The sequence below is a fragment of the Ahaetulla prasina genome, chromosome 3, assembly GCF_028640845.1.
Source record: "Ahaetulla prasina isolate Xishuangbanna chromosome 3, ASM2864084v1, whole genome shotgun sequence".
NCBI lineage: Eukaryota > Metazoa > Chordata > Lepidosauria > Squamata > Colubridae > Ahaetulla > Ahaetulla prasina.
In genome coordinates, this window is record NC_080541.1 from 230,296,055 (window position 1) to 230,439,084 (window position 143,030).

At 48.9% G+C, this 143,030-nt stretch overlaps 1 protein-coding gene across 1 annotated transcript; it reads right to left on the reverse strand.

Annotated features, from left to right (window-relative positions):
• Window positions 1-19,617: 19,617 nt before the first annotated feature.
• CTNNBL1 (catenin beta like 1) lies at window positions 19,618-115,768 on the reverse strand. Its single transcript, XM_058175295.1, has 16 exons — window positions 115,614-115,768; window positions 96,986-97,171; window positions 95,326-95,432; window positions 91,736-91,877; window positions 84,901-84,996; window positions 77,299-77,392; window positions 76,530-76,621; window positions 76,063-76,135; window positions 75,863-75,921; window positions 74,803-74,951; window positions 65,695-65,876; window positions 36,495-36,592; window positions 35,421-35,501; window positions 26,741-26,878; window positions 25,291-25,363; window positions 19,618-19,835 (listed from the first exon to the last, which is right to left on the reverse strand). The coding sequence occupies exons 1-16, from the start codon at window positions 115,707-115,709 to the stop codon at window positions 19,747-19,749; spliced, it is 1,755 nt and encodes a 584-aa protein (XP_058031278.1). The 5' UTR covers window positions 115,710-115,768; the 3' UTR covers window positions 19,618-19,746.
• Between the last annotated feature and the right edge of the window lie 27,262 nt (window positions 115,769-143,030).

The window sequence follows — 143,030 nt, forward strand, 5'->3', positions numbered from 1 at the left end:
CTTTCCTACCTACCTACCTACCTACCTACCTACCTACCTACCTACCTACTTTCTTCCTTCTTTACTCCTCTTTCCTTACCCATCTTGATTGGACTGTGGGACTAACTGTTTGGAGAAGGAGGGAAAATGATTACTTTTAATTAGGTGAAAACCGTGGGAACCTTTAGAGTCAATATATCTCCAATAAACGTGTTCTTTGAGGAATCTACCTGGCTCAGAGTTATATTTGCTATGGGTGTATTACTTGGAACCAGGACATTGATTATCTGAGGAATTTTCACTTCCTTGGTCAGGAATGTGGGTGGCGCATGGTCCAAAAAGTCAAGACAGTGTCCCCAATAGTTGGATCAAAGCTTTGCCCCTAGAAGAGAGAACTGAGCCTGTGGCAAATGCTCCATGTGCTAAGGAGAAGCAACGGGGTCTCAGGGGGGCTGGAGGGGGGCGACACGATGGCAGAGTTTCAATATTTATGGGGCTGCCCCAAAGAAGAGGAGGTCAAGTTATTCTCCAAAGCACCTGAAGGCAGGATGAGAAGCAACGGATGGAAACTCATCAAGGAGAGAAGCAACCTGGAATTGAGGAGAAACTTCCTGACAATTAACCAGTGGAACTGCTTGCCTCCAGAATTTGTGGGTGTTTCATCACTGGAGGTCTATGGAGATTCTCTGTCGTCCAGGTCATGATTATCCCAAAGGTGCTTTTTTCAAGAGGCAACTGGACTTTCTGGTTTTCCTTTGAAGACGTTTCGCTTCTCATCCAAGACGGTTCTCATCATCCAGCAGTTCTAAGAAGGCTCCACACTCAGGTGAGGACACCGATAACCCTCCCAACTGGCCTCAACGTCCCTCTCAAAGGATGCAAATGAGCAGCTGCCTCCAAGAAATATAAATCCTTCCCTTCCCCACCATCCAGTTAGAGCGGAGGAAGCTTCTTGGATGAGAAGCGAAACATCTCCTAAGAAAACCCAGAAAGTCCAGTTGCCTCCTCAAAAAGCCCCCTTTTCACCACTGGAGGTTTTTAAGAAGAGACTGGACAGCCACTGAAATCGTATAGGCTCTCCTGCTTGAGCAGGGGGGCTGGACTAGAAGACCTCCAAGGTCCCTTCCAGCTCTGGTATTCTCTCCCATTTCTCGGCTGTGCTGATTGCTGTTGTGCAATCTCTGCTGTGTGTTTCATCTGTCTTGTCTGTTCAGTTTACTTATTTTTAATATATTCTCACCACCCAGTGCAACCAAATAAAACCTCATTCATTCATTCCTCTGAGCTGAGCTGGCCACCCGGCAATCACTTGGCATCAACGACCCACCCCTCCCCCACCCCTGGCTAATGTTTCTGTCCCCCTCCCCACAAGACGGCCCCTTCCCCTGCCCAGGAGGAGGGGTTCACCCAACCCCAGAGACCTGGATGCAGGAGCCAGGCCGGCTTCTCCGTCCATTAATCAAGCCTTTCCCTGAAACTATTCAGGCTCGGTCCCTCCAAGGCATTTGTCTGCGTTTTATAACCTGGGCATATTTTACATGCGGCGAGCGGGAGGCAGGCGGCGCCTGTGTCCTCTGGCAACCGCAATTAAAAGGTGAAATGCAAATTATAATGGGACACTTGACTAAAATGAAATAGTTACAGCTAATTGCTGCCACCTTTTTCCTGCTGTCAGATGAAGGAGGCCTCCCTGGCAGGTGACTTATTTAGCCGAGATGCAGATCAAGATTCAGACTTCACTCCGATGGGTTCAGATGGCAGAGAAGCACAGCGGGGGCACGTGGGGGGGGGGGGAGAGATTCAGGCTAGGGCTGACACTGGGAGGGAGGAAACTGCTGTGGGTGGGGGAGCACTTAAAAATAAGGGGGTCAGGATTGGTAATCAGGTTACCAAGTGAACTCCATCTTGGGTTATCAACCTTCCAATATTTGAGGAACAGCCACTAAGAAGAGGGGGGGGGATCTACCTATTTTCCAAACCATCAGTGGGTCAGACAAGAAATTTTCCAGTGGAAAATTATTAAAGACATCCAGTCTGGAAATATGGAGGAATTTCCTGTCAGCGAGAACAATTTATCAGTGGAATGGCTTCCCTCCAAAGTTGTAGGTGCTCCATCGTTGGAGGTTTTTAAGAAGAGACCAGGCAGCCATTTGTCTGGAATAGGATAGGGTCTCCTGCTTGAGCAGGGGGTTGGACTAGATGACCTCCAAGGTCCCTTCCAACTCTGTTATTCTGTTCTGTTTTGGTTGCTATCTTAGCTATTTCACAGAAGAAAGAGAGAAAGAAAAGGAGAGAGAGAAGGAGAGAGAGAGAAAAAATAGAAAGAGTAAAAGAGAGAAAGAGAGAACCCGAGAGAAAGAAAAAAAGAAGATGGATAGAGAGAGTGAAAGAGAGAGAGAGGGAGAGAGAGAGAGAGAAAGAGAGAAAGATAAAGAGAAAGAGAAAGTGTGTGTGAGAGAGAGAGAGACAGAGAAAGAGAGAGAAAAGAAAGAGTGAGAAAGAGAAAGAAACAGTGAGAGAAAGAGAGAGAGAGGGAGAGGTGAGATGGCAAAGCTTTGGCTGCTATCTTGACTTTCTGACATGCCCTGCAGATGCCCGCCTGATGCCGGCACCGCCTGTCCTGTCACGGTAAAATCTGCAGTGGCCCAGATTTCCGACCTGCCAGCAGCTCCTTGCAGATCCAGCTTCCGCTCCTTCCATGCTCCACGTCTCGCGCATCTCCGTGGTTCACAACCAGGCAGCCTGTGCCATTTATCCCACGGTGTCAAGAAATAATCTTATCAGATTTCTGCTTTTTTAAAAAGTCAACTTTTAAAGGCGCCTGTCGCAACACTGCCCCCCCCCCGTCCCCTGCCCCCGCTTGGCCTCTCCCCCTGGAACTGATCCGATTTCATCATGGTTTGCTATTTCTATTTTTTTTTTAATTAAACAGTTTTTATTAGTTTATAGCATAGCATATAAGGAAAATACAAAAGTAATAGTAGGGAAAATAGGGAAGGGAAGGGAAGGAAAGGAAAGGAAAGAGTGGGGGAAAGAGGGATTGGTGGTTTGCTATTTCTAGGGGCTCCCTGGAATTCGAACAAACAGAGAATTAAAAAAAAAAAAAGGAAAGAAAAAAGAATTGGACCTGAAAAATCCAGAGCCTGAAGCAGAGATCTGGAGACCTACTTAGAGCTAAACTGAGGTGCTGTGAAGGGAATTCTGGGTGGATCCGGCTGCTTCTTAAACCAGGTCTGCCTTTCATGGTGTTGCCAACAAACATGCCCTCTGAGCCGCCCGGGAGAAGTTTGCCGAGCTCTGCCCGTCTGCAAAATAAATCTCCCAGCGGGGGACCGTGGCTTCCCCATCACCCAGCAGGAACAGCCGTGCCTTGCTTTGCACGTCTGTCCGCCTGCCTTCCGCGAAATCCGGGAATGAGCAGCAGCTCGACCCTGAAAGGAGACAGGCGCCTCGGCCTCCCCTTGGCTCTGTCAAGGGCTGGGCCCACCTGCGATTCCTCAGAAGGACACGGGATTAAATTAAAAGCCCAGACTGACTGTTGCGGGAAGGGAATGGCCTTCGCTTCTTTTATCCATGGCCAGCTGGAGCGCAAAGGAATGGCAGGCGGTGTTGGCAGGAGATAAAAGGGAAAGGAAGACGCCCAACTCTGGCATCCTTGGTGCTTTCAGAGTTTGGCTATTTTCTTGTGGAACTTACATTACTTGACTAGGGAACATCACCCCTGCTAGGAGGGCTTGCAGAGAGGAGGAGGAGGAGGAGGAGCCCTCTGAGCTTGGTAGTCTTCTTGCAGTAGTTTTTTAACTTGACTAGGCAACATCATCAGTGCTACAAAGGAGGGTTTTTGCATAGAGGAGGAGGAGGAGGAAAGGGAGGAAAAGGAAGGGGAGGAGGAGCAGGAGGAGCAAGAGAGGCAGGAAGACAATGATTGTGGGGTCCTTGGTGCTCTGACCTTGGTTGTTTTCTTGCAAACAATTCATGAACCAACTAGAAAACATCATCAATGCTGGAAGGGAGGAGGAGGAGGAGGAGGAGGAGGAGGAGGAGGAGGAGAACTATGAGGTCCTTGGTGCTCTCTGAGCCTGGTTGCTGATGTTTCATGACCCAACTAGGGAACATCATCAGGTCAACCCTGAGCTACAAACATTGTCCTGAAGAGGAACGCTTGTCTGACCCACAACAGGCAACCAGTCTTTCATATATGGGGAGATGAAACCTCCTCAAAAGTCACCCCAGTTCTTCCACCCCTAGGCTGGGAAAGCAGCCAGCCTCTGCGAAGGGACCCATGGTCTTCACCTGAAGAGGGCCAAGAAAGATGCCCAGTCAGCAAAGGCTGTTGATGGGGCTTGGAAGGCTTCTAGGTACTCTACCTAGTTGCCACCTGCCAAGAACCAAGGTGTGTGTGTGTGTGTGTGTGTGTGTGTGTGTGTGTGTGCACGTGACTGCCTTCCCTTGCAGCAGGAAGCCTGGGGAGCTATTTTGTTCTTATTGTGATGGTCTTGAAAATAAAGCCGCAATTCGACTCCTGCCCACGGTTTTGGGTTTTACAGCCCCTTAATTTCATGATTGTGTTTTGAAGATCATAGCTAATTGAGGGCACGGATCATAGCTAATCGTGGCTAACCAAGGCTGTGCAGGGACCTGCTTCTTGGTTACGCTAATGGTTTGGGTTGATGTTGCTTGGTTGCTGTGGATTGTAACTTTTGCAGCATGTATAATAATAGATTTTATTCTAACTCTCTTCGCTGCCCAGAGTCGTGCAGAAATGAACTGCCATATAAACTGGATAAACAAATAAATACATGAATAACCCAGTAGGTTATGAATTAGTCTAATTTGGTCTTTCCTGGCTGGCCTCCTCTTCATCACGGGTATCCAAGCTTGGCCACTTCAAGACGTGTGGACTTCAACTCCCAGAATTCTCTGACATTCTTTTCCCTGTGTAGCCTCATTGTGGCTTGCTTACTCTCTTGTAATCCCTTCCGCTGCAATTTGTCTACTCTAGGGGGTGGGAAGAAAAATACAGGCATGGCTGGCTGAGGAATTCTGGGAATCGGAAGTCCACAAGTCTTAAATCAGCCAAGATTGGATACCCCTGTTCTTCATCCTGGTAGGGTTGGCTGAAGATGTTGGGTATTAAACCCAGCACAACTGGGAAGCTCTGGATGGAGATAGAAAGTTGTTCCTTTAAATACCCCCGACTTTTTTTAGGAGGGGAGGTGGGGAGAAGATTGCAGATCTGCCTGGAACATTAACAGAGGAATAGAATCAAGATCACATGAAGTGTTAATACCACTTTATAATGCCTTGGGAAGGCCACACTTGGAATCCTGCATTCAGTTTTGGTTGCCACGATGTAAAAATAGATGTTGAGATTCTGGAAAGAGTGCAGAGAAGAGCAACAAAGATGATTAGGGGACTGGAGGCCAAAAGATATAAAGAGCAATTGCAGGAATTGGGTATGTCTAATTTAATGAGAAGAAGGACCAGGGGTGACATGATAGCAGTGTTCCAATATCTCAGGGGCTTCCACAAAGAAGAGGAAGTCAAGCTATTTTCCAAAGCACCTGAAGGCAGGACAATGGATGGAAAATGATCAAGGAGAGAAACAACTTGGAATTAAGGAGAAATTTCCTGTTAATGAGAACAGTGAATCAGTAGAACGAAATGGAGGCTTTTAAGAAGAGACTGGACAATCACTTGTCCGGAACGGTATGGGGTCTCCTGCTTGAGCAAAGAATTGGACTAGAAGACCTCTAAGTTTCTTCCAACTCTGTTATTCTATGTTCTAAGGTCAAGCAAAGTTTCCATAGCCCACCGTTCCAGTTGACAGGAGTTCCGCAGGCCCTTTGGCGTGGCTCTCTCCCAACCGAGCATCCCAGACAGTGATAGATTCCCAATTTCAAGGCTGTAGATATTCTGTTAAAGGTCAGATAAATCCCTAAACCCATTTCCTCCCCGTTTCCCCATTTAGAACCTCTGCTTGGTGTTATTAAAATGCATTCATTCCTGCCTCTGATTTTCTGGTTAAGTGCTCTAATCTCTTTCTGTTAATAGCGGAAAATAAAAAGTGTAAGAATGTCGCCCATGAAATATAAATGGTGCGAACCCATAAATGCAGCACTTGCCAAAGCTGTTTGCATACATTATGCAACATATTGAGGGGGAGGAAGGGGCTCCTCCACAAAGCAGGGCGGGGGGGGGGGGAAGCGCATTGCAAATCAGGCCTTTACCAAGTTCCCCTTCAGAAGAGGATAAAATCAAAGCTTAATAATGTCTAATATGAGGGTTGAAAGCTTTGCTACCTCCTCTGCACCAACAAAGAGCAATAATCTCTGCTAATCCAGTGAGGGACTTCTGCCATTGTGGGGTGGGGAACGGAGGGGTTGGGGGCTCCCGATTTCTTCTCTGCTCTGAAAATGAGGAATCATAGAATCCTGGCCCCGGAAGGGACCTTGGAGGTCTTCTATCCAACCCCCCTGCCAAGGCAGGAGGCTTTGTTGCTTCATGGACAAACGGTCGTCTAATCTATGTAGATTGGTAGGGGTTCTCCTCTTTGAGCAGGGGAGGGGGGGTTAGACTAGAAGACCTCCAAGGTCCCTCCCAATTCTGTTATTCTGTCTTCTTCTGTAACATATTTCTTAAAAACCTCCAGTTCGCCCACTGCTTCCTGAGTCGTTGGCTGAGATGGGCGGCTATAAACATCAAATCAAATCAGATCAGATCAAATCAAATCAAATCAAATCAAGCAGATTCCCCTGGTTAATTGTTCTCACTGTCAGGAAATTTCTCCTTAGTTCTAGGTTGCTTCTCTCCTTGATTAGTTTCCATCCATTGCTGCTTCTTCTACCCTCAGGTGCTTTGAATAGATTGACCCCCTCCTCTTTGGAGCAGCCCCTGAAGCCCCTTGGAAGACTGCTATCATATCAGCCCTAATCCTTCTCTTCCTTAGATTAAACAAACCCAGTTCCCTCCATTTTTTCATTGTAGGGGTTAACAGATTAACAGAGTTGGAAGCAGGGGTGAAATTCAGCCGGTTCTATCCGGATCGCGCGATACGGTAGGGCCAAAGCCCCGCCCACCTGTGCGGATGTCATGCCGTCCCTTTTTTTGCGATGATTTTCAGCCTCTGGGCATGCTCAGAAGGCCTTGCGCACGCACAGGCAACGCGGGCACATTTGCGAACCGGTAGGGAAAGAAAGTGAATTTCACCCCTAGTTGGAAGGGACCTTGTAGGTCCGTGATGGCAAACCCATGGCACGTGTGCCAGAGGTGGTATGAGAACCCCTTCTATGGGCACGTGCACTGTCACCAACGGCTCTTCTGGTTTCCAGCGCTCACATGCGCACACCGGCCAGCTGGTCTTCAGGCTTCTGATGCACGCACCTGCGTTAATGATTTGGGCACTTGGTGCTAAAAAGGTTCACCATCACTGTTGTAGGTCATCGTCCAACCCCCGTACCCAAGCAGGAGACCCTACAACATTTCTGACTGATGGCAGTCCAGTCTCTTCTTGAAAGCCTCCAGCGATGAAGCTCCCACAACTTCTGAAGGCAACTTCTGTTCCTTTGGTTGATTGTTCTCAGTGTCAGAAAATTTCTCCTTATTTCCAGGTTGAATCTCTCCTTGGTCAGTTTCCATCCATTATTCCTTGTCTGGCCTTCAGGTGCTTTGGAAAATAGTTTAATCCCCTCCTCTCTGTGGCAGCCCCTCAAATATTAGAAGGCTGCTATCCTGTCTCCCCTGGTCCTTCTCTTCACTAGACTAGCCAGGCCCAGTTCCTGCAACCGTTCTTCGTATGTTTTATTCTCCAGTCCCCTCATCATCCTGGTTGCTCTTCTCTGCACTCTTTCTAGAGTCTCAATGTCTTCTTCTTTTTTATTTTTTGTATTGTGGTGACTGGAACTGGACACAGTATTCCAAGCGTGGCCTTCCTAGTGCAGTATAGAGCAGTATGATCCCTTCATGTGAAACCCTTCAGTTGAGAAGCTCTTCCTGCCCTTTGTCTCTTGTTTGCATTTTTGGTCTTCTTCATTGACCGTCCCTTGGTGGAGACTCTTCCTTTCATCCCGAACTGATCTGAAGGAGCTGGTCTTCTTAGCCCTGGTCACCAGCTGTGGGTCGTTCTGTCCTTGGACTTTCAGACAACTGCTCTGCAGTTCTGGGATGCCTCTTTTGCAACCTGATTCTCCTTCTAGGTCCTCACACCACCTTCTACGTTCTCAGATCATCTTGAAGCTTCTTGTATGGTAATGGTGAGTTCCTGACTTGTTCTCTCTCCCTAGAATTGTTGGTGCTTGTGCTTTTAGGACCTTCTCCTTCAGGAAAACCGATCCCCAGATCAATTTGGGATGAAAGGCGGAGTCTCCACCAACGAATGGTCAGTGAAGAAGATCAAAAATGGAAACAGGAGAAAAAGGGCAGGAAGAGCTTCTCAACTCAAGGTGTAGCTTCAACATCACAAGAAATGATAGTGCTGGTTTTCTCAAAGGTGCTTTTTTTCAGGAGGCAACTGGACTTTTTGGTTTTTCTTTGAAGGCGTTTCACTTTTCATCCAAGAGGCTTCTTCAATTCTGACTGGATGGCTGTCGGGGATCCAATGGATGCCCTAATTAAATGGCAACTCGAGAGCAGGCCTGGGATGCTTAGTGAGTTGACACTGGTGGGGAAGGGAAGGATTTCTACTCCTTGCAGGCAGCTGGTCATTTGCATCCTTTTAAAGGATCGTTGAGGCCACTTGGAGGTTTGTCTGTCTCCTCAGGGTCACCTGAGTGGTGCAAATGGGTGTGGAGCCTTCTTGGCTGCAGGGTGTTTTTTTACAGATATTTTCATGCAAATGGTTGTAGAGAAGGCTCCACACCCATTTGCACCACTCAGGTGACCCTGAGGAGACAGATAAACCTCCAAGTAGCCTCAATGACACACTAAAACAGGGGTCTCCAATCTTGGCAACTTTAAGCCTGGAGGACTTCAACTCCCAGAATTCCCCAGTCAGCTTTGCTGGCTGGGGTATTCTGGGAGTTGAAGTCCTCCAGGCTTAAAGTTGTCAAGGTTGGAGACCCCTGCTCTAAAAGGATGCAAATGACCAGCTGTCTGCAAGGAATATCAATCCTTCCCTTCCCCACCATCCAGTCAGAGCTGAAGAAGCTTCTTGGATGAGAAGCGAAACGTCTTCGAAGAAAAACCAGAAAGTCCAGTTGCCTCTTAGAAGGCTTAGAAGCCAACCGTGACCTGGATGGCTGAGAATCTCCATAGACATAATACTGATTTATGCTGCGCCGGAGTTGAAGTCCCCTGGTTGTAAAGTTGCCATATTTGCATGCTCCTGAGATAGACCGTGTTGGATGCATCTTGTGAGAACGGGCACTTGTAGTAACAACCCCTCTGCAGAAGAAAACCCTACACAATCACAGCTCAAGCAGTAAAGGACGCAAAGGAACACAAAGCAGCTTTCGTCTCCCATTCGGGGTGTAGCGTACACAGTCTGGGTTCCACAACTGCTTTCCCCATTTGGAATGCCATGGCAGGAGGATCAAACATCAGCTACGGGCTGTGCCAGGGAATATTTAACCGAGTTCAGTCTATACGGCGTGCCTGAATATATACCGAGGGAGGCTGGACTGGGAAGAAGAAGACAGATGTGGTTTTAAAATTGGAGGAAGAAGCATCAATCACCCACTCCTGTGCTGATGGCATTCCTCTGGCAGGTGGAAATGCAAATGATCTCCAAGCTGTAGTAATAAAAGGAGCACGGTGAAGAAATGGGACTAAAATTAAATATAAAACGAATGGCAGCCATCAGGCTGAGAACTGACAATGGAGATACCGAAGCGGTGCAGAGCTTCTGTCTGCTAGGATCAACCATCAACACTCAAGGAAAAAGCAATCAGGAAATAAGTTGCAGACAAGCACTTGATAGAAGAGCCGTGAAGCTTTGGACAACCAATTAAATAGGAGCCAGCCGTGTGCAGCAGCAGCCAAAAAAGCCAACGCAATCCTAAATTGCATTAAGAGAGGGATACAATCAAGATCAAGGGAGGTGCTAATACCACTCTATAAAGCCTCTATAAAGGACCACACCTAGAGTACTGCATCCAGTTTTGGTCACCACACTATAAAAAAGATGCTGAGACTCTAGAAAGAGTGCAGAGAAGAGCAACCACCATGATTAGGGGACTGGAAGCTAAAACATTAACAGATTAACAGATTAACAGAGCTGGAAGGGACCTTATAGGTCATCTAGTCCAACCCTCCGCTCAAGCAGGAGACCCTACACCATTTCTGACAGATGGCAGTCCAATCTCTTCTTGAAAGCCTCCAGGGATGAAGCTCCCACAACTTCTGAAGGCAACTTCTGTTCCATTGGGTTGATTGTTCTCACTGTCAGAAAATTCCTCTTCATTTCTAGGTTGATTCTCTCCTTGGTCAGTTTCCATCCATTATTCCTTCTCTGGCTTTTGGGGTGCTTTGGAAAACAGCTTGACCCCCTCCTCTCTGTGGCAGCCCCTCAAATATTGGAAGACTGCTATCATGTCTCCCCTAGTCCTTCTTTTCATTAAACTAGACATACCCAGTTCCTGCAACCGTTCTTCATATGTTTTAGTCTCCAGTCCCTTAATCATCCTGGTTGCTCTTCTCTGCACTCTTTCTAGAGTCTCAGCATCTTTTTTATAGTGTGGTGACTAAAACTGGATGCAGTACTCTAGGTGTGGTCTCACTAGGGCTTTATAGAGTAGTATTAGTACCTCCCTTGATCTTGATTGTATCCCTCTGTTAATGCAATTTAGGATTGAATTGGCTTTTTTAGCAGCTGCTGCATACTGTTGGCTCATATTTAGTTGGTTGTTCACTAAGATTCCAAGATCCCTCTCACAGTCATTGCTATTAAGCCTGGTTTCCCCCAGTTTATATGTGTTCTTTGGGTTTTTCTTGCCTAAGTGTAAGACTTGACTTTTCTCTACATTGAATTTCATTTTGTTAGATAGGGCCCAGTGTTCAAGTCTGTCAAGATCCATCTGGACCTTGAGCCTATCTTCTAGGGTGTTGGCTATTCCTGCCAGTTTAGTATCATCTGCAGATTTGGTGAGTTCCCCTTCTATTCCCTCATCTGAGTCATTGATGAAGATATTGAAGAGTCCTGGGCCTAAGACGGAACCTTGTGGCTCCCCACTGCTCACTTCTTTCTATGTAGACTTAGACCCATTAAGGACTACTCGTTGAATACGGTTTGTCAGCCAGTTGCGAATCCATCTGGTGGTGAAGCCATCTATCCCACTTTTTTCTAGCTTACGAAGAAGAAGATTGTGCTCTACTTTGTCGAATGCCTTGCTGAAGTCTAAGTATATTATGTCCATAGTATTTCACTGGTCTACTAATTTAGTCACTATGTTGAAGAATGAAGTAAGATTGGTTTGGCATGATCTGTTTTTAACAAACCTGTGCTGACTCCTAGTTATTACTTTATTCTTTTTTAGGTGTTGGCAGATCTATTTTTAAATTATCTTTTCCAGTATCTTCCCAGGTATTGATTTTAGGCTGATTGGTCTGTAGTTTCCTGGGTCTGTTTTTTCCCCCTTTTTTGAAGATGGGAACCACATCAGCTCTTTTCCAGTCCTCTGGTAGTTCCCTGGTGCTCCAGGATTTTTGAAAGATGTGGCGCAATGGTTTTTATTTTATTTATTTATTTATTTATTTGTCAAACACAACAGTATATATAAGCATAAGTATGTAATAACTATATGAAATTTGGATACAGTCAAAGGGAACATTAGGACAGGAACGGTAGGCACGCTTGTGCTCTTATGCATGCCCCTTACAGACCTCGTAGGAATGGGGTGAGGTCAATAGTAGATAGTTTTTGGTTGAAGCTTTTGAGATTTTGGGAAGAGACCACAGAGTCAGGTAGTTTATTCCAGGCATTAACAGCTCTGTTTCTGAAGTCATATTTTCTGCAGTCAAGATTGGAGCGGTTAACATTAAGCTTAAATCTATTGTGTGCTCCCGTATTGTTGTGATTGAAGCTGAAGTAGTCTTCAACAGGAAGGACGTTGTAACAGATGATTCTATGAGTTAAACTCAGGTCATGTCAAAGGCGGCGCAGTTCTAAATTTTCTAAACCCAGGATTTCAAGTCTGGTGGCATAAGGTATTTTGTTGCAATCAGAGGAGTGGAGAACTTTTCTTGTAAAATATTTCTGGACATATTCAATTGTATTAATGTCCGAAATGAGGTGTGGGTTCCAGACAGGCGAGCTGTATTCAAGAATTGGTCTAGCAAATGTTTTGTATGCTCTGGTTAGTAGTGTGAGGGTCATCTACAAGGTAATGTCCATCAAGCGTGTATTTAGTGTTCAGATTCTTTTTTTCAATGTGTGAGACAGAGCATTTGCTGGTTGAGATTTGGAGTTGCCAAATTTTTGACCATTCCGACACAAAGTCTAGGTCTTTTTGAAGGGCAGCCGCATCTTTTCTTTTATGTGCACTGAGAGCATATGCACCAAGACAAATTCCTTGTGTGTCTAATCACACTTGGCCAATAAAAAAAAATCTATTCTATTCTATTCTATTCATTGTTGGTAGTGTTAAATAGTTAAATAACAATGGTTCTGAGATGACATCTGCCAGCTCCTTTAGAACTCTGGGATGTAATCCATCAGGTCCTGGTGAAGAATAGTTGCAGGAACCGGGGCTGGCTAGTCTAGTGAAGAGAAGGACCAGGGGAGACAGGATAGCCGTCATTCAATATTTGAGGGGCTGCCCCAGAGAGGAGGGGGACAAGCTATTCTCCAAAGCACCTGAAAGCCAGACAAGGAATAATGGATGGAAACTGACCAAGGAGAAAGTCAACCTGGAAAGAAGAAAGAAGAAAGAAGAAGGAAAAAGAAAGAAGAAGAAGAAAGAAAGAAGAAGAAAATCGATCAAAGATACTTTTAAAAACATCCAAATATTCCAAAAAACAAAAAGGCAGGATAAACACCGCATAATCTGAATATCATCAAGAGAGACAAAATAAACACTCTGCATATTCCGGGCACTCAAATTTCTCCTCTGAATTTTCCACCCAGAAAGCCGAACATCTCCACCATCGGCCAAATTGAGGCAAATTCACCTGTGCTAATTGTAGCTGCAGCGATTCCCTTTGATCTACACAACCAACCCAGAAGGCACAAAGCCGCACCTGAAATGGAGGCGAGTGTTGTGTTGCCAGGAAAAAAAACAACAACCACTGAGCTGCATCCATTCTGAGGCTTGGGGGCTGCTTGGTGGGCTTCCCTGCCCCCCCCTGCATTTGCACCCAGCACCAGGGAGGGTTGCTAGGAATCTCCAAGAATTCCTCTGCACCGTGAGGTGACAATAGGAGCAGACGTTGGTTATCAAGCAAAAGGCGACATTTTATTAGACAAGGTGTTACAGCCACGATAACAGTCCCGCCGAGACAGCGAAGGGCAGATTTTTGGATATGGAAGGAATAATCAGAAGCAGCCAAAGATTTATGTTTGCATTGAGACAACTGCCTGGTTTTTTTTCTGGAGGGAAATGGAGAGGGAAGCCGAGGGGGCTTCAAGCCGGTTTCAAGCCAGTTTCAAACCAGTTCAGGAGGCCAGACCAGGACCAGGAAGGTCCTGGGGTGGGAAATAGCCTGAATGGGGGTCCTGGGAATCCTTGGGAAGACCAGAAGGCCTTTGGGTCTTTAATCAGGAGATTCGCATGCCTCTCGTGCCCTTAATGGCTCTGCAAAGCTTACACAGATATCATAAAACCACCCATAAAAAGAACGTAAATGCATAACAAATATAAAACACGCACACAAACACGGCAACGCTAAAATGCCTGGCTTAAAATATGGGTTTTCGGCCCCCTGCAAACTGTGAGGAGGAGGAGGAGGAGGAGGAGGAGGAGGAGGGCCCAACAGCTTCTGGGGAAATGCAGAGGGAGCCGCAGACAAAGGTATGAGAAAAGAAGAGGGAGGCTGTGGGAGGGAGGGAATCTGCTCCGCCCTGCAGGTTAGGCCAAGTCAAGAAAAAGAGAGCGTAGGGACCCCAGAAATAGTCCTTGTTGTGCTAGGGAAGAATAAGAGGATTTTGGAATGGGGCACCCTTGGTGCTCTCTGGGTTTGGTTGTTTTCTTGCATGACCCAACTAGGGAACATCATCAGTGATAGAAGGGAGTGGGGGTTGTGGAGAAGAGGAGGATTGTGGGGTTCTTGGTGCTTTCTGTGCTTGGTTGTTTTCTTGCAGACATTTCATGACCCAACTAGGGAATAACTTCAGTGCGAGGAGGGAGAGGGATTTGTGGGGAGGAGGAGAACTGTGGGGTCCTTGGTGCTCTCTGAGCTTGCTTGTTTTCTTGCAGATGTTTCATGACCCAACGAGGGAACATCATCAGTGCTAGGACCAGTTGGGTTTTGAAACAACATTGTTCCCTAGTTGGGTCATGAAACATTGCCAAGAAAACAACCAAGGTCAGAGACCTCCCCCTCCCCCTCCTCCTCCCCCGGAGCAAAGCCCCCTTCCTTCTAGCACTGATGATGAATCAGACAATTAGATGAGTTAAACAAACTGATTATAAATGTTGCTAGGAGGAAGCCAAACCCAGAAGCCGAGAGAGAGTTGACTCCCTCCCGCAGCTGAAATATTAGCAGATTTATGGTAAGATTGGCTGGCTCAGCCTTTCTTCTGCTGCACGGAATATACAGTGGTCTGGAAAACGGAAGGACCCCTCCTCTCCCACTGCCTGCCTGTCCCTCAATGTTGCTGGCCAGATTTCAGATCTCCAGGAAGTAGTTGAAAGAAAAAACCACGAAAAATATGAAATAGAGAAATGCAAACATTTAAGCCTTGCCTTTCAGCCTCACCCCCACCTGCACCTGCGTCTGATGTGGCCTATATTTCCTTGCACTGATGAGCTACTTAACAGTTATTCCCTGATAAGGAACTTTGGGCTCTGTTTAATACGGATGAAATTAGGTTAAACATTTTAATGGATTCCAAGACCGAGATAAAGCCGACTCTTTGCAATTCCTTTCCTCAAGGATGCCCATCCTGAGGTCAGCTTCCTTGGGGGTGGGGAGGGCAGAAAGTCTTCCTCCGATTTTGGGGGTGCTGGCTCAGTTTTTCCTGGCAGGAGGACTGCCCTGTCCATCCTGTGGAGCAATGCGGACCCCACCAGCAGAGGAATTCCATTCTCATCCAAGAACTGAAGAAGCTCCTTGGATGAGAAGCGAAACGTTTCCGAAGAAAAAAGAAGAAGAAAGTCCAGTTGCCTTTTGGGGAAAAAAAGCCCCTTTGCAATAATCAATCAATCAATTAAATAAAATACAGCTGCAGCTCAAGGAGATGTTCATACCACCAAGGATAAGCAAGCCTTCCGGTTTGCTTCCCCAAAGGAGCAGGCAGGGAGCTGGTCTGCAGCTCTTTAAAGCAGCTGCATCATCTCTTGGCATCACAGCCACAGCAGCTGCTAGAGCAGGGGTCTCCAACCTTGGTCCCTTTAAGACTTGTGGACTTCAACGCCCAGAGTCCCCCCTGTTTTAAAGAGCTGCGGTGGTGGGGGTGGGATAGGGTGAGTGTCTCCTCCTGCCCCACGGCTTTTGAATGCCAAATTGAATTTTGAATTTTTGAATGGTATGTCTAATCCTATGAAAAAAAGGTCTAAGGGTGAGATGATAGCAGTCTTCCAATATCTCAGATGCTGCCACAAAAAAGAAGGGGGTCCACTTATTCTCCAAAGCACCTGAGGGCAGGACAAGAAGCAATGGGTGGAAACTAATCAAGGAGAGAAGCAACTTAGAACTAAGGAGAAATTTCCTGAAAGTAAGAACAATTAATCAGTGGAACTGCTTGCCACCAGAAGTTGCGGGTGCTCCAACTGGAAATTTTTAAGATGATGTTGGATAACCATTTGCCTGAAATGGTATAGCGTTTCCTGCTTAAGCAGCGGGTTGGACTAGAAGACCTCGAAGGTCCCTTCCAACTCTTGTTATTCTATTCTATTCTAATCCGAAGCATTGGGTGGCCCCGACCGGTCCCCGCGGCACAGCTTCAGGCAGGAGAGCGCTCAGACAAGATATTGTGTGAACATTTGCTCCATGCAGACAGAGGTGTCGGAGTGTCTTGGTTGGATTCAGGCTTCACAGAGGTGTAACTTTTTAGTAAGAGGTTGTCTTCAAGCTGCTAAATAGGCGGCCTCTTTTGGAGATGAGGAGGGGGCTCGGAAGACGGTGCACCATCACAAAGAAGAGAAGGTCCAATTATTCTCCAAAGCATCAGAGGGCAGGGTGTGAAACAATGGTTGGAAACTAACCAAAGAGGGAGGCAACCTGGAACTAAGGAGAAACTTCCTAACAGTGAGGACAATTTACCAGTAGAACAGCTTGCCACCAGAAATCGTGGGTGCTCCATCACTGGGATGGTCTAGGTTCTCCTGCTTGAGCAGGGGGCTGGACTATAAGACCTCCAAGGTCCCTTCCAGTTCTATTCTACTCCATTCTATATTCTCTATTCTATTCTAAGCTCATTGCCAAATGTCTATGAAGATGCTCAGCCATTCCAGTCGTTATATCAAAAGTGGGATTTTTTATTTTATTTTGAGAAGGCATCTGGACTGATTTTTTGAGAAAAAACAAAACCAGCACGTGGCCTCTCCCAGAGGAAATTTAATCCATCAGGATAAGATTCGGCTGTCCATCTGCCTTTGAAAGATAAGGGTCCCTCTTTTGAAGGCAGCAAAGTCCACATTTTGGACAGAGAGGAAAGTTGGCTGCAACGAGGGGTCAAAGAGGCCACCTGTGTCCAAATTGAACAGCCCTCCCTCAACAGAGGAGGGGGGGCAGGATATCACCTATCCCCAATTTACACTGTAGTCCTTTTGGCTGTTCCAAGAAGAATCCCACCCTCTGATTCAGGGGACCCTGAGATCCCAGATCAAACCCCCAAAGAACCACAACGGCTGTCAGAGAGTGTTAAGACCGGCAAAACCCCCCACAATTTTCCATCCCCCCCCCACATCATCCTGTCAAAACTCATCATTCCCCACCGCCATCAACTAACCTCAACTGTCAATAACTATTTCTCCATCTCCCACACCATCCAATACAACTGATGAAGCTTCCAGGACAGGAAGCAAAACATCTTTCCCCCCCCCTCAAAAAATCAGTCCAGTTGCCTTTTCAAAAATATAAAAAAACCCCACTTTTGATACTCACTGCCACGGTTACGATGAAACATATGATGAACGGTTGCAGGAACTGGGCATAGCTAGTCTAGTGAAGAGAAGGACCAGGGGAGACAGGAGAGCATCTTCCAATATTTGAGGGGCTGCCACAGAGAGGAGGAAGAGGGTCAAACTATTCTACAAAGCAACTGAAGGCCAGAGAAGGAAGAATGGATGGAAACTGACCTAGGAGAGATTTGACCTAGAAATAAAGAGAATTTTTCTGACAGTGAGAACAATCAACCGATGGAACAGAAGTTGCCTTCGGAAGTTGTGGGAGCTTCATCCCTGGAGGCTTCCAAGGGGAGACTGGACTGCCATCGGTCAGAGATGCTGTAGGGTCTCCTGCTTGGGCAGTGGGTTGGACTAGATGACCTACAGGGTCCCTTTCAACCCTGTTAATCCTTTTCTGTATTGGTTTAAGCCAAGGTTGGGGGGGCAGCAAGGGGACCCCCCCCTCATTTTCTGCTGCCAAATACCACCAGTTTCTCTGCTTGAAAACCAGGAATTTGCCCTCCCTCCCTCCCTGCAGCTCCGAAGCCTCCGGCCACCCCCTGGGGGCTACTCAGAGGCCCCTCGGCTTGCTGCCCCCCCCACCCCAATTGCAAGGGGAAATAGGCAATCTGGCCTGCCTGCTTCCTGCCATCTCCTCCGTGCTGTGCTTCCTCGGAGGCTGGAGGAGCAGCGTGGGGAATACTTAGCCTCCTGACACTTTTACTTAATGTCACGATTTCGGCGGGCCAGAAATCAACCCTGAAAGGAGGGAGAGAGAAAAAAAAAACGTGATTTGATTTAACTTTTGCTTCTTGACCCAGAGTCGGCCATTAAGGGGCGAAAAAGAGATCTGCAGAAGCAGAAGGAAAATCGATAGCAGGAGAAAGGAATATTTTCTATTTTTGAAGGCTGATTCCCCAGTGATGACAGCGCCTCTCTTAATTCAACAAACCCCCTCCTCCATTTTATTAAATTTTTATGCCGCCCATTTCGCGGTTCAAGGGTGTCAGAGAGGGTTCTTCGGAGCCCTGTCAGATGGGGGGGGGGGTCTCTCTTCCCTTGCCCAAGACACCCCACCCCCCATGCGCACTCACCGCACAGGTTGGAGGTGTCCAGAGCTCTTCGGATGAACCTGCAGTCGGGCAGGTGAACATCTGGTGCCTTTTTGCAGCTGCAAACGGCAGCTTGGTCAGCGGTCAGCCAAAAGGGAGGGAGGGGCTGCTTGGTCCAGCTTGAGACTTTGGAAAAGGGGTCCCTCAGACACCCCCCCCTCCCCTAACCAGGAAGAGGGTTTTCAGCACATGGGCCCAATTGCTTGACCACTGCTTGTAATACCCTCTGAAGCATGGTTTTCATAGAGATCCTCCGTCATCCAGGTCACAGTTGTCCCAGTTGCTTTTTTAAGAGGCAACTGGACTTTCTGGTTTTTTCTTTGAAGACGTTTCGCTTCTCATCCAAGAAGCTTCTTCAGCTCTGCCTGGATGGTGGGGAATGAAAGGATTTATAATTCTTGCAGACAGCCGGTCATTTGCATCCTTTTAGAGCAGGGGTCTCCAACCTTGGTCCCTTTAAGACTTGTGGACTTCAACTCCCAGAGTCCCTGGGAGTTGAAGTCCGCAAGTCTTAAAGGGACCAAGGTTGGAGACCCCTGTTTTAGAGGGTCTTTGAAGCACTTAAAACGCTCCTCCAAATGTTTCAACCACCCTCTTAAAGGAATGCAAATGACCAGCTGCCTGCAAGGAGTAGAAATCCTTCCCTTCCCCACCATCCGGTCAAAACTCCTTGGATGAGAAGCGAAACATCTTCAAAGAAAAAAAAACAAGAAAGTCCAGTTGCCTCCTGTTCAACTGGACCAACTTCCGGAATTCTGGGTGGGGAATTCTGGGAGTTAAAATCCACATGTCTTAAAGCTGCCAAGGTTGGGCCCCTCCCTCCCTCCCGATGAAGAGGCGGCCAATCAGGAAATTATGAATCAGATCGATTCATAACCCCACTGGGTTATTAATGTTATTTATCTATTTATCCAATTGATATGGTGCCCCTCCCAGCAAGACTTTGGGCAGCAAGTAAGAGTGAAAATAGAACAAAAGCTATTATCATTATTTCACATGCTGCGAACGTTAAAATACACGGCGACCAGAAAACATCAACCCCAACTATTAGTGTAACTAAGGAGCCGGTCCATGCAGAGCCTCGCTTTAGCCTGGATTAGCTAAGATCAGTGTCTTCAATCAGCTATTTTAAAGTTACTGCGATTGAGAAGGAGGGCTTAAAATAAGGTGGTGGGAAGGGACCGTAAGGTTTGGGGTCACAGGGAATTAGGCCCCGTGGGCATCTGGGCCCCCCCAAGGGCCACACAGGAGCATCCAACATAAAACTCTCCCTGGCCGGCCCCTCTCAACTCTAGCACCAAGGATGAATTGAGACACTTCAGAAATACAAATCAAACCAAATCTTTAATCATTCAAAATAACCCCCCTCAAAAAACTCGAGGAGGTCCCCTTTCTCCCCAAAGTCTCTCTTGGACCCCAAGTTGCAGAAGGTCTTGGGAGCCGTCAAGGGTTCCTCAGAAATTCTCCAGAAGCTCCACAATCCGTTTTTGCTCGGTCTCCTGGAATTCAGGGTTCTTCCCATCTCCGATGTTCTCCGCATACTCTGCAAGAGGATAGGAGAAATTCTGAGTAAGAGGAAGGGTCCTTCCAAGCCCCCACCCCCTTTAAAGAGAAGGGTCCACCCGTTGCTCAACTGCCCTCCCACCCCCTTTGCCACCCAGGTCCTCCCTCTCTGGGGAGGTGCATGGCAACATTTGGGCCTTCAGCTCTTTGCCGTTTGAAATTTTTATAAGTTGATCAGAACATAAAACACAGAGAAAATGAAAACAACGGGAAACTAGGGCGGAAAAAAGGAATAGAATAGAGCTGGGAGGAACCTTGGAGGTCTTCTAGTCCAGCCCCCTGCTCAAGCAGGAGAATTTATGCCATTTCAGGCAAATGGTTGTCCAATCTCTTCTTCAAAGCCTCCAGTGATGGAGCGCCCATTATTTCTGGAGCCCAGCTGTTCCACTGGTGAATTGTCCTCACTGTTAGTGTCAGCCTCCACTCCAATCCTCACATCCATTTGTACTCTTTATATTCAGTTGTTGGATTGCATGGGGTTTATGTGTAATGTAAATATCTCTTGGATTCAGGTTAAGTAGAGGGCCCTTTAAGAGTGTCGGTCTGACATAATTAAGGGGGGAGGGGAGATTGATGCTTTGAATTCAACAGGAATGCTAGAGCACGAACTTTCAACGGACATTGCATTCCTGATATGATTGACAGCAAGAGACCTGCGGAAGAAGATTACCACGGGCCCAAGAAGGAGCTGGCATTGGACCAGACCTGATGACCTCTTGGGGGAGAGGAGGGAGTAACAGGGGGGATATGGAATGTTAGCCATATTTTGTCTCAGATCCAACTTTATACTGCTGCAGTCCAGATGTATCTAGTAAAAGTACTTTTCTTTATTTGCAAATGAAGTCAAGGTGTATTCTTTCCTAGATATAATCAGAGGCAGCCTGACAGTTAGGAAGTTTCTCCTTAATTCCAAGTTGCTTCTCTCTTTGATTAGTTTCCAACCATTGTTTCTTGTCCTGCCTTCTGGTGCTTTGGAGAATAAGTTGACCCCCCTCTTCTCTGTGGCAGCCCCTCAAATACTGGAAGACTGCTATCATGTCACCCCCCAGTCCTTCTTTTCTCTAGACTAGCCAAACCCAATTCCTGCAACCGATGTTTGTATGTTTTAATCTGCAGGCCTTCAATCCTCTTATCTGCACTTTTTCCAAAGCCTCAACATCTTTTTGGTAGTATGCTGAGCAAAACTGGATGCAGGATTCCAGGTGTGGCCTTACTAAGGCTTTATAAAGTGGTACTAACACTTCACGTGATCTTGATTCTATCCCTCTGTTGATGCAGCCTAGAACTGTGTTGGCTTTTTTGGCAGCTGCTGTACCCGGCTGGCTCCTATTCAAGTGATCGTCCACTAGGATTCCGAGATCCCTCTCACAGTTACTACTATTGAGGAAGGTTTCAGGACTATTCTGTAATTGTACCTTTGGTTTTTCCTGCCGAAATGGAGAAACGGAGAACATGTGGGGTAGAAGGAAGAAAAGGGACAAAAAGGCCTTGATTTTTGACTCTTTAATACTAGGCTGCGTCTATGGCAACAAACCCATCTAATGAGCAAAATGTTTCATTTTTTTCAACACAGGCACAAAACCCAGAAGCCATTTCCAAATGGAAACAAGATTAGATATGTTCCCTTCTCAGGATAAAGCAATCAATTTACAGGCGGTCCTCAACTTACAGCCTACAATTGAGTCCCAAATTTCTGCTGCTAAGTGAGACAACGGCTGAGGGAGCTTTGCCCCCGTTTTCCGACTTTTCTCGCTGGCGTTAAGTGAACCACTGCAATTGTCAAGTTAGTCACATGTCTGTTAAGCAAATCTGGTTCCCTGTTGACTTTGCTCATCCGAAGGTCGCAAAAAGGGATCATGACCCACCCCCACCCCCCGTGGGATGCTGTGACCGTCATAAACACGAATCAGCTGCCAAGTGTCTGAAGTCTGATCATGTGACCCCAGGAAGGGATGCTGCAACGGTCGTAAGTGTGAAAATGGTCATAAATGGTCCCAAAGACATTCTGTTATTCTCAGAGGACGCCAGGAGGAGATTCTTGGGTTCCACCTACACACACACACACACACACACACGTAGAAAATGGGAGGGGCCCCTGACCCCCATCAAGGATGGGCCACAAGTTAGGGTCTCCACCATCCTGCTTTAATCCCAGGAGGAAGATGGACGATTGCAAAGAGCCAGAGATTCCCCCTGCAGAGCTCAGAGGGGTCAGGGCGAGGTGGGGGTGCACCTTCCTCCCCTAGCTGGGGGTCAGCCAGACCACAACCTTCTCTTCTCATGCCAGTGTTGTGGCCTGTCAGCCACCGGCCCCTCCAGCAGCCACAGCAGAGAGGAAGAGGAGGAGGAGGCATGGGAGCCAGGGTCAGCATCAAGGCAACCTGAGAGCTCTGAGGGGGGGGGAAGGAAGGAATGGAGCCGGCATAGAGAGAGAGACAGAGACAGAGGCAGAGCCTGGGCTGTCCGTCAGCCCTCCAGGTCTGGAGGCGGCTGATGAGGAAGAGGAGGAACAGCTGGGTCCAGTGCCTGAAGCGCAGAAGGCAGCGGAGAGGAGAGCAGTGGAAATCCATGGGCCGGTTCTTGGGACGGAAGAGCCATCGCTGCTGGCGAAGCCCCGCCCTAGCTCTGAGGATAGAAGGCAGGGGATGGAGATGAATAGACATGGCAGTTCATCTCCCTGCTTGTCAGCCTGCGGGTGAGAGAGGAGCTGCTGGGGCTCCTCATAAAGGAATCTTTTGGGTTCACTCCAGAGGGTTGGTTGTGTTTTGGGAGCCGAGCCAGAACAGCCAGCCTCAACTCCCCTCTTCGGATGCCGCCCTGAGTCTGAAGCCCCTCTCCCTCCCCTCTTGTACACGGTGGCACCTTAGCTGACCCCAGGACCTCATCCACGTGGCTGGTTTGCACTGGTAAACGCCGGTGCAGGAGTGGGAGGGGGGGGGCAGCGCATCGTGCAAGCTGAGTGTGGAGCTGCCGGGACTCCAGAACAACTGAGCAGCATTAATATTTAATGCCGCCGCCACCTGCACATCCAAGGAGCTCATCAAATGCTTTAATATGCGCACAACAGGCAGGCTGGCGCAGGGAGGAATCGGGAGTGGGGGGGGGGAGGGAGGGAAACAGGAGGGGGACTTTTCCTCTCAACAACTGAACACCCACCACACCAAGCAGGAACTGGGCTTCTGCCGGTCTCCTGGGAAAAGGTCCCTGAATATGCATGATGGTGCACAGCTGGCACAGGAGCCCTGCTTCCCCCGTGGAGGAGGAGGAACGGGGTGGGTGGGTGGGTGGGATGTGGATTTAATGAAAAGAAGGATGGGGTGGGGTGTCATGACAGCAGCCTACCAGTATTTGAGGGGCTGCCACAAAGAAGAGGGAGAGATTCAACCTGGAAATAAGGAGAAACTTCCTAACAAGAGATGAGAACCATTAACCAGTGGAACTACTTGCCACCAGAACTTGTGGGTGCTCCATCATTGGAGGTTTTCAAGAAAAGACCGGACAGCCATTTGTATGAGATTGTATAGGTTCTCCTGCCTGAGCAGAGGGTTGGACTAGAAGACCTCCAAAATCCCTTCCAACTCTGTTATTCTACTATCCCTCCCTCCCTCCCTCCTTTCCTTCCCACTGCAGGTTTTTAAGAAAAGATTGGACAACCAGTTCTCTCAAATGGTATACGGTCTCCTGTTCGAGCAGGGGGTTGGACTAGAAGATCTCCAAGGTCCCTTCCAATTCTTTTATCCTGGGTCCAGAGCCGCTCCTTGCTGCAGCGTGATCTAGAGAAGTGATCTGGGCTCTTTGGGGCTTCCAGAGGGAGGAGGGCTCCCCCTCCCCACCTGTGCTGGCAGCCATAGCAATGATCCTAGTAGGGGTGGGGAGGGGATCAGATGGGGCTGTTTGCCAGCTTCTCACCCAGAGACTGACTCCGTCCTTGCAGCTCCTATAAAATTAATGGCCATTAACCGCTTGCAAGAGGAACCGAAAGGAGATGGGAGAATTGGAGCCAAGGGAGGGGAGGGGAGGGGAGGACCAGCTCCGTGGAGCCCAGATGCAGGAAGGATGCAGGCTGTTGTCGTGTCTGGAAGGCCTGCCTCACCAGGAGACCTTCAGGGACCTTCCTGGCCCCCAGCTTCTCGGTCCAACCCTCGGATCCAAGGCCAGGACCCATCATGCACTCCTCTTCCCCCATAACCTCCCTTGCCTAACCTGCACCGTTGGGCTGACAGGGACACAGCCAACGAGACTGAAGGCGAGAGAGGCTGGACAGCCATTTGTCTGGAGGAGGGCAGGGCAGCGGGTGTCCGAAGCTGGCTGGGGAAATCTGGGACTCAAAGTCCACAAGTTCCTTAAAGGTTTGGGCACCTGGGGTCTAGGGTCTCCTGCTCAAGCAGGGGGTTGGACTAGAAGACCTCCAAGGTCCCTTCTGCGTTCTGAGGGTTTGCGGGTGAGGAAGCGTTCAGTCCAAGGTTATGGAGACCAGACTGGGGGGCTCCTACATCTTAAGGAACCCCAGAGAGGAGGTAAGTGGGCATCCCAGGGCCCACTCACACCCCATGTACACTGCCTCGGTTTTCTGGCCACCTGTCCAGCACGGCTGCAGCACCTGGGAGCATCCCCCCCCGGGAGGAAAAAAAGAAGAAGTGGATTCTGGGTGGGTGGGTGGATTCCCCTCACCCTCTCCAGGTTGTTTCCAAGGGGATCCCAGCCTGGTCAGCTGGTGGCTGCAAGGAATTCCAGGGGCTTCTCCCTGCCTTTCTCCCCCCACCCCGCCTGTCTCGGGCTTCCTATGCAATGGAGCATCATCGGATCCCTCTCCGCCTCTGCCCTTCCCCCTCCTCCCGAGGGATCCATCAGCTGTCAGGCTGCGGGAGAAACAGGGAAAATATGTAGGCCATAAAAATCAGGCTGAAGAGCAGCCGGCCAATTAGCATGCAAAAGAGGAGGGAGGGGGAGAGGAGGGGGGGAGTCCTGCAGGGAGAAGAGCAAGCATGGGGGGCGGTGGGACAGAGGGTCCCCCAGGGGAGGCTCCCCCTGCCCAGGGTCTGTGGGGACAGCAAGTGGGTTTGACATGGTAAAACTCCCTCCATCTTCACAGAGGCTTCCCCCAAGGATGGTGGCCTCAGTCTGCAACATTGGGGGGGGGGGGAATCAGGCTGCTCCCCAGCCCCCTTCCCTAGTATCAGTACCCAGGTCTCCTCCGCCAAGCAGGCTCTAGGCTTGCAGACCCCAGAATCCCCTTCCCCGCAGCCCACCATCACAGCAAAAAAACCCACCCTTTTGATGCTGGCTTTGCACAAGCGGCCACTGGGGGCAGTTCTGCTGGACCCACACACACCGAGTGCCCCCCCCTGCTCAGGAGATGAAGCGGGAGGAAGGTCAGCCGGGTCACCTGGCCAGGTGAGGGGAGTGGGGGGGGGTTCCCTCCGTCCCAGGCTCACCTTTGATGATGTGCCGGACGATCTTGATGGAGCTGCCCCGCATGTTCAGGATCTGGTGCACCCTCTGGCGGATCTGGCGGGGGGGGGGGAGAGAGAGAAGAGGGGAAATGAAGAGGGGTCTCCACTGGGGGGAGGGGAAGCGACTGGGTGGGACGAAGGATCCGGCCCCACAGGTGGGAAGATTTATACTTCAAACCAGGAAGTCCTCGACTCAACGACTGTAACTGAGCCCAGGATTTCTGCTGCTAAGCGAGACATTGCCCATTTTATGACCTGTCTTGCCACCTTTGTTAAGGGAGTCCCTGCAGTTGCTAAGTGAGTCACGTGGTTGTTAAGTGAATCCGGCTTTCCCCACTGACGTGGTTTGCCAGAAGGCCGCCAAAGGGGATTGCGTGGCCCCCCGGGCACTGCGACCGTCGTAAATCATGTGACCATGGGGATACTGTGACGGTCATAAGTGTGAAAAACGGTCATAATGGTCACTTTTTTTCAGTGCTGAAAAAAGCGGTCACTGAACAAACTGTTTTAAGCTGAGAACCGCCTGTATACAAGAATCTGGTCAACCGAGGTTCAAGACTAAATGGGCGCCCAGGGAAGGAATCCGGCCCCAGGACCCCGGCTTCTACAGGCTAGAGAGGCCACAAAGGAAGGGAGGAAGTTTGGCCTAGTGGTTAAAGGCACCCAGTTAGAAAAGGAAACACGGGAGTTCTAGTCCCGCCTTAGGCCTGAAAACCGGCTGGGTGACTTTGGGCCAAACACCAGGAGACGGGGAGTTCTAGTCCTGTTAGGGCGAGACTAGATGGTGAGTTCTAGTCCTGCCTTAGGCATGAAATCCAGCTGGGTGACTCCAGGCAAATCACCAGGAGACGCTGAGTTCTAGTCCCGCCTTAGGCACAAAGGGTTGTTGTTGTTGTGGGGGAAATCAGAAGAAAGGAAATATGTTCACTGCCTTGAATTATGGACAGAAATGATAAAGGCGACATAAGGTAAAGGTAAAGGTTCCCCTCGCATAAGTGCTAGTGGTTCCCGACTCTAGGGGGCAGTGCTCATCTCCGTTTCAAAGCCGAAGAGCCAGCACTGTCCAAAGACGTCTCCGTGGTCATGTGGCCGGCATGACTCAACGCCAAAGGCATACGGAGCGCTATCTTCCCACCAAAGGTGGTCCCTGTTTTTCTACTTGCATTTTTTACGTGCTTTTGAACTGCTAGGTTGGCAGAAGCTGGGACAAGTAACGGGAGCTCAACCCGTTATGTAGCACTGGGGATTCGAACCGCTGAGCTGCCCACCTTTCGATCGACAAGCTCAACGTCCTAGCCCCTGAGCCACCGCGTCCCTGATAAAGGCGAGATACAAATAAACAAATCCTATCCATCAGTTCCAAGAAAGGGGGCCGAGGGCTGAACCTCGGGGGAGGGAGTGGGGGGGGAGAGGAGGGCGTGGCAGGTCCTACCTGAGGGATGCCGGCATTGCTGATCTCCGCCATGATGTAGCAGATGAGCTGGAGCACAAAGAGACCGGCGTCCAGGCGCCGCAGGTAGAACTCCTCTTCCGTGTCGTCGTCGATGATCTCCCCGCGGCGCACCATGTCCTGCGAAGAGAGTCAGGACAACGGGGTTGGGAGGGAACTTGGAGGTCTTCTAGTCCAGCCCCACCCCCACCCCCCTCAAGCAGGCAGAGATCCTAGGCGAAGAACTGGGTTCATGTCAGTGGTGAAATCTGAACCGGTTTACTACCGCACACACCAAACGCGAGGCACGCACACACGTGGTGCGTGCCAAAAGGAGGCATGGGGTAAATAGAACGGAACACCCTGTGTGTGTGTGTGTGTGTGTTTTATCAGCTGTGGCAGACAGTCTTTTTTTTTTTTACTTTTAAAAGCATTTTTTTACAACCTATTTAGGCGAATAGGTAGTAAAAAAATGCATTTAAAAAAGTAAAAAAAGAGGCTCTAACAATCGCGTGGCTCAGCTGTGATTGTCAGAGCCTTTTTTTAACCTTTTAAAAGCATTTTTTAAAAGAAGTAGCTAGCAGGTGATTGGGTGGGCATGGGGGGGGGGCAGGGATTTTTGCTACCGGTTCTCCGAACCACCCGCCACCATCGCTACTGGATCAGCCGATCCGGTCCGACCTGGGAACATTTCACCCCTGGTCCATGTTTGCTTCACCCATCAAAAACCTACAATTTCTATGGGGTCCTTGAGGGTCTCTGAGCCGGGTGGTTTTCTTGCAGACGTTTCATGACCCAACTGGGGAACCACATCATGCCCAGGTCACTCACTGTCTTGGATTTTAACTTTTAAGGCTGGCATGGCATGGCATGATAATAGTCATGCTTATGGTGACAGTATGGTCTGGTACCCGAAATCTATTCTATATTCTACGCCCTTCCGTTCTGTTCTTCTATCCCAGGGGTCTCAAACTCAAGGGTTGGGGTTGGATCCGGCCCCCTGAGGCTGTCCTGGAAAAGGTGAGGGACTGGCCCGCATGGCTTCGGCCAGGTCTGCCCAATGCAAAGAGGAAACCTGCCAGCAGTTTGGGGAGTGGTGTCAAGCTGGCCACACCCACCCAGTCAGCCACGCCTCCCCCCCCCATCAACCCACAGCCCTGATGGGGCCTTCAATGAAATTGAGTTTGACTGTGACAGCCCTGTTCTCTCCTGTCCAATCCTACCTGAATTCTCTCTTCTCTTTTCTCTCTGCTGCATTCTGCATTCTGTTCCTGATTCTACTCTTCTCTATTCTTCCGATTTTTATTCGCTTCCTTGTAGTGCTTTCTTATTTTGAAAGCAAAATTTTTTATTTTCCATAATAATTCCCACAATTTGACCAGTGTACAATACAATCACTTATCCAACAATCGATTCTATACCCAAATTATACTTCATCAGGGCTGCTCGACCGCCACTCCCTCCCTTAATCCTTTCTTCCCTTCTCATCCTTCTTCGACTTTCCCCACCATCCTTCTCCTCGCTTTCCTACTTCCCCTCCTCTTTCCCACTTCTCACTACCATCTTTTCTAACCCTCTATCTTCTCCTCCTTCTCCTCCTCCTATCCTTTCTTCTCCTCCCTTCTTTCCTCCCTACCCACCTACCTACCTACTTTCTTCCTTCTTTACTCCTCTTTCCTTACCCTTTCCCTTCGGGAGTGGTTACCGAGCAGTCCCGACTTTACACCATTCCAACTTGTTTAATTCTACCATTATTCCGGTACAATGGCAATCAATCAATTTATAAGCTTCCCCTTCCCCCCCCCCCCGCCATTTCCCCCCTCCTCCCTCTTTCTTATTTTGGAGGAAACTGTCCAGCCACCTGCAGCTGCAGCCTGACTGAGATGGATGGCATCAAAACGTAACAAATAAAGAAATACAGGAACTCCTGGGAATCACAGCTGGGGACCCCGACCTGGGATGGGAGGCTGTGCCAGAGAGCAGGTTTCCCTCCAGGGAGAAGCCCCCCACCCCCCACCCCTTAGGAACCTAATTGTGTGGAAATCCAGGCTGCCCCCCCCCACCCCTCCTCGGCTGCAACTGTCGTGGTGCCTCCCAACACAGCTCCCTCCGCAGCTGACCTTTTGCTAGCCCCATGCTGGGATGTTGTTTTGCCAACCCGAGATCTCCTTGGCACTGTGGCGGGCCTGATTTATGCCGCGCCCCCCCCCCCGGCACCACTGGAGCTGTTTCTCATCATTAGAGGAGGAGCGTGGCAGCCCTGCAACCCTCAGCAAGGAGGGCTCCCTCCTGCCCGTGAGCCTTGCTGGCAAACACCCCCATGGCCTAACCGAGTTGGAAGGGACCTTGGAGGTCTTCTAGTCCAGCCCCCTGCTCAGGCAGGAGACCCTAGGTACCATTTCAGACAAGTGACTGTCCAGTCTCTTCTTAAAAACCTCCAATGATGGAGCGCCCACAACCTCTGGTGACAAGCTGTTCCACCGGTTAATCCTTCTTACTGTTAGGAAGTTAATTCTCCTTAATTCCAGGTTGCTTCTCTCCTTGATTTAATTTCCACCTATTGCTTCTTGTCCTACCCTCAGGTGCTCTGGAGAATAGGTGGAGCCCCTCCTCTCTCTGGCAGCCCCTCAAATGCTGGGTCGTATCACTTCTAGCCCTTCTCTCCCTTAGACGAGACAGATCCAATTCCTGCAACTGTCCTTCGTATGTTTCAGCCTCCAGCCTGCTAATTATCTTTCTTACTCTTCTCCGCACTCATTCCAGAGTCTCAGCATCTCAACTGTGCCAAAGGTGGAGGGCCACAGCTGAATGGAAGGGCCCAGAAAGGCCCCCGAGATGTTCCCAAGGGCCACCACCCAAGCCCTGGTATACAGTCTCCTGCTTAGGGAGGGGGTTGGACTAGATGACCTACAACAGTGGTTCCCAACCTTTTCTTGTTTGAGGCACCCTTGGAAAGCCTTTCAAAAGTTCCCGGCACCCTTATAAGGAAATAGATATTTAAAATCTCCGTAGCTCAAAAGTTCCCGGCACCCTCAAAAGATCTCACGGCACCCCTTAGTGCCGCGGCACACTGGTTGGGAACCACTGACCTACAAGGTCCCTTCCAACTCTTGTTAATCTGTAATTAATCTGTCATCTGCCCTGGGCAGCTGTGTTTGACCCCCAGCCTTCCCTTCTGGCTCCTCCTTCTTTCCCCCTCTGAAAAGGGGTGACTCTCTGCTCTCTTGCTCCAGTACAGGTAGTCCTCGACTTACAACCGTTCATTTAGTGACCATTCGAAGTTGCAACGGCACCGAAAAAAGTGACATATACTCAGTGGTAAAATCCAATTTTTTTTACTATCGGTTCTGTGGGCGTGGCTTGGTGGATGTAGTGTGGCTTGGTGGGCGTGGCAGGGGAAGGACAGTGCAAAATCCCCATTCCCTCCCCACTTCTGGGGCCAGCCAGAGCTGGTATTTGCTGGTTCTCCAAACCGCTCAAAATTTCTACTACCGGTTCTCCAGAACCTGTCAGAACCTGCTGGATTTCACCTCTACGTATACCAGGTCTCACACTTATGACCATTTCTGCATCCCCATAGACCCTCGGCAACCGATTCATATTTATGGCAGACACAGTGCCCAGGGGGAGGGGTGTCACCTGACCCCCTTTGGTGACCTTCTGGCCAGCTAAGTCCATGGGGGAAGTTGGATTCGTTTAATGACCGTGCGACTAACTGAACCGCTGCAGGGATTCCCTTAACGACGGTGGCAAGAAAGGTGGTAAGATGGGGCGAAACTCACTCCACAAATGTCTCCCTTAGCCACAGAAATTTGGGGCTCAATTGTGGCCGTTAAGATGAGGAACGACTCGTAAAAAAAAAATAATAATTTATATTTGCCACCTAGATGCGTGTCAGTCCCCTCCCTGTTAAAGAGGTCCGATTCTGCATTCTGTGTTTTGTATTTGCTGCTGGTGTTCATTTTTACTGAGATATGGATGTGAGCAAGGATAAATAAAATAAATCAGGAGACCGAACTGACGTGTGTGTGTGTGTGTGTGTGTGTGTGTGTGTGTGTTGGCAGCAATTCCCCCCCCCTCGCCCAAGAGACTCAGCCAGGAAAGAAGGAAGAAACCTGGAGTGGGTGAATCCTGCTACCCATCATCTCCCCCCCTCCCCAGTTTTAATCACCCCCCCACAGTGCCAATACCAAGCGCCCCCCCCTTGCTCCCTTTTTCCTCTGAGCTATCAGGATCCTGATGGGACCTCAGGGGCCATCCTTCTCCGCCGTGAGATGCCCGGTGCTGATGGGATGAGACAGCCACGAGATGGGTTCCCGCGATGCTGGGCAGCCTCTCCTCCCACTAATGAGGCTGGACTGACAGCGCGAAGAAGGAAGGGGAGCGCGGGACCCCCGACACGCCCCCTGCAAACACCTCGGGCCTCAAGAGTCTCCCCCAAGGACAGCATCGGGCGAGGACCCCGATCCCAGCCTCACTGCCTTGGGGTGGCTGCCATTCCTCTGCCTGGAGGATGGGGAAGGCAGGAATCGCCGAGTGGCCCAGAGACCCTCAGCGGAGGGGGACTTCCATGCCGGGAGGGGGTCACACAGCCTCAGCAGGGATCGTGGCAACCCAAGTGCCTCAGTCAAGGTCAGAAAGTGGACACCCACCAGGTCTGGGAGCCCCCTGGCCGCTGCTGTCTGGCCCTCGGCACATGCTCAGGGGTGGGGTCTCCTAATCCCCTTTGGCAACCTTCTGACAAGCAAAGCTGATGGGGAAGCCGGATTCACTGAACGACCATGGGACTAACCTAACAACTGCAGGGGTTCACTTAACAACGGTGGTGAGGAAAGTTGTAAGATGGGGGCAAAGCTCACTTAACCAAGGTCTCACTCAGCGACAGAAGTCTTGGGCTCGATTGTGGTTGTAAGTCGAGGACTATCTGTAAAGGGGATGCCCCTCTGTGTCCTGTCCTGTTGGTTGCCAGCCCCTCCCGCAGCCGAATCAGAGGAGGGAGAGGAGAAGGTGTGGGAGTCAGGCAAGCTGGGAGCTCCGAGGGGGAAGAGGGAATGGAGCTGGCAGAGACAGACAGACATCCGTCAGCCCTCAGAGGGAGAGTCAACGGCCCCCAGGTCTGGAGGTGGCTGATGAGGAAGAGGAGGAACAGCTGGGTCCAGTGCCTGATACGTGGATGCGCAGAAGGCAGAGGAGAGGAGAGCAGTGGAAATCCATGGGCTGGTCCTTGGGACGGGAGAGCCACTGCTGCTAGCGAAGCCCCACCCTATCTCTGGGGATAAAAGGCAGGGGGAGGAGATGAATAGACATGGCAGACAACTACTCATCTCCTGGACAGACGGACTTCTTAGCCTGCGGTGAGAGAGAAACGCTCCTCATAAAGGAAGCATTGCTTCAGCTACAGAGGGTTTGTCGTGTTTGGGGAGCTGGGTCAGAGCGCTCTGCCTCCTCAGCCCCTGCACTGCTCCCGCTGACCCACCCTCTCCGGCCCTGGCTGTGGCCACCTGCATTCTTCCACCAGATCAGGTGCCTTCCAATCCTCCGGGGAAATGACCTACACCTAGTGACGGTCCCCTCCCTCGCCCCCCCTCCATCCTTCCTGCCTGCTGCCCTTGCAGGATCCCATTTCTGCCTTGGGAGGTGGTGGTGCAATTAGCATCTCATTTAGGAGCCATTAGCATGCAAAATGCCCAGAGAGAACATTTTATTGAATCAACCTGCTGAGCATAATTTCTACACGCAACTGAGGATAATGTATTAAGCCATCGCCTGCTTCCGAGTCGGCCGCCTGCCAGTGCTGGTGCCCTCCGCCTCTGGACCTCTGGGGAGGGGGGGCAGGTGGGGAAGCTGGTCACCTCCTCCCCCAAGGAAAGAGGGAGGCCGCAGGGAGCCAGAAGCCTTTAATCGGGAAGCTTCAGGGCTCCCTTAGCCCAGCCCTTCACTGCAGCAACCCTGAACAGCAAAAAATGAGCAGCTACGCAACATCGTGGAATGAAATACTGCAACCAATTTTGCTCGCCACACTACAAGAAAGATGTTGAGATTTTGGGAAAAATGCAGAGAAGAGCAACTAAGATGATTAGAGAGCATTGCAGACAAAAACATACGAAGGACGATTGCAGGAATTGGGTTTGGCTAATCTGGAAAAAAAAAAGAATTAGGGGTGACATTTTAGCCCTATGATTCTATTATAACCAGTGGAACAGTTTGCCTCCAGAAGTTGTGGGTGCTGTCCATCACTGGAGGTTTTTAAGAAAGCCACTTATCTGAAATGGTATAGGATCTCCTGCTTGAGCAGGGGGCTGGACTAGAAGACCTCCAAGGTCCCTTCCAGCTCTTCCATTCCATTCTGGATATGAACCCAGTAGAGCCTAACCCTAACCCAACACGGGTCCTAGAAAGAATTACACTGCCATACATCAAGAACGTCTCAGAAACCACCAAGACTAGATTAGACTAGATCAGAATTTTTTATTGGCCAAGTGTGATTGGACACACAAGGAATTTGTCTTGGTGCATATGCTCTCAGTGTACATAAAAGAAAAGATACCTTCATCAAGAATCAAGACAACTACCACAACCACGTGGCATCAGCAAAGCACACAAGCCAACTGAAGCCCTTCACAACATCCTAGGCCAAACCAAAAGGCCCAGCAGCCCCAGAAGGAAAAACAGGAGCCATCTACAACATACAGTCACGGCAACGGTCACTATGGAGCAGGGGTCTCCAACCTTGGCAACTTTCAGACTTGAGGACTTCAACTCCCAGAATTCCTCAGCCAGCTTTGCTCTGGGAGTTGAAGTCCACAAGTCTGAAAGCTGCCAAGGTTGGAGACCCCTCCTCTGGAGGACAAACAGGAAGAGGACAGGCAAAATGCACCATGAACACCAACAGCAGTCCGAAGACATGATGACATGATGACAATGAAGAGCACCCGGAGACTCCAGTTGGTCCAGAATGCGGCTGCGCGGGTGATAGAGGGAGCCGCTCGTGGCTCCCATATAACACCAATCCTGCGCAGGCTGCACTGGCTACCTGTGGTCTTCCGGGTGCACTTCAAGGTGCTGGTTACCACCTTTAAAGCACTCCATGGCTTAGGACCGGGTTATTTACGGGACCACCTACTGCCACCGTTTGCCTCCCACCGAAATGTGCGCTCTCACAGGGAGGGACTCCTTAGGGTGCCGTCAGCCAAACAATGTCGGCTGGCGGCCCTCAGGGGAAGGGCCTTCTCTGTGGGGGCTCCCACCCTATGGAACGAACTTCCCCCTGGACTTCGACAACTTCCTGACCTTTGGACCTTTCACCGCGAGCTTAAGACGTACCTATTTTTCCGCGCGGGACTGGCATAGAATTTTTAGATGTTTTTATGGGTTTTTAATTTTTAATTAGTTTTTTGGGATTTTAAATGTATTTTAAATTTGGGCCAAATTTGAATAAGTTTTTTAGCTACTGTTTTTATCTGTATTGTGTGTATTTGATTGTTGTTTTTATTTGGCTGTTCACTGCCCTGAGTCCTTCGAGAGAATGGCGGCATACAAATTAAAATATTATTATTATTATTATTATTATTATTATTATTATTATTATTATTATTATTATTATTATTATTATTATTATTATTATTATTATTATTATCTCCTTAATTGCGCAACATATGGACAGATTAAACCATCGCTTCAATGGGGAGACTGTGACCATTGTAGGCCAAGCCAAGTCCAAAACCACCAGGGGATTTCTAGAAGACTGACCCTCTGACAGGTCAGCCCTCCAAAAGACGCAGCAGAGACATCAGCAGCATCTACAGACTGTACAAGAGGCAACCAAAAAGGGAACGAAGAGCGCGAAACGTTTCCCCACCAGAAATCGGCCCCTAGATTACAACTCCAAGATTAACACCAGACCAACAATCAAGTAACTGCCACAAACGAACGCACAGCAAATTGCCCAAGCAAAGAGCCTCCACTCCCAGCCATACTGACAGGGGAAGCCGCTCCATTCCTTACTGGCACTGAGGGTGTTCCCTAGTCGGGTCGTGAAACGTCCACAAGAAAACAAGCCAGCTCAGGGAGCACCAAGGACCCCACAGTCCTCCTCCCCCCACCTCACAAACCCTGCACCCTTCTAGCACTGAAGATGTTACCTAGTTGGGTCATGAAAATCAGAGAGCATGAAGGACCCCACAGTTGTCCTCCTCCTCCTCAACCCTTCCTAGAACTGATCATGTAACCTAGCTGGGTCATGAAATGTTTGCAAGAAAACCACCAAGCTCAGAGAGCACCCAGGACCCCACAGCCTCCTCCTCCACTCTGTGGACCCTCTCCCATCTGGCACTGATTATGTCAGGGGTCCCTAACCGGGCCACGCTAGTGGTGGGCACTCGCGCACGAAGCTTCACTCCCCTGAGCAGTGGGTGCTTGTGTTCACACAGATGGAGCGCTGCGCACACACCTGCCGGTCACACAGAACTGTCCCCTCTCCCCCTCCCCGTGCCGGGCTGCCAGAAAGGTTGTGGACCTCTGGATTATGTTACCTAGCTGGGTAATGAAAGGTCTATGAGAGGGCAACCCAGCTCAGAGGGCACCTGGGACCCCCACCATTCAGCTGTGGGGGGAGTCATGCTCCTTCTCGAACTCTGTCCAAAGCCGAAAAGAGGGAGGGGAGGGGGGAGGGGGGGAGACTTACATGCTTTTCACCTTCAATCTTCTTATCGGCTACCTGCATGGCGTCCAGGTATTTGAAATAGAGCTCCATCAGCCGGTCCACCTGGAAGAGAAACAGAGATTTCTCTGGGTCTGCAGGTGTCTTTGAGTGTCAGGAATGGAGGCCGAGACGCCCGGCCGAAAAGGAGCCCTTCCACGCAGAATCTCCCGTGTCTCGTTCCTGGCAACAGAGTGCTTCTGAACATGGCAGCTCCACTTAGCCCTTACGGCCCCTGCAGCTACTGACTGACTTCCTTCCTTCCTCAGCCTCCTCCATAAATTTCAGAGGGGGGAAAAAACCCACCACCAATTCTAATTAAAGCAGCTCAAATTGTCAAAAGCAGAGGAAAGGCTGTTCTTCGCAGAACAAATCCAGCAAGAGGCACTTTGGGATTTGCTCGGGGCACCCCTTTTGGGTCGGGCTCCACCGCCATTGATTTTTCAGAACCGACCACTTCGTTTTGATCCAAAATTATTTGCACAGGCCTTGGGAGTTCAGGTCGGAAGAGAAGTTGCCTTCTGAAGTTGTGGCAGCTCCATCGCCGGAAGTTTTTAAAGAAGAGACTGGGCTGCCATTTGTCAGAAATGGGGTAGGCAGGGTCTCCTGTTGGGGGGGGGAGGGTTGGACTAGATGACCTACAAGGTCCCTTCCAACTCTCTTAATCTGTTAATTCTTTCAACACTGGCGGAAAAGCCAGCTGGGCAAAAGAGGGAAGGCCGAAGGAACTTGGGGTTGCAGGCCTGGCCAAAACAGCCACTGGGCAGGGAGGAAGGGAGGGAGGCCCTGCCAGGCTTCGGGCATCTTCTTGGGCAGTGCCACCGTGAAGCCCAGTGCTCAGCTGGCAGGGCAGCAATTCGTTTTTATTGATTGATTAGAATAGAATAAACTTTATGGTCACTTTGAATGGACACTAAACAGCATAGATTAAAATGAAAGGACGTGGCATAGAGCTCTCATAGGGTCTCCAACTCCAGTAGAAACAGAGACAGGTTAGTTCTGACTGCCTACACACACACACACACACACACACACACACACACACACACACACACTGACCTTCTCACTGTCGTTCTCCGTGAATTTGTTGAGCAGCCGTGTCCTCTGCTGACTCCGCAGGTTCCTCAGGAGGGAGGCCAGGATGGAGCAGACGTGCTCTGGGGATGGACCGGAGGAAGGGGTGGGGTGAGGGTGTATGGAGGGGTGGGAGAAAAGCAGATGTGAGCATTCTTCTGATTTACTTATATATCCCATTGAAAAAAACCACCCTTCTCTCGTAGACAGAAGACGTAAAAACAACATCCAGGTAAAAAGCCTGTAGAGATTCTCAGCCATCCAGGTCACGGTTGTCTCAAAGGGTTTTGTTTTTTTTTCTTCCCAAGAGACAGCTGGACTTTCCTGTTATTTCTTCTTTTGAAGACCTTTCACTTCTCATCCAAGAAGCTTCTTCAGCTCTGACCGAATGGGGGGAGGGAGGGAAGGATTTATACCCCTTGGAGACAGCTGGTCATTTGCATCCTTTCTGAGAGTCGTTGAGGCCACTTGGAGGTTTATCTGTGTTGCCTTAGTCTGCACTTTTTTCCCTCTGGAAATCCCTTCCTTATTCCCACACCATTCAAAGGGTCTTCATCCCAAATTGTATAGCTAAAAGTAGAGGATGTAGAGTCTAAAAGGATGCAAATGACCAGCTGTTGGCAAGGAATATAAATCCTTCCATTCCCCTCCATCCTGTCAGAGCTGAAGAAGCTTCTTGGATGAGATGCAAAATGTCTTCAAAGAAAAAAACAAGGAAGTCCAGTTGCCTCCTGAAAAAGCGCCTTTGGGACAACATACAGATCATTCTCCACTTAAAAACTTCGTTTAGTGACCATTCGAAGTCACAACAGCCCTGGAGAAAGGGACACAATGACCGCTCATCACACAACCGTTGCAGCATGCCTCTGGTCACATGATCAAAATTCGGACGCTCGGCAACCGGCCTCTATGTATGACGATTGCAGTGTCCCAGTGTGTGTCTGTCCGTCCGGGTGACCTGATCCCCTTCTGCAACCTTCTGCAACGAGCAAAGTCAAGGCGGAAGAAGCCAGATTCGCTCAATGACCGTGTGACTAACTTAAAACCCCTGCAGTGAGAACTGCGGCAAGAAAAGGCCTAAAAATGGTGGGGAAACTCACTGAAGAATTGTGGTGCTTAGGGACAAAAATGTTGGGCTCAACTTTGTGGCTGTAAGTCGAGGACTTCCTGTATAAACACAATCATAAAAAGCATCAAGAAGGAAAAGGAAAGAGTGAAAAGAAGGCTTCCGTTGCTTCCCCCCCACCAAACCCTTTCCTCAGCCCCTCCTGGGCTCCTGCCCAGCTCCCAGCTCAAGACCCCCCCCCTGAAGGCAGCTGTGCTCCCAGAAAGACCCCCTTGCCTCATCCCAGCAGAACGCCACTCAGGCATAGAGAGGAAGGGTGGTTCCTGCCCAGGACACAGCTCACTGTGCAGGGGGCCTTTTCCGCCCCATGGGGGTGCAGTACACGATGGGGTGTGTGTGTGTGTTTGTGTGTGTGTGTGTGTGTGTTGAATGGCTTTTTCCTAGGCTGCATCAACAGAGGGAGAGAATCAAGACTATAGGAAGTGTGTTAACACCACTTTATAAGGCCTTGGTGAGGCCACACGTGGAATTCTGCATCCAGTTTTGGTCACCACAATGTACAAAAGATGTTGAGAGATTCTGGAAAGAGTGCAAAGAAGAGCAACAAAGAGGATGAGGGGACTGGAGGCTAAAGCAGATGATGAACGGTTGCAGAAACTGGGCCTGGCTAGTCTAGTCCAGAGAAGGACCAGGGGAGACAGGAGAACATCTTCCAATATTTGGCTGCCCCAAAGAAGAGGAGGGGGTAAAGCTGTTTTCCAAAAGACCTGAAGGCCAGACAAGGAATAACGGATGAAAACTGATCAATTCAACCTAGAAATAGGGAGGAATTTCCTAAAAGTGAGAACAACCAGTAGAACAACTTGCCTCCAGAAGTTGTGAAGGCTCCAACACTGAAATTTTTAAAGAGGAGATTGGACAACCATCTGTAAGAAATGGTATAGGCCCCAGGGGTTGGCCTAGAAGACCTCCAAGGTCCTTTCCACCTATATTCTATTCTAAGTTGCAGGAATTGGATATGTCTAGTCTAGTGAAAAGAAAGACTAGAGGCGACATGACAGCGGTCTCCCAATACTTGAGGGGCTGCCCCGAAGAAGAGGGGGTCCATCTATTCTCCAAAGCACCTGACGGCAGGAGAAGAAGCAATGGATGGAAACTGATCAAGGAGAGAAGCAACCTGGAACTAAGGAGAAATTTCCCGATAGGGAGAACAATTAACCAGTGGAACGGCTTGCCACCAGAAGTTGTGGGTGCTCCATCACTGGAGGTGTTTAAGAAGAGACTGGACAGCCACTTTCTGCTTGAGTAGAAGGCCGGAGTAGAAGACCTCCAAGGTCCCTTCCAACCTTGTTGTTCTGTTATTTTCTTTTCTCCCCGGCCAAGATCTCTGTGCCACAGAAACTCTGGAAAAGGAGGGGGAAGCGGCTGCCTAAAGGCCCCACCCAAAAGCCTGTGTTCGGCAGCCCCTTCCAGCCCCAGCCCCAGACAAACAACCCACCTGAAATCCTCCATTCTCCTCCCCCTGGATCCTTGGAGGGACCCCTTTGGATCCATGGGGGTGGGGGGGAGAAGGGGCCTGAAAACGCAGCCTAATTGCCTCTCTTGCCTTCCGGAAGAAAGATGCTGGCCTTGCTTTTTTCCCAGAGGTTAATTTATTGCATTTCTGTTGATCCACAATGAAGGTTTACGGCTGAAAAACACGTCAGGAGAGGAAAAAACTGAGAAACGGAAAGGAAGAAATCGCTGCCAGAGATGAACCTCCGTGCAGAGATTTAAGCAGCAAAGAGCAAATGGGCTGGACGGGAAGGGGGGGGAGGTGCCAGGCAAAGGGTCCCCTTGGTGGCTTCCAGCGGCCAGGGGAGCCGGTGGGGCAGCTTTTCTGCACCCCTAAGATCGATGGATGGACCGGGGGGGGGGGGGGGCTCCTCCATCTGAGTGTCTTGGCTGCTCTGCCAGAGGATTTGCCATATTGAAGTGGAAAAATGCTGTGAAGATGATTAAGGGGTGCTGTGCCAGAACTGCCTGGGCCTGGGAGGGGGGGGGGCAGTAGATGCCACCAACTGCACACTTATGACCGAGCTGTGTGCCCCACTTCAGGAAGACCCTCCCTCCCTCAAGCCGTGCCCCCCTCCTGCTGCACGGCTGCACCAAGGCCTGGCTGAAAGCAGAGCCTGCTGGGCAGGCGGGTCTGTCCCCCCCAGCAAGATTTTGCAACCCGTGTGGCACCCACTCCTGAGGCACTAGGGAGGTGGAGGTAGACTGGTGTTACACTTGGAAGGAAGAGGGGAGGCAATAAGCCCCTCTGCTGGAGGCGGTCAGTCTGAGATTTGACTTTTGCGGGAGAGAAAAATGGGGCTAAACTGCAATCACTTGGGGGGCAACGTTCCAAGATATGCACGCAAACGGCATCCAGCGTGTGCAGACTTTTAAGGAGGAGGGGCTGCATGTACACATAGGAGGGGAGGGGGCAGAAGAGCGCCAGCAAGATGGTTTGCAAAGGAGAGTATTTGTAGCTCAGGGTGGAAACAAGGGGTCCCTGGTGCTCTCTGAGCTTGGTGGTTTTCTCGCAGACATTTCATTACCAAGCTAGGTAACATCATCAGAGCTAGAAGGAAGAGGTTTGGAAAGAGGAGGAGGACTGTGGGGTCCTTGGTGTTCTCTGAGCTTGGTGGTTTTCTTGCAAGTGTTTTATTACCAAGCTCGGTAACATCATCGGAGCTAGAAGGGAGAGGGGATTGGGAGCAGGGGAGGGATTAAAATAAAATAACTGGAACGGCTTGCCTCCTGAAGCTGTGCGTGCTCCATCACTGGAGGATTTTAAGAAGATTGGACAGCCAATCTTGTCTGGAAAGGTATAGGGTCTCCTGCTTGAACAGGGGGTTGGACTAGAAGACCTCCAGGGTCCCTACCATCACTGATATTTTGTTATTCTTTCCTCGTTTGTTGATGGGCTTTGCTGATCTGGCTTTCTTCAGAAGCTTGAGACCTTGGGGTGGCAGGATCCGAAATAGCAGAGCCCCCTCCCCCCTGAACGGCCTCCTGCCCGGCCCTCACCCACCGCTCAGGGATTCTGCTCAATCGGAGTTTCCCCGCAGAAGATTCAGGGTGCAGGCAGGGTTGGAAAGGCTCTAATTGGATTGATCTCCAGCCGGTTGTAAAGCAGAATACAAATCCCTCCGTCCGTGCCTGGCAGCAGGTCAATTCTTGACCGAAGCAAATCTTGCTTCTTGGCCGTCTCCGCTGTGGTTCCCCTTCTTCGACGCCCCCTTTTAATGGGCATTGGCCCAGCAGGGAGGGAGGGAGGGAGGGAAGGCAGATGGGAAGGAGCCACGGAAGGTTGTTGGGGGTCAAGAAACAGCCCCCCCCCCAAAGCACAACCATCTCTCAAGAAAGCTGTTGAGGGTTTTTGCAGGAAGGCAGGAAGAAAAGCTAGCGAGAGAGGCAGGGAGGGGATTGATTTCTCTTAACGAGCTCGGAAGAAGCAGCAGCCGAAGGAAGAGAAGCCCAGCTGCGTGCCCTCCATGCCAATCGGTGCCCTGGCACCTGACTCCTCCTGTTTGTTCTCGGTCAGGGTGGCAGGAGAGGTTCACGGTGGTTTTCTTCCTCCTGCCTGCCAGATGGAAATGAGCTCCCTGAGACAAAATGCTTCTCCTCAGCAATGAAAATGATGTGTCCCCTGGCCCCGGCCCTTCCCTTCCCTTCCCCCCACTTGCGGTTGGGGGTGGGGCTGCATCAACTGTAGAAGGGGAGGGAAAGAACAGCCTTGATGGGCACCCTCCAGAGGGTCCAAGGTGAGGGGCTTCACTCATGGGGCAACTCAGCCATGGCAGATTCTTGGCTGCTCACAGAAGAGCTGGAAGGCACCTTGGAGGTCTTCTAGTCCAACCCCCTGCACCATTTCAGACAAATGGCTGTCCAATCTCTTCTTAAAAACCTCCAGGGATGGAGCACCCACAACTTCCAGTGGCAAGCTGTTCCACTGGTTAACTGTCCTCACTTTTGGGAAGTTTCTCCTTAGTTCCAGATTGCTTCTCTCCTTGGTAGGTTTCCCTCTGTTGTTTCTTGTCCTGCCTTCAGGTGCTTTGGAGTTCATTAGGCCCAATTGGGGACAGCCCCAATTTCTACAAAGGTTCCTCACAGGTTTGTTTTAGCCTCCAGCCCCCTAATTACCATCTCTGGACCAATTACTTGCTGCTTATATGTACACTGTGAGCTTCTGCACCAGAGGCAAAGTCCTTGTGTGTCCAATCAATCTCCACCAATGAAGTATTTATTCTTATTCCTATTCTATTCTATTCCATTCCGTATTTTCTATTCTAATTCTATTCTATTCTATTCCATTCCGTATTTTCTGTTCTATTCCATTCCATTCCATTCCATTCCATTCCATTCCATATTTCATTTTATTTTATTTTCTATTCTGTCCTATTTTCCATTCCATATTTTCTGTTCTGTTCTGCGCTATTCTATTCTTATTATCACCTTCACTGCTCTTCTCTGCACTTTTTCTAGAGTCTCAACCTCTTTTTTTGTATTGTGGCAACCAGGACTGGATGCAAGACCCTTCCTCCCACCTCGCTGCACAATGCTCGGCCTCTTCCACTGGCAGAATGCAAAGCGATGTTTGGCACGCGGGCAACACAAAGTCACCCTCTGGGTAGCAGATAAAGCCCCCTTCTGCCAAAGGTCTGCCATGTGGCACCAGAGTTGGCAACAGCCCCTCTGGCAGGCCCGTGTCAGGAGGGCACAGGGAATGCCTTGCTGATCCGAACGACACCTGCCAGCCACAGCGTGTCCCATCTCCACACTCTCCACGGCTCCAACGTGTTCATGATGTTACTTGGTGGCCACAGATTCATCCCACAACAGATGGAATTAACAGAATATTAACAGATTAGCAGAGTCGGACGGAATCTTGTAGGTCATCTAGTCCAACCCCTCACCCAAAGAGGAGACCCTACAGCAAGTGCAGAAGTGCAGGACCTATTTCACAGACAAAAGCCAGGAAAAGCTCCAGGCCCAGACAAGATAACTCCTTCTTGCTTAAAAGTCTGTGCTGACCAATTGGCCCCCATCTTCACCCATATTTTCAATAAATCACTAGAGATGTGCTATGTTCCTTCTTGCTTCAAACGCTCTACCATCATCCCAGTGCCGAAGAAGCCCACCATCAAGGAACTGAATGACTACAGACCAGTTGCTTTAACATCTGTAGTCATGAAAACCTTTGAAAGGCTAGTGCTTTCCTACCTGAAAACCATCACGAATCCGCTGTTAGACCCCTTGCAATTTGCATACCGAGCAAACAGATCAACAGATGATGCTGTTAATATGGCTCTGCACTACATCCTACAACATCTTGAGTCTCCAAAGACCTATGCAAGGGTCCTTTTTGTAGACTTTAGTTCAGCATTCAATACCATCATTCCAGACATTCTTCTAACTAAGCTAAACCAGCTACAGGTACCGGAACAGACTTGTAAGTGGATCACAAGCTTCCTAACAAACAGGAAGCAGCAGGTGAAGCTAAGCAAGATCACATCAAATACCTGTACAATTAGCACAGGGCCCCCCAAGGCTGTGTGCTCTCCCCACTTCTCTTCTCTCTGTATACCAATGACTGCATCTCCAATGATCCATTTGTTAAGCTACTGAAGTTCTCAGATGACACAACAGTGATTGGTCTCATTCGAGACAATGACGAATCCGCATATAGACGAGAGGTCGAACGACTAGCCTTGTGGTGCAACTAAAACGATCTGGAACTGAACACACTCAAAACCGTAGAAATGGTGGTAGACTTTAGGAAAACCCTTCCATACTTCCACCTCTCACAATACTTGACAACACAGTATCAACAGTAGAAACCTTCAAATTTCTGGGTTCTATCATATCGCAAGATCTCAAATGGACAGCTAACATCAAAACATCATTAAAAAGGACAACAAAGAATGTTCTTTCTGCCAACTCAGTAAGCTCAAACTGCCCAAGGAGCTGCTGATCCAATTCTACAGAGGAATTATTGAGTCTGTCATTTGCACCTCTATAACTGTCTGGTTCGGTTCTGCAACCCAACAAGAAAAACACAGACTTCAGAGGATAATTAGAACTGCAGAAAAATAATTGCTACCAACTTGCCTTCCATTGAGGACCTGTATACTGCACGAATCAAGAAGAGGGCCGTGAAAATATTTGCAGATCCCTCGCATCCTGGACATAAACTGTTTCAACTCCTACCCTCAAAACGACGCTATAGAGCACTGCACACCAGAACAACTAGACACAAGAACAGTTTTTTCCCGAAGGCCATCACTCTGCTAAACAAATAATTCCCTCAACACTGTCAGACTATTTACTGAATCTGCACTACTATTAATCGTTTCATAGTTCCCATCACCCATCTCTTTCCACTTATGACTGTATGACTATAACTTGTTGCTGGCAATCCTTATGATTTATATTGATATATTGATCATCAATTGTGTTGTAAATGTTGTACCTTGATGAACGTATCTTTTCTTTTATGTACACTGAGAGCATATGCACCAAGACAAATTCCTTGTGTGTCCAATCACACTTGGCCAATAAAATTCTATTCTATTCCATTCTGACAGATGGCAGTCCAGTCTCCCCTTGGAAGCCTCCAGGGATGGAGCTCCCACAACTTCTGAAGGCAACTTCTGTTCCCTGGGTTGATTGTTCTCCCTGTCAGAAAATTCCTCCTTATTTCCAGGTTGAATCTCTCCTTGTTCAGTTTCTATCCATTATTCCTTGTCTGGTGCTTTGGAAAATAGCTTGACCCTCTTCCTCCTCTCTGTGGCAGCCCCTCAAATCTTGGAAGATGCTATCCTGTCTCCCCTGGTCCTTCTCTTCACTAGACTAGCCAGGCCCAGTTCCTGCAATCATTTATGGTATGTTTTAGCCTCCAGTCCTCTCATCATCCTGGTTGCTCTTCTCTGCTCTCTTTCTAGAGTCTCAGCATCTTTTTAATAGTGTGGCGACCAAAACTGGATGCAGGACTCTAGGTGTGGCCTTACTAAAATCCCCTAGTCCAACTGCTCAGGCAGGAAGCCCTCTACCATATTCTCACTTCCCGAATAGAGTCAGGAATATTGAAGGGGGAAAAAATAGCCTAGAGAAAGATCTTGAATTTTAACTGTGGGAACATTGTAAAAAGGCCAGATTGCCTTCCTTTTTTCACCCCAACCAAAGCAGCCTTCACAAAATCACGCAGCAAACCCTTCTTCTGGAGTTTCCGACTAGTTTCCATGCAAGATCTCTGAATGATGGCTAAATGGAAATGTTGGGGATCTCAAGATAGTTCTAAAAATACTCCTCTTGGCTGTAAAATCATTGGGTGGCCGAACCTGCCATGATACAACGCCGGGTTAGTTGTGACCACCACCCTGAAAAAGTCAGTTAGGCATCAACTGGTCACCCACTGTGTTCCTCTGCCTCTTCTTTGGGGCAGCCCCTCAGATATTGGAACACTGCTATCATGTCTCCTCCTTCTTTTCATTAAACTAGACATGCCCAGTTCCTGCAGCCGTTCTTCATATGTTTCAGCCTCCAGTCCCCTAATCGTCTTTGTTGCTCTTCTCTGCGCTCTTTCGAGAGTCTCAGCATCTTTTTTACATCGTGGCGATACTTTAAGCCGCTCAGAGTTGCCTTGAATGGCGACGTATAAATTTAATAATCTTTTATTTTTTTAAAAAAAATCTCTGGGGGTTCTCGAAAATCCCTGGCTTATTTCCCAAGCTCCAAGAGGGAGGCTCCTTTCAGATGGCCCTGAAGAGCAGAGGCCGTTTTAAAGAAACTCTGGCTTCCATCTGCGGTTTTTCTGCTGATGCGTTGAGCTTCCTCCCTCTGGATCGTCCCTCCTCCGTGATGCCCATACATATCGCAAGGCATTACACATGTCTGATTAATTGAATAAACCCCCTTGCTCTCTCTTCCTTGTTGCTACAAATTTATCGCGGGTGTAAAATGCTGACCGGATGACAAGCTTGCGAAGACGTTTCGCTTCTGTAGCAGGGAAAAAAGCCTCAGAGAATCCAGAGGGACGGACTATTGTAGGTAGTGCTCCACTTAGCGACCACAGTTGAGCCCAAAATTTAAGTCGCTGAGAGAGACAGTTTTGTGAAGCGAGCTTTGCCCTGTTCTACGAACTTTCCTGTCACGGTTGTTTAAGCGAACCGCTGCAGTTGTTAAGTGAGTCACACGGTTGTTAAGTGAATTCGGATTTCCCTGCTCGTCAGAAGGTCGCAAAAGGGGATCACGTGACCCCGGGCCTCTGCAACCGTCATAAATACGAGCCAGTTGAGAACAATTAATGAGTGGAACGGAAATTGTGGATGCTCCAACACCGGAGACTTTTAAGAAGAGATTGGAGAGCCATTTGTCTGACATGGCATGGGGTTTCCTGCTTAAGTAGAGGGTTGGACTGGAGGACCTCCGAGGTCCCTTCCAAGTCTGTTATCTGTCTCCCCACCCGAAGCCAGGCCCCCTGGCTGCCTCCTCTCTGCGCTTCCCACCACGGACCTCCTCTTTCCATCACTCAAACTGGGGAAGTCAAGCAATTAACAATTTCATTTTATTCAAGCGGCCTGACACCTTGATTCATTACGCTTGGGAGGCTGGGGAGCCGGGATCAATTTTGAACGCTGAAGCGTCAGAGATTTGCACGCGGGAAGACAAGGGTGCCAGCTCAGCCGGTGACAAGGCCTGTCACAGAAGAAGTCCATCCATCTCTGCCAGCCAGGCTCTGAAGCCAGCAGAGGCAGGGAGGGAGGGGGGTCTCCATTGTTCCTCTGGATTGGACAATGTCCCCCACTTCTCCTTCGGGCAAGGACACCCCCCTGAAGAGAGGGGTGGGAGGGGGAGGGGCGGCCACCCTCCTCCTCCCTCTTGAAATGGCCAAGCTTTGCTCTGAAGGCTACCAAAGATGCTCCCACCATGGAGGGAGGAGAAGGCAAAAGGAAGCAGACAGACAGGGGGGCTGCACCAGGACCAGGAGGCAAGAACAGAACCCCTCAGGAGAGCAAGAAAGCCACCCGTGGCCAGAAAGCCACCCGTGGAAGCCTTCTACTGTGCCGTGAACAGGCGGAGAGCGAGAAGGGAGGGTAGGCAAAGGGGAGGGGGCTGAAAACCTTCGACTGGGGCAGGGAGGGAAAGGGGGCAGTTTCGAATGATTCCTAAGAGAATGAAATTTCGGGAAGTTGTGGTTGTTTGGTGCCACTGACTGTTGCTGTGCTGCTGCTTTGGTCATGTGATCTTCACTCTCAATGTTCTGTGACAGTTTCCCAGCCACTCTTGCAATCCCTTATTTCCTTCCCCACTCAGCAGCAGCCACTTATCTGCCGGAAGGGCAGGGCAGGAGGTGAGGCCAGGAAGGACGGAAGGCTGAGTCAACCTTGAGCCTGGTGAGATTCGAACTGCCAAATTGCAGTCAGCTGGCAGTCAGCAGAAGTAGCCTGCAGTATGGCTCAAGGAAGGAAGGAAGGAAGGAAGGAAGGAAGGAAGGAAGGAAGGAAGGAAGGAAGGAAGGAAGGAAGATCGTGGGGTCCTTGGTGTTCTCTGAGCTTGGTGGTTTTCTTGCAGTTTCATGACCCAACTAGGAAACATCATCAGGGAGGGAATGGGGGAAGGAGAGAGGGAAGGAAGGAAGGAGGAAGGAAGGAGGAGGGAGGAGAGGAGACAGGGAGTGAACAGGGAGGGAGGGAGGGTTGGTTTCTGATGCTCCCTGCCAGCTTTCCCCAGAGAAACTCACTGGGGAAGCTGGGAGGATGGTGGAGGTCTCTTCCGCTGCTTTTTTGCCCACCTGTGGTCATCCTTCCGCCCCCCCCCCTTTCAGGTAAGGAAATACCTCTGGAATCCCAGAGGGCCCAGGTTGTCTGGTGATTATTATTCTAATTAGGCCGAGGCTTTCGTGAGTGTCGGCTCCCTTCCTCAGATGCAGGGAGCATTACTGATATGCATTAAGTATGTAATTCCTAAGTAGATTTGCTAAGTACAGTTAATAAGCAGACATTTATGGGAACAGGCTGCAGGATTACAGATAAAAATTACTGATATAGGTTTAAGAGGGAGAAATCAATGCAGATTTATAGAAATAAGCATGCAAATCTGTTTTATAGAGAAATGTTAGCAGGGAATCTAAGCCATAATACTCCCTGTTCCTGGGGTGGAGAGCCTGCTGGGGGACCGTTCCCAGAGAGCCCCCACAGATGATCGTTCCCCCCCCTCCCATCTACGGGGGCGGGGGGGAGGAGGAAATACTGTGCAGGGCTGGCCCTCAGCAGCTCCTGCAGGGCTTCAAAACCCATCAGCGAAATATGACAGTAAGAGGCTAATCCCAAAGCAGCCACACAGCTGCCAGGGAGAGCAAAATGGCAGAATAGCAGAGTTGGAAGGGACCCCAAAGATCTTCTAGTCCAACCCCCTGCTCAAGCAGGAGACCTTGGACCATTTCACACAAATGACCGTCCAGTCTCTTTCTAAAAGAAACTTCTACACAACACCAACCTCCCTTCTTGAGCCAATTTTATCTGCAGAAAGTCCCCACGGAGAAAATCAGGCTGGGGATGACGGGGAGTCCCGGATGCGAAGGCTGCTCCACGTGACACAAGACAAACGCCACCTGTCTGACAGCTGCCTGTCTTCATTTGCTTCCCCTGGAAATACAGGTAGTCCTCGACTTACAACCGTCCGTTTAGTGACCGTTCAACGTTACAAGGGCATGAAAAAAGGGACTTAGGACCGATCCTCACACTTACGACCACTGCAACATCCCCATGGTCATGTGATCAACATTCAGCGGCTTGGAAACGGACTCGTATTTATGACGGTCCCAGGGTCACGTGATCCCCTTTTGAGACCTGATGAGCAAAGTCAATGGGGAAAGCAGATTCACTTAACAACCATGTTCCTAACTTATCAACTGTGGTGATTCACTTAACAACGGAGGCAAGAAAGGGTGCAAAACGGGGCAAGACTCCCTTAACCAACATCCTACTCAACAGCAGAAATGCTGGGGTCCATTGTGGTCCTACGTCGAGGACTGCCTGTACAACAGGGAGATCTTTGGGGGACCTCCAAGGAGACCCCCCCCCCCAAGGTTCAGTCTCCAAAACTGATGAACAGATCCATAGGGGAAGAATTCAAGGAGCTCCTCTATTGCTGGTGCCTATAGTACAGGGATCTTCCCAGACAGGCTCAGTCGGTACCTGGGCCAGACTAAAGAAGTGGCTACGCAAGGATTCCAGACTAATTCCTCCCTCGACTCCTCCCCCTGGCTTGGCCACTTTCCCTCCAACATAAAACATTTTGTTTTCTACGAGACGGGCGGCAAATCAATTCAACAAATAAATAAATAAGAAGTAAACACCAGCTGATATTCTGGTATCTTGGCATCTTTTCCCATCTCCAATTCATGCCAGCAGCACTGAAAGTTGCCCTCCTAGAATCGCCCCAAGTGGCGAGATGGGCAGTATATAAATTTGATCATTAATAAATAAACAAACACAAATCCCATTTATCCCAGGCTGACTTGCTTACAGGGGCTGCAAAACAGGAGGAGGTCAGGACCCTTCCCTGAATTATCCCCCAGAGGGGCACAACCGCACAAGACGAGGAGTGGAAGCGAGGAGAACAGCTCTGAAATAGCGCCAACGAGTGCCAGCCCCCCTTCCCACCCCCCCCCCCAATGAGGCAGGAGGCCTCTTGCAACTGTCACAATGGACCGACATTAGGAGAGAGACAGTTTCTGCTCTGCGTAAAGAGGCTTCTGCTGGAAAGAGCATGTACGAAGTGCACAGCGTGTTTAAACAGCTGGTAGAGACTACGAGGCGAGATCAAAGTCAACTTAATCGCTTTTAGCCTCCCGCCTGGCAAATATTTATCCGCTGAGCACAACTGCATGTACCCACTTGGCTTGGAGGTGGCTCTTCTCCAATAGTGTTGATTGTCAAGCAACACAATGGGCAACAAGGGGCAGCACAGGCAGGAGTCCCGGGAGGCCCAGGGACTCTGCTCAGCCTTGGGGTCAAGTAGATCGGGCACCTCTGATTTAGGCCTTTCTTAGCAAGTTCGATCCCGGGGAAAGAAAATCTGGGATTGTGTCTGAGTTTCACGCTCTTCCATTTTCCCAGCCCTGGAAGAAAGGGAGGTAAATTAAGTTTCTCAACCCACATGTCTGTTCCTACAAGCCCCTGCCAGCACTGATGACGTTACCTAGTTGGGTCATGAAACGTCTGCAAGAAAGCAACCAAGCTCAGAGAGCACCAAGGACCGCCCCCCATCCTATATGTTATTTTAATTTTTGTTTTAATTTGTATATTGTACTGTTTTTTAATCTGGCTGTACACCGCCCTGAGTCCTTCGGGAGAAGGACGGTATAAAAATCTAAATAATAAATAAATAAATAAATAAAATCCTCCTCCCTCTCCTTTGGGGATCTTCTAATGCCCACTACAGAGTGGATCCCAGGCCTTGTGAGTTCACGTAAGGCCCATTTCCCACCCGGCTCTCTTTTCCTAGTGGGAACAGGGTCAGGCAGAGGGGGCCACCAACAAAAGCCACGGTGCCCCTCCACCCCCACAATTGATGGGGGAAGGTTGGTGCCCCTTAACTGATCTCTGCGGCTCCAAGAAAAAAAACTGGACAGCCATTTGTCCTGCTTTTTGCACGGGGCTGGACTACAAGACCTCCAAGGTCCCTTCCAGTCCTAGGAAAACGAGGATTCTAGGAAAGCTGGGTGACTTTGAGCCAATCACATGAGTTGTGGGTGCTTCAACCCTGGAGGTTTTCAAGAAAAGATTGGACAGCCATTTATCCAGGATGGTATGGGTTGCCTTGCCCCAGGTAGGGGGTTGGACTAGAAGACCTCAAGGGTCCCTTCCAGGCCTAGGATTCCAGGAGGTCATCTGGGTGCCACTGATCCAATTCCAGCCCCCCTCCCCCGGAGATGAGAAAGCCGGCTGGCTCCAGGCGGCTTTCCTGCCCCTCCTAAGAGTCCCAGCTTTGCCTGGATGAATGGCGCCCCCACCCCGCACCCCCCACCCCCCTTTCCAGCTGCAGCAGCCCAGCCGGGGAAACTGAGGCGGCCTCCGGGCTGCAGAAGCGGCACCAGGTAAACAATCTCCGCTTTGCACAAACAAAATCACCAAGTGAAACAAAGCCCAGGGAAGCTTGGCAACTCACACTGGGGCTGCAAGAGAAGATAACGGCGATAATTAAAACGCTGGTGCACCGGCTTTGTCTGCTGGAGAACAAAGGAGGGGAGGGGGGTGGAGAAGCCCCCTTCCCTTTCCTCCTGCCCGTGCCAGCCTGGCTCCCTGCAGGAGGATGGCAGGGCGGAAGAGGGAGGTCACGCACAGAGGTCCTTCTGCAGGGTGCCGTTTGCGGCTTTGTGCGGCCCTCTGGTGTACCAATAAAGGGCAATGTGGGTCGTTAAAAGGAAAGAGTCCTTGGGGCTCTCTCAGCTGGGAGGGGCTTTTTCCAAAGGTTTCATGACCCAAACTAGGGAACATCATCAGTGCTGGAAGGAGGGGGATTTGTGGAGAGGAGGAGGAGGAGGAAGAGGAGGAGGAGGAAGGACTGTGGGGTCCTTGGTGCTCTCTGACCAGGTCTCTCTGCAAGGTCTGTTTCCTTGCAGACGTTTCATGACCCAACTAGGGAACATCATCAGTGCTGGAAGGGTGAGGGGATTGTGGAGAGGAGGAGGAGGAGAAAGAAGAAGAGAAGGGGGAGGAAGAGGAGGACTGTGGGGTCCTTGGTGCTCTCTGAACTTGTTTCCTTGCAGACCTTTCATGACCCAACTAGGGAACATCTTCAGTGCTAGAAGGGAGGAGGGGTTTGAGAGGAGGAGGAGGAGGAGGAGGGCCGAGGATGACTTGCTATTTTCTGAGCTTGCTTGTTTCCTTGCAGATGTTTCATGGTCCAAACTCTCTTCCGAGCCTCCCTCTGGTGCAGCTCCCTTCCCTTCTGGACCTCCATCACCTGGAGGTTACAGCCTGTCCTTCCCTTCACTCCACACCCCCCCCGTCCCAATTTAATCATCTTGTCATTTATAGGTTTTGTACAACATAAAATCAATATTGTTTGGCAGCAGCTGTTACACAGTGTGTGTGTGTGTGTGTGTGTGTGTCAGAAGCCGCATGATTGTCCTGCACAATTTACAGCTGTGGGAAGTGCTGGCCATACAGATGTGCTGCGCCCTTTGGAGAATTTGAAAAGGGCGGATTTGGAAGAAGAAAAAAAGGTCCTGCACCCCACTTACTCTTCTCCCTCATCCCAGATCAGGATCAGGCTCCTGGGGGTTTAGGGATGGACCCCTGGCCTGGCCTCATCCATAAATGCCCTGCCTGCCCCCTCCCCGTCTCCAAGGGAAGCCAAGGCTTCAGTTCTGTCCCGGGGGTGGCTGGGAAGGGGGAGCATCAAGAAAGACCCTGGTGTGTGTTTGTCTATGTGTGACACACCAGCAAAGTCAAGTGAGGCACTTTCTGAACTTTTGACAGGTCCAACCCCCAAATCTTCACCCCAGAATGAAGGGGCTGGAAACTGAACCGAGGCAGGCGTCTGGCACCCACCCAGAGAAAGGTCTTTTGGGCCCTCTCCATACCCAAGCCCCTTGCAGGACTCTGCCCTCTCTGGCAGCCGATTGATTGATTGGCTGTCTGTCTGTCTGTCTATCTATCTACAGTATCTACGTAATCTCTCTCTCTCTCTCATCCATCATCCTCTCTCATCTATCTATCTATCTATCTATCCGTCCATCCTCTCTCTCTTCTCTCACATACACACACACACACTTTTATTCCACTTTTATTACTTTTTAAGTAACCTAAGGTGGCAAACAGCCTTCATACTTCTTACTTCCCCACAATAACAACCCTGTGAGGTGGGCCGGAAAGAGAAACAGGGAGTGGCCCAAGGTCACCCAGTCGGCTTTCATGCCTAAGGCAGGACTATCACTTACTGTGACTGGCCCAGCTTTTGTGGCTGAGACAGAACTAGAACTGACCGTCTCCTAGTGATTGGCCCAACTCACACAACTGGCCTTTGTGTCTAAGCTGGCACTAGAACCTCCGGCCTCCTGGTGATCGACCCAAAGGCACCCAGCGTGCTTTCCGTCTCCTGGTTTCTCGGCCGGCACCTTAGCTACTACACCAAACTGGCTCTCATCCTGGGCAAAGGCAGCACCCCAAAAACTTGCTCACAGAGAAGTGCTTCTGAACAGATGCACCATCTCAGCTGTGGAGCACTGCAGCGAGGACCCAGGCGCCACCGAGGCAGGCCACGTATCCCTAACACCTAGCAGGAACTGTGAGAGGGACCTTGGAGTCTTAGTGGACAACCAGTTAAATAGGAGCCAGCTGCGTGCAGCGGCAGCCAAAAAAGCCAACACAATCGTAAACCGCATTAACAGAGGGATACAATCAAGATCAAGGGAGGTGTTAATAGCACTCTATAAAGCCTAAGTAAGGCCATACCTAAAGTACAGCATCCAGTTTTGGACACCACACTCTAAAAAAGATGCTGAGACTCTAGAAAGAGTGCAGAGAAGAGCAACCAGGATGATTAAGGGACTGGAGGCTAAAACATACAATGAATATTTGCAGGAACTGGGCCTGGCTAGTCTAGGGAAGAGAAGGACCAGGGGAGACAGGATAGCATCTTCCAATATTTGAGGGGTTGCCATAGAGAGGAGGGGGTCCAAGCTATTCTCCAAAGCACCTGAAGGCCAGAGAAGGAATAATGGATGGAAACTGATCAAGGAGAGATTCAACCTAGAAATAAGGAGGAATTTTCTGACAGTGAGAACCATCAATTGATGGAACAGAAGTTGCCTTGGGAAGTTGTGGGAGCTTCGTCACTGGAAGCTTTCAAGAAGAGACTGGGCTGCCATCGGTCAGACATGGTGCAGGGTCTCCTTTTTGGGCAGGGGGTTGGACTAGATGACCTACAAGGTCCCTTCCAACTTTGTATTACTCTGTTAATCTGTATCTATCTACCTTTTCTGCCCAAGATGCACAGAGGTTTGTAGCAGGAAGTCCTTCATGGAGGGAGAACTTAGCTGACTGTTTCTATGACTCATTAATTCAACGCCCGCTACTCTGTCATAGGAGATTTGGAAGAAATTCTTTGCTGAAATCCAGCTATACACATTCTTAGCTACTTATGCTTAAATTATTTAACAGTATAAAACGAACAAACAAACAAAAAAACCTCCACTGGTGCGCATCGAATGAAAAGCATCTTTTAAAAACCAGAGATTTAAATGAATGTTTCTAATAACCAAAGATGGCAGCCCTGCTTGAAATCCCCCAGGCCTCTTGCAACACAGAGCAACCTGAGGGGATGTGCCGTATGGATGGGGGCCAGGTGAGTTTCTGGATCTGATCCCTGGTTCACAGCTGGAAACCGATTTAATCCAGCCCTGAATGGATCTTCAGTGAAGGGGATCCCACCAGTGGCTCCACTGTCAAGCTATTCGGTTGTTCTTAGAGGCTTCGGTCCAAAATGGCTCCATTTCAAACTATTTTCAGAAACTTCAGGGCTGCCATTTGTCTCTGTAGAAGAGACGCACGACCTGAATAGAGTTCTTCTGGGCCCCCAACAAGTTGACACAGAAAGGGCCACTCCACCATGCTGCCAAAGGTAACCACAAATGTCGTTTTCAGGAATGGAAAGTGCCAAATCCATATAAGGAGGAGAATTGCCAATTGTTTTAAAAAAAAAATTTTGGGGGAACATCTGAACAAGCCTTGCCTGGTCGAATATTCTCATTTCTTACCGAGATCTTCTCAATGAAAAAATGAGCAGGAGGCCCTCCCTGATAATCTCTGTGCACAACCTAGACTGGCCAAACTCCATTGGAGACGTTATGCCTAGGGAGGTTCTCAGTCATCCAGATCATGGTTGCCAAGGCGATTGGACTTTGCTTTCCCTTGAGGATGTTTTGCTTCTCATCCAAGAAGCTTCTTCAGTTCAAAGAATCGATATTGGATGCATCCATGCATTCATCCATCTAATAATGGTCTTCCTTCCATCCATCCATGGTCTACCTACCTACCATCCATCCATCCATTCCATCCAATAATGTCCATCCGTCCTTCCTTCCTTTCTCCATAATGATATCCACCATTGATAATGGTCTACCTACCTACCTACCATCCATCCATCCAATAATGGTCTTCCTTCCTTCCTTCCTTCCTTCCTTCCTTCCTTCCTTCCTTCCTTCCTTCTTCCATCCATCCATCCATCCATCCATCCATCCATCCATCCATCCATCCAATAATGGTCTTCCTTCCTTCCTTCCTTCCTTCCTTCCTTCCTTCCTTCCTTCCTTCCTTCCTTCCTTCCTTCCTTCCTTCCTTCCTTCTTCCATCCATCCATCCATCCATCCATCCATCCATCCATCCATCCATCCATCCATCCATCCATTAATGGTCTTCCTTCCTTCATTCTTTCTTCCATCCATCCATCCATCCATCCATCCATCCATCCATCCATCCATCCATCCATCCAATAATGGCCTACCATCCCTCCCTCCCTCCAACCAACCAACAATCCATCCGTCTGTCTGCCTGTCATTCATCCAACAATATCCACCCATCCTCCCCCCCTCCCCCCTCCTTATCTACACAGATGCTGCCTCAGCCACCGGCTACGTCATCACCGGGCATCCGTTTGTTCAGCCTTGTTTCCAACTCAAGGAAGAGTCCAGCTAGTCTCCATTATTGGACGCGGGAGCAGAACGGAAGCCTACAAAGCTTTGTGCTGGGCAGAACCGGTCCAGTTCACCAATGACCAAGGATGGGGGGAAACATTCGAGTAGGGTCCAAAGATAGCTGCCCACTCCCCTCTGAGGGCAGCTGAGCCCCAAAAGCAGCCGGCCATCCCAAAATCATGCAGAGCTTTTGGGCTGCTCTGATAGCCCAGCTATCATTACGGGAAATTAGTAGCCCTTATTTTATGTCTTCTATTTTTATGTCTTCTGCTTTTACAGTCCATAACACCAAAGACCCGATGTCTGGAAGCAGTGTGTACATTAAAAGGTTATTAGCACATCCATATTTTTTTAAATCTTACATACTTTTCCTCTGAAAATGCTTAGTTAACTTCGCTTAGTAATACCCTGCCTATGACCCAATTCCTTAACAAGGTTTATTTTTTGAAAAACAAAGAAGATAATCTGAAATCAAAGACTCATTAGAGTTCTAGAGAATTGGAATTGCAGGGAGGGGGGAAGGCTCGGAGGCCAATATAGCCACGGGGCTTCTGGGTTGCAAGCCTGTAGCGCCGTGTCTTAAAGGGAGAGGACAATCCAGGCACCCAAAACTTTCACCCCTTGCAAGATCCTGGTTGGGTTGTGGGGAGATGTTGCTGCTCTCTGGGTCGCATCTATGTGCAGTGTTATCTCCCCTCTCCTGAAGGAAGGAAGGAAAGGAGGGAGGGAGGGAGAAGGAAGGAAGGAAGGAGGGTGGAGGGGAAGAGGTAGGGAGGGAAGAGAGAATGGAAGGAGGAAGAAAGAATGGAAGGGAGGGAGGGAGGGAGCAAGGAAGAAAGAGAAAGAAGGAAAGGGAAGGGAAAGAAGGAAGGAAGGAAGAAAGAAAGGAGGGAGGAAGAATGGAAAGGAGGGGGGACAAAAAAAGAGAAAGGGAGGGAGGGAGGAAGAAAGAAAGAAAGAATGGAAGGGAGGGAGGAAGGGAGGAAGAGAAAGAAAAAGAAAGAAAGAAAGAAAAAGAAAGAAAGAAGAGGGAGGAAGAAAGAAAGGAATCTGCCTAGGCAGAATCACCCACAGCAGGCAGAGTCCAAATCAGAAGCTTCCTTGAGCCCCACCTGAAGGGGTCCCGGGGAGGGGCAGGCGGAGGGTCTTGGGTGCCCCCCCAAAGAGCCACACCAGAGGCAGCTCAGCCAGGGGCCTCCTGAGCTAGCAAGCAAGTCAGCAAGACACTTGAGCCACTGAGCAGAAGAGTTTAATGCCATTCTCTAGAACGGTGCTGACGATTTGAAATTTTATAGGCAGGGAGGAAAAATTCTCTTTTTGAGGTTTTCCAACACACAAGAGGGTGTGTGTGTGTGTGTGTGTGTGTGTGTGTGTGTGTGTGACAAGCAGAGCTATGCAGTCCCTGGCTGGCGTGGCTTTTGTAGCTCTTGGACCACAGGGGATGCTACATATACAACATTAGCCATTCTGATGCTTTTGAATAACAGAATAAGAGAGCTAGAAGGGACCTCGGAGGTCTTCTAGCCTAACCTGCTGCTTGAGCAGGAAACCGTATGCCAGGGTTGTCCAATCCTGGAACTTCTAAAGACTTGTGGATTTTGAGTCCCAGGATTCCCCAGGCAGCTCAGCCTACCCTCCCTTAGCCTATACTGCTCTGGACAATTCTGGCTGAATATCAGGGCTAGAAGGGACCTTGGAGGTCTTCTAGTCCAACCTCCTGCTGAGGCAGGTGGCTGTCCTTAAAAACCTCCACTGATGGAGTACCCAAAACTTCTGGAGACAAACATCAGAACTTTGTCTTCTTTCTTGCCAGTTCTGAAGGAAGGTCCATGGGACTCTGTGTGTGTTTGTGCTTCCACATCTGTCCAGTCCATGGGCTGCTGAACCCTCTCCTCCCCGAGTCCAAGGGGATCCTGGAAACCCCACCTGCATCCCCCAAGCAGACCTCAAGCTGCCCTAATCGAAAATGACAACCTGGAGATACAACCGTAATGGAAGCCACGTCAAGACACCGAAATGGTCTTGGGCCGCATGGCCAAGAGAGGGAATTTTGGGGTAACCGCAAGGAGAATGGCAGCTGCTTCCTGACAAAGCACCTGAAGGCCAGACAAGGAACAATGGATGGAAACTGATCCAGGAGAGATTCAACCTGGAAATAAGGAGGAACTTTCTGACAATAGGAACCATCAACCAATGAAACAGAAGTTGCCTTTAGAAGTTGTGGGAGCTTCATCCCTGGAGGCTTCCAAGAAGAGACTGGACGGCCATCGGTCAGAAATGGTGTAGGGTCTCCAGGGGGTTGGACTAGATGACCTACAAAGTCCCTTCCAACTCTGTTCATCTGTTAATCTGACCTCCCTCCCCAAGGTGAGGTATGGAGATCTTCAGAAGAGAAGATGAGGGAGGTCCCAAGATCTGAGGGATCCTGGATGGATGAGACGGGGGAGGGGTGGCTGTAGCCATCCCTGTGATCAGTCGTAAGTGCGAATGACTTCGGGAGCTGCTGCAGCAGCTACAAAACACGCTTAGGAGTAGCTTTTCGGGGGGGGGGGGCTGTTGGAATTTCGAATGGCCATTAAGTGAGTGGTCGTATCTCGAGGAATGCTTGTGCTTCGGATGGAAATAAAAAACACGGCACTCTTTGGACATGGAGGGAGATCCAGGCAATCCTTGAATTACAGCCATTCGATTAGTGGCCGTTCAAAGTTACAACAGCCGTGGAAAAAAGGGACTTCAGATTGTTTCTCACACTTACGACTGCGACAACATCCCCGTGGTCACGTCACCCAAATTCAGACGCTTGGCAACTGACTCATATTTATGACGGCCGCAAGGTCCCAGGGATCATGTGATCCCCTTTGGCGACCTTCTGACAACAGGGAAGCCAGATTCACTTAACGGCCGTGTTCCTAACTGAACGACTGCAGTGATTCGCTTAACAGCCCTGGCAGGAAAGGTCGTAAAACTCACTTAACAACCGTCCTGCATAGCAGGGGAAATTGGGGGCCCAACGGCGGTCGTAAGCCAAGGACTACCTGTGAGCGGAAGGTTTTTCAGGACCGTCGCAACCTTCGGACAAGCCATATCAGTGGAGAAGCCAGATTCACTTAACAACTGGGTTGCTGACTTTTATCAACTGCTGCGATTCGCTTAGAGACCGGGGCAAGAAAGGTCGTAAGATGGGGCAAAAGTCACGTAACTACCTTCTGGCTGACCCATGGACATTCGGGGCTCCATTGCGGTCGTAAGTCGAGGACTACCTGTGTTTGCAGCCCACCCGACAGGTTTCCATTTGCCGGTCAAAGAGCTGGAAGCGAAAGAGGCTAAAACGGCCGAGAGGTTTCGCAAGGGGGCCTGGCGGAGCCGTCAATCAGGGCAGGCCATATGGCGGAGATGACAAGATATCCCTGGGCAGCCGGACGAGGGGGGTGGGGGGGCCGCGGGGGCTACTTGGAGGGAAGATAACGGCGGCGGCACCTGGAGAATTGCTCTAATTAAAATGAGCAATTAAAGGGGGCAAATCAGAACTTATCTTTGGGCTGTCCTGCTTGGTCGCAGAAACAATGTAGAGCTAATTAGAATGAGAAAAAGGGCCAAGAGAAAAAGGAATAAATACATACAATCGAGGTGTTTTTTTAGGTATTCCGGTTTGTGTTTCACATCCTTCGTCAAAAAACCCACGGCCTGATTTTAAAGCAGAACACGCCGGCGTCCTGGGAAAGGAGCCCACTACAATACGGAGGAGCCTGTCTTTTTATTGACGTTTTGTCCTCTTGCAGAATTTTAAGGTTTATTTATTATTTATTTGAAGCTTTCCACAGCTCCAAGCTGACGAAGGCCAGGAAAGTGCTGGACGTGGAATTGGTAGACAAAGAGACGCAGCTTGCTTGGTTCTTCGTGTTGGAAGAGTCAAAAAACGCTCCTCGTGAGTGGAAAAGCAAAGGGAACGAGGCGGAGGAGGAGGGGGGGGGCAGAGGCCATGGATGGAAGGGACCTTGGAGGTCTTCTAGTCCAACCCCCTGTCCAAGGCAGGAGCCTGATGCCACCTTGGTCAACTGGTTGTCCAGTCTATACAGATTGGTCTATCTAGGGCCTCCTGCTTGAGCCAGGGCTTGGAGTAGAACAGGGGTCACCAAACGTTCGGACCTCGGGGACCACTAAATTCATAACTTTAAATCCCGCGGACCAGTAATATGATTTTTTAAAAAAAAAAGATAAATAGTGTTTAGTGCAATATAAAAAATGCAAATACTTTTTCATGGACCACTAATATGATTTTTTTAAAAAAAAAGATAAATAGTGTTTAGTGCAATATAAAAAACGCAAATACTTTTTCTGCGGACCACCAAAATTTTCTCGCGGACCGCTGGTTGGTGACCACTGGACTAGAAGACTTCCAAGAACCGTTCCAGCTCGGTTCTCCCGTATTCTTCGGTAGCTTTTTCTTAAAAGCCTCCAGTGATGAAGCACCCACAACTCCAGGAGGCAGGCTTTTCATTATTGATTTTACTTTCAGGAAATTTGCCCTTATTTCTAGGTTGGATTTCTCTCGGTTGCTTCTTGTTCTGCCTTCAGGTGCTTTGGAGCAGGGGTCTCCAACCTTGGTCCCTTTAAGGCTTGTGGACTTCAACTCCCAGAGTCCCTCAGCCAGCAAAGCTGAGGGACTCTGGGAGTTGAAGTCCACAAGCCTTAAAGGGACCAAGGTTGGAGACCCCTGCTTTGGAGAATAATTTGACCCCCTCTTCTTTGTGGCAGCCCCTCAAATATTGGAAGGCTGCTATCATGTCACTCCCCCAGTCCTTCTCTTCATTTGGCTAGACCAGCGGTTCTCAACCTGTGGGTCGCGACCCCATTGGGAGTCGAATGACGATTTACGAGGGGTCGCCTAAGACCATCGGAAATATGGGAAGTATACTTGCGAGTCGAAGAATTGTGAATTCGGCTTCAGGCGCGATGAATTAAAAAAGAGAGAAATCTTTGCTCTGATGTCTCCCTCTCAAGCCAGCTGCAGTCACTCCCAATCGCTAGCCTAATCTGGCTTCAGGTGCGATAAACTTAACAGGGGAGGAGTCTCCGCTTTAATGCCTCCGTCCTCAAGGCAATCACAAGCAGTTCAGATCGCTAGCCAAGACGGCTTCAGGAGCGATAAATTCAAAACGAAAATAATTTTATGGTTGGGGTCGCCACATTGTGGGGAATTGTATTAAAGGGGTCACAGCACTATAAAGGTTGAGAACCACTGGGCTAGACACACCTAGTTCCGTCAACCCTTCATTGCACGGTTTAGCTGCCAGACCCCCTGAGGGTCTCTGCTGCTCTTCATTTCCCTCATAGCCAAGTTTGTGGGAGGGGGACTATCTGGGATGTACCAATATTCAGGGTTACCCTACATCTCAGCATAGAATCAGAACTCAAGGCCAAGGCGCTGCTTCGGGCCGTCATGGGGCAACTCACCACAGAAGAGTTCAACAAATATAAAAGTTCAATTTCCATGGAACCGCGGCCAGTAATAATCAAGTCAATCCAGAAATACAAGAGTTACAATCATTTTGATGAAAACGTGGTCACTAGTAAGAAAAGTATGAAAAGATTAATACACCTGGGCCTCGACTTATGCCCGCAATTGAGCCCAACATTTATGTTGCTAAGTGAAACATTTGCGAAGTGAGTTTTGTCCCATTTTACGACCTTTCGTGCCATGGTTGTTAAGTGAACCACTCCAGACGTTATGTTACTAACAGGGTTATCAAGCCAATCTGGCTTCCCCCTTGACTTTGCGAGTCAGAAGGCCGCAAAAGGGGATCGAGTGACCCCGGGATACTGCGACCGTCATAAATGTGAGCCAGCTGTCCAGCATCCAAGTGTAAGTCACGCGACAGTGGGGCTGTCGCCATGGTCGTAAGGGTGAACTACGGTCCTAAGTGACTTTTTTCAGTGCCGTTGTAACTGAACGGTTGCTAAATGAATGAAACGAATGACTGTTATAAGTCCAAGACTGCCTGTACATCGCCTTCTGTCCTTTAAACCTCTCCTTTTATTCTTTTTGAGGATTGCTGTCACGTCCAGCCACCCCTTACCCAGCCTTCTCCTTCCTCTCAGCCGGCCGGCTCCTTTTTCCTTCTTAGTTTTGCCCCCTGATGCTCCTTCCTTCTTTCTGGACGAGCGAAGCACCTGCCTATTTTTTAACTCTCTTTCATAATTCAGTCCACATTCGCTCAGATCCCATCTTTTCTTTGAACATGCAAATTATCCTATTATTTGCTTTATCGTGCGCTTTCTCCCTTTCCCATCCTTCTCAATGACCTCTCAATGAGCAAAGATTTCAACATCTTGTTCCTTGTCACTTTGGTACTCTTTCAGCTGGAAATCTGCCAAATACCTGCCCTCGGCAAATAAATCCCCCTCTACCTGCTGCTTTCGCTCTTGCTACCTTTTCCTCTGCATAAGAAAAGAATGAACACCTTTCTTCCAGCCACCAGGTGCGCACACACAGCCTCCTTAAACACATCAAGCAAGTTGTAAAACTACTGCGTAAAGTGACCTAAGGTTCCCATGACAGCCCTTCTACACCTGCAGCCTAGCCAGTCTTTCAAGGTTTCCGGAAAGGGTTTTGGAGCAGCCGGGAAGGGACAGTTGCTGCAAGATTCTCAGTTAATTTGAGTTCCTGATTCTCTTTGTTTTAGTTCCTGGGACAGTTCCTGTTAATCTTAATATATATGCTGTTTTTATATTCCTGATTTTATCGTGCTGTAAGCCGCCCAGAGTTGCTTTGGATAGGGATATATAGGTGGCATACAATCGATCGATCAATTAATCAATCCATCAAATGGGCAGCCCGCCTGCAGGCAGACTACTTCTGAAGCATTGTTTGCTAACAGATCATTGGACCAATTCTGAAGTGCTAGCTACCCCCTTTTAAGCCTTTGGGAGCATAGCACTGGGATGTACAATTTTTATTATTATTATTATTTACATTTATATCCCACCCTTCTCCGAAGACTCAGGGCAGCTTACAGTGTATAAGGCAACAACTGGCCAACATTGATTCTGTCCATGCAGTCAGGCCATTTGGAGAAGATCCCCTGCAGATTTGGGAAGGGCAGGTGCCAAGTAACAAATTCTATCCATCTAAGGAATAATGGATGGAAACTGAACAAGGAGAGATTCAACCTAGAAATAAGAAGGAATTTTCTGACAGTAAGAACAATCAACCAATGGAAGAGAAGTTGTCTTCGGAAGTTGTGGGAGCTTCATCCCTGGAGGCTTTCAAGAAGAGACTGGACTGCCATCTGTCAGAAATGGTGTAGGGGTTGGACTAGATGATCTACAAGATCCCCTCCAATTCTGTTGATCTGTTAATAAATCCTCTGCATGGCTTTTCTTTTTTTTACGGAAAATTCTTACTTCTCCAGAGAGATAGGGATAGTCCCTACTCTACAAGTATTTCTACAACAGTCCAAAGCAGAAGTGGGCATTTGGCTGTGAGGCTAAGCAAACAGTGCTTTTGTACCAGGTTTTTTTTAAATGTTGATTTCTACTATTAGTTTACTTTAGATGCATATTTTGGTTGTATCTTGCTTGGAGTCCACTAGGGCTGGGTCAGACTATAATCATAGTAGAAAGAAATAATTATTTTCATCACTTTTCCCCCTTTAAATACTAACATTTAGAGCAGGGGGCTCCAAGCCTGGCAACTAAGACTTGTGGATGTCAACTCCCAGAATTAAGTGTTGCCTGGGGAATTCTGGGAGTTGAAGTTCTCAAGTCTTAAAGTTGCCAGTTGGACACTCTTGAATATTTCACTTCGCTTCTACCTATATCATATTCATTCCCACAAAAACCTGTATTTTTTTTTTATCATACTTTCAAAAGTGGGTTTTTATCTCTTATTTGTATTTTCCATTGTTTCTCCGAAAACTTCTTGTTTAGTTATTTTTACCTACTTCCAAAATATATTTTTTTTATTTCCACAAGAACTCTTCCGCATTTTGTTTGCATCTTTTGATCTTATTCCTTACTTTGTTTCAACACGGATTTTTCTCTCTGTATTCCTCTGATGTCTCTGTTTTTGGCTGCGCTCGTTCTGTGGAATGAATTCCTCCCTCATCTACATTTTTTCCTCCTTTCATCATTCCACCAAGAATCCTTTTTACACACTTTTTCTCATTAGCGAATTCCACATATTGCTGTGTCATTGGCAGCATAATTCTTTGCACTCTCTATCAAACCGCTTGCGCACTCTCTTTCCTTAAGGCCTGGTTCCTATTAATCCTGACAGGAGATTAATCTTTCTTCTGCCTTCGAGACTCACCACGTCTCTCTTTTGCAACTGGATTTTCTTGGAGGTTTTTTTCCCCTCTCTGAAAACGTTTCGCTTCTCATCCAAGAAGCTTCTTCCGTTCTAGCTTCTTGGATGAGAAGCGAAACGCTTTCAAAGTAAAAAAAAAACACAACCAAGTCTAATTGACTTTTGGAAAAGCACTTCACTGGAAATCGCTTCTGGACTTTGTGCTTGAAGTGGGGGGGAAAAAATGAAAATTTGATTTTGGATTTTACCAATTAGATAGATTTGCTGTTATAGAAATAGCTAGTTTCTATTATTAGAAAAAGTGAAAAAGCCGAGGGTAGATTTTAATGCCTTATTTTACTGCACCAAAGGAGTCGGAAGTCAATGCCTTTATTTTTCCTCCTTGCTTTTCCCCACTATCCACTTCCATTTTTCCTTTCCTAATTTCCCTAATATTTGCTTTTGTACGGCATATTATAAATTAATAAAGCTATAAATACTGACTTTTGAAAAAGCACCTTTGTTCAATTCAGAACTGAGCTGGAAGGGACCTTGGAGGTCTTCTAGTCCAACCCCTTGCTCAAGCAGGAGATCCCATACCATTTCACACAACCATTATTATTATTATTATTATTATTATTCATATTTATATACCGCCCTATCTCCCGAAAGGACTCAGGGCGGTTGACCTGGATGATGGAGAACCATGACCTGGATGATGGAGAATTTCCACAGACATTTACCCTGGAATACTTTTGCATGCTGATGATCAAGGCTAGGTTCATTCCTTGCAAACCTCAGTCATAAATTCGCCACACCGAGCAACTCTTAGCAGAAGGGACCACAACTTCAGAAATAGCAATAGCCCTTAGACTTATATACCACTTCCCAGTGCTTTACAGCCCTCTCTAAGCGGTTTACAGAGTTAGCCTCTTGCTCTCAACAATCTGGGCCCTCATTTGACCCACCTCGGAAGGAAGGAAGGCTGAGTCAACCTTGAGCCTGGTGAGATTCGAACTGCCAAACTGCAGTCAGCTGGCAGTCAGCAGAAGTAGCCTGCAGTACTGCATTTTAACCACTGCATCACCATGGCTCAAGGAAGGAAGGAAGGAAGGAAGGCTGGCTGGCTGGCTGAATCAACCTTTAGCCTGGTGAGATCTGAACTGCCAAATTGTAGGCTGATGGCAGTCAGCAGAAGTAGCCTGCAGTACTGCATTCTAACCACTGCGCCACCACGGCTCAAGGAAGGAAGGAAGGAAGGAAGGAAAGAAGGAAGGACGGACAGAAGGCTGAGTCAACCTTGAGCCTGGTGAGATTCGAACTGCCCAATTGCAGGCAGCTGGCAGGCAGCAGAAGGAGCTTGCAGTACTGCACTCCAATTTCTGTGCCACTTGGGGCTCTTCCGTGAAGTCCAAATGACATTTTCTCCCTCTGTTAATCTTTCAGGTGTATTTCTGAGAAGATGACAGTGCACACCTTGAGTGGAAAGGAAGCCATGACACACTTTCTAGGTGAATCGTTTGTGCCCCGCTTCATTCCCAGGGCAACAAATCACACCCCTTGGCCTGTCCAGGGAGTTGTCCTTATTCTGTCTTTCGTACCAGCCTGGCTCCTCCTCATGACTGAAGCAGGTTGAAAGCAGGCTGACGGGAATCCTGGATGTTCCCCCACCCCACCCACCTCTGGGGGCTCAGCGGAAGGAAAAGGGAGAACGTAACACGAGCCACCAGCAATTTGTGTCTGCGCTGCCTGATGTTCATGTCACACTTCAGTGCCGGGAGCCAAAAATACGGCTTTGGAGGTGACATTTGCAGTGGGCTCATTACTCTTTTCCAAAGAGCTGGCATCAAAGGGACAGCTTCAAACAGGCCGGGTGCAACACGGGCACAGATGCCGGAGCTAATTAGCCACCCAGCGAGCAGGGAGGGAGTTGGAACTACCAGGAGGAGCCCGGATGCCTCCAGGCTTTCTCTGCTTGCTGGGTTTCCCCAGGGGAAGAAAGATGGAGGGAGGGAGGGAGCGTGGCTGGACCAAGGCCGCCTTGGGAGGGCATCTGTCCTGGGAAGAGCGCAAGGAAGGGCGAGCAGGGAGGAAGTCCTACCTTCGTGCTCTTTTTCGGAGGCCCCCACCTTCTTGATCTTCTTCGGGGACTTCATGAAAAGAGGGAAGATGGTGCGGAGGCCCAGAATGTCCACAAACTTGTGGCAGTTGTCGGCCCCCTCCGGCCCGATCATGGCATGGTCCAAGACCTTCAGGGCACTGCTCCGGGAGATCTTCTTCTCTCTGAGGGGAAACGAGAGTTGGGCCCATGAGCCTGGGCTTTGCAGGAGGAGGAGGAGGAGGAAGAGGAGGAGGAGAATGACTCTGAGCTTGGTTGTTTTCTTGCAGACATTGCATGACCCAACTTGGTAACATCATCAAGAGGAGGAGGGGGGAGGGGAGGAGGGGAAGGCGGAGGAAGAGGAAGAGGAGAAGGAGGAGAAGGCCTACTACTGTGGGGTTCTTAGTGCTCTCTGAACTTGGCTGTTTTCTTGTAGACATTTCACAACCGAACTAAGTAACATCATCAGTGCTAGAAGAGAGGAGGGTGGGGAGGAGAAGGAGAAGGAGAAGGAGAAGGAAAGAGACCGTGGAGTCCTGTGCTTAGTGGCTTCCTTACAGATGTTTCATGACCCAACTAGGGGAAATTATCAGTGGTAGACGGGAGGAGGAGGAAGAGGAGTGTGGCTGGCAGAGCCTGAGTTCTAGTCCTGTCTTAGGCCCAAAGTCAGTGGAGTGAACTTCGGCCCGTCATTCCCTCTCAGGCCTAGGAAGGAGGCAATAACAACCTATTTGCCAAGAAAACTGCAGGGACTTATCTCCAAGAATCAAACATGACTGAATAAAAGAAAAAGAAATTATTAGAAGGTATTACTAAATTTCGTGAGACAAAAAAGCCCAGCATTCTGTTTTTTTGTTATCAATAGTCATTATTGATAGATCCATTCGACAGGCAAATTGGAAAGAACGACTGGAGTAAGAAATCAGAGATCCTGATTCCAACTGAACAATGGGAAACGTTTTTAACTTCAGGATCAAAACTTCCAGTAGATTTTAGATTACAGCTTATTTAATAAAAACAGCAAAAGCATTTGGATCTATAGAATCGCATCTCATTTTCTTTGTACGGTATAAATGAGTAAGTCACACTGTCTCAAACATTTCTGTACATAAATATTCTATTCTATTCTATTCTATTCTATTCTATTCTATTCTATTCTATTCTATTCTATTCTATCCTATCCTATCCTATCCTATCCTATCCTAATTGTCTAGTCTATTCTTTATTCACTTGCTATTCTAGTCTTGCCTGTTCTATTCCATTTTTTATTCGCTATGCTATGCTATTTGTCTAGTCTGCTTGATGCCTGGTGAGTAATTCGTTTACTTTTTCTAGCCCGCTAAGAGATATCCCTAAGACAGAGGGACCTGTGTATCGTGTCTTTTTAGAGCCATTTCCTGCTTTTCCCTCAACTGAATTAATGCACTTCCTTGTGGTTGGCTCTTTAGAGAACAAATACTCTTTTCTACAGGGTGTGTGTGTGTGTGTGTGTGTATGTGTGTGTGTGTGAGAGAGAGAGAGACACAGAGCAGTCTACAAATATTATCAAAATAAGTAGGCAAGCAAGCACGCAAACCCATCGCTGGCTAAGAAAGGCGGGTCAGACTTGCTCTCGGTTCAAATCCAACCGTTCACCCAGAGCCTCTCGGTGGACTCGGCCTTTCTCGGCCCTCCGGCTGGGCTGGAGATGGACAGGAAAGGTCAGCAGCCCAAGGCCCCCCGCCCACCCTCTGGGACAAAAAACCCCTTATCGATTCCCCCAGTGACGGCTGTTTTTTTCCTGCCTGAGACAAAAAATGCACTTTGGCCTCCGGTCTGCTCACTTTTATGCACCTTCGCAATGCGGGTCCCGTTTTCCCCTCCTGGCCGGAGGTTCAAGGAATCTCTCAAGGGAGACAAAGAAAATTCTCCCTCCCGGAAGCCTGACAGACAGTTCATTTAGTGGCCATCAGAAGCGGCAACACCGCTGAAAAAAGTGTCTTGGGAGCATTTTTCACCCTTACGACGACCGCTGCGGCATCCCCGGAGTCACGCGATCAAAATTCAAATGCCTGGCAACTGACTCGTATTTATGACGGTCGCAGTCCGCAGGAAGCCAAATTCACTTCGCAATGTTAGTAACTTATAACCATTGTAATGATTCACTTAACGACTGTGGTAAGAAAGGTCGTAAAATGGAGCAAAACGCGCTTGCTAAGCAAGAGAAATGGTGGCCTCAGTTGTGGTCGTAAGTCGGGGACCACCTGTATGGACCCACAACTAAGGCTTTGTGTCTCTGGCTGTGACAGCTGAAGGAGTCTGCAGAAGCGGCAAAGAGATGGTCCACAAGGTCTCCTGTCCATTTTCCGTGCAAGGAAACAGCACATATTTTGACCGGGATGGAACTGTAGGTAATCCTTAATTTACAACCATTCATTTAGTGACCGCTCAAGAGTGGTACGGTGGCCTAGAGGCGGAGCTCTCGCCTCACAATCAGGAGGCTGTGAGTTCGATCCTAGATAGAGGCAGATATTTCTCTCTCTGGGCACACGGAGAATATACATCTGCTGAACAAAACTCCGCACTGGCAACAGGAAGGGCATCCGGCCATTAATAAACTCTGCTAGCTCCATTCAGTTGCCCGGACTCCACCCTGCAAGGGATTATGGGGTCGTTAAACGATAATGATTTAGTGACCGCTCAAAGTCACAACGGCAGGGAAACAAGTGACTAATGACCGTTTTTCACACTTACGGCCTTTGTAGCAGCCCCATGGTCATGTGATCAAAATTCAAACGCTTGGCTACTGGCATGTACTTATGCCGGTTGCTGTGCCCCGGGGTCACGTCATCCCCTTTTGTGAACTTCTGGTGAGCAAAGTTAAGTGAATCTGAAGGCCAGATTCACTTAACAACTGTGTGACTAACTTAGCAACGGCAGTGGCTCACTTAACAACTGTGGCAAGAATGGTTGTAAAACGGGGCAAAACTCACTTAATAAACGTCTAACTTAGCAACATAAACTTTAGGCTCAATTGTGGTCATAAGTCAAAGACTACCTGTATTAATTTTATGTTTTACCTGTTTTTATTTTATTTTTTAAATTTTTTAAATTTTTGTTGGATGGTGGACACGCGTTTATCCCAAGTACATTTAGCAAGTTAGCTTTTCAGAGCTGCAAAGGGCCGTGTGTTGGAACAGAAGAACTGGGATGAACGACAATTTGCTCCTCTCCCAATACACACACACACACACACACACACAGAAAGAGGGGGTTGGACTAGAAGACCTCCAAGGTCCCTTCCAACTCTGTTCTTTTGTTCTTCTGTCTCCAAGCTTGCTTGCTCCACCTTGAAAATCAAAAGAGTTAAAAGGCTAAACCAAGTTGGTGTTTCAGCTTGGGAACTAGGACTGGAAGGGACCTTGAAGGTCTTCTAGTCCACCCCCTGCCCACGGCAGGAGTCTTCATCTTTCCCTGGGTAAACGGCTGTCCAATCTTTTCTTGAAAATCTCCGGTGATGGAGCACCCACCACTCCGGGCAATTGCAATTAAAGTCTCTTTTCCTTTGGAGGAAGCAATTGCATATTGATCAGAGCTCAAGACAGCTGCAGGGAGCTGATGCCTGGAATATTCATGGCAATTTAAGTTTGGGGCTTTTACGGATCGATCGATGTTTGACGGATCTGTCCAAGGTTGGTTTTTTATTTGAAATATTTGTTCTACCGGAGGGCAGGCAGTTCGTCTTAATCACTTAGAGCAGGGATGGGCAACGATGGTCCCTTTAAGACCTGTGGACTTCGACTCCCAGAATTCCTGAGCCAATTCAATTCTGGGAATTGAAGTCCACAAGTGTTTAAATGGACCATGGTTCCCCACCGTGTTGTAACCCGAGCTCTCTGCCTTAGGTGACACTTGCCAAAGGCGGCTGCTTTGGCCCGGGCTGCAAAAAAACGATGGAGTTAGCAGAGATGGCTAAATTGACTGTTTTGATTAAAGACCCCCCAAAAAACAAAAAACCCTTTATTTCTACTTGGAAACCGGATGATTGAGAATCTCGACAGACTTTTAGCTATACAATTTGGGATGAATACCTTTTGAATGGTGAGGGAGTAGGAATGGATTTCCAGAGGAAAAACTGCAGACTACAGGAACAATTTGCAATCTTTTTTTTGTTTTGTTTACATTTATACCCCGCCCTTCTCCGAAGACTCAGGGCGGCTTACAGTGTATAAGGCAATAGTCTCATTCTATTTGTATATTTTTACGAAGTCAACTTATTGCCCCCCCAACAATCTGGGTCCTCATTTTACCTACCTTATAAAGGATGGAAGGCTGAGTCAACCTTGGGCCGGGCTTGAACCTGCAGTAATTGCAGGCTCTGTGTTCTTAATAACAGGCTTTACCAGCCTGAGCTATTCCGGCCCCTGAGATCCTTTGGCCTCAAAGACCCTCTAAAAGGCTGCAAATGACCAGCTGTCCGCAAGAAGTAGAAATCCTTCCCTTCTCCACCATCTGGTCTGAACTGAAGAAGCTTCTTGGAGGAGAAACGAAACGTCTTCAAAGAAGGAAAAAAGCAAGGAAGTCCAGTTACCTCCTGAAAAAGCATCTTTGGGACATTTGGAAACCGCTTCTGGACTTTGTGCTTGAGGTGAGGAAAAAATGAAATTTTGATTTTGGGTTTTACCGATTAGATAGATTTCTTGTTGTAGAAATGGCTAGTTTGTATTATTATGCCAAATAGATTTTCCTTCTTTGAGGGAGATGGGCCGTTCAAAATATGAGAAATAAATGAAATATAATCCAGGGAGTTTTACAGAACAGTCACTAAATGAACCGCTGTCAGTTGTAAACCCTGCCTAGGGTTTCCTGCTTCAGCAGCGGGTTTGGACTGGAGGAGCCCTGAGGTCCCTTCCAACTCAACTTATCCTGTTGTGTCCTTTTTGTGAAAGCTTTCGCAGAGACGGCTCCTCCTTCTCCTGCTGAGGCTGCTGGCGAGGGGCCGTCCGCCCTGCACATAAATCCATTTGTCTTTTGTGCTGTACGGCTGGCCCTTCCGGCAGCGTCTCGGCTGGTGCCTGGCAGCCGGCAAAGGCCTCTGCACAGGTCAAAGAAAGCCCGGCTAATGGCTTCGCAGCAGGAAATCCCCCTCCCCAGGCGTCTCCCCCTCCCTATAGTTGGAAACATGGCCGGAATTTAAAAACTCAGCTGGCACCTTCCCTTCTGCAGGAAAAGGTTTCCCAAGTTATCCTCTGCCGAGAGATGGAGGTTGTCTTCTTCTCTTTACAGAGGAAGAGAGGAGGAAGAGAAGGAGGAGAAATGGAGGAGGAGGAAGAGGGGGAAGGGAAGCAGGAGGAGGAGGAGTGGAAGAAATAGAGGAGACTACTGGTAGCTCAGGGATGAACTGGGGGGTCCTTGGGTCTCTCTGAGCTCGGTGGTTTCCTTGCAGATGTTTCATGACCCAAACTAGGTAACATCATCAGCACTAAAAGGGAGGGGGCCTTCTGGAGGGGGGGAGGAGGAAGGAAGGAGGAAAAGAAAAGGAAGAGGAGAGAAGGAGGAGACTATTTGTAGCTCGGGGTTGAACTGTGGGGCTTCTTGGTGCTCTTTGAACTGAGTTGTTTTCTTGCAGACGCTTCATTGCCCAGCTAGCTAGTGTCATCAGTGTGAGAAGGGAGTGGGTTTCCAGAGAGGAGGAAGAGGAGGAAAACGGCCAACCTCACAACGGGGGAGGGAAGGGGAGATGTTCCAGAGGGCAGGAGCCACTCCAGAGAAAGCCCTCCTCCTCCTCCTCTAGGACTCCGCTGGGCGGGACCCTCTCTGCATGCTTCCTCTGCCCACATGGCTGGGCCGGGCAGGGTGGGATGGGGGGTTGAGGAATTAGATGCACGAGCCGCTCAACAGGTGGCGCAGGGAGGGCAGCCCCCTCTGGCTGCCACGGCTGATGGATGAAAATAACCCTGCCTTGTCAGATATGTGGCTGCCACACAGGAATCGCTCACGGACCCCCGTGGGCACCAGGAAATACGAATCTCAGCGAGGCAAAGAACCACGATAGGAAAATGCGCAGATAGGTGTTTGTGCAAAGACACACAGCGCTTAAGCACAACAAGCAATTTTTTTTTTATCATTGCAACCGTCCTGCAGGCATCAAAGATGAGAAGAGCACTGGGATGATGGACAGGGACAAAATGACAAGAGGATTGATTAAAACCACAATGCCAACCATCATGAGAGGAATTCCTTGACTTACGGCCACAATGGAGCGCAAAGTTTGCAATTGCTAAGTGAGACATTTGTTAAGCGGGTTTTGTCCCCTTTTACGACCTTCCGTGCCACAATTGTTAAGTGAGTCAGGGCAGCTGTTAAGCTGCTCACATGGACGTTCAGTGAATCTGACTTCCCCATTGGCTTTGCGTGGCAGAAGGTGGCCAAAGGGCGCCCGTCATACCTTCTGCAGCTGCTGCTGCTTCTTGGCTTTGATGGCATCATAAGGCATGGGGAGGGGGAGGCGACAGGGAGGGGAGAGGACAGGAACCAGAAGGGCCAATCGGAGCCAACGGTTGAACAATCCAAGGACAGGCAAGGGGACGGGATGCGAACACCCAGCAAAGAGGCTCCCCCTCTTACCAAAACACCCAGTTTCCACCCAAAGGTGCTTTTTTCCAGAGGCGACTGGACTTTTTGGTTTTCCTTTGAAGACATTTCTCTTCTCATCCCAGAAGCTTCTTCGGCTCTGACTGGATGGGGGGGAATGGAAGGATTTATACTAATTGCAGACAGTTGCATATAAATCCTTCCTTTCAGAAAGTCCAGTTGCCTCTGGAAAAAGCACCTTTGAGACAACCATCACCTGGATGACGGAGAATCTCCACAGAAACCTAGTTTGAACCTTACCGAACATTAATAAGATGTCCAAGTGGGGAGGGCTTGGGAGAAGAGAAAGTTACTGGGGTCAATCAATCAATCAATCAGAATAGAGCTGAAAGGGACCTTGGAGGTCCTCTAGTCCAACCCCTGCTCAAGAAGGAAACCTCATACCCTTTCAGACAAATATTTGTCCAGTCTCTTCTTAAAAACCTCCAGAGCACCCACAACTTCTGGAGGCAAGTCGTTCCACTGGTTAATTGTTCTGTTAGAAAATTTCACTCAATTCCAGGTTGCTTCTCTCCTTGATTAGTTTCCATCCATTGGTTCTTGTCCTGTTTTCTGATGCTTTGGAGAATAGGTTGAACCCCCCTTCAAATACTGGAATTCTGCTATTGTGTCCCCCCGCCCAGTCCTTCTTTTCTCTAGACTGGCCAGGCCCAAATCCTGCAACCATTCTTCATATGCTTTAGTTTCCAGGCCTTTAATTATCTTTTTTGTAATGTGGTGATCAAAACTGGATTCAGTGTTCCAGGTGTGGCCTTACTAAGGCTTTATAAAGCAGTATTAATATTAATACTTCATGTGATTTTGTTTCTATGCCTTTGTTTATACCAGGGATCTTCAACTTGGTCCCTTTAAGACTTGTGGACTTCAACTCCCAGAGTTCCTCAGCCAGCTTTGCTGGCTGAGGGACTCTGGGAGTTGAAGTCCACAAGTCTTAAAGGGACCAAGGTTGGAGACCCCTGTTTATACAACCCAGGATTGTATTGGCTTTTTTGGCTGCTGTTGCACACAGCTGGCTCATGTTTAAGTGATAGTCCACTAGGACTCCAAGGTCCATCTCCCAGGATTCCTCAGATCTGGCTTTGTTTGTTTGTTACTTGGCTCTTAGTAACAAAGTCTAGCTACAAATGGAATCGAGGGTCTTTCTTTCCTAGATGCCCAAGCTAGGACAGGCCTGACAGGATCACACAACCTCAGGACACCGCAATTGTCATAAATACATGCCTTGTGGCTACGAAGTGACGTTGAGGAGGGTCTATGAGAACAACTCACCACGAGCCAATTCGCCGCAGGTTGTACAATATCGAAGAAGTAGTAGAACAAATCCTTAAACAAAGGAGGCCAAAGAAGGGACAAAATGAAATGCGAGATGAAAAAAAAAAAGATTAAAATGATTTTAAATGATTAAATGGAATCGTTGAATTGTCGCGCAGTGAGTCGGCTGGGGTGAGTTGTCCCCTTGTGTTGTGTTTGCCAAGATGGAGGAGAAAAACGGGCACATGGCGTAACCCTCAGATGAGGCGGGGTGGGGGGGGGGGCAGAAGAGGAGAAGGGCCGGGGATGGGAGGAAAATCAGAATGCCGGCTCCCTCCTGCCCAGCTCAAGGACTCCGGCTAATTAGCTTTGCTGGGCCAGGGAGCAGCCTGGAGTCCAGAGGAGAAAAAGGACAAAGAGATGGGAGAAGAAGAAAGCACGTTTTCTCCTCTGCCCCCCCCAGCCCCCCTGCAGAACGGCTTTAATTAGCCTAAAGAAAACTCAGCACAACCCCCCCCCCGCCCCAGTTCTCCCAAATAATCCATGTTTTCTGGTTATTTATTTAGCTCCCTGCTGCTACTGCTGCATTAGCCAGCCTTGCTCTGCAGGAAGGGAACTCTCTCCCCTGGCAGACCCCTTTCCCCAGAGCCCCCTCCCCTTCGGGAGAGCTGAGAGCAAGGGCAGGAGAGGGGAGGGCTGAGCAATGGGGGGGGAGGAAAAGGGGGCTTTCGTGCATGCTGTGTCTTGGGTCTGGGGGGCTCTGGCGCCCCATCGACCTCAACATCAGCTCTGTGTCTTCCACAGAAATCCTAAGCTGGGCCCGAAATGTGTGGCACAAAAGCCACACGATTCTACGTTGAGGGGTCCTTGCTGCTCTCCGAGCTTGGTTGTTTCCTTGCAGACGTTTCCCTACCAAACTAGGGAGCATCATCAGTGCTAGAAGGGGTGGGGGGTGATTAGTGGAAAGGAGGAGGAGAAGGAAAGGAGGAAGAACAGAACAGAGACTCAACCTGGGAGGTTTTCTAGCCCAACCTCAAGCAGGAGACCCTCAACCATTCCAGACAGGTGGCTCTCCAATCTCTTCTTGAAAACCTCCAGCGATGGAGCCCCCCCCCCCCCCGTAGGCCAGCCGTTCCTGCGTCCTTCAGGAACACTATGATTGGGGTGGGGGAACCCTCCCGTCTGCCCCCTCCCCGGCCTGGCTCTGCCATCCCCTGCCTTCACCTGAGCATGAGGTTCATCAGCTGCAGCCCTTCGCCCTTCAGGAAACGGTCCCGGTTGGAGCTGAGCATGAGCGAAGAGCAGAGCGAGTCGAAGAGGTTCTCCATCATCTCCTGTTCCTCCGCAGGGCCCGGGTTGTGCCGCTTGAACACCTGGCCCGACAGGACACAGCAGAGGCGTCAGCAGCCGGCCTCCCCAGGGACCCCTCCCCCCCTTTTGGGGCAGCCCCGGAAATATTGAAGGACAGCTATCGTGTCACCCCTGGTCCTTCTTCCTGCAACTGTATGTGGGGAAGGGAAGGATTTTTGCTAAGGAAAATAAGGCATATGTATGTTAAGGAATATACTGGAATATACTGCAGAAAAAAAACATGGCTACCAACCTGCCTGCCTTCCATTGAGGACCTGTATACTCTGTACACAGTCAAGAAGAGGGCCGTGAAAATACTTACAGACCCCTTGCATCCTGGACATAAACAACTCCTACCCTCAAAACGACGCTATAGAGCCCTGCACACCAGAACAACTAGACACAAGAACAGTTTTTCCCCCCCAAAGGCCATCACTCTGCTAAACAAATAATCCCCTCAACACTGTAAGACTGTATTACTATTCTTCTTCTCATCCTTACTAGTACCTATCTCCTCCCACTTATGCTATATCCATGGTGCTTCTATCTTTACAACTTATATTGTTTTTATTGTTTCCTAGTTCGATTTGATAACTTATTAGGATCCTACGACGATCACTAAGTTTTGTATCTTATGATTCTTGACAAATATATATTTTATTTTTTCTTTATGTACACAGAGCGTATGCATCAAAGACAAATTCCTTCTGTGTCCAATCACACTTGGCCAATAAAAAATTCTATTCCTATTCTATTCTATTCTATTCTATTCTATTCTATTCTATTCTATTCTATTCTATTCCAATTCCAATTCCAATTCCAATTCTCTTCTCATGGGGAAATGCCCGGCCCAGAGGCATTTCACCTTGGCTGAGCATTACCATCCTCCTTCCCCCCACCCTAAGGCCAAACCAGAGGGCAGCAAGTGACTCACCGACAATTGCTGAAGGAGGACATCGATCCCATCCAGCTCCCCCAGCATCTCCCGGTTGTCTGCAGGAAGGAGGGAAGGGGGCAAAGGTCAAAGGAGAGGAGGGCACAGAGATTCAGATTTAACAGCTACCTCCCATGTCAATAGGGCTGGGCAGAGAGGTGGGAGGGGGCTTGCGGGGGGCACAGAGGTCCAGGACTCACCATCCGTGTTCTGGAGGAGAATGGCCAGCACCTCACTGCAGTAGAGCTTGTTGGCATCAAAAGGCATCTTGGCCTGCAAGAGTCAGGAAATGCATTTGCCAAGGAACTCCGCTCTTGGTTTGGTCTTTGGGACGGGTGCCCAGCCAACGCCCAGCCTCTTGACACTTTCACGCCTGGTCTTTCGATGTTCAGCGAAATGCCCCAGGTGTCCAATGTCACTTTCCCAACACGACTGCTTTACAACAACACCCCAATTCGGCACCGGACCGACTGGACAGCCAGTTGTCCAGAACGGTATGTAAGGTAAGAAGGTCCAGCCTTAGGAGTTTTAAGACTTGTGGACTTCAACTCCCAGAATTCAACGCTACCTGGGGAATTCTGGGAACTGAGGTCCACAGGTCCTAAAGCCGCTTGTTGCCCACCCTGCCTCAAGAGGAACTTTCAGAGAAAACGAGGCCGACACTCACCTTCAGCCTCTTGAGAAGCCACTGCATGAGGCCCTGCTGGGCGGCATCCGCACACACCTCCGGCCGAAACTCCGCCATGTTCTCAATGATCGCTTTGAGGAGGATTAAGAGGGAGAGAGAGCAGAGAAGACACTTGTCAGTCCTGAATTTCCAGAGATTTCACAGCCCCCAGCGTATCTCAGCAGTCTTCCCCATTCTCCAAGACAATGTTTCTCAACCGTGGCAACTTTTAAGAGCGTGGACTTCAACTCCCAGAATTCCCCAGCCAGCCATGGTTGAGAAACACCGCCCTACGGCATGAACCTCTGGCCTGGGACGATGAGGGCCAGGCTGCTGGAGGTGGGTTCCTCGCTCGTATCAAAAGCTCTTGTCCTCACACCCTTGTCTGGAAGTTGAGTCATGGCAACTGGACTTCCAGACAACTCTTCTGGAAGGCTGAGAACCTTCACTGATGTATCTCCACACCTGTTGTCATGGTTCTCTTCTTCTCTAATTGTCCATAAATATTGTCCATTCATAAACAGCACAAAAGAACACAATGAGAATATATGGATATGATAACCAAAGAGATGGACGGGTGGAGAGCAGAGAGCTGGCGTGGGGAGGGGGGAGTCTACCATCAATCCAGCAGCCTTCTCCAGTAGGGAAGAGCTCCATTGGGACCCCAGGCCAGGTCTTCCGGCTTTTGGAAGGTAGGAAGAAGGATGTGGGCAGAGCTCAGCTTAGAGGGCCAGAGACTTCTTCCCCATCCAATGGCCCCCCAACTTACCCAGAGTATTATGAACGCCGTCTGCCTCTTCCTTCACACTTTCATCCAGACGCTCCAGATTCTGCACCAACAATGCTACCACCTGCCCGTCCACCTGGGCCGAAGAAGAGGAAGAGAGAAAGGGCAGAGTCAGGACAAGCAGGCTGGAGAAGGGCCGGTCAACCTAAGGCCCATACACTGGCAGACGGCAAGCAACCAAACATAGCAGAAACGAAAATGGTGCCGTTGAGGGATGCTTTGATGAGTACAATGGCCTTCCTTTGGGTGAAAGCTTTGATCTCTGCAACCCCCGTTGGGGGACCTGTTCTCCAAAGCATCTGAGGGCAGCACGAGAAGTAACGGGTGGAAGATGACTAAAGAGAAATGTAACCTAGAAAGAAGTAAGGAGAAATTAGTACCACTCTGTCTGTTCTATTGGCATCCTTGTCTCAAAAGACGATGGTATCGTGCTCTGGAAACAGCATCTAGCGTGGCTAAAAAGGCCAATTCGAGAGTGGCAATCCCTTCCACACTGAGGGCAGAGACATTCTGTCCCTTGCCCAGCCCCCAGATTTCGCTGGTTCCGGGACGGCCTCTTTGCCTCAGCCTGCTGAACAAATGTCTCTCCAAATTGGAGGAGGCCATGCTGCTTCATTAGCCTCCAAGCTGAACGATCGGAGGTCAGGGTTTCCCAGTTGTTAATGTCCATTCCCAGGGTCTTTAGGTCCCTCTTGCAGATATCACTCTAGACCACTCTATAAAGCCCTAGTAAGGCCACACCTAGAGTCCTGCATCCAGTTTTGGTCACCACACTATAAAAAAGACGTTGAGACTCTAGAAAGAGTGCAGAGAAGAGCAACCAGGATGATGAGAGGGCTGGAGGCTAAAACATATGAAGAAAAGTTGCAGGAACTGGGCCTGGCTGGTCTAGTGAAGAGAAGGACCAGGGGAGACAGGATAACATATTTCAAGATTTGAGGGGCTGCCCCAGAAAGGAGGAAGGGGGTCAAGCTATCTTCCAAGGCACCTGAAGGCCAGACAAGGAATAATGGATGGAAACTTCCGAACAATGAGAACCATTCATCAGTGGAAGGGCTTCCCTCCAGAAGTTCTGGGTGCTCCATCCCTGGAGGTTTTCAAGAAGAGAAGGCCATTTATCCAGAATGGCATCAGGAAGTGATGGCGAACCTTTCTGGCACCGCCCAAACCGGAATGCGCATGTACGCGTGCACACCGGAAACTCAAAGACCAGGTGGACTTCGAGTTAGCGGGGCTCCTGCACGTGCAAAGATTGGAAACCAGAAGAGGAGCTGGCGACGGCATGCCTGCCCACAGAGAGGGTTCTGCGTGCCACCTCTGGCACACTTGCCATAGATTCGCCATCACGGGACTAGAAAACTTCCATCTCTCTTATTCTGGTTGCTTTGCCCTCAATTACTTGGTCAATGTTTCCAAGTCAATCCCAGCAGAAAAGATTTGTTGTGTCTGCGCCCCCCGAGCCGGCCCTCCTGCCAGAAAGTGACTTGGACAGTGAGGGGGAAGGGCCGTCAGGACTTACCTTGGGAGCACCGGCTTCCCTGGCTCAGCTCCAGGAGCCAGAAACAGGCCAGGTGGAGGAGATAATGAGGCCTCCATCCCCTGACTCTTTCCCCCACCCCAGGCCACACCTTCAGACCCAGCTGATGGCAATCAGGCCTGGCTGGACCCCAGGTTTCGTAGGCAGGAGAGGCGGGAACAACAGAAGCAGGGGTGGGGCAGGCCTAGGAAGTGCTGAGTCATGGAGCCACACCCCATAGGATATAAAAGGCAGCCAGAGCTGCTGTGTCTCTTTGTAACAGGCAAATCCACTGATTAAGAGCTGAAGTTTGTTTCTAGGTGACTCACCAGCGTCGTGGAAGACAACGGAGGCTCTTGGCAGACGCTGGCTATTCTCCTGCCAGAGCTGATAGTGCCGGCTAATTAAGCCATCACTCGGACGGAGGCGAGGGAGGACAGAACAAGGTTTGACAAATATGGATCTTGTCACAGGGCTGCCATTTTCCCTAAATCAGGCCTTGATCAGCTCATAATGGCCTTGAACTCCAAAATGCCAAGCAGAAGAGCTCAAGGGGGCATTGACCGCCTGCCAGCCCTGGGCAAGATTATCTCTTGGACAGACTCTCCATGCTTTCCCCGGGGAAGACAGACCCCCTCTGCAGGAGGGGAAGAGGCACACCCCACATAAACCCTGCAGGCCTTTCATTGCACAGCTCCAAGGCCACGGTGGGGCTGGGGGTCATTTTATCTGATCAGAGGGGCCTGTTCGGGGGTGGAGGGGCTTGGCAATCCTGCTGCAGGGGTGAGCTGGGTTTTCCAACGATCTCAACTGCCTTTGGATTTGGAGCGAATGGCCATGGCAAAGCAGCAAGGCCACATCAGAAGGCGAGAGGGTTGGGGGACGAGGCTCCACAGACTTAATTCACCGGGCAGAAGAGTTTCACGAGCTGTAATGTTGTTACTGTGTGAGCTGCATCGGTTGCCTATTTATGTGTTTCTGGGTGCAATTCAAGGTGCTGGTTGTCACCTTGAAAGCTCTTTGTGGCTTGAGACTGGGTCAACTGAAGAACCGTCTCTTCTCTTTTTATCATCATCATCATCATCATCATCATCATCATCATCATCCCTTGCAGGGTGGAGTCTGGGCAACTGAATGGAGCTAGCAGAGAGTTTTAATGGCCGGATGCCCTTCCTGTCACCAATGCAGAGTTTTGTTCCACAGATATATTCTCAGTGTGCCCAGAGAGAGAAATAGCTGCCTCTACCTAGGATCGAACTCACATCCTCCTGATTGTGAGGCGAGAGCTCCACCTCTAGGCCACCCAACCACTCCCGTCTCTTCTCGTTCCTACCCACATAATTCGGTCTGGCAGGCTGGAGACGTTGCGGGTCACGTCAGCCAAGGAATGTTGGCCGGAGGAACCACACATCAGTCTTCTCTGCTGTACAGAATACGGAAGACGAGAGCTGGAAGGGGCCTGGCAGGTCTTCTAGTCTAACCCCCTGGTTGAGCAGGGCAACCTAGGCCAGGGACGTCCAACCTTAGCAACTTGAAGGCAAATCTTAAGAGTCGCCAAGGTTGGGGACCCCGGCCCTCTGCCACTCGAGAGAAATGGCTGTCCAGTCTCTCCTTAAAAACCTCCAGTGAGGGAGCTCCCACAACTTCCAGAGACAACCCTTTTGACTGCTTAATTCTTCTCATCCCCCACCTTCTGGAATATTCTCCCTCGGAGGTCAAAATGGCTCTGAACCTGTTGCCTTTCTTAAGGCCAGGAAGAAAATGGTTCCGCACCTGGGCCTGGGGTCCCCGGTGTCAAAACCAGCGGATTATAATATTTCTTGTCTCCTGTTTGTATTTCATTTCTTTTCCGTATGCTGTTTTAACTATTTATTTTATTTTGTATTTTATGTATTAATAGCAATAGCAGTTAGGCTTATGTACCGCTTCATAGTGTTTTACATCACTGGAGAAGAGCCTTAAGGCTGGGAACGATGGAGGGCAAATGAAGAAAGGGATGGCAGAGAACGAGGTGGCTGGATGGAGTCACTGAAGCAGTCGATGTGAGTTTAAATGGACTCCAGAGGATGGTAGAGGACAGGAAGGCCTGGATGGGTCGGACACAACTTTGCAGCTAACAACAACAACAGCAGTGTTTTACAGCCCTGTCTAAGTGGTTTACAGGGTCAGCTTCTTGCCCCCAACAATGTTTTTTTTTTTTCAATCTAGGTCGACCTCAGAAGGATGGAAGGCTGAGTCAACCTTGTGCCTGGTGAGACTGGAACTGCCGAACTGCTGCTAGGTGTCAGCTGAAGTAGCCTGCAGTGCTGCGCTCCAACCACTGAGCCACCTCGGCTCATTAAATTTGTGTGCCACCCATCTCACTGTTGGAAGAGACTCTGGGACAGCTTACAGCATGACTAAAAAAAACCACAGTATCACATGTTAAAATTAAGACTGAATAAGGGCTAAAAGCTAAGAGGCCAGGGGATGCTTTCTTTACCCCTTCAGCCCCCTCCCAGCACAGAGCACCTTATCAGGACCCCAGCCCAGCTGGCAGAGACGGGTTTTAAGGCTCTCCTTTTCTGTTATTTGTTTTTTGAGAAAATTCAAATGGCTGCCCACTCACTCTCTGTGACTCCGGCGGGCAGTTTACAAAAAAATTAAAAACCACTTTACAGGCATAAAAAGAATAATAGCTGTCCGCCACTCAGAGCCATTGGTAGGAGAAGGGCAGCTGTACCAAATTAACCAATAAATAAATAAATTGGGAGTGAAGATTGTAAGGCAGCCAAATCAGGCAGGAGAGCAAATTAACTTGATGTAAGGAAAGGCTCCACTTCTGCACAAAGAGCTTCCTCCAGCAAGCAATTTATTGACCGCCGAGGAAAGGTCAGCTGGACGGCTGCTGGCTGCACACAGCCATGGCGGAGAAGGAAGTGCTTTGCCGCAGCATCTGCTGATGGGACAAGCCCCATGAGCTTTGGTGTCCAGCAGAAAGGCTGCCTCCCAGGGACTGAAAACTGCCCTGCAAAAAGATCCTCCGCCAAGAAAGGGTGGACGAAAAATCAGGAATCTTGTCTATTCTATTCTATTCCTTATTTCCATTCCATTCCATTCCATTCCATTCCATTCCATTCCATTCCATTCTATTCTATTCTATTCTATTCTATTCTATTCTATTCTATTCCATTCCATTCCATTCCATTCCTTCTGTTCTGTTCTGTTCTGTTCTGTTCTGTTCTGTTCCGTTCTATTCTATAGTACCCCTTCTTTGGGGCTTTTGGAAATTGATTGGAAAAGGAGCTCTAAAATGGGAAAAGTGGAAGAGAAGAGAAGTGATCCAGGCTAAGGAGTCAGAGCAGAAGGGAAGGAAATACTCAGGCTGATCGAAAGAGTCTTCACGATTGATTGATTGATTGATTGATTGATTGATTGATTGATTGAAGAAATAAAAAAGCAAGCAAACAGAGCTGGGAGAGGGAAGGACAGGCCAGCTTGCAAACTTCAAGGTGGGAGTCAGATTCTTGATGTGTCCATTGCGACTGGCCGGCAAGGCCTTCCCCCGCAGCCTCTGGGCTCCCTCTTTGCCTGCTGCTTCCAAGCAGAACCGTGGCAGGGATCAAAAGACTCAAAAGATGTGGTGTTCAAAGGAAGGACATCCCCACTACACACACACACACACACACACACACACACACACACACACAGAGAGAGAGGGAGAGAGAGACTTGGGGGGCTTTCAGCCCTAGTGCAGCTCACAGAAAGAACACAGAGCAGCCTGAAGACAAAGCAGCACCTCCAAGGAGGAGCTTGAGGGCAGAAGTTCCCAGAGGCCAGGAAGCCTCCAGCAACTGGCCTGCAGGTCAGCCTGCCTGCAACCTCCAGGGCGCCATCATCTGCTGTGTCCAATTCCTCAAAAGCCCCTCCGTGCCCTGCTGGGGTCATCTTCCTACCCAGCCCTCCAAGGGCCGAGAGCAGCACAAGACAACCCGTTTCCCCTTCCAGGATCCAAGAGGAAAGTCCAAAGGATGAGTCCCTGGCACAGCCACCACCCCTCTCTCTCACTCTCGTATTGCCAGCCTTGGCATCTCCAGACACAAAATAAGAAGCTACAGAAGAGACCAAGCTGCCAAGCGCATCCTTGCCTCCAGTTTTGGCAGCCATACAACCGCTGAGACTCTAGAAAGAGCGCAGAGAAAACCAACAAGAATGACTGGGGCCGGGGGGGGGGGGGACGACGGGCTGGAGGCTCTAAACATGTGAAGAACTGTTGTAGGAATTGGGTATGGCTAATCTAGGAGAGAAGCAACCTAGAAATATGAAGAAAGTTCCTAATTGTGAGAACACTTAACCCGTGGGACAGCTCGCCTCCAGAAGTTGTGGGTGCTTCAACACCGGACGTGTTCAAGAAGAGACTGGACAGCCACTTGTCTGAAATGGAATAGGGTCTCCTGCTTGAGCAGAGGGTTGGTTGGAAGACCTTCAAGGTCTTCCATCAAAGAGAGAAGCAACCTGAACTAAGGAGAAACTTCCTAGCAGGGAGGACAATTAATCAATGGAAGAGTTTGCCTCCAGAAGTTGTAGGTGCTTCATCACTTTTAAGAAAAGACCAGACAGCCACTTGTCTGAAGTGGCATAGGGTCTCCTTCTTGAGAAGGGGTTGGACTAGAAGGCCTCCAAGGTCCCTTCCAACTCTCTTATTCCTTTGTGACATGCAAGAAAGGCCCCTTGGGTGCACCAGCAAGCTGAGCCTCAATTCCTTGAAGCAGTCTTTGGAGCAACCCTTAAGTGAATCGTGAGGCATCATTTCCATCACCCATCTCTTTCCACTTATGACTGTATGACTGTAATTTTTTGTTGCTATCATTAAGGGTTAAATTGTACCCTATGACCATCATTTGTGTGGTAAATGTTGTACCTTTGATGAAGGTATTTTTTTTTCTTTTATGTACACTGAGAGCATATGCACCAAGACAAATTCCTTGTGTGTCCAATCACACTTTGTCAATAAAAAATTCTATTCTATTCTATTCTATTCTATTCTATTCTATTCTATTCTATTCTATTCTATTCTATTCTATTCTATTCAAAAGCACAGAAGAATAATTAGTCCAACCGAGCTTTCCGAACTGCAAAGAGGAAATTGCCGATCCATTCCACAGGCTATTCAGCCGGGCAGGCCGGCGCATTCTCCCCATTTGATCGTGGCAGAGGGACCCTTGGTGAGCCATGAATTATCTTGGCAATCTGGGCTCCGATGGAGAGAGTAATTATTTCCACGGAAGAAAGGAAAACCGTCCCACTCTTGCTCAAAGCGAACAATAAAATGCGCTCAGGAGCCCTGCGCCTGTCAATAAGCCAGAAGAAAAGAGCCGAGACAAAAGGTTTCGTCCAGGTTTATTGCTTCCCTACGGGAGAGATTCGGGATGCTTCACCTTCTGCGTTTCTATTCTGTGGCCACGCAGCAGAGCAGCCTTCAGGGCGACCGCCATTAACCTCGGGAAGGTAGCACAACTGCGTGCCAAGCGCTGAAGGCTGTTGCGTGGGAGGCAGAAGAATCTTTGCCGCTCCCAGCTGGGTCCCTGGCGCTCTCTGAGCCTCCCTGCTTCCTTTCAGCACCCAACTACCATCACTGCTAGAAGGGGGGAGGAGGAAGAGGAAAGTAGAGTCTTTGGTGCTGAGATTGGTTGTTGTCTTGAGATGTTTCACGACCCAACTAGTTAACATCATCCGTGCTAGAAGGGAGTGGGGTTTGCGGATAGGAGGTGGGGGAGGACTATGGGGTCCCTGGTGCTCTCTGAGCTGGGTTGTTCTCCTGCAGCTGTTTCATGACCGAACTAGGGAACATCATCAGTGCTAGAAAGGAGGGGGTTTTGTGGAGGAGGAGGAAGAGGAGAACTGTGGGGTCATTGGTGTCGAGTTTGGTTGTTTTCTTGCAGGTGTTTCATGACCGAACTAGGGAACATCATCAGTGCTTGGAGCGCTCATCCAAAGAGATCCTTGGCCTCCACAAAAGATCTCGCTTTGCTTTCAAGGGTTCGACCCCCAGCCCAGCCCAGCCCGAGATGCCACCAGGTGCTACTTACCAAGGCGTCTATGAGGACCCCCGCCCCTTCCTCGCTTTCGTGCAGGGTGTCGATGTCTGTGAGCTCCTGCAGAAGATCCACCACCGCAATGGCGACATGTAGGGTTCGGGTTAAGGCAAACAAGCGGAATCGTCTTCCCGGCAACTAGGGGAACACCCAAAAGGACACCCCAGAATGTCTGCAGGGATCAACACCCTTCAAAAATAACGGTTGGGCCTTCCAAATTTAGCAATTCTTTAAAGAATAAAAGCTACCACCCGCTTCTACTGGGGAAGAGCCTTCCCCCAGGGACCTGAAGCACCTCCATCCTGCTCTGCCACCCGGAGGACCTCTGGGGGGGGGGGAGGCCATTTTCGCCCTCCCCAGACCCCTAGAAAGGCTCTGGAGCCAGGTGAGAGAAAAAAACGGGTCTACTGGGCCATCGCGTGCCAGGAGTGGGGGGGGGAGAGTCACGAACGCATGCGCAATGCACATAGAATTATGGGTGTGAGCACACACATGCACAACCCCCCCACCCCCCCTCCTGGCACGCGATGGCAAAAAGGTTAGCCAAAAGTGACCTATACCAAGTCAGACAAGGGGCTGTCCAGTCTCTTCTTAAAAGCCTCCAGTGTTGGAGCGTCCACAACTGCTGCAACGGTCATAAGTGTGAAAAACAGTCCTAAGTCACTTTTTGCAGTGCTGTTGTAATTTTGAAGTCACTAAATGAACCGTTGTTAAGCCGAGGACTAACTGTCGTGTCCCTTGACCAATGCATCCTATTTCAAGTAAACATGGATTGAAAAAGGTGCTTGATGCAATCTTATTTTACCACCGGGGAGAAAAAGTCACTTAATTCAGATTATCTGCTCCCAAATAGCTGCCGAGCGAGAAAACCAAATGAATTGGAAATGAATAAAAAAAGGAGAGATGCTTTAAGGCGCGTCAGCCCGGCCCCGGGGACATCAACAAACCAGTTTGTTCTTCCCTGCGTCTGGTTCAGAAGACCTGCCGAGCACCTGTCTGACAAGCTTTGATGTCAAAGCCCATCGGTGATGGGCTTGTGCAAACCGGCTGCTCAGCTGAATTTGCTTCCTAACCTTTTGATAGTTTTCGTTGCCTGTTGTACACAGCGATAAAAGTGAATTTTAGCAACAAAGAGAAAATGATGGGAGGTTTCCCTGTCTCTCTCTCTCTCTCTCTCACTTCGGAGAGTGATTTAAAGATAAAAATGGCGGGTTCAAGACTCCAGGGAGAGGCATGTCCTCGGGGAAGCGTGATGCTATATGTCAAAACTCTTAAGCATGTCCTGTAAATTGATATGCCAATGGTGAGACACGCAAGGTGGTGGGTTGTTTTTTTTTGCTGAATAGCAATCGTTCGCTCACCATTTATCCTTGGTGTTTCAAACGGTAGCCCTGGGGGAGGGAGCAGAATAAATTTCTTGGCAGGTTTGAGATCAAGCAGAAATTCTGCTCCCCACTCAGCTTGGAAAGTAGGATAAGGGAAGGACTGGCTCATCGCTCGCCATCTCAGCTTCCAGTCCAGGCTTGGCTCCCCACGGACCTCTGGTGTCCTTGGCTACCAACAAACATCCAGGCACAGGGAGAATGGAAATAGAATCACAGAGTTGGAAGGGGCCTTGGAGGTCTTCTAGTCCAACCCCCTGCTCAAGCAGGAGAGCCTAGACCATTCTGGACAAGTGGCTGTCCGGTCCCTTCTTGAAAACCTCCAGTGTTGGAGCACCCATAATTTCTGGAGGCAACTAACTGATGTCACTATCAATAAATTTCTCCTTAGTTCCAGGTTTCTTCTCTCCTTGATAGGTTTCCATCCATTCTTCTTGTTCTGCCCTCCGGTGCCTTGGAGAATAGGTCGACCTCCTGTTCTCTGTGACAGACCCTCAAATATTGGAAGATGCTATCATGTCGCCCCGAGTCCTGATACTGAATAACAGAACAATGGCGTTGGAAGGGGCTCTAGGGTAAGCCCCTGCTCAAGAAGGTGACCATCTACCATTTCAGACAAGTGGCTGTCAAGTCTCTTCTTAAAAGCCTCCACTGTTGGAGCATTCACAGCTTCTGGTGGCGAGCTGTTCCAGTGGTTAATTATTCTCACTGTCAGGAAATTCCTCCTTAGTTCCAGGTTGCTTCTGTCCTTGATGTGTTTCCATCCATGGATTGCTTGTCTTGTCTTCAGGTGAGGTATTTTGGGAACAAGTTGACCCCCACTTATCTGTGGCTGCTATCATCTCACCCCCAGTCCTCCTCTTTATTAGGCTGTTCAATTCAGAATTGAGCTGGAAGGGATCTTGGAGGTCTTCTAGTCCAACCCCTTGCTCAAGCAGGAGATCCTATACCATTTCACATAATCTCTTCTTCAAAGCCTCCAGTGATGAAGCACCCACAACTTCTGTTCCACTGGCTAAATTTCACTGTTAGGAAATTTCCCCATATTTCTAGGTTGCTTCTCCCCTCGATTGGTTTCCATCCAGCCCCTTAGATACTGGATAGTGGCAGCCTTGCGTGCTTCTTATTGGGCAGAGCAGCCCAACTTCACCCCCTCTCCCCTCCCAAGCTGTGTCAGCAGGAGAGACGGTCCTCCGACGGATCTGGATGCTGATGGATGGCCTCAAGTTCCCAGGCTCTGCTAATTGGAACGATCATTGGTGCATTATCTTCTGCCTGCATCTTGGCTCACCTTCCGCAGAAGAGCCTGCCGGCCCACTAGCTTTATTTATGGAGATTTTACCCACTGTGTTTACTCTCAGGGCATCGACTCTAATCAAACAGGGGCTGCTTTGCATTCTCTTCAGGCCTTCTCCTTCTCCGAATCCCATGCAAAGCTCCCGATGGAAGGAGGCCTTGTCTGGCTGCCTCAAGGCCGCCTCTCTTGCATGCTGCTCCGTGTGTGTGTGTGTGTGTGTGTGTGTGTGTGTGTGTGTTGCGCAAGAGGATTCTGCCAGGGCTTCATGTTTTGCCTCCTAATATTTTGCCAGCTGCCTGCAAAGGCTCCTTCCCCCAGGACTGCAAGACCATGCCCAGATTCCACTTTGATGCAGGATGAGCCCAGCACCGAAAGCAGGAGGGAGCCACAAAAACCCCGACAGGCTCAAAATAACAGAGTGTCCAGCCTCCGTTTAGAAGCCTCCAGTGATGCAGCAGCCACAACTTTTGAATGCAAATTGTTCCACTGATTTGATTGTTTTCCCTGTCAGGAAATTTCTCCTTAGTTCTAGGCTGCTGCTCTCCTTGGTCAGTTTCCATCCGTTGCTTCTATCTCTTGCCTTTTGGAGAATAAGTTGACTCCTCTTCTTGGCAGCCACCCCCCCCCCAAATATTGAAAAACTGCTATCATGTCACCCTTAGTCCTCCTGTTCATCAACCTAGCCATGCCCAGTTCCTGCAACCGTTCTTTGTACGTTTTATGATCCTCCAGTCCCCTAATCACCTTTGCTGCTCTTTTCTGCACTGTTTCTAGAGTCTCAGCGTCGTTTATTGTATTGCGGCAAAACTAGATGCAATATTCCATGTGTGGCCTTATAAAGCAGCATTATGGCCAATGGCCGTTATCGCCCCAGACTTCTCACGGTTGAGAAGGACACAACCGGTCATATTTTCTCTCCTTCCAGGCTGTCACTAGCAAGGCCTCCATCATTTATGTCCGTCCACATGGCCGGCCCATCCAAGCCAACCTTTTAACAAATGAGGCTGCTGAAGCCTTCAGAAAAACCTCGGGGAAAGGAACCGTCAAGGCCGCAGAGCTGCTTACGCAGAGGGAATATTTCTAGATAAATTTACTTCGGGTCTGCTGCTGTTGTTTTTTAAACTGAAGAAAAGGGGGGCATTTGCAGAGATCAGCATTGCATAGTTCATGCACAAACCAAAAAAAGCAGGCATGGAAGCCGCCACCACCAGCAGCACCCGGAACTGAGGGCCCAGTTGGATGTTTTCAGCTTGATGACGATGTTATCCATTCAGTCCTGTCTGACTCTTGGCGATTCTCTGGGCCAGGTGGTCTCTCCACATCTTCCCATCTTCCTCTACTTCCTTCAGGCCTTCACTGCTCAGGCCGGTGTCAGCTCTGATGGTGTCCAGCCACCGTATTCTTTGGTGGCCTGGTTTCCTTTGGCCGCAAACTCTTCCCAGTATAATTGCTTTCTCCAGTGAATTCCCCCGCATGACACGGCCAAAATAAGTGAGATGCAGTTTGGAGGGTTTGCCTTCCAGTGACAGGTGTGGTGTGATGCGCTTCCGTGCTTGCTTGTTAGTTTACTGTCCAAGGAATATTCGGAAGCCTTCGCCGGGCACCACAGCTCAAACAAGTTCATTTTCTTTCTGTCTTGCTTTTTTTAAGGTCCAACTTTCACAACCAGAGGTAGCTATGGGGAACCTAGGAAACTACATCCCCTGTAACAACACCTCACTCTACAAATATACAAATTAAAATGCACCATAGCCATGGAAGGTCCCACAATCGACTACACTTTTGGCACAGCCAAATTAACCACTGAGTCTTCCAAACAGAATTGCTTCCTCTCCAGTGAATTCCCCTGCATGACGTCCCCAAAGGGAGACACGGTTTTGTGATTTTTGCCTTCCAGTGAGATGCCTGGAGTTGTGTGCTCCAGGGCTTCCTTGCTGGTCCCCTTTGCTGTCCAGAGAAGATGCAGGCGCCTTCTCCAACACCACAGTTCAAAGGGGTCCATTTTCTTCCTGCCTTGCTTTTTTGAGGTCCAATGTTCACAGCCAGAGGAAGCTATGGAGAAACAGACTAACCTACGTTTGATTGCCAGTTGCTCCTCGCTTGACTGCCTTAAACACAATGAGCAACCAAATTTCATTTGCCAATTACATTCAAAATGACAATAAAGTTATTCTATTCTATTCTATTCCTATTCTATTCCTAATTCTCTTCCTAATTCTTTTCTTTTCTATTCCATTTCATTATTTGTTGTCAGCAAGCACAGACATTTTCACGAACGTAAGTTAGCACACACAGCTCAGCGTGCCAAAAACACCCACCGTGTAACCTGTCTATAGAAATTCTCAGTCATCCAGGTCATGGTTGTCCCAAAGGTGCTTTTGTCCAAACAGCAACTGGACTTTATTGATTTTTTTTCGTGAAATGTTAATTAGAATAGAAAAAGCTTCTTGGATGAGCCATGAAACGTCTTCCAGAAAAAATCAACAAAGTCCAATCGCCGTTGGGAGAAAAGCCCCTTGAGGACCTCATGCAGCATCTTCAAAGAAGCCAAACTGGGGGGGGGGGGAATCCTCTTTTTTTTAATTCTCAAAGGACTTTTGAGACCTTGTTCTTAAATCTTTTTTATAATTATTATTCTGCCTTCTCATCTCGCCTGCCTGCCTTCCTTCCTGGCCAAGATAACATTTCTGAACAGAGTTTTTCAACGGTTACTTATCAGTAACTAGGCAAGGCAACAGGCTGACATCGGAGACGGATGGCGCTTGGTAGATTTCTTAAATGTCCAAGCCAGACTTGCAGGCAATTTTCACAAAGCCTCTGCAGGTTTTTCCTCTGCAATTCCAGGTCCACTCAAGATAACAGACAGAAAGAACTCCCAGATGCCTGCTAACATGGCAGAGAGAGGCTGCCCTAATCACCCTCTTGGGAAGAAGGCCCAGGAAAAACAATCTGGCAGAACAGGGGTCTCCAACCTTGGCGAATTTACGACTTGTGGACTTCGACTCCCAGAATTCCCCAGCTACCATGTTGTTCCCCATACATCCTTTATCACATTTCCTCACATTCACTGAGCCAACCTAGAACTAAGGAGAGATTTCCTGACAGTGAGAACAATTAACCGGTGGGACGGCTTGCCTCCAGAAGGGGTGGGGGCTCCAACACTGGAAGATTTCAGGAAGGGACTAGAGAACCATTTGTCTGGAATGGTAGACAGTAAGGGTGTCTAACGTTGGCATCTTCATGACTTGTGGGCTTCAACTCCCAGGATTCCCCAACCGGCATAGCTTAAAGTTGCCAAGTTTGGATGGATGGATGGATGGATGGATGGATGAATGGATGGATGGATGGATAGATAGATAGATAGATAGATAGATAGATAGATAGATAGATAGATAGATAGATAGATAGATGATGGATAGATGGATGGATGGATGAAGGGAGTGGGGCAGACAGGCAGATGATATAGCAAGCTAGATGATAGACAGACAGACAGTCACAGACAGACCTAGGCAGGCAGGCAGGCAGATGAGAGAGAGAGAGAGAGAGATGATACACAGACAGTCACAGACAGACCTAGGCAAGCAGGCAGGCAGATGATAAGGATGGATGGATGGATGGATGGATGGATGGATGGATGGATGGATGGATGGATGGATGGACAGTCACAGACAGATGTAGGTAGGGAGGGAGGGAGAGGAATAGAGGGAGAGAGAGGAGCAGGCAGACAGATGATATAGACAGACAGTCACAGACATATGATTGATAGATAGATAGATAGATATAGATAGATAGATAGATAGATAGACAGACAGACAGACAGATGTAGGTTGGGAGGGAGAGAGAGAGAGAGAGAGAGACAGGCAGACAAAAGATTCAGTTCTAAGTGAAGGAGACAATCTTGGCTAATGGATGGGAGGGGGGGAGGCTCTCTCAGCCGGCCTCCCTCACTTCACACACAATACGCCCACCAGCAGTGTTGATCCGGTTAGCTGTGCATCTACCTGGCGGTGCTGCAGACTCCGTTTCTGCCAAGATTTCACCTCCTTTTGAGACAGCCGGTCAACACTCCATCCCGCCCCAGGCATTTTTCTGGCTGCCCAGCCCCAAAGGAAGGCCAGAGGGCGGATCCCCTGCCCCCCTCAAGAAGGATATCGGTGTTGTCGTGCCCGAGCAGCCCAAGGAGCGAATGCACGGCGTTGAGTTCCACCAGGAGATGGTAGAGATCCGGCATGGTGGCGACCACGTGCATCTCTTGAATGATGTCGTTGAGGTCCAGCTCGGATTCCATGAATCTACGGACAGAGGAGCAAAACTTCAGCAGGATCCAAAAGGTCGAATCTCCAATTTAACCTTCCCTCCCTCCCCTGGAGGGGCTCAGGTTTCTGGGGATATTTGTCGTGGAATTGCTTGACCAACCTATCTGCCTTCACATCCCAGCTCTTGACCCATGTGGCTTCGCAAAGTGGGTACCCCTTCCGCTGCACCAGCGACTGCAATTGACCCCAATGAAACCTGGGAAACCTCTAAAATCTTTTTTTACCTCGTAGTCGTGTGTTTCTCCCTGCACTACAATGGGCTTTGGGGCTGCCCAATCTACCAGTCCGATCTGGGAGCCTCCGCCAGCTTCAACAAGCTACTGAGGAAGACCAGGTGCCCTTTCCCTAGCAGACGGGGGAAGTTATAGCTGCACTGTGACAGGGCTGACCACTTTCACTCTAGGGGAAGGCCCTTTAAACTTTGGTCCTAGCTTCTTGGGAGGGGAGTTTCCACTTTAGATATTTTGTGGAGAGGTAAACCTTACTCCCCACTTGTTCGGTCACTTTTAACTAGGTGAAGACCGGCTCTGAATATTCCCGCTGTGTTCACCTAGTTATCAGTGAAAGTCTGTTCCTTTCTCAAAGCAATCAGTTCCATGGTCCAATCAAGGTGCCGTCCGGTTGGTAGGTGGCTTCATTCTGCCTCTCTCCAAGCGCCTGTGGGAATGTCCTTGGTTCCCAAGAGCAATTATTTTGTTTTGCCTATGGATCCCCAGTTATCTCTATTCCCCCCCCCCCTGTTCCTCCTGTGGGGCACAGGGGTGGGTTCTACCTACCTTTACTACCGGTTCGCATCGTGCATGCACAGAAGAGTTTTGATAATGTTTGGGACAGTGGGCGGAGCCTTCCGCCGGTTTTACTACCGGTTCTATAGAATCGGTCCGAACCGGGGGCAACCCACCACTGGTGTGGCAGCCTTGAAGCAATCAAATGGCTTCAGGGTTGACCCTCCCATTCGGAGATGAGTCCGGCTGCTTTTTCCAGAAGGCAACTGGACTTTCTTGGAGTCTTTTTGACCCTTGAAAACGTTTCGCTTCTCATCCAAGAACTTCGAAGTTAGGAGGAGAAGCAAAACGTTCTCAAGGAAAACACCCAGGAAGTCCAGTCGCCTTTTGGAAAAAGGATCTTTGGGACAAGCAGCCCAAATCAAACTTCAGGAGCCTGGCAACTGGTTCGCATTTATGACGGTCGCAGAGTCCCGTGATCCCCTTTTGAGACCTTCCGACCAGCAGAGTCAATGGGGAAGCCTAGATTCACTTAACAGCTGTGTTATTATCATAACAAGTATAGCTGATTCATTTAACAGCCGTGGCAAGGAAGGCCATAAAACGAGGTAAAATTCACTTAATCAAATGCTTGCTTGGAAACAGACATTGTGGGGCTCCGTGGCAGTTGTAAGCCGAGGATTGCCTGAATTTCTGTACATTGTAGATGTTATTGTCCCCATCTTTTTAAAATAGTTTTATCATTTTAGAAGCGTAAGCCGCCCAGAGTCACGCAGTGGAATTGGGCGGCCACAGCAACCGAAGAAAGAAATAAACGAAGTGAAAGAGCGCCTGAACTCTTTGCCCTCCTGCTCCCTCCCCAATCCCCTCTTCGCTCTTTTTGGGTTTTGTGGCTGTAAGCCGAAGGGAAGAGCAGCCTCCTCATGGCCAGATCCAGACCCCGACAGGCCCGTTTTCATCCCGGGGCTCCAGATCTCAAAACCCCGGGAGATGCGCTGGCCCCCACCTCGGCTTTCCCCTCCCTGGACTTGGTCACCATCACATAAGGCTTGATGGAGCTTCTGTGCAGCAATTCTGGGTTGAATGAAGTTGAATGTCAGATGGCCACCCAGAGAAGCGCACAGGCAGGCAGGGCCGGACACTTTCCCAAACTGAAACCAGGAGGAAGAGGCCAAGGCCAAAAGCGGTGGCTCTTCATCAATGAAGATGGGGTGTCCCGGGCACAGAGGGTTCCTTTAGCTCCGAGTGGAGAATACAGAGGGTGGTGTGCGTGAGAGACAACAGAGAGACTGAAAGAGACAGAGAGAAAGGGAGGGAGGGAGGGAGGGAGGAGGGGAGAGAGTAAGAGGGAAAGAGAGAGGGAAAGAGAAAGAGGAAAGGGAAGGAGGAAGAGATCAAGAAAGAGAATCAAAGAGAGAGGGATAATAAAATAGAGAAAAAGAGGGAGGGGGAAGAGAGAAGGAAAGAGAGAGGGAGAGACATGGAAAGAGAGAAAGAGAAAGAGAAAAAAGAAAGGGAGGGAGGGAGAGATCGAGAAAGAGAAACAGAGAGAGAGGGAATGAGAGAGAAAAAGAAATAGAGAAAAAGAAAAGAGAAAAAAAGGGGGAGAGGGGGAGACAGAGGGAAAGAGAGAGGGAGAGAGAGGGAAACAGAAAGAGAAAGAGAAAAAAGAAAGAGAGGGAGGGAGAGATCAAGAAAGAAAAACAGAGAGAGAGGGAAAGAAAGAGAAAAAGAAATAGAAAAAGAAAAAGAGAGAAAAAGAGGGAGCACGAGAGAGAAAGAGAGAGAAAAAGAAATAGAGAAAGAGAAAAAGAGAGAAAGAGAGAGAAATAGAAAAATAAAAAGAGAGAGAGAGAGAGGGTGCATTTCTTCAGACAAGTCAATAATCAAACCAAATCTGTAGCCTTTTCTGGATTTTTGGCACAGCACCACAATTGAGCCTAACATTTCTCTTGCTAAGCGAGGCGGTTAAGTGAATTTTGTCCCATTTTACGTTCTTTCTTGTCGCAGTCATTACGTGAATCACTGCCGTTGTTAAGTTAGTAACCCAGTCGTTAAGTGAATCTGGCTTCCCCACTGACTTTGCTTGTGAGAAGGTCGCAAAAGGGAATCACGTCGTAAATGTGAGCCAGTTGCCAAGCTCTTGATCACGTGACCACGGGGAGGCCGCAACGGTCGTAAGGGTGAAAAACTGTCATAAGTCCCTTTTTTCAGCGCTGTTGTAACGGAGCACCACTCAGGTGACCCCGAGGACACGGATGGACCTCCAAGTGGCCTCAATGACCCTCTAAAACAGGGGTCCCCAAACTCGGCAGCTATAAGACGTGTAGATTTCAACTCCCAGAATTCTCCAGCCAGAATTCTGGGTGTTGAACTCCACGAGTCTTAAAGCTGCCAAGTCTGAAGAGCTCAGCTCTTAAAGGACCTCTGCTCCTTCCGTTTCCCACCCTCCAGTCAGAGCTGAAGAAGCTTCTTGGATGAGAAGTGAAACGTCTTCAAAAGAATCAAAACCAGAAAGTCCAGCAGCCTCCTGAAAAAAAGGACCTTGGATGACGGAGAACCTCCACAGGCTTCTCGAGGCCTTCGACCTCCCTTTCTGATGGGGTGAAGAGGCACCTCCGTCTCCCTTCACACCTGGACCCCTTTCGGAGAGCGGCGCCTAGAGAAACAGGCAGACCCCCTCCCCCAGCCCAGCTTACTTCTCAGGATTGTCCGGGAATTTGATCCGGAGCTCCTGGTTCTTGTAAGACCTCTTCTCAAAGGTGAGGATCATCTTCTTGACGGAACTTTCGTCCAGAGGTTCCTCCTGACCAAACAGAGCCCCGTTTAAGGACACGGCCACAGCCTCCTCTGGCACCCACAAACCCAGCTGGAACAGACTCCCTTCAGGGCTTCGGGACCCTCTTCTCGCTAAAGGAGGCGCTTGCCACCATCCTGGATCGGGGGCCCAACACTGGCAAGGGACAGCTGGGAGGGAGGGCCACCCCATTGCCACATCACGTCACAATTGGTGGGAGGGGGCTGGAGAGCGCCAAGGACCCTTCATTTCGTCCCTGAACTCCCAATATTCTCTTTTATAGGTGGGAGGGGGCTTCTTCCCTGAGAAACCAAGCACAGGTAGCCCTCGACTTATGACAGCAATTGAACCCAAAATTTCTGTTGCTAAGTGAGATGGCTAAGTGAGTTTTGCCCCATTTTATCTTCTTTCTTGATGCAGTCGTTACATAAATCGCTGCAGTTGTTCAGTTAACAACACCGTTGTTTAGCGAATCTGGCTTCCCTGTTGACTTGGCTTTTTGGAAGGTCGCCAAAGGGGATCCCCTGACCCCTGGGGACACTGCGACCGTCATAAATATGAGACAGCTGCCAAGCCTCCGGATTTTGGGCACGTGACCGTGGGAGAGGCGGCAACGATCGTAAGTAGGAAAAAGGGCCGTAAGTCATTTTTTTCAGTGCCATTGTAAAACTTTGAACGGTCACTAAATGAACTGTTGTAAGTTAAGGACTAACTGTAAAAGTGTCGTCGTCTCCCCCCACACCACCACTTTTCGGGAAGAATGCAGGAAGGGACCGGATTGAGAGAATTAAAAAGCAAAGATAATTTATTTAAGACCGCGTCTAAAAACTTTGCAGTATTTGTTCAACTGTGTCATTGCTGCCAACTTTGTGTTGTCGCTGCCACAGGGAGGAGGTGAGAGTGGGGTGTGTGTGGTTTGTAATGTGTTTTTAACTATATGATGTATTTTTTTTTTTAAAAAAGGGAAGCTATCTGGAGTCACTTTCATGTGAGTTGGGTGGCTGTCTACGTTCGTTTAATAAACCATAAATCAAACCACTAAATAAATTTTGCTGGCGTTTCAAAAACCAACAGCAATAATGTGAATACTGTGAATGGTCGCCTTGGGAAAGCATCTCTGATGGGAACTGTGCGAACCCTGGGCAGTATACATTTCTCACAGAAAGAGCCAAGCGAGGCTTGACTTGGGATGGTTTAAGGGTATTCCCGTCTTGGGCAGCGGGTTGGACTGGAAGACCTCTAAGGCCCCTTCCAGCCTTAGGATTCTATGTTCTGTAACAGGGGTCTCCAGACTTGGCCCCTTGACAACTTGTGGACTTCCAACTTCCAGGATTGGAATTGAAGACCACAGGTGGTCAAGGGGCCAAGGTCGAAGGCTCCAGTGCTAGGACTTTCTCCTTCCCCTGCCCAAATATAGGAGAGGTCACATCTTCTGCCGTCAGTGGGGACCCCCCCAAAGCGCTGCCTTTGAGCGGGGAGGGTCTGCTTGGCCCCGGAAGGGAGCAGGTGGCCGAAGGGGATGGAGGGTCAGGAGCCAAGGCGGGGCAGGGCGAGATCCTCACCTCTTCCTCCTCCTCCTCGCCCTTTTCAAAAATGTGGAGCAACTTCTTCTTGTCATCTTCGGACTCCTCGGCCGCCGGAGGGTCTTCCTCCCGGTAACGGCCGCGCTCCCGAGAGCCGGCTGGCTTGTGCCGCGGCTTCAGCTCCTCATCCTCATCCTCGCGGGTCCGCTTGGTCCCCCTGTTGGGCTTGGGAGACGGAAACCTTCAGTCGGCAGAGGAACGCGGCCCCCAAAGGAAGAGGCTGGGACCCCTTGCAGCAAAGAGGGAGGGAGAGGGGACTTGGCTCGGGGTGGGGGGAAGCCCAGGGGTCCTGCCCATCTGTCCCCGCCAGGGGGAGGCCGGAAATACTGGCGGGGACCATCCGAGGGGCAGCCGGGCAGGGGGCCACCCTGCCACTTCCCAGTTGGGAAAAGAGCTGCTTCCGATAGGTCCCACGTGGGAGTCCCACCTCCCTCCTCTCCCCCTTCTCTTTTTTCTTCTTTCATTCCCATTCCTTTTCCTTCCTTCCCTCTTTTCACTTTTCCTTTTTTTCTTTTTCCCTCCCTCCCTTTCCCTTTCTTTTCCCTCCTTCTTTTCCCTCTTTTCCTTCCTTCTTCCTCCCTCACTTTCTTTCCTTTTATCTTTTCCTTTTCTTACTTTCTTTTCTTTCCTCCCTTCCTCCCTCTGTCCCTTCCTCTCCCTTTCCTTTCCCCCTACTCTTTCTCTTCCTCCCTCCTCTTTCCCTTCCTTTCTTCCTACTTCCCTCCTTCCTTTCCTTTCCCCTTTCTTTCCTTATTTCCTACTATTTTTCTCTTCCTCTTTTCCTTTCTCTTCCTCTTTTCCTTCCCTTTTTCCTTCCTTCCTTCCCTCCCTCCTTTCCTTTCCTTTCGCTTATTTTCTACAAGCAGCTTGTCCTCCAGGGCCAGAAAGACCTCCGTGCCCTCCCCCACCCCCACTCCAGCCCCGGCAAGCAAAGCTCCCCAACTAATCTGCAATGGTGGGACGGTTCAAGCGGAAAGAGAGCCACAAGCACATCTGCACCCTAGGAAAACTATCCCTGACCTCCTGGTGGGAGACAAGCCCAGAAGAAGGGTCTCCCCCCCCCCAGGTGAGAAGGGGGGGCGTCCCATACTCTCAACTTCCCCCTGAATTTCCTGGAGTTGCTTCAGCCATTTTTCCTTCCAGGAAGAACCCAGGTCTCCCCTCCTGGGAGCATCCAGGATAACATAACATAATAACAGAGTTGGAAGGGACCTGGGAGGTCCTCTAGCCCAACCCCCTGCCCAGGCAGGAAACTCTACACCATTTCAGACAGATGGTTATCCAACATCTTCTTAAAAAACTTCCAGTGTTGAAGCATTCACAACTTCTGGAGGCAAATTGTTCCACTTATTGATTGTTCTGACCGCCAGGAAATTTCTCCTTAGTTCTAAGTTGCTTCTTTCCTTGATCAGTTTCCACCCATTGCTTCTTGTTCTGCCCTCAGGTGCTTTGGAGAATAGTTTGACTCCCTCTTCTTTGGGGCAACCCCAGAGATATTGGTATGATATCCTTCATTCCAGGAGGAGCCGGAGGGTTTTGCTAGCTAATGTAGTCGGCTCCTCCCCCACCCCAATTTAGGGGTTGGGGGGAAAATTCCAATAAAAGGAAATGTCCCACTCCTCCCCACCCCCAAGCAGAGAAAAAATCCCTTTGCAGGTTTCACTTAGAGAAGTGACAAAAGGGATGTAAAGGTTGACCTTGGAGGGCTTCTCTGGGCCAGGCACACCGGCTGCTGGGGCTGCTTCTCCTTGCCTGGTTTTTTTTTTAATTGAGAAGGCAGGGAGACACAACAGCTGTCATGAAGGGCTTGGGGTGTGTGGGGGGGGAGGGGCACACAGAGTTTGGAGAGACACAAAGCAACAGAGCACAGAGGAGCCCGTCTCACTAGAACTGTGGCGAAATTAACCCCCCCCCTTCAAACCCTCCGGGACCAGCCCGGTGCCTCCGAGCCCCCCATCACCCAGGCCTTGATGGACAACTGCAGCCAGCCAGGACCTCAGCTGGGACATGGCCCTTCATATACAATAAGAGAGCCAGGAGTTTAAGCATTAAGGCTGCCCACACATTGGCTCCCCAACACCAGGGAATTCCCAGGCAAAGACGGAAGAGATTCAGAGGTCTAATATGTTTTCTTTCCTTCCATCCGTTCTCTTCCTGTCTGCCTTCTTCCTGTCCATCTGTTCCCTCCCTCCCATCTCTTCTATTCCTTCCTTCCCTGCTTCCTCCAATTTCCTTCCTTCTGCTCCTCTGTTCTACTCCTTCCTTCGTATCTTAATTTCCTTCTTCCCTCCCTTCCCCTTGCCAAGTACCAAAAATAGACACCATAAAAGAAAACAACAATGCCAGAAAACCGCACAGAGATCCACATTCATCTCACAGAAAAGTAGATATATGTTATAACTCTCTTTGAGCTCTTTTTTCTGTTAGTTTTTGAAAAGGGGATTGGAAAAAAAAAAGAACGCAGGGAACATTTGGCTCACCTAAATCCCAGGGGGCCTGCCCACCTCGCCTCTCAGGGACCCAATGAGACACCTGTGGGGCAACGAGGCTCCCGAGCTGCTCTCTCAGTGGCCCCCCTCTCGGTCCCCCCTCCTTGGCTGCGGGCAGTCCTCCCATCTCCTTCAATTGTCCCATTGAGAGCAATGAGCCTCCTCCCACTGAGGCAGCGCTGGGCCAGACGAGGAGGGGAGGGGATGCGGGACCCATCCTGAGAGACCCATTCAGCCGCCAAAGAAGCTTCAGACAACCGTTTCCCCCTTACGTGTCCTTGGATAGTGTCCTTACATGTCCTTCTGTGTTCTTATATATCCTTCTGTGGCCCTATATGTCCTTATATGACCTTCTGTGGCCTTATATATCCTTGTGTCCTTACGTGTCCTTGAAAAGACACGGGCGCCTGTTGGAACTCACAATAAGGTTACTAAGTGATCGGTCATAAGTTGAGGAGAGCCTAAATTCAATGACCTTACAGGTAGTCCTTGATTTATGACCATAATTGACCCCAACATTCCCATTGCTAAGCTGAATGCAATGAAATTTCATTTTAATGAATGCCGATGAGTGGACATTCAACGTGACCATAAAGTTATTCTACTCTACTGCTCTATAACCTGTCCCGCTCCCTGCTGGACAACACCCCCCCCCCCACAATGGGGACTGCAAAGGCAAGCTGGCTTTGGATGGTTTTCCCAGAGTCCCACTTTGCATCCTGAATATTTTAAAAACAGTTTGCTCCGTTCGTGATTTGCATATCGGCAACGCCATGTATATATTCCCCCCCACACACAGACACTGTTGGGGGGATGGCGATGTGATTTACAAACCGTGCCATAAATAGATAAGAGCTCGGTGGGGGTCCTTTGCCAGATTGCCTCTGGTGCAGAGCTCACAGAGGACCCTGCCTCCAAAATGGTCCTTCCAGCAAAAATTTAAAAAAAAAATTGAATTGCAAGCTCCGGTAAACTCCGGCCTCATCAGCATAACGCAGCAGGGCTGAATTTGGGAGGATCGCAGCAAAAGTAACTTGGGCAGGAATTAGCACACTCGGCTTAATCTTATTTAAGAAGATGCCGGCTGCAAAAGCAAATAAACCCGGTTACTATGGTGCCGGGAAGCCATCCGTTGCAGGAGGATGAAACGCGGGGGGTGGGTGGGAAAGGGGGGCTTTCTGGATGCCAGCAGGCAAAATCTCCAGCCATCAAAGAGATCCACTTATTAGGTACCAATCTGGAAGTCTTTGGGAAGCAGCCCCGACTCGCAAGAAGGATCTGATCTCTCCAAGGGACCCTTTGAATCTTTGGGGGTGAAGATGGGCTCCTCCCTCCCAGCCCCGGACTGGTCAGTACCTCCGAAAAGGAGGAATCTCAAGCAATTTCAGAAATGGGAAATTAAGATTAAGGAGCTTTATCACTAGAGGCTTTCTAGAAGAGACTTGACTGCCATCTGTCAGAAATGGTGTAGGGTCTCCTGCTTGGGTGCGCGTGGGGTGGGGTGGGGGTTGGACTAGCTGACCTACAAGGTCCCTTCCAACTCGGTTAATCTGTAAAGGATGTTGAGACTCTAGAAAAGGTGCAGAGAAGAGCAACCAGGAGGATTAGGGGACTGGAGGCTAAAACATACAACGAACGGTTGCAGGAACTGGGCCTGGCTAGTCTAGTGAAGAGAAGGACCAGGGGAGACAGGATAGTATCTTCCAATATTTGAGGGGCTGCCACAGAGAGGGGAGGGGGTAGCACCTGAAAGCCAGAGAAGGAAGAATGGATGGAAACTGACCAAGGAGAGATTCAACCTGGAAATAAGGAAGAATTTCCTGACAGTGAGAACCATCAGCCAATGGAACAGAAGTTGCCTTCAGAAGTTGTGGGAGCTTCATCCCTGAAGGCTTTCAAGAAGAGACTGGACTGCCATCGGTCAGAGATGCTGTAGGGTCTCCTGCTTGGGCGGGGATGGGGGTTGGACTAGATGACCTCCAAGGTCCCTTCCAACTCTAGTTATTCTGTTGAAGATGCTGGCTGCTGGCCTGCTGGGAGGGAAGTTAATTGGCCATTGCCAGGGAGGGCATTTTTGCAGACCTGGTGCGCACAAGAGGGGGAATCCTTGGTGAGAGGCAAGGAAAGTAGGAAGGGGCCCATTCGTTTCCAGAAGGGACAGAGACAGCTGGCAACTCAAAACACAGAGAGGAAGGGGAGGGGGCCCACGGTGTTCTCTGAACCTCTTTTCTTGCACATGTCTCCATTGCCCGAACTAGGTGGGTGCACCCATGATGTTATGTAGTTTGGGTACATCTGCAAGAAAATCATCAAAGCTCAGAGAGCACCCAGGACCCCACAATCCTCTTCCTCCTCCTCTCCACAATCCCCCTTCTTTTCTAGCACTGATGATGTTCCCTAGTTGGGTCATGAAGCGTCTGCAGAAAACCCCCAGAGCCTCTTTCTTTCTCTGAGGATGTTGGGCAGCTAAAAAATAAAGAATATAAATAAATAAACAAACAACCTTAGAGAGCACTAATGACCCTCCCCAGTCGTCCTCCTCCCCTCCACAATCTCCCCTCCCTTCTAGCACTGATGATGTTCCCTAGTTGGGTCATGAAACATCTGCAAAAAAACAACCCAGCTCAGAGAGCACCCTCTTCCTCGTCCTTTCCACAAACCCCCCTCCCTTCTAGCACTGATGATGTTCCCTAGTTGGGTCATGAAGTGTCTGCATGAAAACAACCAAGTTCAGACAGCACCAAGGACTCCGCAGTCCTCCTCCACCTCTTCACCCCACTCCCTTCTGGAACTGATAATGTTACTTAGTTGGGTAATGAAATGCCTGCAAGAAAACAACCAAGCTGAGGGAGCATCGAGGACCCCATCATTCCACTCTGAACCACAAATAATCTCTTTGATTGGAGAAGAAAATAATGTTTTCCGTGTCTGGAAAACTTGGCTTGGGAGGGGGAATAAGGGGGAGAAGACCCCACCCAGCAAAAGATTGGATTTATAGTTCTGAGGCAGCGCTAGAACTATACTTGCTAGCTTTACAGAACAGATGAGGTTCTCATGTTTAGAGAAGCCCTGGACGGCCCAGCCCCAAGGTTAGGAGAGATTAGGGGAGCTGAGGCTACAACATATAAAGAACGGTTGCAGGAATTGGGTCTGTCTAGTTGCATGAAAAGAAGGATCAGGGGAGACATGGGAGCAGTCTTCCGATATCTCGGGAGGCTGCCATAAAGAAGAGGGGATCAACAGAGGCATAGAATCAAGATCACGTGAAGAGTTAAGGCCACACTTGGAATATTTGCATCCAGTTTTGGTTGCCACGATGTAAAAAAGATGTGGAGACTCTAGAAAGAGTGCAGAGAAGAGCAACCAAGATGATGAGGGGGCTGGAGGAGGCTGAAATGTACAAAGAACGGTTGCAGGAACTGAGGGTGTTTAGATTAATGAAAAGAAGGACTTCGATACTTGAGGGGCTGCCACAAAAAAGAGGGGGTCAACCTGTTCCCCGAAGCACCTTAAGGAAGGAGAAGAAGCAACGGATGGAAACCAACCAAGGAGAGATGCAACTAAGAACCCAGAACTAAGGAGACATTCCCTGACAAGTGAGGACAATTAACCAGTGGAACTGCTTGCCTCCAGAAGTTGTGAATCCGTCACTGGAGGTTTTTAAGAAGAGATTGGACAGTCTGGGATGGACTAGAAGACCTCCAAGGTCCCTTCCGGCTCCATCCTGATTGACCTCTACTCCTGGTGACCGACTCAGACTGGATCCTGGAAGAGAAAGCCCTGAACTAGCCGGGTTGGCTATGACCCCTCAGTCCCAGGGTATCGTCAGAAAGCAGAGCTCGGAAGGCTGGGCACAGCATTTCCGGTCCAGGTAGCTACAATCGTTAAGCATCAGCTCAGGCCATCTGCCAGGGCTTTCTCTGGCATTGCCAAGTGGATGGATCCTCCCTCCCTCCGGACAGCACCAGGTGTGCCAGGCATGGTTATTGTGTTTTCTGCTGCTGCTGCTGCTGCAGACAGCAACACTCGGGGCTGAACTCAGAGGCAGGTTGCCCAGCCCAGCCAGAGCCAAGACTGGCACCGAAGGAAGGAAGGAAGGAAGGAAGGAAGGAAGGAAGGAAGGAAGGCGGCTGTTTGATTAAGCAGAGCCCAGATTAAATGTTTGAAGAGAGAAGAGAGATCGGAGAGAGAAAAAGCAATTATGGAGGGAAGAGAGTATTTGTAGTTCAGGGCTGAACTGTGGGGTCTTTGGTGCTGAGCTTGGCTGCTTTCGTGTAAAAGTTTGATTCCCCCCCAACTAGGTAACATCATCAGTGCTGGAAGGGAGAGTGGAGGAAAAGAGGAGGAGGAGGAGGATGACTGGTTTTCTTGGAGCATGGTTGTTTTTTTCCCCAGACATTTCAGGACCCAACTAGATAACATCATCAGGGCTAAAAGGGAGTAAGATTTAGGGGGAAGGGAGAAGAGGAAGAGGAGAAGAAGAAAGAGAAGGAGAAGGAAGAGAGGAGGAGGAGGAAAAGGAGGAGGAGGAGGGGAAGGGGAAGGAAGAGGAGGAGGTCGACTATTATGGGGTCCTTAGTGGCTGTTTTCTCACGGATATTTCACGACCCAACTAAGTAACGCCATCAGTGCTAGAAGGGATTGCAAATCCACCAGAAATCCTACGCCTCCCTCCAGCCGGGTCCCTCAGCTGAATGCAGAGTCTCCCTGCAAGCCCCGTCCTGCAGGGACAGCAAATCCCAGCGAGCAGCCATAGAATTGGATGCCCTCCAGTAAATCAATTTCCAATTTCGGAGAAGAAGCTTTAAGAGGAACTGAAAGGCCAGGAAGCCCAGAGGCTTCCTTTCCCCCCCACCCCAATTCAAGGATAGGACCAACGTGAGGCCACAGAGACTTGAAAGAGGCCTGAATAAATGCAATCTCCCCCCTGCCCCCACCCCACACAAATAATCCCCTCGCTGCAGGAGCGTTTCACTTCCAAAGCGGGTAGAAAAAATTATGAGGAAAATCAATTTTCGTTCTCCATACAAACGGCTGGGGGGAAAAATGAGGGTGATGAAATACGGCGCAGTATTACATTTTATAATGTCTTCCCTGCCATATGCAAATTATATCAGGAGTACTTAGAATTAAATGAGAGGGCAATCAATAATGGCAAAAGCGCCCTGTCCAAAACAAAAAGAAAAAAATCCTAAAGAAATAATGAAAGGTGAAAAATGAATGTTTTCCCTCGGGATTAGAAGTGGAAGGGGGAAAAAACACCAATAGAAGAAAATATTTATAGCTCGCGACTGAACTGTGCTCTCTGAGCCTGGTTGTTTCCTTGTAGACATTTCATGACCCAACTAAGTAACAGCATCAAAGCTACAAGAGAGGTGGAGGGGGTTGCAGGGAGGAAGAGGAGGACTGCAGGATCCTTGATGCTCTCTGAGCTTGGCTGTTTTCTTGTAGATGTTTCATGACCCAGCTAGGTAAACACTACTAGTGCTAGAATGGAGTGGAATGTGAAGAGAGGAGGAGGAGGAGGAGGAGGAGGAGGAGGAGGAGGAGGAGGAAACAAGTAACCCCCCCCCAGTTCAATCCTGAACCACCAGCATTTTCTTTCTTCTGTTAGTGCTTTCATTGTTTTATGGCTAAGGTGGGATTTGAACTCCCCGTCTCCCGATTTCTAGCTTGGTGCCTTAACTACTAGACCAGAAATCTCCAATCTTGGCACTTGTCCAACCTTGGCTCCTTTAAGACTTGGGGACTTCGATTCCCAGAATTCCTCAGCCAGCACTGCTGCCTCGGGAATTCTGGGGCCTGAAGTCCAGAGGTTGTAAAGTTGCCAATTTGGGAAACCATGGTTTAAAGCTAGCTCTCTGTGCAAGCCCAGCTGGCTTCGCTCTTGACCCAGGATCTGCTAGCCAGGCCCAGGTTCCAGGGATACCCTAATTTTTTTAAAAAAAATTGCATTTATATCCCGCCCTTCTCCGCAGACTCAGGGCAGCTTACACTGTGTCAAGCAATAGTCTTCATCCATTTGTATATTATATATAAAGTCAACTTATTGCCCCCAACAATCTGGGTCCTCATTTTATCTACCTTATAAAGGATGGAAGGCTGAGTCAACCTTGGGCCTGGTGGGACTTGAACCTGCAATATTGTAAGCAGTTGCTGTTAATAACAGACTGCATTAGCCTGTTGAGTCACCAGAAATTGCAAGGTTTGTTGGAAATCAATGTAGCCGTGTTTCTTTTAAGGGACAATTCCCCCTCCTTCCCAAGGCTGGCTAAGGCTTTAACCAGCTTGCTTCTCTCCCCAGCCCACCCCCTGAAATGCAGATGACAAATGGGCATTTGCAAGCATTGAACTCCAGGCAGTGGGTGAAGAAATGGATCAGAACGCTGTTATAAAAACATTAGTTAGATTTAGGAAGGCTGCCTTGGGCTGCAAAGAGGGGAGGTTTTGTAGCAGGAGGGGAGGAAATGAGGAGTTCGTGGCAGATCTGTAGAAGAGGCTGCCCGGGTGGGGCGGGGTAGCCAGAAGACCCCACGGAGGAGCCACAAGCACTGCAGTCTCACAAAAGTGTTTCAGGTTGGCACCACAAACCGTGTGTGTGTGTGTGTGTGTGTGTGTGTGTGTGTGTGTGAGAGAGAGAGAGAGAGAGAGAGAGAGAGAGAGAGAGGAGGGGGGATTATTTCAAAAACTGCAAAGGCGCATTTATTTACCTAACCTGCTAACCGAACTGGAACAAGCCCAGGTTTGCTTAACACATTAAGCCGTAAAACATGGCTTGTGAACCGCACTGCCTCAGTGGTAAGCCAAGGCCAAGGTGCGCAAACCAGGGTGGGTAAAAAAATCAATTTTAAAAAAAAATCAAAAAAATAGTTTTTTTTTAATTTTTATCAAATTTATTTGAATAGGATGCTTTTGGAGTAAAAATCTATCTAAAGATAGTTTTCTATTTAAGATACATTAATAATTTAGTTTATTGAGCATGAAATGGAGCTTAGTTATGTAGCATGAGGCTCTATATTCTGCAATGTTTACATTTTTGGTAAACTTATTCAAGGAATCCAAGCTCTGCAAGCTGAGATAATATGCACTGCATCGATGCATTCATACATTCACACGGTTGCAGGAACTGGGTATGTCTGGTTTAATGAAAAGAACAACTGGGGGAGACATGATAGCAGTCTTCCAATATCTCAGGGGCTGCCCCAAAGAAGAGGGAGTCAAGCTATTCTCCAAAGCACCTGAGAGCAGGACAAAAAGCAATGGGTGGAAACTCATCAAGAAGAGAATCAACTTAGAACTAAGGAGAAATTTCCTGACAGTTAGAACAATTAACCAGTGGAACGACTTGCCTGCAGAAGTTGTGAATGCTCTAACACTGGAAGTTTTTAAGAAGATGTTGGATAACCATCTGACTGAGATGGTGTAGGGTTTCCTGCCTGGGCAGGGGGTTGGACTAGAAGGCCTCCAAGGTCCCTTCGAAGTCTGTTAGTCTAATTTCACAATAAACCATGAGATAGATAAATCATAAAACGAAGTTCAGGAATATTCCTTTATCCCATTGTTTTGCAAGTCTAATGTACACTACAAACTGTATGATTGTTCGAAGAGAAATGCATCTGTACCACCAGACTCTAAGTGTGAGAAGGAAGGGCAAGCAGTAAAAAAACGAAAGTGAAACCTTCTAAGCCGCTTATAAATATATTAAAGCGCACCTGTCATTTCAGATCCATCATGGCGGCAGCAGCACCTGTTAGCGGGCATCCACTCACCTGCCGCCTGCCATGTCCCTCACCTTATTGTGTCCCTGCCGCATCACCAGCCGTCCCATTAAAGTGACTGGGATGGCCGGTGAGTCAACAGCGGGTCAGAGGAGGAGCCTCTGTGGAGCAGAGATGAGAGTTGCTCTTTAAAAATGATGACTTAAATCGACTTGATTTAAATCAAGCCTTTCTACTAGTGATTTAAATCGTGATTTAAATCGACTGGATTTAAATCAAATCCACCCTGGTGCAAACCGTCTTGATGTCCTCCTCAGAGCTCAGCATCCACAGGCACCTCTTAGGCTTGTATCTGCTAAACAATTTCCACACCTGAGTTTTTTTGAAAAAGTGGGAGGGGGGTCGAAGGAAGATTGGCAGTGCGGGAAGAAGAGCAAGTTCAAATCACTGCAACTTTTCTAGAAACTTCGGAACAATCGTGAATGTCAACATTATACAGAAGTGGAATCCTTGGTGCTCTATGACTCGGATTGTTTTCCTTGCAGACGTTTCATGACCCAGCTAGGGAGCATCATCATCATCAATGCTGGTTTGCAAACTCCCCTCCCTTCTAGCACTGATGCTGTTCCCTAGTGGGGTCATGAAATATTTGCAAAAAAAATAATAAAAAAATCACGCAGCTCAGAGCACAGCAAGGACCACACTAGTCCTCTTCCTCCACCTCCTCTCCACAAGACCTTCTCCCTTCTAGCACTGATGATGTTCCCTAGTTCGATCATGAAACGTCTACAAGAAAACCACCCAGCTCCGAGTGCACCAAGGACCTCACAGTCCTCCTCCTCCTCCTCCTCTCCACAAGACCTTCTCCCTTCTAGCACTGATGCTGCTACCTAACTGGGTCATGAAACGTCTGCAAGGAAGCCCCCCGGCTCAGAGAGCACCAAGGGCCCCACAATCCAATCCTTTAGCTACACGGATTCCGTTACGCTAAAATCTCCCGTTAGATACAGCCGTTTCTTTTGAAACTCTTTAAAAACATCCTAGAGGATCCTTCAGATTCTGAAACGGATGAATTTTCTAGCACAGAATTTTTTTCCCCTCTTTAATTCATCTCAGCAAATTGTGAAGAAGCCATGATAAAAATTACCTCCTCTTCGCTGCTTATAATAAAACTGCAACATTTCCAAAACTGTGCTGCTAAAGACTCTCTACCAATTGATGGGGGGGGGCATTTTGCCCCCTTAATCAATGCTTCTGCCCCAATAATGGCAGCCAGTTTAGGACGATCTGGAATCAGGCCGGCAAGGAAACTGGAGAAACTGCTGAACAATTTTTCACCATTGCATTCCCTGTCTATATTCCCCTCAGGCATATAAATTGTTGCAATAAAATCAATTTGGTTCTCATTTGTTTTCAGAAAATACCAGAAGGCTCAAGTGCAGCTTCCATTACAGCCAGGCTGGCATTTCAAATGTGGAAAATTGGCAAAATAAAGACAAAAGGCTTTGAAAAAACTCTACAAAACGGACAAATCGCTCATCATAAATTACTTATATTCATACCGGATGTATCTTCTCCAGTAGATTACCCCTTCTCTGTACAAATATCACATTGGACAGAAATACAGAATATGGATATTGATGATGCCTGCATTTCGAGGAGGGGTTCCATAGTCACACATCATTAGCATTATAGGTACTTCTAGATACTCTCTTTTTATCTTGGAGGGACCCCAGACGCAAAGCTTGGAGGAGGACCAGAAGCATGCGAGAAAAAGACAAGGAATGCCTCAAAGACTCCAAATTAGCAATGGATTTTTTTATCCGTCAAGCAGGAAAAAAACTGACACGCTGCTATATTTCAGCTTAACTTGCTTTCCTTCGTAAGAGGAACTGTAATTATTACAGATAATTAGAACAAGCAGGACACGGGAGAAATACACTGGCTCAGCCATTAAAGCGATCCTCACGGTGTTATTGCTGGGATGAAATGAGAGACCTTCAGCTCCAGACTGGAAGCAAATAAGAGAGGCCTGGAAGCCGAACAAGATCAAATACCTATATAATTCAACGGTGAAAAAAGTAAGGTTCTACATTTAGGCAAGAAAACCAAAATGCATCGATACCATATATGTGGTACCTTGCTCAATAGTAGTAACTGTGAGAGGGATCTTGGAGTCCTAGTGGATAACCATTTAGATATGAGCCAGCCGTGTGCAGCAGCTTCCAAAAAAGCCAACACAGTTCTGGGCTGCATAAACAGAGGGATAGAATCAAGATCACGTGAAGTGTTAGTACCGCTTTATAATGCCTTGGGAATGCCACACTTGGAATATTGCATCCAGTTTTGGTTGCCGCGATGTAAAAAAGATGTTGAGACTCTAGAAAGATTGCAGAGAAGAACAACAAAGATGATTAGAGGACTGGAGGCTGAAACATATGAAGAACGGTTGCAGGAACTGGGTATGTCTAGTTTAATAAAAAGAAGGACTAGGAGAGACATGATAGCAGTCTTCCAGTATCTCAGGAGCTGCCACAAAGAAGAGGGAGTCAAACTATTCTCCAAAGCACCTGAGGGTAGAACAAGAAGCAATGGGTGGAAACTGATCAAAGAAAGAAGCAACTTAGAACTAAGGAGAAATTTCCTGACAGTTAGAACAATCAATAAACGGAACAACTTGCCTGCAGAAGTTGTGAATGCTCCAACACTGGAAATTTTTAAAATGAGACTGGATAGCCATTTGTCTGAAGTGGTGCAGGGTTTCCTGCCTAAGCAGGGGGTTGGACTAGAAGACCTCCCAGGTCCCTTCCAACTCTGTTATTCTATATTTTATATAATAATCAAATGCACACCCCTTGCCTCCTACCGCTTCCCTTTTCAAGACCTTAGAATACAGGCAATCCTCAGCTTATGGCCACAATTTATTTATTTATTTATTTATTATTTACATTTCTATACCGCCCTTCTCCGAAGACTCAGGGCGGTTTACAGCCAAGTTAAAAAGACATATACAAAAATTAAAACACAATATTTGAAATTTAAAAATCTGAAACCATAAGGCCGAATATTAAAATAAGAAGTAATAAAACCACTTAATTAAAAATTACCCTTAGGCCAACCCTAGTGGTTGAAACAAAAAAGTCTTGAGTTCACGCTTAAAGGCCCGGAGGTCGGGAAGAAGGCGTAGCCACAGAGGCAGTTTGTTCCATAGGGTAGGTGCCCCCACAGAGAAGGCTCTTCCCCTGGGGGCCGCCAGCCGACATTGTTTAACTGACAGCACCCCGAGGAGACCCCCCTGTGGGAGCGCACAGGTCGATGGGAGGCTATTGGCGGCAGTAGGCAGTCCCGTAAGTAACCTGGTCCCATGCCATGAAGCGCTTTAAAGGTGATCACCAACACCTTTATTGAGCTCAACAGTTCTGTTGTTAAGTGAGACAGTTGTTAAAGTGAATTTTGCCCGTTTTACAACTTGCCACGATCATTAAGCAAATCAGTGAAGCTAGTAATGCCGTTGTTAAGTGGATCTGGATTCCCCATCAACTTGGCTTGTCAGGTCGCAGAAGGAGATGACGTGACCCGGGGGGGGGGGGACACGGCAATGCAACCGTTGTAAATATGAGTCAGTTGCCAAAACCTGAGTTTTGATCACGTGACCCAGAGGAGGCTACAACGGTTGTGAGCATCTATGGAGGTTCTCCGTCATCCAGGTGATGATTGTCCCAAAGGCGGTTTTTCAAGAGGCAACTGGACTTTCTGGTGTTTCACTTCTCATCCAAGAAGCTTCTTCAGCTCTGACTGGTGGGAATCGAAGGATTTATACTCCTTGCAGGCAGCTGGTCATTTGCTTTTTTTAAACATCGTTGAGGCTGCTTGGAGGTTTATCTGTGTCCTCAGGGTCACCTGAGTAGTGGAAATAGGTGTGGAGCCTTCTCCACGCCTATTTGCATGACAACATCCGGCAGCCCAGAAGGCTCCACACCCATTTGCACCACTCAGGTGACCCCGAGGACACAGATAAACCTCCAAGTGGCCTCAACAACTCTCGAAAAGGATGCAAATGACCAGCTGCCTGCAATGAATATAAATCCTTCCCTTCACCACCATCCAATCAGAGCTGAAGAAGCTTCTGGGATGAGAAGCGAAACGTCTTCTAAGAAAAAACAAGAAAGCCCAGTTGCCTCCTGAAAAAGCACCTTTGGGACAACTGAAAAAAAGTAACTGATGACCATTTTTCACACTTAATGGTCATAAGTTACTTTTCAGTGCCGTTGTAACTTCTAATGGTCATTAAATGAATAATTCCATCAACACTGTCAGACTATTTACTGAATCTGCACTACTATTAATCGTTTCATAGTTCCCATCACCCATCTCTTTCCACTTATGACTGTATGACTATAACTTGTTGCTGGCAATCCTTATGATTTATATTGATATATTGATCATCATTTGTGTTGTAAATGTTGTACCTTGATGAACGTATCTTTTCTTTTATGTACACTGAGAGCATATGCACCAAGACAAATTCCTTGTGTGTCCAATCACACTTGGCCAATAAAAAATTCTATTCTATTCTATTCTATTCTATTCTATTCTATTCTATTCTATTCTATTCTATTCTATTCTATTCTAAGTCGAGAACTACCTATATAATCAAATCTATGCCTAACATCTCCTCCCGCTTCCATTTTCAAGGCCTTGGAAGATTAAGTAGAGAGCAGGAAGTCTCTCTGTAAATGTAGTCCTCGATTTACAACAGTTCATTTAGTGATCGTTCAAAGTTACGACAACACTGGAAATGATGATTTATGACCATTTTCCAGTTACGATCCTTGCAGCCTCCCCGTGGTCATGTGACTTACATTCAGATGCTTGGCAACTGACTCACATTTATGACGGCTGCAGTGTCCTGGGAGTCACGCGATCCCCTTTTGTGACCTTCTGATAAGCAAAGTCAATGAGGGAAGCTAGATTCGCTTAACAATCGTGTTACTCATTTCATAACTGCAGGGATTCACTTAACAAATGTGACAAGAAAAATCGTAAAAAAGGGGCAAAAGTCACTTAACAAATGTCTCACTTAATATAAACTTTGGGCTCCACGGTGGTCATCAGTCGAGGACTCCCTGTATAACAGAGGTGCCCTGTTGTCCTGGTAAACAAATGAGGATTGAACTGCAAAGCCCAAGTCTGAAAAACCTTCAGTGTCATTCTAAAATACAGGGTTCTGGGTTCAAGTCGCAGGAAGAAAAGCCCATCAGCACAGCAGCCAAAGCTCATCGGAGGTTAGGACAGTCCGGTGCCCAAGTGACCCAAAGCAGAGAGGGGGGGGGGGCATGGCTTAACTAGATTTACTGGCTCTGTTGAACCACTTCCCCGGGATGCTTAGGTGGGCTCTCCCAAAGGAAGGACTCCCACCACCGCCCCTCCCCCAGGATGGATTCAGCCAACTCCACCTTCTCTTAAACCCTTTGGATTCTGAAGCAATGATCGTTCTAAAATGCCATTATTAAAAGTGAAGAACAAAATCAGATTCAACACAAATATGCAGAAACCCATTCAACGTGCATGTCAACTTCGCAATCGGGTGGGTGTTTGTGTACTCTGTGTGTGTGTGTGTGTGTAGAAGGCGGTGGACTAGGCCACTTGCAAAGGAGCAGGGTCTGTCTTCTTTCTTTGCCCTGCCGATCTGAATGGAACAGGGGGTGAAATTGGGGGGAGGGGGGAAGGAGATACCTTCCTCCTCCTCAAAGGGGTTGGGGGCACACGGGGAGAGACAGCTTCCAGGTCAGGAAGCTAGGAAGGGTCCTGAAAGCCATGAAGGAGGAGCCCCTTGCACCGGTGATACCAATGGGGACAGGAAAGGTTTGCAAGAAAACCCCCAAGCTCAGAGAGACCCAAGGACCCCACACTCCTCCTCCTCCTCTCCCCAAGCCTTTCTTCCTTCTAGCACTGATGATGTCCCCTAGTTGGGCCATGAAATGTCTGCAAGAAAACAAGGGAGCACCAAGGACCCCACAGTCCTCCTCCTCCTCTCTGCAAATTCCCCTCCCTTCTAGCACTGATGATGTTCCCTAGTTCAGTAATTAAATGTCTACAAGAAAACCACCCAGCTCAGAGAGCCCCAAGGACATTCCCTCCCCCCCCGCCCCCGTCTTTTTCCTCCTCCTCCTCTCTCTCTCTCTCTTTCTCAACCTCTTTCTTCTTCTTCTCTTTTGTTTTTCTCTTTCTCTCTGCAAATCCCACTCCTTTCTAGTACTAGGAGGTGAGATGTCTGCAAAAAAGCCACCAAGCTCAGAGAGACCCCAAGGACCCCACAGTTGCCATCCCCCTCCCCCTCCCCTTCTTCTTCCCTTCTAGCACCGATGATGTTCCCTAGTTAGGTCATGAAATGTCTACAAAACACCCACCCAGCTCAGAGAACCCCAAGGACCCCACAGTCCTCCTCCTTTCCCTACTCTTTCCTCCTCCTCTGCAAACCCCTCTCTCTTCTAGCACTGAAGACATTCACTAGTTGGGTCATGAAACATCTGCAAGAAAACCACCAGGCTCAGAGAGCCCCAAGGACCCCACAGTCCTCCTCCTCCTTCCCCTTTATCCTTCCCCCTTTCCCCCCCCCTCCTCCTCCTCTTCTTAACATAACATAACATAACAACAGAGTTCGAAGGGACCTTGGAGGCCTTCTAGTCCAACCCCCTGCCTAGGCAGGAACCCTACACTATTTCAGACAGATGGTTATCCAACATTTTCTTAAAAATTTCCAGTGTTGGAGCATTCACAACTTCTGAAGGCAAGTCGTTCCACTTATTGATTGTTCTAACTGTCAGGAAATTTCTCCTTAGTTCTAAGTTGCTTCTTTCTTTGATCAGTTTCCAGCCATTGCTTCTTGTTCTACCCTCAGGTGCTTTGGAGAATAGCTTGACTCCCTCTTCTTTGGGGCAGCCCCTGAGATACTGGAACACTGCTATCGTGTCTCCCCTAGTCCTTCTTTTTATTAAACTAGACATACCCAGTTCCTGCAACCGTTCTTCATATGTTTTAGCCTCCAGTCCCCTAATCATCTTTGTTGCTCTTCTCTGCACTCTTTCTAGAGTCTCCACATCTTTTTTACATCGTGGCGACCAAAACTGGATGCAATATTCCAAGTGTGGCCTTACCAAGGCATTATAAAGTGGCACTAACACTTTTCCTTGTTTCCCTTTTCCTCCTCCTCCTCTCTGCAAACCCCACTCATCACTAACACTGATGATGTCAACCTAGCTGAGTCATGAAAGATCTTCAGAACAATAACCAAGCTCAGAGAGCACCATCGTCCTCCTCCTCCTGCTCCCACACCTAACTCCCTTCTAAGCACTGATCAAGTAACCTGGTGGGGTCATGAAAGGTCTGCCAAAAAAACAACAACAACAAGAGAGCCCTAAGGAGCCTCCAGTCCGCCTCCTCTTCCTCCTTCTCTCTCAACCGCCCTCTTCTTCTTCTCCTCTTCTCTTCTCTTTCTCTCTACAAACCCCACACTCCTTTCTACCACTGGAACGGCTGACGTTCCCTAGTCAGGTCATGAAGCGTCTGCATAAAAGCTCAGAGAGTCCCAAGGACCCCCAAATGCACACACCCCCCCGGGCCAGTCAGCCTGGGCCGGGGTCTCCCACACGACCCCCCCACCCTGCCCTTCCTGGGCCCATCCAGTCAACCAAAACGTATCATTGAACAGGGGTCTCCAACCTGGGCCGCTTTAAGCCTGGCGGACTTCAACTCCCAGAATTCCCCCAGCCAGCTTTGCTGGCTGGGGGATTCTGGGAGTTGAAGTCCCAGGCTTAAAGCGGCCCAGGTTGGAGACCCCTGTGACTTAGAACATTTTCATAAGATGTATTATAACAAATATTATTAATGTATTTCATAAAACGCATTTAATAAATATAATAATATATTATTATAAATAAAACCGAGTTTAAAAACCTGCCTTTCGGTTAAGCCCAGCCAGGGGGGAGGGGAGGGGGGGAGCAGAGCAAAACAGGGGGGGGCTGGGAGGGGAGATGACCCCCCCTCCCGCATTTCAGTTACAAAAGGGGAGGGGGAGGATGGGGGTCGCCATGTTGCCCCTTTTCCTCCTGTGGGGCCCCCCCCATCCCCACCGACCCGTTAGGCTTTGCCGGGGATGGGAGACCACCAGGCGATCCCCCTCACCCAAAAAAAACGCCAGCTGGCCCTCCAGCTCCCCCAATTTCTAGTGGCGGGGAGTCCCACCGGCTGCCCCGAGAGCGGCTTGCCGCGGCCCCGCTGGACTACAACTCCCATCGGCCCCGCCGGCCGAGGCCTCACAACAACAACAACAACCAGCATCCCCGCACTGGGAAACCCCCCCAAAAAACCAGGCCAGGACCCCCCCCCACATCTCCTCACCTGGTAACTGAGCAGCTCCCCCACGTCCATGGCCGCCGCTCCTGCCGCCGGCTGTCGCGAAAGGTCGCGCGCGTTACCGTAAAGCGCTCTGCCCATCCACTCACTCTCTCACACACACCCCCAAGCAGGATCTGCCGCCGTAAAGCACGGCACCGCCCGCTGGGAGGTCCCCGCCGCCGTAAAGCTCCGCCAAGAGCGGCCGGCCCGTAAATACGGCAATAGGAGCGCAGAGGGGCTTGTGGGGCGCTGTAGTTCGCCGATTAGAAGCGCAGTCCAGATTTGGCAGGAGGCGGAGTGGGGCTGAGCGGGGGTGGGGGGAGCGGCTGGTGGGATTTTGGGGTGTTCTTCCTGCCGCCCCACCTGGAGGGTGCAGAAATGTATATATTGAGAAATCGCAGCTTACTAAGAATAGAATAGAATAAAAGAGTCGGAAGGGACCTTGGAGGTCTTCTAGTCCAACCCCCAACTCAGGCAGGAGACCCTATGCCATTTCAGACAAAATGGTCGTCCAACCTCTTCTTAAAAACTTCCAGTGTTGGAGCGTTTACAATTTCTGGAGGCAAGTTGTTCCACTGGTTAATTGCTCCTTGCCCCCCACTCTTCACCACCACCACCACCACCACCCCCGCAAGCCGGACCTGATGGAAGGCCTGAAAAGGCTGCTCCTATATCGACGCCCCCCCCAGCCCCCATCTGGGTCTGCCCAGCCCTTCCCTGGACACTTAGCTCAGTTTGTACACCAGACACAGATAGAAGAGAAAGGCACACAAAGCATGTGTATACACACAGCCGCCTTCTACCCAGGCACTCACTGACTCACCCATCTGTGCACACACACACACACCCTTCTACCCATACACACATGCATGTCTACACACACTCATCTACATTCACCCATCTACAGAATTCTACATACACACACACTCTTCTATACACACCCACACATGACTACTTGCACATGTCTACACATGTACTCAGCTATCTACTCACCTATCTGCACACACACACGTCTACACAAACACACTCCCACACATATTATATAATATAATACTCTATTGACCTCACCCCATTCCTAAGAGGTCTGTAAGGGGCGTGCATAAGAGCACAAGCGTGCCAACCGTTCCTGTCCTGTTGTTTCCTTTCGTTATATCCAATTAATATAGTCATTACATACTTATGCTCATATATATGCTTATATATTATATAGTTATTTTCATGCTTATGCTTATATATACTGTTGTGACAAATAAAATAAATAAATAAATAAATATCCACAAGTTTACACACGCGCATCTACACACTACAGCCTTTTAAGCCAGTGGTGGAATTCAATTTTGTTTACTATTGGTTCTGTGGGTGTGGCTTGGTGGGCGTGGGAGGGGAAGGGTATTGCAAAATCTCCATTCCCACCCCACTTGGGGGCCAGGTAGAGGTGGCATTTGCCAATTCTCCGAACTACTCAAAATTTCCGCTACTGGTTCCCTAGAACCTGTCAGAACCTGCTGAGTTGCACCCCTGCTTTAAATAAATTGGAGGTCATCTAGTCCAACCCCCCGCCCAAGCAGGAGACCCTACACCATTTCTGACAGATGACTGTCCAGTCTCTTCTTGAAAGCTTCCAGTGATGAAGCTCCCACAACTTCTGAGCTTCTGAACAACTTGTACACATGCACAAATGCACACACACCTTTCTTCCAAATATCTCCAGTGAGTTTGTCTGACGGTTGGAACCTGCCTGCTCTGACCTCGGCTTCCTGAGACAGTAACAATCACGTGCTTAGTCCCAAAAACCCTCCTTATTTCAACGCCTGTGAATTATATTCATTCACAGCCCGTGATGAGTCCCAAGCAGTCTGTGAATAGTCCGACAGAAGTCTGCCACAGTCTTTTGGGATAAGGCTGATAAGCACCCACCTTTATCTCCCTTGAAACGCTGCCGAATACCTTTGCAAGGCCACACGGAGCACAGTCTCAAAACGGAGCTTCAGAGTTTAAACCAACCAGATCGAACAAAGTTGCTTCCTGGAAAGGCTCATGTCCCTTTACTCCATCTTTATGTCTTATGGAAGGGGCCAATCATCTCCAAGCCTTACTCCCGAGTTGCCCCTTTTAACATAACATAACATAACAACAGAGTTGGAAGGGACCTTGGAGGCCTTCTAGTCCAACCCCCTGCCTAGGCAGGAACCCTACACCATCTCAGTCAGATGGTTATCCAACATTTTCTTAAAAATTTCCAGTGTTGGAGCATTCACAACTTCTGCAGGCAAGTCGTTCCACTTATTAATTGTTCTAACTGTCAGGAAATTTCTCCTTAGTTCTAAGTTGCTTCTTTCCTTGATCAGTTTCCACCCATTGCTTCTTGTTCTACCCTCAGGTGCTTTGGAGAACAGCCCGACTCCCTCTTCTTTGTGGCAACCCCTGAGATATTGGAACACAGCTATCATGTCTCCCCTAGTCCTTCTTTTTATTAAACTAGACATACCCAGTTCCTGCAATCGTTCTTCATATGTTTTAGCCTCCAGTCCTCTAATCATCTTTGTTGCTCTTCTCTGCACTCTTTCTAGAGTCTCAACATCTTTTTTACATCGTGGAGACCAAAACTGGATGCAATATTCCAAGTGTGGCCTTACCAAGACATTATAAAGTGGCACTAACACTTCACGTGATCTTGATGTGTTTTGTTTTAACTCTTCTTGCCTTCTGGCAGCTCTGTGCATACGCAGACTGGGAACAGGCTCCCCCTGTTCCTCTGTCTCGCTGATGTCAGAATCTGGAGGCTCCGGAGTCAGCAAATAACTCCCAGAAGGCCCTGGCCCCCTCTCAGCCTCCGACACAGAGCCCTCATCCGAGCCTTCCCCAGACTCCAGGACTGGCCCCTGTTCCTCCCCAGCCTCTCCACTGTCCGACTCCACTGCCAGCTCCACAGGCTGCCGGCGGACCACAACACTGGCCTGGGTTTCCACCTGTTCCAAGGGCTGGACCATCTATCCATGATGGGTTCCGGAAGAGCATAAAAGCCCCTTCAAAAGAGACCCCGAGGGGGCTGCTCACCGCTGGAGGTGGCTGATGGTGGATGAAGTACCCAAGTCTTAAAATTGCCAAGGTTGGACCTCCTCCCCACAGGCTTAGACCCACATTTTTCAATTTTAAGAGGTGTGGACCTCAATTCTGCCTGGGGAATTCTGGGAGTTGAAGTCCAAACCTCTTAAAATCATTCAGGTTGGGAAACACTGGCTTAGATCATGATGTAGCCATTGCAGAATATTCTTCTTCTTTCCCTGGCTGTGTTCCACAATATCCCAAACCTACAATTGGAGAATGGATTAGTAAAGTATCAAATTTAGCAGAAATGGCAAAAATTTCTGCCTACTTGAAAGATTGTACACAAGAAAAATATATTTTGGAATGGAGGAAGTGGATTGATTATATTCAAAATAAGTATCAGATTAAAAAATATCAATTAGTTTTTGAGTGAAGTTAGGAATTGCTATGTATTAGTTTAAGAAAGAAGGGAATTGATAGTGTGATGGTGTGAAATGGAATATGCTTTATGTTATATTTTAGATTATGTTTGTTAGTTACAATACCCTGTATTCTGTTCTGGGAAGTCTCGGGGGGGGGGGAGGAGGGGGGAAATGGGGGGGGAAGGGGAAGACTATAAATTGATTGGTTGCCATTGTACAGGAATAATGGTAGAATTAAACAAGTTGGAGGTGTACTGCTCGGTAACCACTCCCGAAGGGAAAGGGTAATGTATCTTTAAGAGTTGTGGAGGGAAAACTGAGCGGGAAAAAGCACGTTGCTGATTGGATGAAGCCTCTGGCTAAACTGTATATAAAGAGAGGGTTTTCCCAGCCCGGGTTGCTGGGTTCACCATATAGTAAAGAGCTGTTGTCACTATCCTGGTCTCCTGCCTCGTTATTGCCCGAATCTAACACTGGCGACGAGGATGGGATCTCGAGGCTAAGAGCGCCAGGAAAAAAGCTGAAGTCACCAGGAAGACGCGAACCCAGCAAACAAGGGGCGGAAAGCAGCGATGTCCAGCTACACACCGCCAGCGCCATTCGACCCAGCTAAGGAAAAATGGGGTCATACATGGCTCGTTTGAGTGTTTCCTCGTGACGAACTTCAAGGAGTCTCAGACAACAGGAAGCGGCGTATTTCCTGAGCCACTGCGGTCCAGAGGTTTTCGACACTGCAGAATCGTTGGCGGAGCCAACGCCGGTACAATCGGTGCCGTGGCAGACTCTACAGACCCTATTGAAAGCCCAATATGCACCAACGCCGTCCAAGTATGTACAGCAGTGCAATTCAGGGGCGTGGGCAGCAAGAGGCGAGTCCATCAGCGTATACATGGCAGCCCTGAGGAAAGCCACGAACCATTGTGAGTTCCGAGACTTGGAAGAGGCATTGCTGGAGCAACTCATCCGTGGGGTCAGGGACATCCGTTTGCGGGCGGCTGCTGTCTAAAAGCAACCTAACGCTGGCAAACGCCTGGATGAAGCCAGGGCTCACGAGATGTCTACCCAAGCGGAAACCCTACAAAAGCAGGTCGCACCAACGGCTGGTGCGAAATCAACCCCGGTCCACAATGAAGAGGTCCAGGCCGAGTCGGACGGTGAGGAGGAGGAAGGAGTCTTCCACACGGGAGGCGGAGAAAGAAGACCGGGGTGACTGCGCGAGTTGTGGAGGGCAACACCAACGACAACAATGCAAATTCAAGGATGCAACTTGTCGGCGGTGCGAAAGGAAGGGCACTTAGCACAGGTCTGTCGAGCACCCCAACCTTCCGCCAAAATTCAAACTGACCAACCAGAGCGGAACGCGAAGCAGCCCGTGATTGGTCAATTCAAAAGAGGCGCGAAGTTGAATCAGACTGTCGTGAGAGTGGGTCACGCAACAACACGCCTAGAAAAAAAAATCTTTACGAAAGCAAAGATTGAGGGGGTGCCGTGCCGATTGGAGGTGGACACCGGCTCAGCGATCACGATCATGTCCTGGGACACCCTCGTGAAAGCCTTACCCGCCATCGCAAAGCGCAAGCTGAAAACACAGAAATTAAAGGTACAAGACTACCAAGGAAATCGCATCCCTGTTCGAGGGGTAACGTCCGTCCACGTCGAGTATGGACAATACAAGAAAACTCTGCCCATCACCATAGTCGATGGGACCCTGCCAAGCTTGTTGGGACTGGATTGGTTCCGAGCATTGGGCATGGGAGTGACTGGAATCTTCAGAAACGAAGTCAACCTCAAAGACGCACTCATGAAGGAATTTGGGGACGTTTTCAGAGACTGCCTGGGCAAGTACACGGGGACCCCTATTTCTTTTAACTTAGACCCCCAAGTTGCCCCTATCCGTCTAAAGGCTAGGAGGGTCCCGTTCGCCCTAAAGCCCAGGATTGACCGAACTGGACAAGCTAGTAAACCAGGGAATTCTAGTGCCAGTTGACCATGCTAAGTGGGAGACCCTATAGTCACCCCAGTCAAACCGGACGGGTCGGTCCGGATTTGCGCTGACTACAAGGCAACGCTTAACAAAGCGTTGCAAAGAGTGCTTACCCGTCGGTGGTACAGCACTTACTGCACTCAATGGGGCAAGGGCAAGTTTTGCCAAGCTAGACTTGGCCCAAGCCTATCAACAGCTGCCCGTAGATAGCAGCACAGCCGAAGCGCAGACAATTGTGACTCACAGAGGGGCTTTTAAGTGTACCCGGTTACAGTTTGGGGTTAGTGTGGCTCCAGGGTTATTTCAGAACCTAATGGAGCGGCTATTGCAGGCACTACCAGGGTGGTACCATACTTTGACGATGTACTGGTATCCGCTGAGAATCTAGAGGAATTAGGGGTAAGGCTGCGAAAAGTTTTGGGCATTTTCCGGTCTGCCGGTCTCACAGTTAAACTGAACAAATGCCAGATCGGGGTTGAATCTGTGGAATTCCTGGGCTACCGGATAGACAGGGAAGGGATTCACCCCACTGAGAGCAAGGTACGGGCCATCAGGAAGGCCCCGGTGCCAAAGAACAAAACAGAGTTGCAGGCATTCTTAGGTCTGGTCAATTTCTACGCGGTATTCTTAAGGAATAAGGCAACAGTAGCCGAGCCGCTTCATAAACTACTAGCAAAGACGGCTGCATGGTCTTGGGGAAAGGCGGAAGCTAGGGCATTCGAAGGGGTAAAGAATCTCCTATCGAGTGATAGCCTCCTTATCCAATACAATGGCACGCTGCCATTAGTGTTAAGCTGCGATGCATCTCCCTATGGGGTGGGGGCTGTGCTCAGCCACAGGTTGCCAAATGGCACAGAAGCCCCTATTGCATACTACTCCCGAACCATGTCATCAACTGAAAGGAATTATAGCCAGCTTGATAAGGAAGCCTTGGCTATAGTCTCAGGAGTAAAGAAATTCCATGAATATGTATTTGGTCGTGATTTCGAAATCATCACGGACCATAGACCTTGCTAGGCCTGTTGGCAGGCGATCGCCCAACGCCCGTGGCACTTTCGCCCAGACTGACCAGATGGACTATCTTCTAGCGGCGTATTCTTACAAATTACTACACCGGCCAGGGAAGGAATTAGGGCATGCAGACGCCCTGAGCAGATGCCCGTTACCAGAGACTATCGAAGACCCCACTCCGGGGACACCAGTTCTGCTAATTGACTCTTTGGACTCTGGCCCAGTCACATCCAAAGAGGTGGCTCGGCTTCAGATAAGGACATTACAATAAGGACTGTAATTGGTTGGGTACAAGAGGTTGGCTACCGCGGCGTTTTAAAGAATTTGTAAAAAAACGTGGGGAACTCTCAGCTCAAGGGGGGTGCCTGCTATGGGGGGATCGAGTGGTGATCCCGGAGAAATTGAGGAAAAAGGTATTGGAGCTCCTTCACGAAGGCCACCCAGGGATCGTGAGAATGAAGGGTCTAGCGAGAAGCTATGTGTGGTGGCCCTTAATGGACACGGAAATTGCTGAAAGGGTAGGGAAATGCCAGGCCTGCCAGGAGTCCAGACCGCTACCCCAATGGCCCCGATTCGGGAATGGGAGAGACCCCAGGGCCCTTGGTCTAGGATCCATATCGATTTTGCCGGCCCTTCCACGGCCAAACCTTTCTGGTAGTAGTCGATGCCTACTCCAAATGGCTGGAAATCATTCTCATGAGATCCATGACAGCCGAGGCCGTGATTTCAGTCCTACGGCACCTATTTGTAACCCACGGGTTGCCCGACACTTTAGTCTCCGATAACGGCCCGCAATTCACGGCAACCCAGTTTGAGGGTACTTGGCAGAGGAGGGCATCCGACATGTCCTCTCGGCGCCTTTCCACCCTGCGACGAACGGCCTTGCAGAACGCTTCGTCGGAGCGCAAAGGAAGCATTGTCCAGAATCAGGCCAGGCGATTGGCAAACAAAATCGATACATTCCTAGCAGTCCAACACAGAACCCCTGTGTAACAACTGGCCGCAGCCCGGCAGAGCTATTAATGGGTCGGAAGCTTAGGTGCCCACTAGACCGTTTAAACCCAAACTACACACCAGACGGTTACAAAGGGCACACGGTAAAACAAGAGGGATGGCAATAGGCGACCTAGTGTGGGCACACAACTACAGCGAGGCCCGACCTGGTTAGCAGGAAAATCCTAGAGATAACAGGACCAAAATCATATCTAGTAGAGATAGAGGATGGCCGGGTATGGAAGCGCCACATAGACCAAATAAGGAAACGCATAACGGTAAATCAGAATCAGATGAAACAGGCCCTGACTATCAATGTTTGAATCCACAGCTGACTCAAACCCGGGCAAACGCGGGACTTATCTGAGTTCCTGGAGGTCCAGCGACGCCAACCGGTTCCTCCTGAAAACAGCAGGGACGACTCTGCAAATAATCCAGGGCCGGATGGCCTAGAGGAGGAGCTGAGAGGAATAAACAGTCCCTCCGGTCAGCTCGACTCACTCCCAGAAATTGAATTGCGCAGGTCCGAAAGAGTCAGGAGACGCCCAGTCTACTTGCGTGATTACGTTGAAAAATAAGATGTTAATTCTATGTAAATATTGGTAAAGTGCTTTCTGGGAGGGAAGGAGTGTAATGTATCTTTAAGAGTTGTGGAGGGAAAACTGAGCGGGAAAAAGCACGTTGCTGATTGGATGAAGCCTCTGGCTAAACTGTATATAAAGAGAGGGTTTTCCCAGCACTGGTTGCTGGGTTCACCATATAGTAAAGAGCTGTTGTCACTATCCTGGTCTCCTGCCTCGTTATTGCCCGAATCTAACAGAAAGGGTAAGGAAAGAGGAGTAAAGAAGGAAGAAAGTAGGTAGGCAGGTAGGTAGGTAGGAAAGAAGGGAGGGAGAAGAAAGGATAGGAGGAGGAGAAGAAGGAGAAGATAGAGGGTTAGAAAGGATGGTAGTGAGAAGTGGGAAAGAGGAGGGGAAGTAGGAAAGCGAAGAGAAGGATGGTGGGGAAAGTCGAAGAAGGATGAGAAGGGTAGAAAGGATTAAGGGAGGGAGTGGCGGTCGAGCAGCCCTGATTGAGTATAATTTGAGTATAGGATTGATTGTTGGATGACTGATTGTATTGTACACTGGTCAAATTGTGGGAATTATTATGGAAAATAAAAATTTTGCCATAAAAAAATATATATCCCAAATCCAGGTTCCCAAAATGTAACATTTATCTGACTACACAGCATAGCCTGATGTGCACAACCTGCAAACTACCTAGCATTTCCTCTTGTTGGATCCCGACCAGTACATCAATGCAAGCTGTGTGCCAGAGGTTCTCCTGCGTTGCCCCAAAGCAAGAAAGGAAGGCTATTTCTGCAACCCAAGAACCCATCATCCCTAGCCTGGGGAAGCATGGAACATGGATGTTACCTAGTTGGGTCATGAAATGTCTGCAAGAAAAAGTCTGTAGAGATTCTCAAAATTGGAGACTACAGGAACCATTTGCACCACTCAGGCGACCCTGAGGACACAGATAAACCTCCAGGTGGCCTCAACGGTCCTCTAAAAGGATGCAAATAAGCAGCTGTCTGCAAGGAATATAAATCCTTCTATTCCCCACCATCCAGTCAGAGCTGAAGAAGCTTCTTGGATGAGAAGTGAAACGTCTTCAAAGAAAAACCAGAAAGTCCGGTTGCCTCTTGAAAAAGCACTTTTGGGTCTGCAAGAAAACAACCAAGTTCAGAGACCACCAGGCTCAACCCTGAGCTACAAATATTCTCCTTTGATGGAATTTGATGGAGGTTGGCAGGATCCTGAACCCCAGCTGTGCTTGTGCATGGAGGCAGCCTGATTTTGCCATGGTTGAACCCTTTGCCAAGCGAGCCTTGCTGTGCCAGCCGCTGGGGCTCGCTGCCCTGCTTGCTTCTCCTGCAGAAAGGCTTTGCGTTTGTATTCATGGCTAGTCCTCGCCTTACGACCACAAACTGAACCCAAAATTTGTGTTGCTAAGCGAGACATTGCTTAAGGGAGCTTTGACCCCTTTCGTGACCTTTCTTGCCACGGTTGTTAAGTGAATCGCAGCAGTTGTTAAGTTAGTCACACGGTTGTTAAGTGAATCTGGCTTTGTCCATGTCGACTCCGTTTATCAGAAGGCCGCAAATGGGGATCATGTGACCCCAGGGGAGACACTGCGACCGTCATAAATATGAACCAGTTGCCAAAGGAACAGAATTTGGATCGCGTGACCACGGGAATGCTGCAGTGGTCGTAAGTGTTGGGAAACACTCATGTCTCTTTTTCGAGTGTTGTCATAACTTTGAAGAGTTATTAAATGTGAATGGCTGTAAATCGGGGACTACCGACCGTATATTTATTTATTCGATTTCTTTGCCGTCCATCTGCTGGGTTTTCTCCCTGCTTTGCCCACCGTTCAAGGAAAGAGAAGCGCAGCTTCTCGCAGCTAACAAAAACCCTGAGAAATGAATTTCATTTGCAGCCAAATCTAATCCGACGATAAGCAAAGCTTCATTGTGAGCTCAGAGAGTTTGCTATGAAAAGCGCATTGTTTGAAGCCCTGCGCAAGGCCGTGTAGAACATCCTCGTGACAACTCCGCCAACAAAGGCCTCCCGCTGCCTGACGGGGGGCCTGCAGGGTTATCTCGGTGGGGGTCTGCCTGAGAGAGAGCCCCAAATTAAAAGCATCTGTAACTTTCTGACAGGAGCCCCCAGCCCCACCCAGCTTGTTCCAAACAGGAGGAGGAGGAGGAGGAGCAAGAGGAGGACGACTGCAGGAACCTTGGTGCTCTCCTGAGTTTGGATGTTTTCTGGGAGACGTTTCATGACCCAACTAGGGAACATCATCAATGTTAAAAGGGAGAGGTGTTTGCTGGGAGGAGGAGGAGGAGGAGGAGGAGGAAGGTCCTTGGTGCTCTCTGAGCCTGATGGATTTCTTACAGTTGGGTTTCATGACCCAACTAGGGAACATTATCAGTGCTAGAAAAGATAAGGGTTAAGCCTTATTTTTAATTCTAAATAATTTTAATCGGGGTTATTATTTATAAATTTTAAGAGTTTTAAATTTGATTGTTTTAATTCCGGCCATTTATGAATTATGCTCGTTTTAAGTTCTTGTTTTAATTGTATATTAATTGTATGTGCTTTTTTTATGACTTGGCTGTGCACCGCCCTGAGTCCTTCGGGAGAAGGGCGGTATAAAAATTTAAATAAATAAATAAGTAAATAAATTCCCGAGGACCCCTCTGGAGCCCCCAAGATTGCTCTGGATCCAAATGGTGAGTTGTGCCTGCAGGAGGGGTGGGGGATAGGACAGGAGGACCCAGGGACAAATTTAGCAAAATAAAGGAAACTATTTCTAGCTAAGGTTGAATGTGGGGTCCCTGGTGCTCTCTAAGTTTGGTCTTTTTCTTGCAGACGTTTCATGACCCAACTAGAGAATACTATCAGTGCTAGAAAGGAGTGACTTTTGTGGAGAGGAGGAGGAGGAGGGCAGAGGTGGCTATGGGGTCCTGGGTGCTCTCTGAGCTTGGTGGTTTTCTTGCAGATGTTTCATGACCCAGCTAGGTAACACCATCAGCGCTAGAAGGGAGGGGGTTTGTGAAGAGGAGGAGGACTGTGGGATCCTTGCTGCTCTTTGACCTTGGTTGCTTTTTTGTAGACATTTCACTACCCAAAGTAGGGATCATCATCCCCAGGGGAGGGGGGTTTGCAGAATGCAGGAGGAGGAGGTGGGGCAGAAAGGAGGAGGGCAAGGAAGGGGAAGTAAGAGGAGGATGCGGTTGGAGAAACTGAGTTCCACAAATCTCTCCTGCTCCGGAGAAGAAAAACAGCCCAGATGAAGCTCCGTCATTAGCTCTGTGTTTCTGGAGGAGCCGCAGCTGCGACCAAGGCCGAGCTGGAGACCTTCTGCCGGCATCCGCAGACCAGGAAGGGAGTGCTGGAGGAAGGCTTAAAAAACAGAGAAGGATGGAAGAAGTCAATCTGTAAAAAGACGGAGAGGCCCCCTGTGGATCAGGAACCCTGATGGCCCCTGCATAACCCACCCATCGACATTGGGCAGCATACAATATAATGACAAGTTAGAAGGGCAAATTCAACCGTTAAAATCTGAACAGAAAGTTAAAAATCAAAAGTTTGGATAACAGGCAGCCTGGGGCTGAAAATCTCTTCTATCTCCTCACCACCCCAAGAAGTTTTTAAGCTCTTGCCGAAGTCTCGGAGTGGGGGGTGGGGTGGACTTCTCCTTTGATGGGGGACTATTCCAGAGGCTGGGGGCCACGGCAGACAAGGCTCTTCTCCTGGTACCCAATGGCTGGAATTCCTTGGGTGGTGGGCTCCTTAGCAGCCCCTTCTGCCAGCGCAGGTCGGCTGGGCCATCCCATTGGGGTGAGACAGATTAACAGATCAACAGAGTTGGAAGGGACCTTGTAGGTCATCTAGTCCAACCCCCCCACCCAAGCAGGGGACCCTACACCGTTTTTGATGGATGGCAGTCCCAGTCTCTTCTTGAAAGTCTCAAATGATGAAGCTCCCACAACTTCTGAAGGCAACTTCTGTTCCATCCGTTGATTGTTCTCACTGTCAGAAAATGTCTCCTTATTTCCAGGTTGAATCTCTCCTGGATCAGTTTCCATCCATTGTTCCTTCTCTGGCCTTCGGGTGCCTTGGAAAATAGCTTGACCCTCTTCCTACTCTCTGTGGCAGCCCCTCAAATATTGGAAGACTGCTCTCCTGTCTCCCCTGGTTCTTCTCTTCACTAGACTAGCCAGGTCCAGTTCCTGCAACCGTTCATCGTATGTTTTAGCCTCCAGTCCCCTCATCATCCTGGTTGCTCTTCTCTGCACTCTTATTTATTTATTTATTTATTTATTTATTTATTTATTTATTTATTTATTTATTTATTTATTTATTTATTTATTTATTCACATTTTAATACCGCTCTTCTCCGAAGACTCAAAGCGGTGTACAGCAAATAAAACGACAATGATACAAAAAACCATTTAAAATACCATAACAAAATTAAAAATCTAATTAAACTGCTGTATACTTAAAACTATTAGGTCTAGAGTCTCAGCATCTTTTTTAGAGAGTGGTGACCAAAACTGGATGCAGCATTCTAAGTGTGGTTTTCCGGTTCCTCAGATCCCCTGGCCCATTTCCACATAGGGCTTTAAAGATGAATGATCTTGGAATTGAACCTGGAAGCAAACTGGCAGCCAGGACATCTGGCATAAGAACGGTGCCACCCAACGGGCCCACAGAACCATCCAGACAGATGCATTCTGCAGCCAACAGTCGCTTCCGGATAGTCTTCAGGGGTAGCCCCCCCCTAAAGTGCATAGCGGTACAGGGAGTACCACCACAATTGAGCCCAGCTGTTAAGTCATTTACACTGTTGTTAACTGAACCCAGCTTCCCCCCCCGTGGAGTTTGCTCGTTAGAAGTTCGCAGAAGGGGATCACACGACCTCGGGACACTACAACCGTCATAAGTGCAGGCCAGTGGCCAAGCCTCTTAATTTTGATCACGTGACCACAGGGAGGCCTGCAAATTCTCATAAGTCACATTTTTCATTGCCGTTGCAACTTTCAGTGGTCACTCAATGAACGGTTGTAAATCGAGGACTATCTGTAGCTTCCGAATACTCTCCAAGGGTAGCCCCATATCAAATGCGTTGCAGGAGTCCAACCCAGAGATGACCAAGGCATGTGTGACTGAGGGGCGGAAATTCCCCTCGGAAGCTGCAGCCCAATGCTGCTTCTCCCCCAATGGGAATGGAATTGGAAACCGGTGGCTCAAGACACCAAACGGATTTCCTGCCGTGGCAATTATTTCCATTTTCCCAGCTCTTCTGTTTAAGCCCAATAATGTTCTGAACATGGTTTATGGGGGTGGGGAGAAGCGCAGCTTAATGGAACTGCATGAAATGCAAATATCTCGACATAAATTAGATTTCAATAAAGGGGATTTAAAAGAAGCAAAAAGAAATTGGAACAGCTCGAGAGAATGTTTACTAAAGATGGGAGGAAGGATGAGCATGAAAATGCGCGTAGAAACCCAGAGAGGGTCCTTGTTGCAAAGCAGGGGAAGGGGCCGCCCTAGGAACAGCGGGACCCCGTTTCTGCCCCCCTCCCCGCACTGGTCCCAGATACTCCTTGGAGGGCTTTGGGTCAGTCCCAGAGACGGTGGGGGTGCAGTGGGGAAGCGCTGGCTTAAGAGGTTTGAGCATCTCCTGGGGACTTTGAGCCGGCCCCTTCCTCTCAGCCCCCCACCACACAGGGGATTCCTTCAGTTAGTGCCCACACTACAGGGAGTCCTCAAATTACGGCCATTGGTTTAGTGACCATTTAAAGTTACGACGGCAATGAAAAGTTCGACGTACAATCAGTTTTCACCCTTGTGACCGTTGCAGCATCCCCAGGCCGCGATCAGAATTCAGAGGCTTGGCAACCGATTCGTATTTATGACGGTCGCCATGTCCTGGAGTCACGTGGTCCCCAAAACTCACTTCACAAAAGTCTTGCTTAACAACAGAAGTGTTGGGCTCAGTTGTGGCCATAAGTCAAGAACCTGTATTTATCAAGTGTGTGGCATATCACACAAGGATTTGCAATATGTATTAACATTTTGCCTAGATTAAAAACCAGTAAAATATGAAAGTTAAAAAGATCCTCATTGAAACTAAAAACTCTACGCTACTAACTAGAGCATACAAAACATTTGCCAGACCTATTCTTGAATACAGCTCACCTGTCTGGAACCCATACCACATCTTTGACATAAATACAATAGAAAGAGTCCAGAAATATTTGACTAGAAGAGTTCTTCACTCCTCCGAAAACAACAAAATCCTTATACCAACAGACTTGAAATCCTGGGATTAGAAAACGTACAACTCAGTCAACTTCAACATGACCTGTGTTTAACACACAAAATCATCTATTGCAATATCCTTCCTATAAAAGACTACTTCAGCTTCAATCGCAATATTACAAGAGCAAAAAATAGATTCAAGCTAAATGTCAACCGCTTCAAACTTGATTGCAGAAAATATGACTTTTGTAACAGAACTGTTAATGCTTGGAACTCATTACCTGACTCCATAGTCTCTACTCAAAATCCCAAAATCTTCAACCAAAAACTGTCTACTATTGACCTCACCCCATTCCTAAGAGGGCTATAAGGGGCGTGCATAAGAGCACAAAAGTGCCTATTGTTCCTGTCCTATTGTTCCCTTCATCATATCAAATTGATATAGTTGATGCATATTTTTATACATATATGTATATTTTCTTCAAAATATGTTGTTTTATCTATAACAATTGTTTGTGTATTCTGTTGTGACAAAAGAAATAAAAAAGAAAGAAAGAAAGAAACGGCAACATTCTCTAGGCCAGGGGTCTGCAAACTTGGCTCCTTTAAGACTTGTGGACTTCAACTCCCAGAGTTCAATGGCCATCTGACCATTGAACTGCAGCATCGTTTCCAGGAAAAAAAAGTCAGATATTGGACCGTTAGAACAGAAGAGATTAGAATTCTTTCTTGGCCAAGTGTGATTGGACACAGAAGGAATTGGTCTTTGGTGCATAGGCTCTCAGTGTACATAAAAAGACAAGATACCTTCATCAAGAACCATAAGGTTCATAGATGCCCTCGACTTCCAGCCGGTCACGACATGATCTACACAATTTAGGAAACCCTATGATGACAAGAGGCCCCCTACAAACCAGAATTTTTTGTTAGGCATAATACCAAAAAAATAGGATAAAGGGAATGTATATTAAATATCACATGTTTTGACAGCAGCAAGAATTTTATTTGCTCAACACTGGAAAAAACGAGGAAACCCCCCCCCCCACCAGAAGAAGAGATAATTTAAAAAATATTAAACTGTGCAGAAATGGACAGACTAACACTGAAGATACAAGGAAAGGAAGACACAGAATATTTTCTAACTCGGGACTCGTTTTATCAACGGTTGGATAATAGAGGCAGAAATTAGGAGTTTAATATTATTACGTAAACAAATTGACCCAGACAGTATGCTGTTCATCTACCACTTATTGAAATACAGAGAGAAAATATATAAATAATAATAATAATAAAAAAAGAGGCCCCCACTGCGTCTCTCTGCCCGGACTCCTCCTTCCGTCACGACCTGCATTGCGAACCCTCAGCCAGGCTGTTTGTCAGATGCCGGCAACCCCTTGGAGCCCCTGTGGGGCAGCAAAGGGGCAGGAGAACAGGATGGGTGGTACCCCCATTCCTGGTCTCTGCACCCCAATGAAGCCCTGGGTTCCTTGGTCTGTGGCACGATTAACCTGGATTCTTACAACATAGGTAGTCCTCGGCTTACGACTTAACAATTGGGACCAGAATTTCCATTGCTAAGAAGGCGGTTGCAAAGTGAGATGCGCCCATTGTTTTTTTTGCCACGGTTGTTAAGGGAATCACACAGTCATTAAGTGAATCACAGAGTCATTAAGTGAGTCTGGCTTTGCCCTTTGACTTTGTCAGCTGGGCAGGTCACATATAGTGATCACGTGACCCCAGGACGCTGCACAACCATCATAAATACGGATCAAGAGCCTAAATTTTGGCCACATGACTGCGGGGATGCTGTGACCGTTATAAGTGTGAGGACCAGTCATGAGATACTTGCGAGTCTCCTTCCTACTGAGCCACCCCAGACTCCAAAGGTCCCAGGACTGGAATTCAGACCAGAGACCCAGAAGGAAGCCCCTTAGCCCAGCTACTCCAGGAAAGGAGACCACTGGGAGATGCTGCTTCTTCGAGTCGCCATAGTACTGCGCAGAGGACGGCCAGCCGAGGGGGCCTGTTTGCCATCCCGACACCCCCAGCCCCGGCTCATTTCCTCGGAAGGAACTGCCCATGGCCTCGAATCGCTCTGTGCCCAGCAGCTCCTCTGCCCCCCCACCCGCAAAGATGGAGAACGCGGAGTCGGAGCCTCCCGGAGGCCCCGTGGTGAAGCTGCGGTTGGCTCCCAGCACCATGGACAGCTCCAGGTCGGAGTGGTGCTTTGGGTGTGTGGGGGGCGGAGGGGGGCGCTTGCCTGCCTTCCCCCCCCAGAGCTGGCCGGGGTGCTGGAAGGCAAAGGGGAGCCCTGCCAGGCTGCCTGCCCAGAGGGGGCCCTTCGCCAATGGGATGCTCTCCCCGGGAAGGGCTCCTCCTCGACTCCTCTGGCCCCCTTCAGCCCCAGCACCGCTTGGCTCCCTCCCCACCCTGGGCCCAGAGTGGATTTGCAGGGGTCGCCAGCAATGTGGAAAGACCCTCCTTTTCTTTTCTTCTCTTCCCTCTCTCCCTCCCTTCTTTTCTCTCCCTTCCTCCTTTCTTTCCTTCCTCCATTTCTCCCTCTCACTCACTTCCTAATCTTTTCTCCCTTCCTCCCTCCCTCCCTTCCCCCCTCCCTTCTTTCCTATCCCTCCCTTCCCTCCCTCCCTCCCTCTCCTTCCTTCCCCTTTCCCCCTCTCTCTCTCCTTCCCTCCCTCTCTTCCTCTTCCTCTTTCCTTCCTTTCTTTTCCCCCCCTCCCTCCCTCCATCCTTCCCTCCCTCCCTTCTTCCTTCCTTCCTTCCTTCTGTATTTCAGGGTGGCTGCCAGAAAAGAGAAAGGCGATAAAAACTCATGCATTTTAACAGGCTCCTTTCTAGATCTCTCCAGTCTGTGGAATAAAAGTTGACAGGTCTAGTTGAGTTAATCAGGCTGGATAATAGAGGGAAAGAAAGAAATCTCAGACCGAATTGAGGGAAGCGACAAAAGAGGCAGAAAACAGCCAGGCTGCAGTTCCCCAGGATCCCCTCCCCCACTCCTGCCCCCCCACCAACTCCTGCCTCAACTGCAGAGAACGGAAAGGACCAGTCAGCCAGCCGGTCCTCTCCTGCCCCACAGCCACCACCACCCCGCCCCGCCCTGCTCAGGTGGTCTCCTGTGGCCAAGAGGGTTGGCTGTCTGCAGCCCCTGGAAGCCCTGCGTGGTCTTTGAGGTTCTCCAGCCCTCACCTCTGGCTCCTTCCTTTCCTATCACTCCTCCCCATCTCCTCCCCTCCCTCGCTCTTCCTGCCCTCCCTTTGGGAGGAGAAGAGGATGTGGGGGCTCCTCTCCCCCTAGAGTGACCCAGGGCCTGGGACAGAGCCAGAGGGGCCCCATCTGGCAGAGGCCTCTCTGGGGAACCCTCCTGGATTCCTTCTGGACCTCTTCCCTAGGAAGACTTTGGATGGAGTCTTCCCAGGCACAACTGGGCCCAGAAGAAGAAAAGAAAGGATTGAATAGGCAGAAGGAGGGAGGGAGGGAGGGAGGGAGAGGCAGATGGGGTGGGAAGGAAGGGAGGAGGGAGGGAAGGAGACAAGAAAAGGAAGGTTGATTTTGAAAAGGAAGGAAGATGAGAAAGGGAGAAGGAGGGAAAGAAAGAAGGAAGGAAGGAAGGAAGGAAGATGAGAAAGGGAGAAGGAAGGAAGGAAGGAAGATGAGAAAGGGAGAAGGAGGGAAAGAAGGAAGGAAGGAAGGAAGGAAGATGAGAAAGGGAGAAGGAAGGAAGGAAGGAAGGAAGGAAGGAAGGAAGGAAGGAAGGAAGGAAGGAAGGAGAGAAGGAAGATGAGAAAGGGGAAAGGATGGATGGATGGAAGGAAGGAAGGAAGGAAGGAAGGAAGGAAGATGAGAAAGGGGGAAGGAGGGAAGAAAGGAAGGAAGGAAGGAAGGAAGGAAGGAAGGAAGGAAGGAAGGAAGGAAGATGAGAAAGGGAGAAGGAAGGAGGTTAGCATCCTCTGAGGTTAGCCTGCACAACCTTCCCTGGAGCTGAGCTTTTTTCCATCCAAAATGGGACTTCTCACCAAGGGGCCAACCTGAATGGGAGGAGGGGGGGGTCCTCCTAAAACTCAGGTCAGCCCCCCCTCCCCCCAGCCCAGGAGAATTGGGACCATGGGGGGCTTTTTGAGGTCTCTGCAAGGAGGACCCTAGGAGGAAGCGGGGGGGGGGGGGCAGGGGGGAGAGGGAGCAGTGAGCAGGAAGTCTTCAGCCTGGAAGGAAGGAGGAGAGGTCTTGGGTCCAGCAGTCATTCCTGGTCTTCCTGCAAGAGAAGCTTCTGAGGGGTAGGTCCTTCCTTCCTTCCTTCCTTCCTTCCTTCCTTCCTTCCTTCCTTCCTTCCTTCCTCCCTCCCTCCCTCCCTCCTTTTCTTTCTCTCTCTCTCTTTCTTTCTTCCTCCCCACCTTTCTTTCTCCTTTCTCCTTCCTTCCTTCCTTCCTTCCATTCTCCCTTCTTTTTCTTTCTTCCTCCTCATTCTTTCTCCTCCTCCCTCCCTCCCCTCCCCTTCTTTCTTTCTTTCCTCCTCACCTCTTTCTCCTTCCTTCCTTCCTCTATCCTCCCTCCTTTTCTTTCCTCCTTCCTTCCTTCCTTCCATTTCCCTCCCCCCTTTCTCTTCCATCCTTCCTTCCTTCCTTCCTTCCTTCCTTCCTTCCTTCCTTCCTTCCTTCCTTCCTTCCTTCCTTTTTCTTTCTCTTTCTTTCTTTCTCCTTCTTCCCCACCTTTCTTTCTACTTCCTTCCTTCCTTTTTTCTCCCACTCTCCCTTCTTTCTTTTTTCTTCCTTCCTTCCTCCCCCTTTTCCTTCCCTCCCTCCTTCCCCCCTCCCTCCCCACTTTTCTTTTGCCTGCCTTTCTCCCTTCCTCCCTCTCTCCTTTTTCTTTCTTTCTTTCCTCCTTCCTCCCCACTTTTTTCTCCTTCCTTCCTCCCTTCCTCCCTTCCTCCCTCTCTCCTTTTTCTTTCTTTCTTTCCTCCTTCCTCCCCACCTTTTTCTCCTTCCTTCCTTCCTTCCTTCCTTCCTTCCTTCCTTCCTCCCTTCCTTCCTCCCCCCTCTCTCTCCCTCACTCTCCTCCCTCCCAAGGAGATCACGCCGATGCCTTTCCAAACGCAGCCCCTCCGACAGGTCAATCTATACAGCCACCCGATATATATTCACCCTCACGCCGGTGGGATATATTTCCCTTTTCCTTCCACCCCCAACAGCCCCCCTCTCTTAAATTAGCCTGATTTATCCATGATAAAACCACAGTAATGTCGGGAGATTTCCATCGGCAGCCGTAATGGACCTTGACTACATTTTACACACACACACATAGACACGGAGGCAAACTGACACGGCCATAGCCGCCTTTAATGCAGTCAAGGTCCATTACAGGCGGCGATGAGTTTCGGGCGGTTTTATGGCGAATAAATCAGGCAGCCCAGCAGGTCCCGGAGGAGTCGGGGAGGCCCCCCCCTGGTTTCTCCGTCCACGGAGAGCGGCCGAATTCTTCCCCCCTCTCTAATTGCGCCCCCGAAGTGTGGAAATTACTGAAGAGTAAAATGCAAATTGCCGGGAACCTTTCTGGAGTTCGCGGCTAGAAGTGGGGCTGGGGAGGGGGCCGTGCGCCTCTGCGGGCTGGGGCGGGGTGGGTGGGCTGGGGCCAGCCCTTTAATTGCGAGTAGAGTCAGGGTCCCCGTTAATGGGAGAGTGAAACCGCAGCCCCCTCGTTCCGGGTGAGCGCTCGGCTGCCTTCCACGGAGCGGAGGCTCCCTAAACTCTCGGTGGGCGAAGAGCTGGGGATAATTCGGGGGACCATAAAACCCTTTTGGGGTCGGGGGTGTCGTGAGATAGAAAGGCCTTTGAAAGATCCCAGATGCCCAAAGGCGGGGGGCACCTGGCTGCATGCGGGGGGTGGAAGGGAACCCAGGTACACAACCATCTTGCCCAGCTTAAAAACCAGACGCGAGAAGCTATTCCAGAGCGATCTCACACTCACATTCTGGGCTGTGTTGCTAACCCGACATTTTCTTTCCTAAAGGCTTCCTTCCTTTCTTGGGGGTCGCCCTCGGGGCTTTTTCCCCTGGTCCAAAATGGCTGCACTACCCACAGGGATAAAACGCAACCCCCTGCCCGCCCACCCACCCACCCACGCAGATGGGGCATCTTTCCATTTCTCTGCGTCCCCATCGATTTGACTGCAGCTAATAACGTTTCTGGAATCCTGTTCTCAGTGTGGTCCTTGGTGGTCTCTTCTTCCTTCTCCACTCCACAAATACCAACCCCTTGCAGCACTGATGATGTTCCCTAGTTGGGTCATGAAAGGTCTGCAAGAAAACCACCCAGCTCAGAGAGCACCCAGGACCCCACAGTCCTCCTTCTTCTCTTCCTCCTCCTCCTCTCCTCCTCTTCCCTCCTTGTCCTTCCTTCTCCTCTCCACAATCCCCCCTCCCTTGTAACACTGATGATGTTCCCTAGTTGGGTCATGAAAGGTCTGCAAGAAAAACCCCAATCTCAGAGAGCTCCAAAGACCCCCACAGTTCAACCCTGAGCTGCAAATGTTTTTCGATGTAAAAAAGATGCTGAGACTCTAGAAAGAGCGCAGAGAAGAGCAATAAAGAGGATTAGGGGACTGGAGGCTAAAACATATGAAGAACGGTTGCAGGAACTGGGTATGTCTAGTTTAATGAAAAGAAGGACTAGGGGAGACATGATAGCTGTGTTCCAATATCTCAGGGCTGCCACAGAGAAGTGGGAGTCAGGCTGTTCTCCAAAGCACCTGAGGGTAGAACAAGAAGCAATGGGTGGAAACTCATCAAGGAGAGAAGCAACTTAGAACTAAGGAGAAATTTCCTGACAGTTAGAACAATTAATAAGTGGAACGACTTGCCTGCAGAAGTTGTGAATGCTCCAACACTGGAAATTTTTAAAATGAGACTGGATAGCCATTTGTCTGAAATGGTGTAGGGTTTCCTGCCTGGGCAGGGGGTTGGACTAGAAGGCCTCCAAGGTCCCTTCCAACTCTGTTGTTATGTTATGTTATATTAAATATTGATACCCTTTTTCCAGTTTCACCATTTAGCCTGATAACCCTGGAGCCTCCATCCCATTACTCCTGGGATCATCTTGGAGCCACCTCTCAGCTGTCTTATCTCTGGGAAGTAACCTTAGCATTTCCCAAGCCTAAAGAGATTTTTCCCTGTGGATTTTGTTAAGACCACAAAATCACGACACCGCTGGAGAGAACCAACTTGCAGATTTACACAGCATTCGGAATTAATGATTGATGATTAATAATGTGCCTGAATCGCTCGGAGAATTATAGATCGGTGCTCAGATAAAGCGGCTTGTTTGTTTTTTAGGAGAATTCTGTCTCCCGCATACTGATCAGCCTCGTGAAATTAGGGCTTCTCCAGAGCTGCAGCTCTCAGTTTTTTTATGGGGGGTGGGTGGGTTCAGACAAGAAGACTCGGTCCTCCCCCCCCCAGCCCCCAAGGCAGCATCCTGGTAAAATCTGTACAACTTCTGCCAGCAAAGCTATTTAATATCAGCAAAGCACAGCCTCAAAGTTAGACATTTGAAAACCTGCCCAGGCATAAAAGGCGATTAACTTTCTGCAACTGTACGAGCGGCATTTTTGCAGCTTGCTGATATGTGTGCAATTTTCAAACTGGGGATGGTGCACAAAAAGTAATTAAGCATCTTTATTCATCCATCACAGCATCCAACACAAACACTGTGCATGAATAAATAAACTTACTCAGCACTCCTGCTCCTTCTGGGGCCCAGAAATAGGTACAGTTGGCTTAGGTGGCATTTACACACAAGTAAACAGGTAGAGGAGGGTACAACCAGTGAAATAGGAGCCAGCCGTGTGCAGCAGCAGCGAAAAAAGCTAACACAATCCTAAATTGCATTAACAGAGGGATACAATCAAGATCACAGGAGGTGCTAATACCATTCTATAAAGCCTTAGTAAGGCCACACCTAGAGTCCTGCATCCAGTTTTGGTCACCACACTATAAAAAAAAGACGTTGAGACTCTAGAAAAAGTGCAGAGAAGAGCAACCAGGATGATGAGGGGACTGGAGGCTAAAACATACAATGAACAGTTGCAGGAACTGGGCCTGGCTGGTCTAGTGAAGAGAAGGACCAGGGGAGACAGGATAACAGTCTTCTAATATCTGAGGGGCTGCTACAGAGATGAGGGGGTCAAGCTATTCTCCAAAGTACCAGAAGACCAGACAGTAGCTAACAGTAACAGAGTTGGAAGGGACCTTGGAGGTCATCTAGTCCAACCCCCTGCTCATGCAGGAGACCTGTACCAGGAATTCGAACTGCCGAACTGCTGACCTTTCTAATCGACAAGCTCAGAGTATTAGCCACTGAGCCAACAAGGAATAATGGATGGAAACTGACCAGGGAGAGATTCAACCTGGAAATAAGGAGACATTTTCTGACAGTAAGAACCATCCACCCATGGAACAGAAGTTGCCTTCGGAAGTTGTGGGAGCTTCATCACTGGAGGCTTCCAAGGGGAGACTGGACTGCCATCTGTCAGAAATGGTGTGGAGTCTCCTGCTTGAACAGGGGGTTGGACTAGATGACCTCCAAGGTCCCTTTGTTGTTTGTATCCTTATGATTTATATTGATATTGATTGTTTCCTGATTGCTTATTTGTAGCCTATGATTATCATTAAGTGTTGTACCTTAGAATTCTTGATGAAGGTATCTTTTCCTTTATGTACTCCGAGAGCATATGCATCAAAGACAAATTCCTTGTGTGTCCAATCACACTTGGTCAATAAAGAATTCTATTTTTTTTTATTTTTTATTTATTTCATTTGTCACAACAGTATACACAAATATTGTCATAGATAAAAAAACAATACATTATAAAAGAAAGATATAAATATATAAGTAAAAGTATGCAACAGCTATGTTAATTTGATATAATGAAAGAGAACAATAGGACAGGAACAGTAGGCACGCTTGTGCTCTTATGCACACCCCTTACAGACCTCTTAGGAATGGGGTGAGGTCAATAGTAGACAGTTTTTGGTTGAAGATTTTGGGAATTAGAGTAGAGACTATGGAGTCAGGTAATTAGTTCCAAGCGTTAACAACTCTGTTACAGAAGTCATATTTTCCGCAATCAAGTTTGAAGCTGTTGACATTAAATTTGAATCTATTGTTTGCTCTTGTATTATTGCAATTGAAGCTGAAGTAGTCTTTTACAGGAAGGATATTGCAATAGATGATTCTGTGTGTTAAACACAGATCATGTCGGAGTCGGCGGAGTTCTAAGTTTTCTAATCCCAGGATTTCAAGCCTGGTGGTATTAAGTATTTTGTTGTTTTGTATTCTATTATTATTGTTTTTATATTATTATTATTATTATTGTTGTTGTTGTTGTTATTATTATTATTATTATTATTATTATTCTATTCTATTCTATTCTATTCTATTCTATTCTATTCTATTCTATTCTATTCTATTCTACCAACTCTGTTAATCTGTTAAACCCTCCTCAAAAGGGATCCTGTCAACAGGTGGTCCATTTAGTGACTGTTTTATTTATTTATTTATTTATTTATTTATTTATTTATTTATTTATTTATTTATTTATTTATTTATTAGATTTCTAGACCGCCCTTCTCCCGAAGGACTCAGTGTGTACAATATAATTAAAATACATAGATACACAATACAAATCCCAAATTTAAAATACATTTAAAATGAAATATTTAACCGGCCAATTTAAAACTAAAACGGTCAAAGACCGATATAAAACCCTAAAATATAAAATTATAAATAGATTAATACAATTAAAATTCAATTAAAATTAAGTTAGACTAAAATATTAAATTAAAATAATATTTAGGCTAATCCCGCCTGATTGAATAGCAGAGTCTTCAGTTCCCGCTTGAAGGTACGGAGGTCGGGAAGTTGGCGTAACCCTGGAGATAACTCATTCCATAGGGTCGGTGCTGCCACAGAGAAGGCTCTCCCCCTGGGGGCCGCCAACCGACATTGTTTGGATGATGGCACCCTGAGCAGGCCCACTCTGTGGGAGCGCACAGGTCGTTGGGAGGCTATCGGTGGCAGAAGGCGGTCTCGTAAATAGCCCGGTCCTAAGCCATGGAGCGCTTTAAAGGTGAGCACTAGCACCTTGAATTGCACCCGGAAGGCTACCGGCAGCCAGTGCAGGCTGCGCAGGATAGGTGTGATGCTCCCACAATTACCCGCGCAGCCGCATTCTGGACTAGCTGGAGCCTCCCGGTGCTCTTCAAGGGGAGCCCCATGTAGAGAGCATTGCAATAGTCCAGACGAGAGGTAACGAGGGCGTGAGTGACCGTGCATAAGGAGTTCCAGTCAAGAAAGGGGCGCAACTGGTGCATCAGGCGAACCTGATAGAATGCTCCCCTGGCGACGGCTGTCAAATGTTCTTCTAAAGACAGCCGATCGTCCAGGAGAATGCCCAAGTTGCGCACCCTTCCCCTGGGGGTCAGAACTTCACCCCCCACAGTCAGCGAAGGCGTAAGCTGACTGTACCGGGACGCCGGAACCCACAGCCACTCTGTCTTGGTAGGGTTGAGTTGGAGCCTGTTCCTCCCCATCCAGACCCGCACAGCCTCAAGACACCGGTCCATCACCTCGACAGCTTCGTTGGGATGGTTCGGGGTGGAAATGTACAGCTGAGTATCATCAGCGTACAGATGATAATCCACCCCGAAACCGCGGATAACCTCACCCAGCGGCTTCATATAAATGTTGAACAGGAGAGGCAAGAGAACCGACCCCTGAGGCACCCCACAAGTGAGGGACCTAGAGGTCGATCTCTGCCCCCCTGCCAACACCGTCTGCGAACGGTCAGAGAGATAGGAGGAGAACCACTGATAAACGGTGCCTCCCACTCCCAATCCCTCCAACCGCCGCAGCAGGATACCATGGTTGATGGTATCAAAAGCTGCTGAGAGATCTAACAGGACCAGGACAAAGGAACATCCCCTCTCCCGAGCCCTCCAGAGGTCATCCACCAACGTGACCAAAGCCGTCTCGGTGCTGTAACCAGGTCCAAAGCCGGAATGGAATGGGTCTAGAAAGACAGTTTCCTCCAGGTATTGGGGAAGCTGATATGCCACCACACTCTCAACAACCTTCGCCAAAAAGCGAAGGTTGGAGACTGGATGATAGTTCGCCAATACAGCTGGGTCCAAGGAAGGCTTCTTGAGGAGGGGCCTCACCACCGCCTCTTTCAGGGCGGTGGGAAAAGTGCCCTCCAACAAGGAGGCATTGATAATTCCCAGGAGCCAGCCTCATGTCACCTCCCGTGTGGCCAGTACCAACCAGGAGGGACACGGGTCCATTAAACATGTGGTGGGATTCAGCCTAGCCAACAACCTGTCCATGTCGTCAGGAGTCACAGGATCGAACTCAGCCCAAATAATATCCACAAGACTTGTCCCCGTCCCCCCACCCAGATCTATCCAATCAGTGTCCAGCCCATCCGATCCAGCGATTTTATCGGACAGATACTGTACAAAATCCTCAGCACGCCTGCAAGTCCTCCCGAGCCTCCTGCGAGAGCAGGGAGGCGGGTCACCTAAACAGGGTGGCTGGGCGGTTATCTGCCGATGCGATAAGAGCGGAGAAATAGGTATGTTTCGCTTTTATCGCCACTAGATAGGTCTGAATACAAGACCTAACTAGTGTTCGGTCGGATTGCACGGCTGGACCTCCAGGCACTCTCTAGGCATTTTCGCGCTTCATCTCCCTCAACTCCTCGTTATCCAAGGAGCTGGGCGAGTTCGGCGCCGGGTCAGAGGCCGCAAAGGCACGATGCGGTCCAAAGCCCCGGTGGCTGCCTCCTCCCAGGCGGCCACCAGTTCTTCGACCGAGTCGTGGGCTAATTCCCCAGGAAACGGCCCAAGCTCCGTCAGGAACCTCTCCGGGTCCATCAGGCGCCTGGGACGGAACCATCGAATCGGCTCCGTCTCCCTGCGGTGGGGTGCAGCGGTTCAAAAGTCTAGCTGAAGGAGTAAATGATCTGACCATGACAGGGGTTTAACAATTAACCATGACAGGGGTTTAACAGTTTTTTTATCATCTATTCTAAATTTTAATTTCGGCCAATTGAATAAGTTTTTTAATTGTATTTTAATAGTATTTATATTGTAATATTATTGTCTATTTTATCTGGCTGTGAACCGCCCTGAGTCCTTCGGGAGAAGGGCGGTATACAAATTTAAATAATAAATAAATAAATAAAATTAATTCCCCTAAATCCAGATCATTTAGCCACTGTCCCGAGACGAAAATCGGGTCCAGCGTGTTACCCCCAGCGTGGGTGGGACCATTAACTACTTGGGTCAGGTCCAAGGCCGCCATGGAAGCCATGAACTCCCAAACTGCCGTTGACGATTCGCCCACCGACGGCAAGTTGAAGTCCCTCATAACCATAAGTCTGGGGGACTCAACCGCTGTCCCGGCTATCATCTCCGACAGCTCGGGCAGGGCTGCTGCCACGCAGCAAGGAGCCAGGTACGTGACCAGCATGCCCACCTGCACCCCACGGCCTCAATTAACCAGAAGGGTTTCACAACCGGCTATCTGCGGGACAGTGACCTCCCTCGGTTCTAGACCCTCGTGAATAACAACCGCTACCCCCCCACCCCTACCCTGGGCCCTCAGTTGATGGAATGCCTGGAAACCTAGTGGGCACATCTTGACCAGGGGAACCCCCCCTTCTTTGCCCAACCAGGTCTCCGAAATGCCCATCAGGTCCGCCCCCCCGAATAAGATTGGCTATGAGGGGGGCTTTATTTACGACGGACCTGGCATTGCATAGCAGCAACCGAAGGTCCAGGTTCCTGGGGACATAGCCACTAGGGGAACGAGACAAGCTTGGGGGTCCGGAGCACGCAATCGCTCACAGACAGCGAGAGCGTACTCCCCATACATGATATGAGCCCCCGCTTCTGCCATAACTGCCCCTCCCTCGTACCGTGCCAATAGATAAGCCCTTAAATGGTTGAGTTTTAACCTCCTCCACTACCTCCGTATGGCACTGAAAAAGTCACTTATGTCTGTTTTTCACACTTGCGACCATTGCAGCATCCGCATGGTCATGTGATCAGAATTCAGACATTTGGCAGCCGACTCGT

Bases quoted from the DNA above. Each gene is read 5' to 3' on its own strand.
- CTNNBL1 (XM_058175295.1), bottom strand. From the start codon at position 115,709: ATGGGCAGAGCGCTTTACGGTAACGCGCGCGACCTTTCGCGACAGCCG. The intron at 97,172-115,613 runs GTGAGGAGATGT...CCGTCTCCCAAG, and splicing joins GGGAGCTGCTCAGTTACCAG to CCCAACAGGGGGACCAAGCG. The intron at 84,997-91,735 runs ATCCTTCTTGAG...CGAACCCTACAT, and splicing joins TCGGGCACGACAACACCGAT to GTCGCCATTGCGGTGGTGGA.